This window comes from Lepisosteus platostomus, chromosome 5 (genome assembly GCF_059453375.1).
Source record: "Lepisosteus platostomus isolate fLepPlt1 chromosome 5, fLepPlt1.hap1, whole genome shotgun sequence".
Lineage (NCBI taxonomy): Eukaryota > Metazoa > Chordata > Actinopteri > Semionotiformes > Lepisosteidae > Lepisosteus > Lepisosteus platostomus.
In genome coordinates this window covers 14,128,357-14,230,977 of record NC_142615.1, presented here as the reverse complement: position 1 = coordinate 14,230,977, position 102,621 = coordinate 14,128,357, and the positions used below count along the sequence as shown (strand labels likewise).

Genomic DNA, 102,621 nt, shown 5'->3' with positions numbered 1-102,621 from the left:
ATGTTTTGAGTCTCAAAATGATCTTCTGGATCCACAAGAAACATGTAAATTTGATTGATTCCGCAGTATTTTGGATGTACTGTACTTATAACTTCCATTGAAGAGAGATTTCATCAGTTGCATGAAATTGAAACTTTGACTTTTTGTCTGGTATTGAAAATATGTTAAAAAAAACATAAACAATTTTCTAACGAACAACTCATGAAGTATTGCCAGGATCTATATTTAGCGTTCGGTAGTGATAACACTGCTGATATTGATTGAGTAGAAATCTGTGATGTATTGATAGCTTTATCTGAAGCGAGAAGTCCTAGAACGCCATCTATGAAGTTTTAGGATTCATACCAAGAAATGCCTTTTGTTTCCCACCCAAACTGCTGCTTTTGCATTACACATTATGTGAACATTACCAGTTTTGGTAGCTTCTGGGCACGATTAAACTGAAACTGAAACTTATTACAAAATTCTTAAATCAGGACTAATTTTAATATCAAATGAAATTACTACAGAAGAAAAGGCTTAACTGAAATATGAATAAGACTATGCAAGCCTGAAAAATAGAACAATTCAATTTATAGAGATGCAGCCATTCAAAGTGCCCGGTACAGACACATACTGGAGGTAATTGGCTACGGCGTCACGCATTTTGGCGCAAGATGAGCACCGCGGTACGTGATTGGTTGACCGACAGGGGCACTTGTGGTCCGTTGGTCTGTCGTAGAAAGATTTACTGTAAACGTCTTTACTGTGCCCGTTGTAGTATTGAATATTCATATGGAATTTTACCACTGAAGGGAAATCTTAATAGCTGAGCATAAAAAGAATAGGAGCATACTGTAAGGCGTGTGAAGGCCATAAACGATATTAATTTTGGAACATAAACATACAGTATATGGCTGGTCTCGGTACTTTAAAGAAAACATACACGAAACATGGTTTCATTATGACCAGAATCGGTCTTGAGATATTTTTAACTTGATTTACAGTATTTGAGAGGTATGTCTTGACACCGATACTACAGTGCTTAAGTACTGCTCACGTATATGTTTCTAGGTTTATATTATGCATTTCATACGGTCAAATTACTTTTGAGCAACTGATAAGAAGCGCGCAACGGTATGCCCAGGGCGTTTTAGTTTCGTTTTGTGCGGGGACTCTGCTTTAACTATATCGACGTGGATTGATTAGAGATATCAAGTACATACAAGTCATTTTTTAAATGTTGTAGTTCGTCTTGTAAAAATGTTACGAGTACATCATCTGTCAACAATTACACAGGTTCTGTTTCCATATTGCGGATTTTGGTTACGTAATATTATTTTCTAATTTCACGTTGTGAATATATGATTTGGGCAAACAGAGCCGCAAAGAAGTACATTATGGGTTGTTGTTTTTTTTATTTGCAGTTTTATCTAGAACAAGCGATGCTTAAACCTTTGTCTGATTCTTGTGAAACTATCCACACGACAGTTACCTAGGAGTTGACTTCAGTGATGTCACTGATGGGATGTTTCTAAAAATCCATCCACTGTAAAACGTCTTCTCCAGTTGTCCTGCATATGTATTCGCTAATGAAGCTGTGTGTTCTGATCCTGGTTCTCTACATTTCTGTATGAACCAGCTTAGAGGGCTAAAAAGCTTGTGTTTAAATTGAGTGTAAGGTAATTTATGCTTCTAAAGTCGTGGTCAGCATTTATTATTGTACTGTGCTGTAAACTTGTTCTGTGCCTAATTACATTATTTTATAGCTTTATCAAATCTGTACATTGTCTCTTGATAATTTTTCTGTAGTGCTTTTTCAGCCCTCAGCATGTGACTGTGCTGGTGGTGCTGTGGGTTAGTTTCCTGATTCCCATGTAACTATGACTTTATTTTTTAACAAACATTTCTTTGAAAAAATGAAACGTTTCCCTTGGTCAGAGATTAAATAAAACCTCACTCGCACCAAACAAATTTATATTTCCAAATATCACAACATGATCGAATTTAAGTATTTTTATTAACAATGAATAGTCACCTATACGTTACAAAATAAACATTTATATTGATTTGAATCGCGTTTTGATTTAAATCGTAAATGCGTGTTTAAATATATGTATTTAAAGGCAATATACTGTATAAAAGCGCTGATTCTTATGGAATGTGTTCCGCCGGGGATTCAAAAAATTATTTTTTTTAATCGCGTATCTAAGGAAAATTGCAGTATAACTTTGTTCATGCACAAACAGTGGCATGTTACATTATTAATTTGGGTGTCTCCTCATGCCAGAAAGCTCTAAATTGCATTTTGAGTGCGGTTTTTGACTTTTTCTAAATTGCAACCCATAAATAAAGCTTATACAGTTTAGACTTACTGTATTCTAAACTGTATTACAGCAGCACATTGGACAATGCAACGTAAATTGCAAAAATGCACTTGGAATCTGTCCAAGCCCTACTACAAAAATTATTTAAACTGCGACACTTATCATTCATCTTTAAATAAACTTTATTTTATATAGCGTTTTAAGCAAATAGGTAATTAGATTGTTCATAAACCTAATCACTTTTTCTACATAAACACAGCGTGATTGCTCTCTGAAAATGCTTTTTCTTTATATTTAGGCTCAGATTTCAACTATAGATCATATTATTATAAACTTTCTTGGAAAAATGTCTTTTACGTAAACCATGTTTGCTATTAATTCATTTAGGGCTAGACTACGTTCATTGTCTTCCAATCGAGTCGAGTTGACATTGGAAGCTTGCCATGCCCGGACTGTTACACCAACGCATTAGCATGTTAAAGTGATTTCATTGATTTATTTAAGTTAAAATTTTATATATCACCTTTAAAAGTGGAATCTCAAAGCAAAGTAAATACCCAACACTGATTGTACCCATCTGTCATGCTAATAAAACACCTTGAATTGAATTGAATTGAGGGAGAGAGGGGGGGAGGGCGAGTGAGATAACCAGGACGTAAGGCAAATAAGATACAGTACACTCCACAGACATTCACAACAGCGACATATGAAACGTTTGCACATATAGTTAAATTATTACTTGGTTTTCAAAGTGCAATGAAATACAATATTGTTGTTGTTGCTGTTCTTGTTGTTTTTATCCTGTAAAGCGTTTTGAGAAGCCACCTTTTAAGGCGATATATACTGTAAAAGCGCTGATTCTTATGGAATGTGTTCCGCCGGGGATTCAAATTGTTTTTTATTTTTTTTCAATCGCGTATCTAAGAAAATCTCAGTATAACTTTGTTCATGCACAAACAGTGGCATGTTACATTATTAATTTGGGTGTCTCCACTTGCCAGAAAGCTCTAAATTGCATTTTGAGTGCGGGTTTTTGACTTTTTCTAAATTGCAACCCATAAATAAACTGCGACACTTTAAACTGCGACACTTATCATTAAACCAGAGCTCGAAATACCACAAGGACCCTCAAGAGCACAGCAAAGACTGTATTAAAAGACTGTATCACACCTAAAGAAGAATATTTTAAATTTCTTGGCGCAGTTCATTGTGCAATTAACCCTTGTATGTGCTGTCCGCGTTCAAAATGCAATTTAAAAAAAGTCAAAAACCACGCTCAAAATGCAATTTAGAGCTTTCTGGTAAGAGGAGACACCCAAATCAATAATGTAACATGCCACTGTTTGTGCATGAACAGGGTTATACTGCTATTACCTTTGATACCCGATTAAAAAAAAATGTTTTGAATCCCCGGCGGAACCAGGCATCCATATGAATCAAGTAACAGGTTTATTCCATGCTGAAAAAAAGAAGAAAGAACGCAATGATCCCCCCAGAGTCTCATCCCCGGGTTATTTGGGTTTTTAGACAGAGGGTAAAAAACTCTCTCTCTGGCTTGACCTCCCCCTCCCTGTGTATTGTCTGTTTTTTTGTTAACAAGGCTCGCCAGCTAATGTGAATTGAAACCTGTCTTTCTAGCTTTTAAAGTCGTGCGAAGTGTAAGCCACAATTCAAATAGAGAAAAAAGAGCTGACTGGCAAGATTTAAGATGTGGCTGTCAATGTTGGATTAAAAAAAACACATTGCCAGACGTTTGTTGCATTGCTTGAAAAATAACTTTATTTCGAGAGACTGGATAAGTATTTCAAGTGTTTTTTTTAACTTCCTGAAAAACAACTAATAATTTAACTATATGTGCAAACGTTTTATGATATGTCGCTGTTGTGAATGTCTGTGGACATGTGCTGGCTGGACAGGAGGCTCTACTGTGCACAGAGAGGGGCGGGAGGAGGGGACAAGCCCCTCTCTGTGTAGAGTAGAGTTTGATTAAAAGGGAATATAATGCAAACGTTGTTTGGTGTTAATGTGTTGTTAAGTGTGAATTTGTACCTGTTTCCCTGAGGTCTGGCTTTTTTTCTGGAAAACCATAACTCTGGTCTTGTCCAGATTGACTGTCGGCGCCCAGGTCTGACAGTGCTGCTCCAGCAGCGCCAGGTTCTGGCGCAGCCTCTGTTTTGTGGGCGACAGCGGGACCAGGTCGTCTGCAAAGAGCAGGAACTCGATTTCCATAATTAATGCAGATCAGTAAATCAAGGGACAAAACAATTATTGCGCCCGGCTCCTCAATGGGCTTTGACGTGCTAATGCGTTGGTTTAACAGTCCGGGTGTGGCAAGCCTCTAATGTCTCCAGACTTCGGCAAGAGGCACCCGCCTTTCATTGGAAGACAATGAACATTCTATCCGTACATGTGAATATAGCATAAATACACAAAGGGATTGGGTGAGCTCCCATCACAAAAAAAACTGCGAACCTGCACTACAGCGACCACAGTACAGTATGGAGACCAAGACCTTTTACGGGAAGAGACGGGGTGCTTCTGCCGCCCCAGCTTCCAAAGAGCGAAGGGTAAGCAAATACAGCAGACTTCATCTGAAATACACGATTACAGCGCATATTACAAGGTATTATTGCCATTTTGAATTTTAAATTCAATTATAATTATTTCTTCGTAGCCTGTTCTTCAAGAAAACACCGCACGGGCGAAACGATCTTCGAAATCTACCACCAGGACAGTATAAAAGAAAGCGGTAAGATGGAAAAAAAGAAAAGTTTATTTTGATGTCTGTTCCGCGACTGATGAATACTACTGTGTGACTTTATTTCTTACATGAATTATGTTATTTTGCCACAGGCCGTGGGTCTCTGCTCTCGGCCACTGGCCAGGGTGCCAACCTGTAGAAGCAGCACCTGTGTGGAGACATTTCGGCAGCAGCGGGAGCAGTACGATGCATTACTGAGGAGGATTGGGAGGCTAGAGACACTCCTGAAAATGCAGAGGAAGGAGACAGTATGTTCCAGCAGTCAAACAGTTGAGCAGCTGTCTCCCGAAAAGTGCCTCTCCCCGCCGCGCAGGTTGCAATGCCTGGCGGAAGCTCTGCCCCCCGCAGAGCACACACCGCCTCAGGACACTCCATCCCGGCCTCTCCGTTCACCACCACGCAGGAATCTGTTGATGCTGTCCCCGCCGTCTATCTCCCCACAGGAAGCACTGTTTACAGAGCGGAATTCACAGACGCCAGTGGGACGAATAATTCTCCCAGATGTCCAACTGCTACCCATCACTCAGGAGATGGAGGGGGGGTTGTACTTGCAGTGCATCGGCATAGACGGGAAAGCAAGAGCCGACTGCTACGCCGCCCTCGTGTTTCGAAATCTTGTGACTTTTGAAATTTACTGGGGGTGGACCACGTCTGTTAATTTCGATGGGTCCAGAGGCAAAAGTGCCTTGCCTTGCAATCTCCGGGAAACCATTAGTAGCATGGTGAATCAGAGATTCTCAACCCTTACTGCGTGCGGCTGGAAAAGAATTCGTGATCGGATCAACGAAATGCTTCGTAGAAGGAGGCGCTCTTTTCCTCTAGTCTAACAGTCTGTCCACAAACAAAACATTCCTGTTAGACAAGAGGAATTGAAAAAAAACAATTTTGTCAATGGAAACCGGTGTGTGTGTCTCTCTCTGCTGGATGTCTCTCTCACTCTCTGCTGAATGAATAAAAGCATTTTATTAAAAACGCGTTTGCGTTTGTCTGGTATTTACTTTGGTCCCTTTTAACTGTTTTTCGATCTACTGTATTGCTTTGAGATGCCACTTTTAAAGGTGATATTTAAAATAAAGTTTTTTATTATTGTTATAGAGAAACATGATCAGGTTTTCCCTGGTTTAGAAAAAAAGATCTAAAGTGCTACACATAACTTTCTTAATTCGATGTATTTAAAGCAGTGAACTACTGTAGGTGTAACATAACATTCAGAAATACAATCAAGAATAGTTTTGGGGTGTTTGTTTAGATGAAACGTTCCTGAAACGTATAACGTAACAAAATTAAAGACGATTAAAATCTGTAATCTTTCCACTTGTACTGTATGTCATCGGAAAGTTTCTGCTTTGTGTAAGGATGGTATCAAAAAGCAATCTTAAGTGGTGAGAAAGCTGTGCTCAATGTATTTAAGGGACTTAAAAGTAAAAGGAGATGCTTTATATTGCTTGACTAATTTTAAAAACTAAGTTATAAATGCAGACACTCCCTCGGTGCAGCGCCGGGTGTAAATATCAAAATATACATTCGTCCCGGGCAGAGAACAAAGAGCGCCCGGCTGGGGTGCGCGGGGAAGAGCAGGACAGGAGTGAAAGTGGTCAGGGCGGGGTATAGGAAGGCGTACAGTCTGGGCAGGTATAGATTACACTTTTCTAAAACGTATTTGAAAAATAAAAACGATTACAATCTAATCCTTCCACGTTTGATCCCAAAATCCCAAGAAAAATAAATCTAAACGGGTAGAAAGCTATGCTGAAAGTTTATTAAGATACTTAGAAGACAAAGATACTGTATCAATTTATGTTGCATTAGCCTGATTATGATTAAAAAACACATATAATTAAACATGCGTTTGCGATTTAAATCAAAAGACTATTTAAATCAATATAAATGTTTATATTGTAACGCATACTGTCCAGCCTCCATTTCTCTATAAAAATTTACTCTATTGCACACACACACACACAATAGAAGCAGGAAGCAGAAGCAGGGACTGTTGTCAGAAGGGAAGAAGGTGACTATTCATTGTTATCAAAAATGACTTAGAATCGATCATGTTGTGATACTTTGAAATATAAAAGTCAATTGATTGTCCATAATATTGCTATTCTATTTTATCGAAGAAATGTTTGTTAAAAGGAAAGTCCAGCACCAGCTGGATTTAAACACACAACCTGTGAGTTGGTAGTCAGGCATGTAGACCAGTAGGCTACAAGGGAAATCACATGAAGACTGAGGCGAAACAGCCCTACACAGCCCTGTCGCAGTACACGACTATAATCATATCGTTATTAAATTCTTTAGATACGCGATTCCATATTATATTAGGAGAAAAGCTTAAAACTACCACTTTTTCAAACGCTATTTAACATGTTAGTTAAATACTTCGATGCTTAAAATGTTTAGGGAGAAATGGAATACCGGTGTGTATCTTTCCTTTAATGTACCGATTCCCGGAATCTGACTGGCTGACACCCTTCTGAAGTGGTTCCATAAGATCTGGTATACGGAAAAGAAAGCGTTGATAAAAAAGCCTGGATTCTCATGTATCTCATACAAGTATCTTTTAATACAGTCTTTGCTGTGCTCTTGAGGATCCTTGTGATATTTTGAGCTCTAGTTGAATGATAAGTGTCGTATTTTAAATCATTTTCGTAGTTAGAAATTATGAAACGCCCTGTTAAAAGCAAGGAAGTTTTTATGCCCGTTGAAGTAAAACAAAATGCCTGACAAAGTAGGGCTTGGACAGATTCCAAGTGCTTGTACAAATGTGCTAAAGAAATTATACTTTGAGTATACAACTTGTCCAAAGTCATTCATAATTAATACTATTAGTAATATCTTCGGTAAAGGCTTTGATGCATAAATATTTCTGATAAAGGTAGGCTGTGTACTTTTGTCCAACTGAGCAATCTTGCTTTCATAAAATATACCAACATTTTAATGACTGATGATTAACATGCTGTAATACACAGTTCAAATTTAAAAGCTCAAATGCTGTACATGAGAGGTTAAGCTCCCCCTGGCGGTTTTACAATGTGATACCGGATACTTTCTGGCATGGCGTCAAAGGACGCGATTAACCGCGTGATACTGCGTGATACCGCGACACGCCCACCGGGGTATGCCGCGACATACCCCACCCATTTTGAATGGCTGCATCTGTATGTCACACGAAGAGAGCACAGCCTTTTCCACCCTGCCCCGTGTGTCTCAGTAACTCGCCGTGATCATATAGTGGTCAGTACGTTGTGATGTGGCCGTAACAACCAGGGTTCGAGTTTGGGTCACGGCAGAATAGGGGCGTCTGCTTTTATTACTTGCACGAATGAAGGCAAAAAAAAGCCAATCGATGTGAACGAACGGCGCTTTACAGAGGAGTACTGCCTGACTGGGTCGTTGATGAACGACAGAGGCCACTCCGACCTCTTCTCGGTTTTCTTCAATGACTTACTAAGGATCTTCTTCACATTCGCCCATGCAGGGGAAGCCAGTTACACCAAAGCAAACGCAGGAAAGTGCATTTCAAGCAGAGACCAGGAGGGACTTGTTTACACCGAGAGTGGTCGGAGAATGGAACAATCCGCCCAGCCCTGTTGCTGGAGCCGATTCTTGATGAGATCTTGGGCTCAGTAAGAGGCCCCCACTAGATGCTAATCTTTCTGTTGTTCTTGCAGGTCCTGCGCTGCTTTTGAGCCGACAGAGCTCGTCCTGGTCTGTCGGCACCGCCCAATTGCAAATGATCGGCTCCGCGTACAGAAGGAACATGCATTTGGTACAAGAGTGCATGAAGGCACCAGAAATACATTGGGAACAAATGACCGGTCGCTCAAGACCTCTGTGAAGTACAGGAGCGTGCAAAAAGAGACTGTTTCCTGAATTCTGCAAGAGTGGAGAATTCTACAAGGCAGCGCCACATTCTGCACATTCTACTGGGCCCGATTTCCACGGTTCAAAACCGGGCGGGAACAGGCCCGTTTCGTTTGTCGCCACGCACACTGTTTGGGGATTCGTCTAGCGCTGTGATCGAACAGACCCACTCACCTCTTAGTGTGACGGGATCTGCACAGTGCATGTCGCAGCACATCCTGCTTTCACTTCAATGCACGTCCTGATGTACCCCGGTCTCCCGCGTGACAGGTGGGGATACTCGCCACTATACTAACAAGGAAGACATCGCTCTCTGCTTAGTGTGCAAAACACTTACTTGCAGCATTGTGGGAGCTGTGGTTTAAATGCTATTGGTTTGTGAACAGAATACCCCTATCCCAGTGCATTGTGCCACATTAAATAAACGCACGAGAAAAAGAGATTCAGAACGCAAAGCTGTGTTAGTGTTCTGTGTAAAAAATCGGTTTGAACATCATGGGAGCTGTTTTTAATAAGCTGCTGAGTAAAGAATATTTTAATCTTCCTGCTGTCAGTAGTATTGTGAATATAGTTGACTCTTACCTTGAATGAAAACAGGACGTAAAGGAAGGGTTTCAGAATTCAGACAAAGCTTTATTCCCGTGCTTACAGTCTGAGTAATTGGAGACTGCACTATTCTGTTGCCTATGGTCATATACGGGTTTTTCGCATGAAGCCGTATTGAACAGTATTTCTCGCGTTGTGAACTTGTGTATACAGCGGTCCCCTGGGTTCCAGTTAGTGCGTAATTACGCATCGATGAAAAACCGGAGGTTTAAAAAAAGATAATTAGCTCACTGATACTTAGATGTAGGGGCTGTGGAAATATCCACGTCGTGGTCTTTAAAATGCATTTGGTTTGAAGGCGTTCTGTGCTTCCGTTGCGAAGATATGGACAAAAGAATATTCGTGCTTGGTCAAAAAAATGTCATATAAACGAAAAAGTAAAGGCTGAGAAAGCATTCACAATGTATTTTATACACAAAGAAAGTATTCTCGCGATTCTAAGAGGTTTCGTGTAAACGCTACAGGCGTGCCAAAATCGTTTTCGAACTTCAAGCTAACTTTACTCCGGTCTGGTACCCAGGTCAAGTAGGTTAAAATCCCAGTCATGTTTTTTTTCCTATCTTGTGGTACATAACGTACCATTTCGGACTATCACAAATGGCTTGATTTCGTTGAATGCATGTATTCATTTTCTTTCTGGAAAACTTGTATTTCAAGAAATTCACACAGCTTGCGAGAAATGAAATTCAATTCTTGATTATCAGTGCAGAAGAAATATTGCCAGCTGGCAAAAAAAAAATTTAACCTGAAAGTTGTGATAGGAGACATGGACCCACCATTCCGTCTGTGTGGCGCGTTCGGTTGTTCACTGAAAGGTTGGTGGTTCGAGTCCACCCAGGGATGGATTTCTTTTGCGATGTAAACATTGTCTTCGCAAAGGTCGATTGGATTTCTCAGCGAAACCTTAACCATTTTAATATTTGCAGGAAATGCGAGTGCTTAACAGGTGTCAGAATCACCGGGAAATGTCCAGTTACTGTATGCCCAACGTCGCAACTCCCCAGAAAACCATATTCACCCAAGAAAAAGTCGAGTCGTCATTTATACCCCCGTTGCATCCTCTGCTGAAATATTTTAAAAATACAATGCAGATTTGTTTAAGAACATGCAAGCATTGTTACATTAGCACCGTGCATTTGGACTTCGATATTTTGACATATTTACCTTAATTTTAAACATAAATACTGTACAATCTATTGTAATTTTGTTGTACTATTAAAATATGTTAGCTGAGGATGCAAAGGGGTGAAAGGGAAAGGTCAGAGGGTGTAGTAACACCAAGATTAGGATTGGTGGAGGTGATAAGGGTGTTGATGGTTTTTCTCTGTAGAGGATTTTGAGTTTTTTATCCTTCTCTGAAGTGAGAAACTGGAAGAGTTGGGAGTTGAGGGATCTGATGAGGTTAGTTATGAAAGGAAGTTGATATGGAGCTGTAAGCCGTAAAAACTCCTTAATGTCTTTGATGTTGTCATCAGTGATAAACTGCACTCAGCAAAGATAAAAAGAAAATTATCTTTGCTTACTGCCCTGTCTTTCTCACACATCAAGAAGGCTCCATAGCCGAAACATTGTGATTCTTTTCTTCTCTTTTCAGCTGGAATAGTCCTTTACTTGTTCCTTTGCAGCCTATGCATGCTGACGCAGCTACCCACCCGATATCTAACATTCTATAATCACAACTATGAATGTCCACTTTGGGTATTTTTTCCATGATTATTTATTATTATTATTATTTATTCTGTCATTGAAGCATATTTTATGTCATACTGAAGTGTCATAATCACTGAAAAAATATTTTTTTCATTTAGAAAGTAAGAAAATGATAAATCACTAGGAATTGCATTTAGCCTGTTCTGATCTAGATTTTCTATATACTTTAACATGCCATGTTCACAATGTCACAACTCATAAATGAAACAGTGAAGTGTTGTAATTACAAATGTACATAGCGTCGGGACATTGAGATGTTTTGGTAATGAGGAAGGAGGGACATGCAATGTTCACAGGGTCAAATTTATAAAACGCTACAGTAAAATTTCTTGTATTTCGGGATTATGAGAGCCTGTTACATTGTGTCTCACACCTCAGTGTCAGAATTTTGAGACATTTTTATAACCAGGGGTAGGTTCATAGCAATAAGCAGAAAGTGCGATCATCCTTTGCTCATCCTCGGTTAACCATATATTCTCATATGCCATGTTCTGAATGTCCCATTTAAAACTGCTATATTAAAATTAAGACTTTTTATGATCAGAAGGCAAGGTTGTGGTAAATATGCATAAAGTGCAAGTGAACTTATGTTTTGCCTTTGTCTTGTTATTGTGAGTTTTGAAAATTGGTTTTCGATTTTCTGAAATGTGTTTCACACAAAAATGCAATTTGGATAGTCACTACTTATATATTCCCCTTTACTGAGGATATGTACAGTAATCCATCCCGATTAGTACTTTTAAAAATTACTGTAGAGAGCCATCAGAAAGGGAATGAAAACTTGCATTAAACAAAATCAAGCTGCATGTAATCATCCATAGTGATACATTTTGTAAGACAAGACAGGAAGAAAGACACTGCTGGGATTTGAGCGCAGAATCACCTGTTTAATAGGAAAACACTTTAACCAAATCAGCCTAGATGCTGTCAGAGTATTAACATCATGTCTGCATCAGTGATTACAGCTGACTATCGCTGGAGGACAATGAAGTCAGCCTGCATAATGAGGGGGAAGAGACTGACCTCTGTGATGCACTATAGAGTTACACTAACCTTCTATCCAACTGTTCTATGCTGCATTCTATCCCAGTGGTAAATATTGGTTTCTGTGCGTGTAATATTGTGAGAATGTGTAGAATGTTGTGATCCTTTTCCCCCAGTGTCACCCAAATTGATACACTGTGCTTTGGCAATTCTTCAGGCGATATTGTTTAGAGGAGCTCAGTTGAATTAGTTTGCGTATATAAAGTATTTATTTTCCCTTTAATCCTTTAAAACATATTACATTTTCAAAACATTGTATCTTTCTTCCTACTAATTGTAGCGGCAATGCTTGTTAATAAGACAGAATTAAGTGTTGCTGTGCTTTCCCAAATGAGGCCCCATCTCTCTCTTCACCTCTGTGGTGCAGCCACAGAGAATCTATTCAGGCAGGCTGATTTAAAGATGTTTTCTTTTGATAAGGGACAGCTCCCAAATGGGGATGCATTTAGCTAAGCCTGGCTATCATGATCAATGGGCATCCATTGGCGCCTCTCTGTCTAGGGAGTGCCAGATGGACATCTGGACTGCATTCCTAAGTGTCAGGAGTAAGTGAATCATATCTCACCTTGATTAACCAATCAGGGACTGGTAGGGCTGAGTAACCCACGTGGGTCTCTGATGCCCATGAAACTTTCATCCAATGAACGAGCTGAAGTTCCTCCAGGTAAAAACAGGCAACACAGAGCTCCAAGACTATTCTAAAGGGAATTCAAAGGAGAATTCCAGGGCTGTGAGATAATTCCAGGGCGGTACGGCCCAGGAGCAGAAAGGCTCCCAAGGGCAGAACATTCTCGCAGCTCGCCTCCTGACCATCCTGAGACTCAGCCTGGACCACCACGGAACGGCCAGTGTGTCCAAGTGCCAGAACTTTCCTTTGTTCTAAGAGTCGAGAGCGGAGGTTGCCAGAGAGTAACCAGAGGATCCACCCGAGGTTAGCACCAGCAGCAAGCCTCGTGAACAGGTCACAACTGTGGACAGCTGAATCACTATTCAGAACTAGCGCTTTATCAGGAACGAACTGGTCTTCTTCCTGACCTGCTGGGACTCACAGTCATCTTTTCTCCTGTGCACAAACTTCGCTAGTTTCAGCCAAAACTAACTAGCCGGTCTTCAGAGAGCATCAGCAGCGCACCGTCGCAAGCCGCACAGCACAGCCTGGCACGGAGCCAGAGAGTGCGGATTGGACAGCAACAAGCCTGCAACTGTTTCTTTGTGCCCGCAGGAGATCTGAATCCCCAGAGATCGGATGAGTATTCAACTTCACTGCATTACTGCTCCAGAAATCTATTGTTATCCCAACCAGTTGATATCAATTTAATTCCTAAGAGTTATGTACTTGTTTTGAGTATCTAATGCAGAAGTTGTAACCAAGTTAAATTACGAAACGGTCTAAATGAATGATATACCGAACGTATGTCCTCTTGATATGTGTAACTCTTTGTAACTGAATGAATATATATCTTTTGTATTTTGATAACCCTTACGATAAGATCTGTTTGGTTTACATGCATATTATATATATTAATGAATGTATCCTCGTGTATTAGTACCTGTGTGTGCGTTGTTTGAGTTATCTCGCATGGTTGGATTCTGAGACCATTAAAAGAATCAATTTTGTGATTAACTACCACAATTAATAATTGTCCCAGTAAATGCCCAAACCCCTACAGAACTGGTGCCTCGTGAGAGCACACTACAACAGTGTGTGATCTCCTGTCCCAGCCTGAGGAGCAGACACCGAACCTGTCTCTCAATAATAATAATACAGTGTGTGATCTCCTCTCCCAGCATGAGGAACAGACACCGAGCCTGTCTCTCAATTATAATAATACAGTGCGTGATCTCCTAACCCAGCCTGAAGAACAGACACCGAACCTGTCTCTCAATAATAATAATACAGTGTGTGATCTCCTCTCCCAGCATGAGGAACAGACACCGAGCCTGTCTCTCAATTATAATAATACAGTGCGTGATCTCCTATCCCAGCCTGAACAACAGACAGTGACCCTGTTTCTCAATAATAATAGAACAGTGTGTGATCTCCAGTCCCAGCCTGAGGAACAAACAGTGAGCCTGTCTCTCAATAATAATAATAAAGTGTGTGATCTCCTGTCCCAGCCTGGGGAACACTGAGCCTGTCTCTCAATAATAATAGTACAGTGTGTGATCTCCTGTCCCAGCCTGAGAAACAGACAGCGAGCCTGTCTCTCAATAATAATAATAATACAGTGTGTGACCTCCTGTCCCAGCTTGGGGAACAGGGAGCCAGACTCTCAATAATAATAACAGTGAGGAACAGTGAGTTTATCTGTCAATAATAATAATACAATGTGATCTCCTGTCCCAGCCTGAGGAACAGTGAGCTTGTCTCTCAATAATAATAATACAGTGTGTGATCTCTTGTCCCAGCCTGAGGAACAGACAGTGAACCTGTCTCTCGATAATAATAATACAGTGTGTGATCTCCTGTCCCAGCCTGGGGAACAGACAGTAAACCTATCTCTCAATAATAATAATCCAGTGTGGAATGTCCTGTCCCAGTCTGGGGAACAAACAGTGAGCATGTCTCTCACTAATAATAGAACAGTGTGTGATCTCCAGTCCCAGCCTGAGGAAAAGTGAGCTTGTCTCTCAATAATAAAAATACAGTGTGTGATCTCGTGTTCCCAGTCTGAGGAACAGACAGTGAGCCTGTATCTCAGTAATAATAATAATACAGTGTGTGATCTCCTGTCCCAGCCTGGGGAACAGAGAGTAAACCTATCTCTCAATAATAATAATCCAGTGTGTGAGCTCCTTTCTTAGCCTGAGGAACAGACAGTGATCCTGTCTCTCAATAATAATAATCCAGTGTGGGATGTCCTGTCCCAGTCTGAGGAACAAAAAGTGTGCTTGTCTCTCAATAATAATAGATCAGTGTGTGATCTCCTGACCCAGCCTGGGGAGCACTGAGGCTGTATCTCAATAATAATAATACAGTGTGTCATCTCCTGTTCCAGCCTGAGGAACAGTGAGCTTGTCTCTCAAAAATAATAATACAATGTGATCTCCTGCCCCAGCCTGAAGAACAGACAGTGAGCCTGTCTCTCAGTAATAATAATACAGTGTGTGATCTCCTGTCCCAGCCTGAGGAACAGACGGTGAACCTGTCTCTCAATAATAATAATAATACAGCGTGTGACCTCCTTTCCCAGCCTTAGGAAGAGACAGTGAGCCTGTCTCTCAATAATAATGATACAGTGTGGGATCTCCTGCCCCAGCCTGGGGAACAGACAGTGATCCTGTCTCTCAATAATAATACTCCAGTGTGGAATGTCCTATCCCAGTGTAGCGGCAATGCTTGTTAATAAGACAGAATTAAGTGTTTCAGTGCTTTCCCAAATGAGGCCTCATCTCTCTGTACATCTCTGTGGTGCAGCCAGAGAGAAACTATTCATGCAGGCTGATTTAAAGATGTTTTCTTTTGATAAGGGACAGCTCCCAAAGGGGGGTGCACATAGCTTAGCCTGGCTATCATGATCAATAGGCATCCATTGGCGCCTATCTGTCTAGGGAGTGCCAGATGGACATCTGGATTGCATTCCTAAGTGTCAGGAGTAAGTGACTCATATCTCACCTTGATCAACCAATCAGGGACTGGTAGGGCCGAGTAACCCACGTGGGACTCTGATGCCCATGGAACTTTCAGCCAATCAACGAGCTGAAATTCCTCCAGGTAAAAACAGGCAACACAGAGAGCCTTTAGTGTAGAATTCTGTGGACTTTTCTAAAGGGAATTCAAAGGAGAATTCCAGGGCAGGATGGCCCAGGAGCAGAAGGCTCCCAAGGGCAGGACATTCTCGCAGCGCGCCTCCTGACCATCCTGAGACTCAGCCCGGACAACCATGGAACGGCCAGTGTGTCCAAGTGCCAGAACTTTCCTTTGTTCTAAGAGTCGAGAGCGGAGGTTGCCAGAGAGTAACCAGAGGATCCACTTGAGGTTAGCACCAGCAGCAGGCCTCTTGAACAGGTCGGAACTGTGGACAGCTGAATCACTATTCAGAACTAGCTCTTCATCAGGAACGAACCGGTCCTCTTCCTGACTTGCTGGGATTCACAGTCATCTTTTCTCCTGTGTGCAAACTTTGCTAGTTAAAGCCAACACTAACTAGCCGGTCAGTGAGCATCAGCAGCGCACCGTCACAAGCCGCACAGCACAGCCTGGCACCGAGCCAGAGAGCGCGGATTGGACAGCAACAGCCTGCAACTGTTTCTTTGTGCCCGCAGGAGATCTGAATCCCCACAGATTGGATGAGTATTCAACTTCACTGCATTACTGCTCGAGAATTCAATTGTTATCCCAACAAGAGTTATGTACTTGTTTTGAGTATCTGATGTAGAAGTTATAACCAAGTTCAATTACGAAACGGTCTAAATGAATGATATACTGAATGTATGTCCTCTTGATATATGTAACTCTTTGTAACTGACTGAATATATACCTTTTGTATTCTGATAACCCTCTCGATAAGATCTGTTTATATGCATATTCTATGTATTAATACATGTATCCTCGTGTATTAGTACCTGTGTGTGTGCATTGTTTGAGTTATATTGCATGGTTGGATTCTAAAGCCATCAAAAGAATCAATTTTGTGATTTACTGCTACAATTAATAATTGTCCAAGTAAATGCCCAAACCCTACAGAAGCATGCAAGAAAATGTGATCATTACCTATGGAATTTCCCGCCAGCGTGGAGTCTGAATTCACAACCTTGAGACTCAGTGTTCAAGAGTCACAGAAGAGGTCAGCCTGGTCTTCAGTTTGCCAACGATAAGCTCCAGCAGTGCTCCTCTGTAAAGCAGATTGTTCGGATCGGTTATGTGGGACGGCACTTCGATACTAAGATCGTTTGCAGCACACGCATGGTTTCCCCCTTCACGCAAAAAACATAGACGAAGGAAGCTCTCTTGTCTTGGGCTCCTGACTCCCGGATTTAAAGCGCTCTGGGTGCCAGCTAAGTCTCTAACAAGCACACTATAAAGACAGGAATTACACTTTGCTCACGTCACGCATGGAATGGCGAGGCTACTTGATCCAATATTATCTAGTCTCACCTCATATGGTGCCGATTCCTGGTTTTCATTTAAGAAAGAGCACTGCAAACACCGTAAACAGTGTAAAACGTGTGATGAAAGAAGTCTTTTCCCCCCTTTGTCTAAAGCAGAACACAGCGGAGTCATGCCGAGGGTTGTGAGATCAAGATTTCAGTGGAGCACTGTCGTCTACGTCTTTAGCTACATGAGTTGGACATCCTCTTGTACACGGAAAGCAGATTGAGATCCTCTGACATGAAAAGTGCCAGATAAAAGCCATTTCTCATCCTTTCTCTTAGTGGTGGAGCTATCGCATGTAAATGAGGCAACTTGCAAGGCAAGCAGGCTCGGTGCACACCGAACGCAGATGTCTCAGAGCAGTTGAGACGTGTCCAAGTGGCTGTCAAAGGACAGCACTTTGCCGGCGCCGTGGCTAAGTTGGCTAAAGCGCCTGTCTAGTAAACAGGAGATCCTGGGTCCGATTCCCAGCGGTGCCTTTCTTCCTGTCTTACTGTACAGAATTTATCCTTATGGGCAAATCCCATGCCTTTTAATTCAGGTGAATGCAAGTGTTCGTTTCCTTTCTGGAACAACTTGTTTTGAAAGAAATCTATACAGCTTGCGAAAGATGAAACACAAATCTTGCTTATCAGTGAAGAACAGGTACTCCCAGCACTCCAGCTAATACCAGCAAAGTTTTTTTTCACCCTAACCCAGAGAATGGAGAAAAGCGAGGCGCCTGTGGCTCTGCAGTGTAATCAGTTCGCGAGTTCGGCGGTTAGCTGAAAGAGTGGTAAATGGAGCTCGCCCCAGCCCGTATTTATTCTTTTAAAGAGGATAAAAAATTAACCTCGCCGCCATTACTACCAGCTTTAAAAGACTGCCATGGGCACGGAAAAAAACACACTACAGATGACTTTTCTGGAACCGAAGCAGAGATTCCTTTACGAACCAACTGATAAAGCTCAGCCAGTGAATACTGTTAACAGTATGTGAAAGCACGATCAACTTTGTAACTGCAACCACAGGAAAAACAGCAAGAAGCAGGCTCCATTCCCCATTTAAATCTGTCGTGCGAGGCATGCTTTTTGCACGCATGAAGTAAATCCCACGATTGCTTTTGAACTTGGACAAAGTACTTCCAAAGGAGCGCTATGCGCAAAGATTTAACAAGCTCAACCCCCGCCGACGATTTGGTGTGAAGAAGCAGAACATTCAAGTTTCACAGACAGAAGCAGCACGCCAACACAGCCAAAATTAAAACGCAGGGCACACTACGATTTGCATTGACACAAAAGTGATCTGGGCAGACGTCGTTCCCTGCATAACGCAAAAAGTGGCAAAGAGCTTTTGGGTTGAGAGGACGCAAGAAGGTTTTTGTTTTGTGCCTTGATGTCAAGCTGAGAAAGTATCTTTAAACACTTTGCTTAGTTTCTCGAGAGACTGCCAAAAAGCAGTTCCCTTCGTCTGAAGCCAGCTGAAAGGGGGTCTCGACAGAAGCACCTGGCAGCGGTAGGATTTGAACCCACGCCCCCGAAGAGACTGGAGCCTTAATCCAGCGCCTTAGACCGCTCGGCCACGCTACCCACTGTGCACTGTCTCTTTGTCTCATTACTTGCCCGGAGGAAGCCGGGTGGGTTTTGCTCTTATCGCCCGAATTAGTGGCGTTATGACCGTGGAACCGACTGCACCTGCTTTTTCTGAGATGCTTCCCCTCTCATGGCGAGATCTCGACTCGAAAGTTGTGTCTTTTACGTTTTATTTGAACAACAAAACTACATACAATACAAACAAGAGCACATATAACGTATCAAGAAAATCATTAAGGGCACATGCTATAATACAATGACACTTTATGAAAAACGATTACACAAAGGTATTCGGGTTTGCTTGAACCTTTAAAAAAAAGTGATCTGAAACTACCCAGCTTACAATCTCTGAGGTAGTTGTCACTAAACTCGGACGTGATGTGCCACACATGTGCCATGTGCCTTTACTTTTGTAAAAAACTGGTATCGGGAAAATTAAAGTCGAAACCCAAAACAGTAACATATTTAAGAGTAAATGCCTCCTAATAGCTAGCAAGCGCTCCTAGTTAGTAAAGTTGTTTGTGTCCCAGCCTGTCACGCGGGAAACCGGGGTTTGATTACCGACGGGGAGACAGCTAGTTTTTTTATGATCAGATTCCAGTCTTTAATGCTGTGTGTGAGAGTTTACGTAACTTTCCTTTTCTCACATTTTCTGACGACTATTCCGAAGGAGCGCCCTATCAACTCCTAATACTTTTCAAAAATCTGCCTGCATGTTTGATTAGTTTTGTTTTACTTAGAAAAAGTTCAATATTGATCATAACTAAAGAAAATTATGATCAGAAACAAAAACAAAATGTTGAAGATGCAACTCGATCTTGAATCAGAGCTGGGTGACATGGGCTTCTGTTCTGATATGGTTGTACGAGAAACAGGAGGAATCTCTTCTCTCCTATGGAACATGAGCTGAATCAGGAATGAGACATGTCATATATCAACGCATGACCTACATCGTAAAACTAAAATAAAAACTAACATTAAGTTATCAGAGACATCCATTTATATACAAACAAGAGACAGACAAAGCAATAATTCTACATTAACTTGTCCTGCACTGATCAGACTAATTGAAATGGTCTGATTCAGAGCCTGTGCAGCTCGTGCTAATACAACAACGACAGTATTGAACCCTCAGCACCATACTGACTACTGAGCACAAGTTCAGCTGCTCTCCAGCTTTGTTACGCACGTTTTTTTATTGCAAATGGAGCTGATCTCCAGACAGTACAGTGTTAGTCAGCAGCCTCTACTAGTAATACATCGCCCCTGTCCAAAATCTCTAGGTAAAAAAACACATTTTATACATTTGTCTGTTTAAAGATATAATCTCTTTAAAAAAGACAAAGGGTTTGTGTGTCAATTGTTTCGAATTAATTTCGAACGCAAAGAAAAGTAGTTTTCTTCCAAGAAATCACACATTTGTCGCATCCTCCATACTATACTTCTCTCTTGTAGTAGTAAAGCATTTTGATTTAAACTGAACAATATATTAAATGCTTCATCTATACACTTACGATTAACATAGGCAGCCTTGAACGGATTGCGGAAATCAAATATACAGATGGATTCAGAGTGTGCTTTCCAACTTTTGTGTAACATTTTCCTTTGATAGGGCGGAGTTGTTTTTAAAATCTGGATTAAATAAAAAGGAGTGACGTCAGTGTAAAACAGCTTTCCTTCATGGGGAACAACGGTTGTGTTCCATATTTCTAATTATTTTGGTTTCAAGATAGCAATTTAGTATGAAACATAAAAGCCACCTGGATAAATCTGTTACACGTCATTTACAATGGTCTTTCAACTAATAGCCAGTGCAGGGATCAAACCCCAACTGTTGTTGCGAGTTGCATAAGGCTCTGCAACATGCAGATGAGAAACTAACCTCCGCTTCTTCAGTATATACACAGTGAGCTATATTTGCGAGCCTACTGCCCCCTGCGGGCTCTGTATTTGATTGCGGTACAAGACCGGCCGTGGAGGTAAAGTGAGACGGGTGTGTACATTAAAAGGCTCATAGCGTCCCTGGGAAGGCTCAAACCACCACCCTTTTTGTTAACAACCGAGCCACAAAGACTCATGTACAGCTGAACACTCCTCGGTCTCAGTGAAAGTGATACACTCCGTAAAATTTCTGGAGAATCATTTGTCAATTTCCCTACGGGATTAATAAAGTATTATCTATCTCTCTTAAAGGAAAATCGCCAACAGTGGCCGATATCTATTGGAGTTTTTTTCATTCTATACTGCAATTTCTGAAGGGTACAGGCTTGGGGAATTGGACCTTATGGTGAAGGCTGCGGGCTCAGCAGCAGCAGAACCTGATCAGTATCGGTTGACTCCGATATACTTAACCTCTGGATTTAGAGACATTTACCTTAGTGTCGGTATACTAAGATGTTTTGGTAACGAGGAAGGACGGACAAAGCAAATTGGCAGAATGTGTGCTATTTTGTTGACTACAAGTCCTCACATGCCAGAGGGTCAATATTAAAAAAAAACGTAACAGTATAATCTCTTGTACTTCACGATTTAATAGTGTCTGTTACATTGTGTCTCACACCTCAGTCTCAGAATTGTGAGACGAGTTTGTAATCAGGAGGGAGGGCCATAGTAATTCAGCAGAAATTGCATTCACCTTTTCCCAATGCATTCTCACATGCCATTTTCTCACATGCCATGCTCAGAGGGTCATATTTTTAAAATGGTACCGTAAAATGTCCTGAAGTTCAGGATTTTGACAGTCTGTTATATTGTGTCTCACACCTTGATGTCAGAAATATGAGATGATTTTAAAATCAGGAGGGAGGGCCCTAGAAATATAGCAAACATTGCATTTACCATTTGACAATGTATTCTCTCGTGCCATGTTCAGAGGGTCGTATTTAAAAAAACGGTACAGTACAATGTCCTGAAGTTCAGGATTTTGATAGTCTTTTCCATTGTCTATCAAACATCTGTGTCAGAATTTTTAGACATTTTTATAACCAGGAGGTAGGTTCGATCACCCTCTGCTCATCCTCAGTTAACCATTTAGTCTCATATGCCATGTTCTAAATGTCCCATTTAAAACGGCTATATTAAAATTTCTTGTAAAATGCAAGAGTTTGAGACTTTTTATGATCAGAAGGCAAGGTCGTGGAAAATATGCAGGAAGTGCCAGTGAATTTACGTTTTGCCTTTGTCTTATTTACTCGTGGTATAACATGCCAGTTTGTTTTATTGTGAGTTGTGTTTCTGAAATGTGTTTCATACAAAAATGCAATTTGGACAGTCTCTACTTACATATTCCCCTTTACTGAGGAAATGTACAATAATACATCCGGATAAGTATTTTTAAAAATGACTGTAGAGAGCCATCTACAGGCGAAAGACGACATAACATCACAGCAGTAGCATTTAAGATGGAACGAAAAACACAAAGCAGCAGCTGGCGAATAAGAAGCCAACTTCAGCCTCGTTAATGCAATAGCATTAGGTGAGGTGGAAAAATATTTCTTGCTCTGAATCTTAACATTTTTATAGGACGTGTTCTAGGACCTCTTGCCTCAGAAAAAAAACTGCCAGTACATCACTTATTTCTACTCCATCAATAGCAGCAGTGTTATCAGTACTGAGCCAGGAGTTCCAGGAGGAAGGATTATTCAGATGCAAACATTGTCCCAAAATCGATGTACTCTTCAATGATATTCAAATCCTCAAATTCTTCATCTGAATGTCGATATTGAAATATGATATCGTACAAATTGTGGTTTTCTTTTTAAAGCAAATTTTATGCTTTAAATTAAATAAATTGTATTTATTATGAATGTGCCGGAATTTTTTCAATACTTTAGAGGGTTCTGCCATTTTAGATGTTATGCTGTTCCTGTCTGATTTATCAAATGTGTCATTTAAATCTCCCGTCATTTCTATATCAGCCTGAAGGCCTTGAAGTAAAGATTGCAATTCATCCAAAAATGCAATTCATCCAAAAAAAGTTTCCCACTGGTGATACATACAAGGAAATGAATGTACATTTTCCCCCCAAATCAACAAATTTAAGCATTGATCGTCCTATTTTAAAATGACACTAAAATACAATATATTAAAAAGCTCTGTAAAATAATAAAAAAAATAAAACAAGGTAAAAAGAAATAATACACAGTTATAAAGCTCAGGAATTATCAATGGGAAGTTACAATGGGTTGATATGATTTAAAAAATAAAATGTTTGAAAAAATCCATTTACAATATGCTAAAAATGGCAAGAATACTTAAAACAGGTGTGTAAAATTTTAAAAAATAAATAAAACAAGTTAAAAATAAATACTAAATGGGTTTAAAATTCAGGAATGTGATTGGTCAGATGCTTACAATGAGTGTTGCTGGTGTTTCGTGTGATTTACCGAAATGAAAAAAATATTCAATTTAAAAACGGCAAGAGCTCGTATGAAAAAAAAGTTCTTAAGTATCTTTGTTGTAACAGCTGCGCCAGAACTAGTGTATTCATATACATCAGAAAAGTAGCTGAACTTGACTGGTTTATATTCAGTTATATGCATTGGGGACGAAAAGGAGACTTACATGGATTTTATTAGGTTTGAGGAATCAGAAAATTAATTTTTACATGTTTATGCCTACGAGCAGAAATAACTTCCTGCTTTCAGCACTTTTATTGTTTTTGCTTGTAACCTCGAACAGAGAAACCCAGTACTGACTCATAGAAACGCCCCGGAGTTTCTGTGTTTCTGGGATTTAAGAGGGATGTACTGTATGAAGACAGTAAAGGGAGTTTTTTTTTCCCGCTGTAGAGTATGAAGGCGGTTTGATGAGTCTGGAGGGAGGAGACACGCATTCCGCACGGGGAGCGCAGAACAACGAGTTTCACCTGCAGCTCGCCGAGTCCTGTCCTATATAATCGCTGAGCCTGGGACACACTGAGTCTCTAACCAGTGTTCGAGATGTAAAGGGTTGAACCCAGAAGTCGAGAGTGGAGTTTTTGTATAAGTGTAAGATTAAGGGAATAGGGTTTTGGTGGGTTTGGTGCACAGATGAGGTTTCGGTTTAGGTTTAGTTTGCTTTTGACACATTTGTAACGGCCATGGCGGCCTGTAGAGTCGGCATGTGCTGTTACTTTTGCGCACGTTTGGTGTATAAGGGTGGTGAGGTTTCGGCTCACTCGGGTGATATTTCATGGTTGGACTTTTCAAGGAAGGTGTTACAGAAAGTCAAATGATGTCAAATGCTTAATCACTTTGCTGAAGGGAATTGGTTTTGACATTAGTTTCAATCGGTGAAGTTACTGGAAGAATTTTGGATGAAAATAGAGGAGGAAAAAAAGATGTGGGCCTGATTAGAATGTTTGAATGGCAGAAGCTGATGGATCTTTCTAATGTGGTGTGAGCCTGGTCAGTACCTGGATGGGAGACCTCCTGGGAAAAACCAAGGTTGCTGCTGGAAGAGGTCTTAGTGGGGCCAGCAGGGGGTGCTCACCCTGTGGTCTGTGTGGGTCCTAATGCCCCAGTATAGTGACGGGGAAACTATACTGTAAACGGGCGCCGTCCTTCGGATGAGACTTAAAACCGAGGTCCTGACTCGCTGTGGTCATTAAAAAATCCCAGGGCGTTTCTCGAAAAGAGTAGGGGTGTAACCCCGGCGTCCTGGCCAAATTTCCCATTAGCCCTTACCAATCACGGCCTCCTAATAATCCCCCTCTATGAATTGGCTACATTACTCTGCTCTCCTCCCCACTGAAAGCTGATGTGTGGTGAGCGTTCTGGCGCAGTATGGCTGCCATCACATCATCCAGGTGGATGCTGCACACTGGTGGTGGTGGAGGGGAGTCCCCATTACCTGTAAAGTGCTTTGAGTGGAGTGTCCAGAAAAGCGCTATATAAGTGTAAGCAATTATTATTAATTAATAGGACTGTGATTGTTCGCATGTTTAATGAGATGGTGATGAAGGAAGATGTTGTGACATGGTTGTCTAAGTATTGTTTAGTGAAAGGTGAGCTTCAGAAAGTCTTGGATGATAATGGCATCTGGAACTGTGCATGGAGAGTACCTGTTTCATTGCATGAAGACAAAAAATGGTTATGGTGGATTTAAACACATTCCTTCTTTGATTGGATTAGGTGAAAATAGAGGCCTTGTGTTCTGCCAAGGGCAGCCAAAACCGTGCAGGAGATGTGGGGAGCTGGGTTACTTTGTGGATGCCTGTACAAAGGTGGTGTGTGGTATGTGCAAGGAAATTGGACATGCATATACTGAATATACAAGCGTGAGGAAATGTAATCTCTGTGAGTGTGAAGGTCATGTGTTTAAAGACTGTCCAAATTCCTTTGCAAATAAAACAAAACTGGGAAGACCAATGCAAAAACGGGAAGAGTTTGAAGAGGCATTTAGGGCTGGAGCAGTGGTTATGGATCAGGAACTGGATGTGGTTGATGTTGAAGAAAGTGGTGAAAAAGAGAGCGAGGGTTCAGAATGGAGTGAAGGGGATGAGGGGGAGGTAAAAGAGAATGATGATGTTGCAAAAAGTGAGGTGGAATCTGAATTGATTGGTAGCATCTCTTCCAATAGCCTGCCACCTGTGGAGACTGAAAGTGCTCAAATGAAATGTACAGAACAGAGGGTGCAGTCTAAAAGAGACATTGGATTTAGAAAATGATTTAACTCCAAGCAGTAGAGTGAGGGAAGATCATTTTCCGAGTCCTCAGGTAGGTTCTCCCATGGGTTTAGATGTCTCCAATATATGTGATCTTACTGACCAAGCTTTAGAACCAGAGACTCAAGGAGGGCAGGTGGAGAAATATCCTATGGAGACAATTAAAGCAAAAGGGGGGGGGGGCTTTATAGTAGGTGTCACCTACTGAATGATTGTAGCCAGAGCTTTTAGTCTCCCCTGGTCCTACTTTAAGTATGGCTCTTAATATTGTGTCAATAAATGTGAGAAGCATTCGCTCCAAGTTAAGGGCAAGGACTATACTATCATTTGTGAGGAAGGTAAATGCTGATATTGTGTTGTTACAGGAGTGTGGGTTACCCTTTAAAAACTGCTATAAGGATATGGAAGAACTGTGGACATTGGGCCCATCAATCTGGAGTGGGTCCAAAGAAAATAAATCTGATGGTATAGCTGTTCTAATTAAAAATAAGATGGTAGAGGTACGTCAGCACCCTGTAATGAAACCAGGGAGAGCACTGGTGGTGTATCTGGGTTTCATGAATGTCTAATTTAAACTCTTAAATATATATTGTCTGAGTTGCTCACATGACAGATATGTCCTAATTCAGGAACTGAGTATATTTATTGGGATGGGAACCAGTGGTTTTAGCTGGGGATTTTAATTCTCTTTTAGAAAGAGAAGGCAGAATGAGGGGCGAGAGACGGGTCCAATTTGATAAATCATCAATATTATTGCAAACATTATGTAAAGATTTTAAACTGAAAGATGGCTTCAAACTTCATAGTCAGGGGAGGGCAGGTTTCACATGGGACTAGTCTAATGGGACCCAAGCCTCACGCATTTTGTTTTGTTACGTGATTTTACTTGCACGACCGCAGGCCTAACCCCTGTTTTTTTTTCTCTGACCATTGTCTGCTGTCATGTACAATTTCTATTCCAACAGCTGTTACTGTGGGGAAGGGTGTGTGGAAGCTCGATATTTTGCTTCTGGAAGGTGAGGAAGTGACGCACAGGTTCAGGGAAAGATATAAGGAATGGCGGTCTTTGTATGACCTGTTTGGCACAAGAGCACAGCGGCCAACCCTGCGCTCTGACCCCCAGCTTCTCTCCCTGTCTGTGTGTCTCATGGAGTTAGAAAGACTACAAGCTGTGCAAACTTCCAAATCTTTAACATCATTTCAAGGGTGTATGATAGATCATTCACAAGATCAAATGGCTGTTTATTATTGTAAGAAATGTAGTTCACTACTGTTCTTTTTACTCTTTTGCTTGCATTATACAGCCGTTAAGTGCATTTAGAACCTAAGAGATATCCAACTGATTAACCTGTCTGATGAATGTTAAATGGGTTGTGACTTTTGGCAAAGTTTTTTGCAACATTTGTTTCATGAATACCATTCATCTCTATAACAACTTTCCTGTACCCTGAACATATGTTTTAAATTGCTTGATCCCATTTGGTGCAACCTTTCCGTTGTACTCGTAATGTGTTGTTTGCATTAGGAGTGTGTTAAATAAGCAGAAAAGAAGCCCGTTTCTTCTACTGCTTCTGATCTTATACAGTGGTCAGAATCTCTCATCCAAAAGCTGATGAGTGGGAGGGGGGGAAATTAGTGCGTAAAAAATCATTAAAGAGCATAAGGGTTTTCATCACATGGACTTGTTTGACTGTTTTGGTGCCAGATCAATTAAAGGACAACAACCAGAAACACTGGTTCTCAGACTGAACGCATTCTCCTTCAATAATCTTTTTTACCAACAGGTGAGTGGAGTTGCCATGGGCACCAGAATGGGACCCAGCTATGCCAATATCTTTGTTGGCTGGGTAGAAGAACGCTTCTTCGCTTTCTACACTGGCTATGTCCCTGACCTCTACAAGCGATATATTGATGACTGCGTCACTGCCGCCACATGCTCCAACGATCAGCTTAAGTGCTTCCTGCATCATTTCACCAACTTCCACCTGTCCCTCAAATATATGGTTAACATATCTTCCACTACTCTTCCGTTTCTGGACATCAACTTCTCCATCAACTACCCCAGACTCTCCACTTCTGTTTATTACAAACCCACGGATTCACAAAGCTATCTCTTGTTTTCACCCCAAACATACTAAAAATTCTCTCCCTTTTTCACAGTTCCTTCGGCTACAACAAATATGCAGCAACGACATCGACTCCCAGAATCAAACCCTCAAAATCTACTCCTTTTTCCATCAACAGAGGATACCCCAGCAGTGTTATTGACAGGGCCCTTGCCCGAGCCAAAAACACCCCTCGGACCATCAACCCAATCAGGAACTCCCACCATAACAACCGCATTCCTTTGGTGCTTCCCTAACACACTTCCTATCCCCAGGACTGTTAATGACAACTTTTCCATCCTACAGGATGATCCCTCCATTGGGGCCCTCTTTTCTGACCGCCCCATCATCTCATATCGCCAATCACCTAATCTGCGCAACCTTCGTGTTCACAGCTCCCTTGACCGCTCTCAGCAACCATCCACACCAGGTACTTTCCCCTGCAACAGAGCTCGCTGTATCGCCTGCAAGTACACATCCAACACCACACTCATTCTAGGCCCCTCAGGACAATTCTGGATCACCCAGATGGCATCTTGTACCTCCAGGAACCTTATTTACTGTATCTCTTGCAGTAAATGCCCAGTTTCTCTCTATATTGGAGAAACAGGAAGGAGACTTGGAGACCGCTTCAGAGAACATGTCAGGGCTGTGAAGATTGAAGATCTCTCCAAAAACCATTGTTTCTCATTTCACCTCTGATGCCCATGACCACTCTAATCTCTCCGTCTGTGTTCTCAAAGATGGTTTTCTGAACTCATACATTAGAAAGACTACCGAAACCAAACTTATCCTGCAGCTAGGATCACACCTTCCCCCTTCTCTAAACAACAAACTACTATTCTACTAAATTTTCTCCATTCATTGGAAGTTGTATTTCACACCTCTCAACACCTATTCTGACTTCACACCTCTTGATTGCCCTCTCTTTCTGTCCCCTGCTCCCATCTCTCACTCCTCCTCCCTCCCAGCCTTTGTTCTCCCACTACATTACCTTTGCCTACTGCCTTCTCTTTCTCACACCTGAAGAAGGCTCCACAGCCGAAACATTGTTTTCTCTCTTCTTTTTTTTTCAGCATGGAATAAACCTATTACTTGTTCCTTAACAACCGGAAACAATATCTTCGGTCTTTCCAGAGCTGTAAGTAGTCATTCCAAGTTTATTAACTTGTCTCTGTGCTTGTATGTACTCTTCAATAGCCACTGATGTTATTTACAGCAACTATTTTTAAAAATAAATTAGCATTTTTTTGGACTTCCTTTAAAGAATTGGCACATTTGGCAGAGCGGTGGCTCTGTGGCTGTTGGCTGCACCTGTGGCTGGAAGGTTGCTGGTTTACATCCCACGGTCGGCAGAGGAATCCTACTGTCACGGGACAGAGAAGGAGCGCCCTCTGGCTGCAGAGGGCGTGACACCTACTCCATTGGGCTCCTGAACAAGGCCCTTAACCCCAACTGCTCCAGGGGTGCTGTATAAATGGCTGACCCTGTGCTCTGACCCCAAGCTTCTCTCCCTGTATGTGTGATTCAAGGAGAGCAAGCTGGGGTACGCAAAATAAGAATTCCTAATGCAAGAAATTGTATATGGTCAATACAGTGATCATATCTTATTGGCACATGGTAATCTCCAAGGAACAAGTAATAGGTTTATTCCATGCTGAAAAGAGAAGAAGAAAACACAATGTTTTGACCATGGAGCCTTCTTCAGTTATGATTTGATTTTTTACAATCATACCCACACAAACTTTGCAATTTTTAAAAATCTTGCAAACACAACCCAGATATGTTGACTTAAAAAAAAAACAATTTGGGGGGTAATTTTTTTTTAAGAAACACATACTTCTTTTCTAGTTTTTTATGTGGCTGTGACTGTCAGAAATCCTCAGTGAAAAGGTATGCAGATCCTGTGCAGATGTAAGTAGTTATTGAGACAGGCGATCAATCCAGAACGTCAGGCGAGGTCCAAGGTCGAGAGGCAAAAGAGAGTCCATAACCAGTAAGCGAGATTCAGAGTAAACGCGAGGTAGAGCTCTCAAAGAGAAGACTCAATACCGAGTAGCGGGAAGCGGGTTTGAATGGTTAAAACAGTGCTGCTTGCCGCACAGTAGAGCATGTGCTGGTGGATTAACACATGTTGATCTCCACCAGTTGGCTGGTGGTCTTGACATTGACAGAATGCTGTTTTGTGATTGATGCTATATCAAAATATAGGGTCCCTCAAAAATTAAACAGAAATAAAAACATTGAATGGATTTGTACATCTGTTGCACTCCTACACTATTAACATCCATTGGGAGTTGAATTTCAATTATGTTTCCACTTCATTCAGATGTGTTCCCTATTTTTCAGATTGTTGGCAATGCCACATGTTAAAGGAGGACAGAGAGGTAGGAGGCCAGACCTGTGGCTGGTGGAGTAGGGAATGAGATCAAAGAATTTCTGAAGTTTTTTAAGCTAGAAAAAAAAATTAGGTGGCATGACAATATGTGGTTAATACTTGCTTGTGAGCAGATCTCCCTTGATTTAGACAAACTCTTGTTCGGCCGATGATTTCAGATCAAAATCTGAATCAAGTGGAAAGAAAGCTGAATTACGCTGGGTACTGGGTATCACTGTTACGCCATCAGGTCATGCTAGGAGGATTGGGGGGATGAAATTGACACAGAGGGACCCAATGTGGGGGCTGAACCCACAGTTTTGAGATTAAGAGATTCTTGCTCTATGGACTGCGCCTATATAACTCTTGTGCTCCAGCAGTAATGTTTCTGGGTGTGGATGAACATGACATAATAGACTGACAGCAGGAACACGTGGCCCACAGGCAGTGACAGTATCGCTATATTTGGCTGCAGTATATTGTGTTGAGAGCAGCAATAACTTTCCTGCAGAGATGGGAGTGCCTTTAATAAAGCTCTTTCAATCAGACAGAATAACAGGAACTGACCTAAAGTTTCGGCTGTGGATCCATCTCCACATGGGGGAAAGAGACAGTAAAATAGCGATGAAGAAACAGAAAGATTTGTGCTCGCTGCAAAGTAGGAAAGAGGTGGTCAGACACATAAAACAGCTTGGTGATAATTTGCAGCGACAGTTTTATGTTATTTAGTACACGGATTTCTCTTCATGTTCCTTAAGATGTGTAATTTGTATGTTGGTTGTATGAGAACAGTTTCTTCTCAAGTCCTGTCAATTGACAGTGGAGAGCTAGCTGGTGCACATCTTCAAGAAGACTCTCTTTAAGGCAATTACAATTTTCTCGAACAAATCTGTGTCATATATTTTTTAAATAGTTTAGCTAATAAGCAACGAAAGTATAAATGAATTCTCCCGATCTCCATTCGAAGATAAAACTCCATGTGCGAGTCGAAGTTTCCTTGAAGCTACTGATGTTCGTCATTATTGGACATTCCCGGTGATATTGACTAAGGAGCTCAATTTTGACGTGTCGTAGTTCAACATGTGCAAAACACTCGTATCCCCTGCAAATATCGGCAAGGTCAGTGATATTCTCAACAATTTGTGCCATTGCAATTCGTGCAATTCGTGCCATACTTTTTCGAAATGTATTCTGACATGCCAGGATCATAGGGTCATATTTAAAAAACTGGTGCATTAAAATTTCTTGTACTTCAGGATTTTGATAGTCTGTTACATTGTCTTTCACACGGCGGTGTCAGAACTGTGAGACATTTTCATAATCGGGGGGAAGGCCGTAGCAATAAGCAGAAAGTGCAATCACCTTTTCCCAGTGTAAGTCCGTGTTGTGGTGAGTTTTTAAAATTGGTTTGCGATTTTCTGAAATATATTCCACACAAAAATATAATTTGGACAGTCACTATTTGGATATTCCCTTTCAGTGAAGATGTCTACAGTATTCCAGCCGGATTAGTACTGATTGAAGAGAGCCATCTACAGGCGAAAGGTGACATAACATCACAGCAGCACCATTTAAGGTGGAACGAAAAACACGCATAAGAAGCTGGTGAATAAGAAGCTACTGTAACTTCAGCCTCGTAGCAGACCCTGGGAGGCACGCTCAAAATAATCATCTTTCCCAGTACTTCAGAGTCATATTTAGATCGCTTTACTGCAATTTTATTTGATTGATGGGAGATGTGAAGCCATCGAGCCTGTACTGCGCTTTCACATTGAAATTGAAGCCATTTCTCCTGCTTTCTCTCAGTGTCCGGGCTGCAATTGCGTGTAAAGGAGGCGACTTGAAAATGAAACGTGTAATCACCTTACAGAGGGTCTTCACGACGGGGTGCGTCAGCTAGTTCTCCATTATTGTCAGTTTACTGGACTTCTGAAGAAACCTATCTACAACGAAGATACAAACTGCACAGTTTAAGGCACATGAAGAGAAATCTGTTTGCTGATTGACTCAAAAAATGTCGATACAAATAATCTGCCAGGCTGATTTACTTGTCCGACCACCTCCCTCCGTCCCCCTTTGCTGTTAGCACAATTCTTTCAGTTTCTTTTCTTGTATTTTCCTTGCTATTTTAGTGTTCCCCATGTATAGATGGATCCACAACCGAAACCGTTTTCACCCTGTGTTTCTGCATACCTCGCACAGTTCCAGTGGCACAATCGGTCAGCGTGCGGTACTTATACAGTAGTGCACAGCGGAGTCATGCCGAGGTTGTGAGTTCAAGCCTCACCTAGTGTCTTTAGCTACTGAAAGCAACTGTTAAGTTTAGATACTATCAGGTATCTGATGAAGATAAATTAACATCAAACGAAGAAGTAAAGGTTTACTTCGAGTCACAATCAAATAAGGCTCCGCAGCTGAAACATTGTGTTTCCTTCTCTTTTCAGCATGGAATAAACCTTAACTTTTTCCTTTGACGCCCATGCATGCTGACGCAGCTCCCTACTTAAATTACCATCAGCTGTGTATTTCCAGCTGACCTGTACACAAATATATGAGAGAGGTCTACTGAGACGAGAGGAGCACTGAAGACTTGAAAAAGCTCTCGCATTAGACTCTGTGTTTTTGTTGTTCCCCAGATTTGTTTTTAATGTTCTTTTTCTTTTGAAGTTGTTGCGTTTGGTTTTTTTTTTCGTAGTTGTTAGACAACTACCGGGATTTACCTAGGTTCCTGGAAGACTTCTTGTTTTGTGTTTGTTGTATTTTCGGGTTACAACAATTGTTTTTTTCTATTGATAGGACCCCACGCATTACTATGGGAGTAGTTAACATTAGTTCTTACATTGTACAGTACCTGAAATTACCACATAAACTACTACTCTGTTTCCTTTTTTTTTGACAGGCACAAGTGAAGTTTGTTTTTCCTTGCTGCTGATTGGTAGCTACAATGGGTCAATTGCAATAAACTTGTATTCAATAAACTCCGCTGAAATTTGTCAGCAACTCTGTACTAAACCTGTTCTCAATTGCAACAAACCTTAAATAACAGCTGCTGCCCGTTAGATGTTACTGCATTAGGAGTCTAGCTTAAACCACCTCTTCATAGGTTTTAAGCAACTCAGTAGCGGACTAAACAGAACAATTGATCACATTAGAACCGTCTTGAATGTAATGGAAATAATGGACTCATTAAGTAACAAGGTTATGCACCACTTGCTTGAAAATTATTATTATATTTAACTAAAATTGCTTTCCAGACACCACAAATATTCACAATGAATGTTATCATTACACGTATTTATTAATAAAAGTGTTATTTATTAATAATTAAGTTCCATGTATATCTTTATTAGTAGCTGTATTACAAGTAATGCATATACAGTCTTTATTATAGTTAGTTTTCAGTTATCCTGGGGAGGGAAGAGAATGGAAATTAAGGAAATAAAAATTTAAAGGGCTTTCAACTCTTCAATGTGTTCTGTCATAGCTGTGTGTTGTCATATCTGGGTGTTAATTTAGTATATTTGTTGTATTATTTATTGTGATTTGACACTAAACTTGTGTTTCTCAGGAGAAAGCAGTAATATTTTTTTTTTAGTTTTTTGAGGGTACAGAAAATTGTATTGTCTGGCCAAATGTAAGGTTACATTAAGAAACCCTTATTGTTACCTTTTGCAACGTTATTTATTTAAGACGGTTCTTCAGAATAGTGTCCCTTACGTATCTGTGACTGTGGTCCAACAATAACGGTGCTGAAATAGCCGGAATGTGTGGGAAGAAGATGGAGATGGAACAGGAGGCTTATTCAGTCGATAGAAAGGTTGTGTAGGACTGAACACACTACGGTTATGGTACTGGGTTTAAGAGCATTACGATCCTACAGTCTCCTGATCCGTAATCAGATGCGTTATCCAATGCACCACTGGCCCTTGTACCGCATTCCTCAAGTGCACCACTATGAGCTTGCGCCGCTACAATAATAAATTGCCCCAGTCCAAATTTTCTCAATTAGGTGCACGTTTTCTATGTGTATTTAGTTAAACAGTCTTTCATTTTGTCTGTTTTAAAAATTGCATCTCTTTAAAACAGACAAACGAGTTTATGTGTTGCGCTGAAATTCACACATGAGGGAATTCAAACGAAAGAAATCACAGAAAAGATATCGCGCTTAAAAAGAAATCCAGAGTGGAGATGCTGGTGATAGAAAACGATGCATGAGATGCTTTACCTCTGAACTAAACTCGGCTCTTTAATTGTGTTAGGAAGAGTGAATAGCCAACAGTGTACATTTTAAAAATCAAAGCAAGACAATGAGACACGAAGAGAATTCGGAACACGAGCCTCTCCTTCATTGTTTAATGAGCTTTTAATGAACGCCTAAGTGAAAGACAAATTCACTATTTTCACTTTGTGATTAAAAAACACTTTTATCACATGTTAAGCACTCCTGATGGTGTCGAATAGTTCTCTTTTCTACCCTCATCATTTGAGGATCCCCAGCTAAAATATATTTTTAAACTACAACAAAATTGCAATATTTTGAATACTATTTAAGTTTACATAGTCACATTCCCGTGATATTGACTTAGGCGCTCAACTATTAACTTCTTGTAGTTTGACTTGTGCCAAAAGTTTGAAATCTCTGCAACTATCAGGATGCTTAAGGACATCCAAAGAAACCCCATCACATTTAGGGGAGACGGTGTTGAGGTCAGATTAATTTGAAATGCGTCTCTGGGGACTTTTGATTTACCAACGTTATGTTTAACTGAAGGATACGCTAACTGACTGTGCCATAGAAACTAACGCACATCACCTTTCTTCTACATTCACAGGTTTTTGGCTAAAGACAAAAAAAATCTTTTTCGTTTCCTTGCCAGCTGGCAGTAATTCCTCTGCACTGACAAAACAGATGAGTATTTTATCTTTTGCAATTTGTATGGATTTTTTTAAAAACAAGTTGCTCCAAAAATTAAATGAACACTTCCATTAAATTTAATGTAGAAGCATGTTGCTGTCCATAATGATAAACTGTGTGGCAAGACAGGCACCACTGGGACTCAACCCCAGGATCTCCTGTTTACTAGGCAGGCACTTTAACCAACCAAGCCACAGCATTCTCGCATCCTAGTGTTAATCCTGCATCAGCAGGGTCAGCTTGTCGGCACGCCCGTCTCCATTTGGTGGTTTGAGCTGACGTTGCCATGACGTTGCCATTAAATGCGACCGAGAATACTCCAACCAGAGAACTAAGCCATGGCATTGGCATCAAATATCCCTTTTACAGCCACTTGGACACATCTCAATTGCTCTGAGACACCTGCATTCAGTGTGCGCTGAGCCTGCTCGCTGAGCAAAGTGACGAGAAATGGCTTATGTCAAAGGAGTTCAATATGCTTTTTATGTTCAATGGGCTGTCCACTACAGCCGGCACTGAAGCGCAGCACAGGCTCTGTGGTTTGACATCTCACAAGGTAAATGTTGAAATTGTAGGTGGAAGAGGAAAATTACCCTTGAGTATGGGGAAAGAGCCAACTCATGTCCGGAGGGGGATAAAGTGTGTATGGAGGTGGCCTAGTGGTTAAAGCACTCTCCTCTTAGTACATGATACTCTGCACAAGTAGGTTCGAACCCCATCCTCCTCGAGGAAGGGCTTTGACACATTTTGACCTTTTTAAACTTGGTGTGCTTTCGTTTCGTTTCTTCGCTCCTGTACTACAGCAGTAATATTTCTATAGGTGTATGATCATGGTAGGCTGACAGCAGGAACATGTGGCCCACAAACAGTGACAATATCAGAGGTGCCTGCAGTGTGTTGGTTTGTGAGCAATGATAAAATAACTTGACATGGATGCAGGTGTGCCTGCATTAATACAGCTCCATTGAGAGGAAAAAGTAACACAAGAACCAACTTAAATTCAACAGCACGTTTCTGCAGCTGAAAACGGAACCTACTCCACGTGATGATTGAGCTCACAACCTTGGTATGACTCCACTACAAAAGCACCACAACCTGACCAATTGCGCTACTGGAGCAGCACAGCACAGTAGCACATTTTCCTCAGTGCACTCGAACAGTGCTTCTTCCCTAGCCTACCAGCTTCAAGACTTTTTAAAATCGATCAAAGATTCATTGGAAAAGGTTTGTCGATGGGTCAGGTGGGAATCACACCCGGATTCACTGCTTGCAAGGCAGCTATGTTCATCATTATACCCAGGACTGGCGCCAGGGGAATGATCTGTAGGGGGGGGTCTGAAATCCTGAGGGGGGCAGTGATATTTTGGTTTAAACGGAGCCGTTGCAACCATCCAAGTGAATTCTCGTAAGCATGCCACTGATTAGTATTTCATGTTAAAAGATAACGACAAGCAATCTGGTATTTAGTGATAAAGAACAGTTCCACGTTCATCAGAACTCACGTGATTATTTTTGCCTGGAGCATCAACCATATGTGTTCTTTTTCTCAACAACATCAACGGTAACGAGGATCTGAATCATTAAGAAATCATTGTAAAACCAACAGAAAGTACAAACTTCTATAACTACAGTCCTAGTTATATAACGATTGTAAGTATAAGGATAAACTACTGCAAGCCATTGGTCCACCTGAGCAAATAAGGTCATAATAATGTTGACACCCCAAAACATAGACACTATGTAACGTGCTGTTCCTGGATGGATAGCCCCCTGCACATCAAACAGTCTGATGTAGTAACTGTGAATTCGGGGTTAGTATAGTTATCTGACCATTGACAAAGTACAACTATTTTTTACGGCTCAAGTTAAGTAAGTGAAAGTGTTCAAAAACTTTTTATCCAAACCTTTTATCCAAAACTGAGGGGGGTGGAACTGTTCAGTTGAGGGGGCGATTTTGACATGCCAGTAATATTTTCACAAAACGTCCAAGAGTTACGAAAACACTTACTTTGTGTATAAAGTACATTGTGTACACACTGTACAGATGCAGCCATTCAAAATGGGTGAGGTATTTCGCGGCATACCGCGACGCCCACCGGGGTATCACGCGGTTCACGTGTGTCACGTGACTAACTATCCGGCATCGCCTTGTAAAACCGCCAGGGGGAGCTTAACCTCTCATGTACAGCATTTGAGCCTTTAATTTTGAACTGTGTATTACAGCATGTTAATCATCAGTCATTAAAATGTTGGTATATTTTATGAAAGCAAGATTGCTCAGTTGGACAAAAGTACACAACCTACCTTTATCAGAAATATTTATGCATCAAAGCCTTTACTGAAGATATTACTAATAGTATTAATAATGGATGACTTTGGACAAGCTGTATACTCAAAGTATAATTTCTTTAGCACATTTGTACAAGCACTTGGAATCTGTCCAAGCCATACTTTGTCAGGCATTTTGTTTTACTTCAACGGGCATAAAAACTTCCTTGCTTTTAACAGGGCGTTTCATAATTTCTAACTACGAAAATGATTTAAAATGCGACACCTATCATGAAAAGAAAAAAATACACACCACTATTCCATTTCTCCCTAAACATTGTAAGCTTCGAAGTCTTTAACTAACGTGATACCGGAGTCAACAAGCATACTTTTAGAATTTGATTTAAAGGGAATATAATATGGAATCGCGTATCTCAAGAATTTAATAACGGTATGATTATATCCGTGGACTGCAGGAGGGCTGTTTCGCCTGCCTGCTTATGCGAGCTGTCTTGTAGCCTACTGGTCTAGGTGCGTGACTACCAACTGGCAGGTTGTGTGTTCGAATCCAGCTGGTGCTGGACTTTTCATTTTTATTTATTTATTTTTTAATCGCGTAACATAAACATATTACCGTATGCAAACTGTACTGTATACAGTATGTATATGTATATTTAATGTCTTAACTGTGCCCGTTTAATTGAATTAAAAAAAAATATTTAACACGAACATTAAGCTGTTTACATCTTCTGCCTGAGAACAGTCACCCGTTGCTACCCAACGCAGAATGGTGATTGCCTGACACTATCTGACACCCCTCTGATTGGAGAAAAAAGACGTGCTGGTGTGCTATACCAGGAAGAGGATTTCTTTCTATTCAAAACGTGTATTTTAAAAGTTTAAGAAGTAAAAACCTTACAGCGTACACAGATTTCTAAACTGATCAGGATCGTTATCTTTGTCTTATGCATAATAATGTTCACCGCTCTGTCCAGCAAATTAATAATAAACTTTATTTTATATAGCGTTTTAAACGAATAAGAAATTAGATTGCTCATAAACCTAATCACTTGCTTTTTCTTTTTATTTAGGCTCAGATTTCAACTATAGATCGTATTATTAATAACCATAATAACAACCAACCAACAAAAACAACAATATAAACATAATGGTGGTGCTGGACCTTCCAGTTTTATTTATTTATTTTTTAATCGCGTAACATAAACATATTACCGTATGCAAACTGTACTGTATACAATATGTATATGTATATTTAATGTCTTAACTGTGCCCGTTTAAGTATTGAATATTCATATCTAATTTTACCACTGAAGGGAAATCTTAACATAAACATACAGTATATGGCTGGTCTCGGTACTTTAAAGAAAAAAATACACACCAGTATTCCATTTCTCCCTAAACATTGTAAGCTTCGAATGAAACCACTAAATAAAGACATAAATATAGAAATCTTAAGATTTGTTTTATTTAATGTTGGTAGCAGGATGAACTGTCAGAGTGTATATTTTGTCGCAAAGTTGCTACAAGATGTTAACAGTGAAAAAGGTATTTAGAAATGAGTTATTTCAAGATGAAAAAGAAAACATACACGAAACATGGTTTCATTACGACCAGAATCGGTCTTGAGATATTTTTAACTTGATTTACAGTATTTGAGAGGTATGTCTTAACACCGATACTACAGTGCTTAAGTACTGCTCACGTATATGTTTCTAGGTTTATATTATGCATTTCATACGGTCAAATTACTTTTGAGCAACTAATAAGAAGCGCGAAACGGTATGCGTTTTAGTATCGTTTTGTGCTGGAACCCGTGGATTGATTAGAGATATCAAGTACATACAAGTCATTTTTTAAATGTTGTAGTTCGTCTTGAAAAAATGTTACGAGTACATCATCTATCAACAATTACACAGGTTCTGTTTCCATATTGCGGATTTTGGTTAGATACAGTATTATCAAATCCAGTGGCGCTGTGTGTTACTTTACTGAGTCCCATGTCACATGGTCTGTGATTGAAACCTGTAAAACCGGTTTAATTCGTCACAGCCAGCACTCTTCAGGTGTGAGGGTCTTCTGCTCAGAATGAAACGCTAAAATGTTTGTGTAATTCTAATGGTAGTAGGGGCAGGGTGTGTGGGAACAGGTTTGGTTGAAATTGCATTGGAGATCTATGTTCTTCACACCTGAAACATTTTCTCTGAAAGGATTTTCTTCGCAGTTTAACCGATCTTGTTACAGCATGTTACAGTTTACTATTATTAACCATATTAATTTTAAGTGCTTAATGTAAAATCTTGTAAAAATATATTTTCATTGTTCAAATATACATTAATATACATTAAGTCTGACTATCATATAATAAGTTAAATACAAAACTAAAGAAAAAATAGGGTTAAATATAATTCAAAATATTTTGCTAACAATGTTAACTGTTTATGAATAATAAAATGTATTAACTAAGGAGTAGGATGGCACAGTTGTTAGTATGTTTTTTGTTTTGTTTCTTTTTCATAAATACAACAGTAGTACCTGATGTCTCAGTAGCTTTCAAAATTAAATTATGCATGCAAACCTGTGAACTAGAAAGATAACTAAGATTTTAATACTAATTAAATGACCGCGGGCACTTTCCACCCCCTCTACATTCTCAGAGTAGAACAGACTAACCTTCTAATGAAAGACGGTCCACCCCCCACGGACAGGAAATGTGCCCACAGGCACTTAAACTTAATATGGTCAGTAACAGTAAACAGTAACATGGTAAGAAGGAGCACGTACAAACGTTTTCGAAATAACCACATGTAAGACTCTGATGCTTAAAATGTTTAGGGAGAAAGTGGAATACTGGTGTGTATTTTTTCTTTAAACTACCAATACCAGCCATATACAGTCTGTAACGTAGGGATTTCTATATGTCTTTATTTAGTGTTTACATTAGTGACAAAGGCTAAACTTTTAGCTTCAGTAACGTGTACATATCTCCCCTTTTTATAAAACGACTAGGTTGAAAACTGTTCCAGAGCCACTGTTGTTTCATCAGTGAAAAGTACATCATGAAATGCCTCTCCCTGTTCAATCCACTGGAAAAAAGAAAAGGAGCATAAAGCTTCTGATTGTCATAAACGATATTCATTTAGGAGCAGCATCAGAGGTATGTTTTTAACTGCACTGCATTGGAGAGAATACCATAGTGTGTTTTTTTTTTACTCCCTGGCGGAAACTGGCTTCCAGAAGAATCAGTATGGCTCAGAGATTAAATAAAACTTCACAGACATTAACGAAGAGCATAACGCGTGTACTGTATACACTGCAAGTACAGCCCAACTCTCTGCAGGAGTGCTGGCTGTGACGAATTGAACCGGTTTCACGGGTATTTTCAAAGTAGAAGGCGAGATTTCCAGCGAAAGATACCCCCCTCAAAAACCCAGTAAATACAGTACTTACTAGTTAAAGGCTAGGCTCCCGACTACGGTGAAAGGAACCCTTCTTTCATTAGAAGACAATGAACATATTTTAGCCCTGAATGAATTAATAGCAAACATGGTTTACATAAAAGACATTTTTCCAAGAAAGTTTAGCCTTTGTCACTAATGAAACCACTAAATAAAGACATAAATATAAAAATCTTAAGATTTTTAAAATACATGACTTTGCTAAAATTTATTTGAAAATAAAAACAATTACAACCACCAGGGGAGAGAGAGAACAGGGGAGGGATGTAGGTTTTGCATAAGGGGCGGGGCTATGGAAATTAGGTCTGTTTGGGAATGTGTAGTTACATGTTCTGGCTGTTTGTGAATTATCGTTGTTGAGTATGGAGTGTTGAGGTACTGATTTTGTGTAATGCTTTATGTTGAAAATTGAGGTGGATTTTGTTTATGATAAACAGGATAAACTGGGATGGGAGGAAGGTTTGGTTTTGCATAAGGGGCGGGATTATGATAATTGGACGACTTGCGAGAGTAAAATGGTTTGATTATTTGATTTTGTATTGTGGTTGTTATCTATGTTTTTGGTTGGTATTATGTTTATATGGTTGTTTTTGTTGGTTGGTTGTTATTATGGTTATTAATAATACGATCTATAGTTGAAATCTGAGCCTAAATAAAAAGAAAAAGCAAGTGATTAGGTTTATGAGCAATCTAATTACTTATTCGTTTAAAAAGCTATATAAAATAAAGTTTATTATTAATTTGCTGGACAGAGCGGTGAACATTATTATGCATAAGACAAAGATAACGATCCTGATCAGTTTAGAAATCTGTGTACGCTGTAAGGTTTTTACTTCTTAAGCTTTTAAAATACAGGTTTTGAATAGAAAGAAATCCTCTTCCTGGTACAGTATGTATAGCAAACCAGCACGTCTTTTTTCTCCAATCAGAGGGGTGTCAGATGGTGTCAGCCAATCACCATTCTGCGTTGGGTAGCAACGGGTGACTGTTCTCAGGCGGAAGATGTAAACAGCTTAATGTTCGTGTTAAATAATTTTTTTTAATTAAAATTCATTCTATACAGCAATCGCATATTTGGGTACCGTTTCATAAAACTTTCATGCTTAAAATGTTTAGGGAGAAATGGAAGACTGGTGTGTATTTTTTCTTTAAACTACCAAGACCAGCCATACACAGTACAGTTTACATACATACAGTAATGTTTATGTTCCTAAATTAATATCGTTTATGACCTTCAGATGCGTTATGCTCCTCTTCTTTTTATGCTCAGCTACTAAAATTTCCCTTTAGTGGTAAAATCCATATAAATATTCAAAACTAAGCAGATTAAAATGTGCACAGTAAAGACATTAAATGATTAAATCTTTGCACTACCAACCAATGCACCACGAGTGCCCCTGTCGGTCATTTTGGCCAGCCAATCACTTGCCCTGCGGTACCCTCCGGTGCCCCGCGGTGGCTTGTGGGTAGGTTACTGTACCACGGGTTTTTACCGCGCATTTTGAATGGCTGCATCTGTAAGTTCACAACGCGAGAAATACTGCTCAATATGGGATCCTGTCCAGGAATATCAGGGCTGTAAGGGGGTCAGATCTATAGATGTAGTAAACACATTAGTGGAGACAGTGTGTCTGTTCTCTGTATGAGAGCCGGACAGGAAGAATAATCTGTGGTCTGGGAAGAAGAGACCCTCGTTGGAAGAGCGACGCTTCTCACAGGAGAGAATGAAAAAAAATATTTTTCAGGGACGCTGATTTTTCTCCTTGGGGGAATTAAAAGCACTTATGGGGAGTGACCTTGTGGTGCAACGGTAGTGCATCTGATACCACATCAGAAGGTTGTGTGTTCAAATCATGTAGAGATTGGCTGATGTATGTTCAGGTTCAGCTGGTGCCGAACCCGGAAATTATACCATGCAGTTTGGTTTTATCTGTACACCACATAGATAATCTAAATGAAATAACAGAGCAGTACAGAACACGCATTCAGGAAATTACACAGCAAGTCATTTTGAACACGACAAGAGAAAGGGCACACTACACATCCGTGAAACATCACGTCCGACTTTAGAGACAGTTACATCACAGAATGGAAGTTTCAGGCCCCTTTTTCATTACAGGTTCAAACTAACCTGAAAGTTACAGAGTTTTAGGTCACTTTTGTATTAAAAAGTGTCTGAAGCCTGTAAATATAATTTGCCCTTTTTTAAATTGTGGATGAAATCCAATCCCATGTACCAAGACCTTACAGTATATTCATGTTAATTAAAATGACTAACGCTATTGGACATTAGCTGGTGCTTTTTGTAACGATTTGCTATTTCATGCTGGAAAGAAGGAAACCCGACCAACGTTTGCTTTCAGGTGCGGTTCATTCACATAATGGACATCTATTTCTGAGTAGCCTGATTTAAAAACACACGAACCCGGTAGAAGTCGAACCTACAATCTCACGATGCAAAATCAGACGCGTTATCCATTAAACCACTGGCCAATCATGTAACTGAATTGCACCATGGTAAGTTCAGCGCTGCAACTAGTAATACACCATCCCATCTAAAATTTCTAAGTGAGAAACGTGTTTTCTACATTTTTATCAGTTTTAAAATATCATCTCTTTAATACAGACAAAGGGTTTGTGTGTCACTTTGAAATTCTGAAGAATTTAGAATTCAAAGAAAAAGATGTTTTCTTGAACAACGCAGTGAAATTATGACATCTTTCACTCTACTTCTCTCTTGTAGTAAAGCAGACCTTGCAGTGTGAGCATTTACTCCAGTAAATTAGGTCATGTATCATGTTAAATCACTTCTTCAAAACAAAACATTTCCTGGTGCACGTTTTCTCCATGAAAAAAAATACATTTTTCCCTTACATGATTTCTCGTTTTTTTTTTCCATCAGAGTACAGAAAGAAGAAAAAAGGGAAAAGCAGTGTCGCAAAAAAACTCCATCGCCCTTGGGAGATGTCAAGCTCATCGGATATGAAAAGTGCCCAATAAAAGCAATTTCTCTTCATTTATCTTAGCTTCAGGGCTGCTATTGTGTGTAGAGGAGGCAACTTGCTCAGCCAGCAGACTCAGCGCTTACTGAATACAGGTATGTTTTGAGTGTCATGCTGATCGTCTTATAAATGCAAAAGAAACTTTTAAAGCTGATAAAGTAATTTGCATGTGGCTACAACATCCCTGGAAGAGAGATTTTATCAGTTGCACATAATCGATATTTTTTACTTTTTGTTCAGCACTGGAAATCTATTTTTTTAAGTTTTCTTAAGAAGATCTCATGAAGTATTGCCAGGACCTACCTTTAGCACTCAATAGCGATATTAATGGAGTAGAAATGTAAGATAAATTGATGATCTGAGCTAAAATAGTCCTTACGCGCCTCCTGTAACAGTGTTCGTATTCATAGCAAGTAATATTCTTTTTCAACCCCAAACGTTGCTATTGCATTAAGCTTTGTGCGACCATTGGAGGTTTCGGTAGCTTCTGGAGAGCGCACTTTTCCAAACTGAAACCTATAAGAACATTATTCAAGGTACACCATGTCCCAGAATCGTTCATCGGGACTAGGATTAATATCAATGGAAAGTACTTCAAGATTTAACTGAAATATTAAAAGAGTAGGAAAGCATTTAAAATAGAAAAAATCAGTTCAGATGATATTTAATTTTTGAGAAATGGGCACATACTGTACATCAGCTCAGTGAGCAGTGCGAGGTGCTCTCCTGGAGATGATGTTAAATTAGTTAAAATCATGTGATAGTTGAAAAAGCTAAATACTTAGTGAAACAGCCAGCACAAATGGTTGCGTTTGTGATTATGTCACTTCTCTACTATAGCAGCGTTGATAAAAGACCCTCTGAAAGCAGTAAAGCACTGCACAACTGAATTCGTTGCTATTTGGAGAAATCCACAAACTCGTGTTTTTCATGTGCTTTAAAAGACAGCCATACTCACCGACAAAATAACGACACTGCAGCTGATTTTTTCCGAAGCACAGTTGACCTTTCTGAGCCAAATGATGAAGCTCACCCAGTGAATACTATAGCAGAAGGTGGAGGAAAGTGCAACTTTGTAACTACTGCAACCACAGGGACAACTGCAAGAAGCAGAATCAACTTCCCATCGAATGGTGTTGTTGTCTGAGGTACGCGATGTGAACGTGTGCAGAGAATCCCACAATCTCTTCAAAACTTGGACAAAGTATTTCTGATGGAGTGCTGTGCGCAAAGATTGAATAAGCTTTGCTCCTGCCGATGATTCTGCGTGAAAAAGCACAGCATTCAAGTTTCACAGAAAAATGCACCATGCCTACAAAACCAATTTAAAAAACAATTGCGGCACACTACGATTCACACTGACTCAAAAGTGATCACGGCAGATGTTGTTCCCTGCATAATGCTGAAGGGACCAAAGAGCATTGCTGTTGGGAACACAAAATGAGGCTTTTTTATGCCTTGATGTTAAGCTGACAAAGACTATCTTGAAACACCTAGTTCAGTCTCTCGACAGACTGTCAAGCAAAGCTTTTACCCATTGAAGTCGCAATAGAAGGAAGGTCTTAACCCACCAACACTTAGCAGCGGCAAGATTCAAACCTAACCCAGCGAAGAAAATGGAGCACAAACCCAGCACTTAGACCACCCAGCCACACTCCCAACACCTTACTCTTTTGGAGAACGTCGGGTGGGTTCAGCTCTTGTTGTGCGATGCTTGGAAATGACTGCACCTTCGTTTTCCGAGATGTTTCCTATCACTTCTTTGTCAGCTCTGAATATAGTGCTTCTTTGGAGCAGGCTTCAGACCTTTTATTTTATTTATAAAGGAGGGCGCATTCAGAAACGTGTAATTCCTGTTTTAGAAATACTTTGGCCGGTGTGTTTTATATAACGCACAAACAGTATTCTGATTGTATACTGTAGACCTGTGTAGCAATCATACTGGACGTGACTGGGATTCTGAAATGTTTCTTGAAAAGGTATTCAGGGCTGCTTGAATCTATAATAAAAAAGTGACCCGAAACTTCCTACCTTCCAATCACTGATGTAGCTCTCCCTAAACCTGTATGTGATGTTTTGCAGATGTGCAATGTGCCTTTACTCCTGTATTAAAACTGACCTCTGTTGTTGGGCGGAGTTGAAGGAGAACTAACTGCACAGAAAAAGTATGTAACAATAAAATGTTTCTACACTTCAAAATGTCCCTTTAAATCCCTGCTCACACACGTCGGTGTGGGGAGCGGGCAGGTAGAGAGCTTTTACAGATGCTCATGATGTTTCTCATGGGGTGTTACCTGCAGTAGCATCTCTCCCCACGCCTTTGGAAAGAAAAGAGTGGCTCCAGTGCAAGGTATGGTCAGAACAGCTGGTCTGATTGTCTTAGAAAACAAGAAATTAAAATCAACAGGGAAATTGAACAATACAGAAATCAGTGCAGTATACAATAGGAAGCAGTCAAACAAAATGCTCAGCAAAAATCGTAGTTGAGTAAATTGGTGGAAAAAAATATTTGTAAGCAAAGGAGAGCCCGCGCTGCGCGTGAAACACATCAATCGTTCAGCATTTCTGAAACATTTCATTGAATTGACAAAGAAGAGCCTTTAATGAACTATTCTTTACCCCTCTGTTCCTACTGTATTTAATACCACCATCTATTGTCTCCTCTAACTGTGTATTCTCATCCTGCTTATCTTGTGTATTATTTAACTTTATTGGTTTCATTCTGTAAAGCGCTTTGGAAAGCCACCTTTAAAGGCACTACAGTATATAATGTAAAGATTATTATTATTATGATTAATAATAATGAACAGTGCATTTAACACTGAGCACATGCGGTCCTTCTTTGCAAAGGATTGCAAAGGTTGGGAATTAGCCTTTCACTCGTGTTGGAGATATTTGGCAGCAGTGGGATTCCAACTCACACCCCCAAAGAGACTAGAGCTTTAATCCAGCTCTAAATTAAAAACTGGGTGACTTGTAAGGGCTGGTAGGAGAGGAAAGGTATAAATGCTTCTTTTTTGGACAAAGTCTTTATCTTTACTAAAAGAAGGAAAGAAATATTTGATTATTATTTTTTCACCAGTTGTTTTGATCAAATTATTGTAACGCAGTGCCATATTAAGGTATAATATGTACATGAACGTCATGTCTGAGTCGATGATGGCAGCTGAGTATCACTGGAGGACAGTTCATCATGAGTGGGTAAGCCTGCATAATGAGGGAGAAGAGATCGGCCTCTCTGATGCAGTGTCCAGTGACACTAACCTTCTGTCCTACTGTTCTCTACTTATGTAGAGGGTGAATGTTTATTTAGGTGAATGTTAGGTTTCATTCTTGTAAAATATTTCCGAGCACTTTTTTTGTTGCTGAAAATTAATCTTGTGCATTTGAATTAATTCCGATATTGTCACCTAATTCTATACATTGTTTCATCAGACTAGAACATTTAGAGGAGCTCAATTGCATTTATGAATTGCATAGTGATATTATTTCTTTCCATTTAAATACTTTAGTCAAAAATGTAGAGAAGGTGCTCCTGTTTTCACCATTATAAGAACTGTGATGCACCAGTAATATTTACTCTCACAAAAGTATTGTAATTGTATTGTTCTGTTCTGTAACAATCTTGAGTGACACAAACCTTCTGTTTTACAGCACTACACTTCTCCAGAGGCCAGTTCAGCACACAAGGATCCTCAGTCAAACAAACACTGCAATCGCTTGATAAACGCCATTTCTCATCCTTTCTCTTAGTGTCGGTGCTACTATTGTATGCAAAGGAGGCGACTTGACAATTAAATCTTAAAGAGAGTCTTCATGGAGGTGTGCGTCGGCAAGCTGGGCAATTGACTGGGCATGTGAAGAAACCAATCTCATTCAACAACCATACAAATTGCACAGCTTAAGGCACATGAAGCGAAATCTGTGAGCTGATTGACACATAACAATGTCACTTCACATTATTTGCAAAGTTGTTTTGCTTGTCTGACCACCTCTTCCTACTTCACAGTGAGCACATATATTTCAGTTTCTTTCCCCCATGTGGAGATGTATCCACTGCCAAAACTGCTGTCTGATTATTTAAATTATCTGTAAAACTGTTACATGACTTCATCTAATTGTAAATTTATAAGACGGTCTATGAGACATTTGTTAGAGTAGCTGAATCCCAGGGCTCGTATGGAATCACACACAGACGGGTCTTCTGTGTGATCTGAGTCCCACTGCCCAGAGCTACAGACTGGTCAAATGGTCACTATTGTAGACACGACCATCGGACCATCGGCTACAAATAATCAATATACTGATCATAGTGTCACTACTGGTGTTTATTACATAAATACTATATATAAATAATAAGATAATTCCACACTCATATGTGTTATAAAACATTTATAAACATTTTGGGAGGCTGACATACAGTAAAGAAAGTAATACTGAAGGGCTGGAAGTCCTGGAAAGCGTTAATAGAACCTTCTTGCTTTCAACCTGGAACAGAGCCCACAACTGCCAGATCAGTGACCCCTGAGCCCAGTTCACAGAGAGGAGAACCAGGGGCTCTTCTATGTCTCTAAGAGGGCTGGGAGGAAGGATAAAAGGGGGAAATGTGACATGAGTCCAGGCTGTTCTGTCTGATATTGTTCATGTAGCAGCACTGATTGTCTGAATATCTTCTGGTTCTGGATTGTGAGGATAGAGAGCAGTACGGAGTTGAGATCCTGTCTGAGTGTGAGTCTGAGCAATGAATCTGACTGAGAAAAGAATAATGATTTTTTATTCTGCCTGAGAATTTTCCTGAGAATTTTTCCTGATAATTTTTCTTCTTTTCCAAGTGGTGTTACATCCCCTTCAGATACTCTACACAGACTGCCAGAGAGAAGAGGAGAGAGAGATGGACAGATAAGAGCACACACAGCAAGAGACACATACGTCTTGATTTACTTTGAAGCAAGTGTTCATTTCTTTTCAGGAACAAGTTGTTTTTGAACTTCAAGAAATTCATACAACTTCTGAAAGATAAAATACAAATCTTGCTTCTCAGGACAGAAGAAATGCTGCAAAAAAATGCCAGTGATTTGTGAAAAGCAACGGGAATGTGTCCCTCTGCAGCTGTTAAACAAAGGGCTGGTGGGTCAAACGCACTCAGGGACGCGGTTCAGATTGTGATGATGTAAACATAATCTCCGCTAAAAATTGAAGGGATTTGTTCGCAAACCCTCTTGAATGTTGCAGGAAATCTTCGTGTTTTACTCGTGTGCAACTAAAACAAGTAAACAATTCAGTACCTAAGTCAATGTCCAAGAAAACCATCCTCACGTGTGGAATTTTTCTTTAACTGGCTGTTGGGAGAATTCATTTATACACCCGTTGTATCCTTAGCAAAACTATTTTAAAATTAGAACACAGATTTGTTGGAGAACTTGACAATCCTTGACAATCATTATTAAATGAGCATTATAGAAATGTGCGTTGATATTTTTAATATGTACCTTAATTGTAATATACAGTGCCTTGCGAAAGTATTCGGCCCCCTTGAACTTTTCAACCTTTTGCCACATTTCAGGCTTCAAACATAAAGATATAAATTTTTTATTTTATGTGAAGAATCACCAACAAGTGGGACACAATTGTGAAGTGGAACGAAATCTATTGGATTTTTGAAACTTTTTTAACTAATAAAAAAATGAAAAGTGGGGCGTGCAAAATTATTCGGCCCCCTTGCGTTAATACTTTGTAGAGCCACCTTTTGCTGCGATTACAGCTGCAAGTCGCTTGGGGTATGTCTCTATCAGTTTTGCACATCGAGAGACTGAAATTCTTGCCCATTCTTCCTTGCAAAACAGCTCGAGCTCAGTGAGGTTGGATGGAGAGCGTTTGTGAACAGCAGTTTTCAGCTCTTTCCACAGATTCTCGATTGGATTCAGGTCTGGACTTTGACTTGGCCATTCAAACACCTGGATACGTTTATTTGTGAACCATTCCTTTGTAGATTTTGCTGTATGTTTGGGATCATTGTCTTGTTGGAAGATAAATCTCCGTCCCAGTTTCAGGTCTTTTGCAGACTCCAACAGGTTTTCATCCAGAATGGTCCTGTATTTGGCTGCATCCATCTTCCCCTCAATTTTAACCATCTTCCCTGTCCCTGCTGAAGAAAAGCAGGCCCAAACCATGATGCTGCCACCACCATGTTTGACAGTGGGGATGGTGTGTTGAGGGTGATGAGCTGTGTTGCTTTTACGCCAAACATATCGTTTTGCATTGTGGCCAAAAAGTTCGATTTTGGTTTCATCTGACCAGAGCACCTTCTTCCACATGTTTGGGGTGTCTCCCAGGTGGCTTGTGGCAAACTTTAGACGAGACTTTTTATGGATATCTTTGAGAAATGGCTTTCTTCTTGCCACTCTTCCATAAAGGCCAGATTTGTGCAGTGTAAGACTGATTGTTGTCCTATGGACAGACTCTCCCACCTCAGCTGTAGTTCTCTGCAGTTCATCCAGAGTGATCATGGGCCTCTTGGCTGCATCTCTGATCAGTCTTCTCCTTGTCTGAGCTGAAAGTTTAGAGGGACGGCCAGGTCTTGGTAGATTTGCAGTGGTCTGATACTCCTTCCATTTCAAGATGATCGCTTGCACAGTGCTCCTTGGGATGTTTGAAGCTTGGGAAATCTTTTTGTATCCAAATCCGGCTTTAAACTTCTCCACAACAGTATTACGGACCTGCCTGGTGTGTTCCTTGGTCTTCATGATGCTCTCTGCGCTTTCAACAGAACCTTGAGACTATCACAGAGCAGGTGCATTTATACAGAGACTTGATTACACACAGGTGGATTCTATTTATCACCATCAGTCATTTAGGACAACATTGGATCATTCAGAGATCCTCGCTGAACTTCTGGAGTGAGTTTGCTGCACTGAAAGTTAAGGGGCCGAATAATTTTGCACGCCCCACTTTTCATTTTTTTATTAGTTAAAAAAGTTTCAAAAATCCAATAGATTTCGTTCCACTTCACAATTGTGTCCCACTTGTTGGTGATTCTTCACATAAAATAAAAAAAAATATATCTTTATGTTTGAAGCCTGAAATGTGGCAAAAGGTTGAAAAGTTCAAGGGGGCCGAATACTTTCGCAAGGCACTGTATATATATAATTGCTTTGATATGGATGTTCATTTGAAGGAATTGAGGAAACTATGAAGGATCGCAGAACAACCAAAGATACATTTGGGCATCTGCTATTGGTAAAGATTAACGAATACAGTAAGTGTGAAGCTTGCACATACACGAGAGAAAAAGATCAGTTTAAATACACTTCATTAGACTGACGGTGTGTATAGCAATGGATGGTTCCGATACATCGACCTCTGGGTTATGGGCCCAGCACGCTTCTGCTGCGCCACTCTGCTGACAGCTGTCGTAGTGTGATTCAACACAACTGCTCTATCTTTGCTTTCTAAAAGTGCGCCCGAGATGAAAAGTTTCAACGGCAAACACAGACGTCACTTTGAGCACTTGGTCTTTTATAGTACGAATCATCACACGCTGCTCTACATGGGCGTGTCTTCAAGATCGTTGAGAACCAAACCTTCTGCTTTCCGAGGCAACTGATTCTTTCCTTGTTAATTCACAAATCTTCAATGGGAATCAGTGAAACGAAAACCAAACACATGTACACACTCGCGTCCTAGCCTGAAAGAAAAATGATGGAAGCATTTGAGAAATAACAAGAGTAGTCTGAACAGCTCCAGTCTATCAACTGCTCTACAAAGTGATCGCTACTTCCACACCCAGTTTATAACGCTGAAAATGATTCAGGAAGCACAGCAAAGTTCTAAAAGCAGTGGTTGAAAAGCGTCTAGATACATAAAATGACAGTTTCTCAAAAGTAAAATCTTAAGCTTTTAAATATTGTCATCCATATATTTTCGTTTTTCTCTTTTTTACATAACACGCTTTCGAGAAATAGACTGTCTTGTAATGAAGGCTGCATTAGAAAATGTGTGTCTAAATAAAAATCGGGTTTATGACTTCTGCGTTTTTCAGCTTTCTTAGCGCTTGGGTCTCGATTCAGATATTGCAATGAAAGCAACAGAGGAGTAAGTTTTCCTTTTCTAAATCAAAGGTGATCTGCTCACAAGGAACTATAAAAACTTCAGCGTTTACTTTTTGAAGACCGCAAATTGTCGAAACACTATTGCTTCATAAGCTAATAAGTAAGGTTTCTGAGCACGCATTGTATTACTAATGCTGTTATTAATAAAAAAAAAAGCTTAAATTCACATAATGGAATTTGGACGGCTCAAAGTAGTCTATTCTTTGTACAACTTTACTTGCCTGCTGAGTAGAGTTTAAAGCAACGGCAGCAGAAGTAGCAGTAATAGCAACAACGTGGTTAGAGTGTCATAATACACTCTATGAAATTATTGCGGCTTCAGATCGTTTTGTTCTGTTGAAGCTGCCTACAGGCTCTGAATTGCTGACATTGGCTGTGATCTTTTTTCAGGTTTCATGAAATTCTTCACATATTTGAAATATTTAATTCGGGTTCGCCTAATACACGGTGCAAACCGTACCTGTAGCAGAATGCTGTGGCACATGAAGCCGTTTTGTTTATCGGTTGTAAGGATTTAGGAGCGTACTACAAATCGAGCAAGCGAAAAGAAAGTTAAACAGGAGTCACTTTTTGGATTGCTAATTCATTGTGCTCTGCTCGTCTAGGTTCAAATCCTATCCTTGTCATGGTTAAGGCCTGAGACGTGTGTGTTTTTTCTAAACGGTGTTTGCATTTGTTTCCTCTTTACTCCTGTAAACTCAGGATTTTTTTTCCTTGGTGGCAACAATACGCTTCTGTAAATGGTAGACTCTGCTTTCAAATTAGCTGCACCAGGCATTCGGATACAGAAAAACACAGGGATTTAAAATTCAGGAATATGAATGGCCAATTGCTTACAGCTAGGGTTTTTACGTTTTCTTATTTAGCGATTTGTGTATCAATCTTTTAACAATTCATTAAAATGCTAACAATATGTAAAATCTAAACAACAGCACCGTTAAATGCTGGGGAGACAGGTAGTTTTTTTTTTTCCATCAGATGCCAATCTCTAATGCTGTGTGTGAGAGCTTACGTACCTTTCCTTTTCTCACATTTTCTGACAACTATTCCAAAGGGGCACCCTGTCAGCTCCTAATACTTTTTAAAAGTCTGCCTGCATGTTTGATTATTGTCGTTTTATTTAGAAAAAGTTCAATATTGATCATAACTAAAGAAAATTAGGATCACGAATAAAAAAAGGGCTGAAGATGCGAGTCGCTCTTGAATCAGAGCTGGGCGACACGGGCTTCTGTTCTGATATGATTGTACGAGAAGCAGGAGGAATCTCTTCTCTCCTATGGAGCATGAGCTGAATCAGGAGTGAGACATTTCGTATGCTCGTGCATATGTTAACACATGACCTACATCGTAAAACTAAATTAAAAACTAACATTAAGTTGTCAAAGACATTCATTTATATACAAACAAGAGACAGACATAGTAATGATTCTACATTAACTTGTCCTGCACTGATCAGACTAATTGAAATGTATGAAAGCCCGTTTCCGCCAGGGAGTTACAAAACAACGCGCTATGGTATCGCAGACTTCCGACTAAGTAACTCAGAATTGCGACTTAGTAACTCACAACTCCGACTTTATATCTCACATTTGCAGCTTCGAAATAGCCCATATTTCATTGTCTGTCCTTTTGTTATTGTAACGGATTCGGGTTCTAGCTAGCAAGACCTGGGTTTGAGCCAATAGAGTGAGGCACAAAGTAGGGTGGGAGCGGCGAGGGCACAAGCCCTAGAACCCGAATTCGTTAAAATAACAAAAGGTCAGACAATGAAATATGGGCTTTTCGAAGTCGCAAATGTGAGAGATAAAGTCAAAATTCTGAGTTTTTAGGTCGCAATTCTATGATTCTAAGTCACAATTCTGAGATACCATAGTGCGTTTTTTTTACTCCCTGGCGGAAACGGGCTTCCATAGGTTCTCGGTGCTGCGAAGCAAAAGCAATCTCTGGAAAATCAGACAAATTATTATCAGATCATGTCAAAAGCTGATCAGTATTTCTTTACTGGGAAGCAAAGAAATGCTTGTATTACACATTTTAATATGACATGCAATTACACATGAAAAATAGTAAAATTATTTTCATTGCGGTACGTGTTGATAGAACAGCCCCCTCGATAAAAGAAAGTGTGGACGGACGTGTCGCATGTTCCGTACTCTGTCTGACAGCGAGTTTAACACACTTTCCTCGGAAATTAGAAACTAATTGAACAATAAATTAATCTGAGCAAATTTTACACGTGTGGGTGATTTAATTCTGTCGAAATTGCGTGGAACTCCTCCGCTGAGGTCAGATACACACGGGAAAATGTTCAGGCGGCTTCACGGAGTCCCGCCTCAGACTGAAATCAGGTTCTAATTAGACGCTGAGAACAATCCGGATCTCTGTATGTAATTGATTGTGTTGATTGTGTGACCAGGTGTGCGGTAACAGGTCCTGCCAGTATAAAAACCTAGTCACCGCGTTCACACTTTATGCTTTCTTGCTTCAACACAGTTTTGTGGTTTACTTATTTTACTCCTGTAGCAATTGAGCGGGACGTTAATTTGGCGATGCGTTCGTTTCTCTTTATGCTGTGCCTGTGCACAGGGGCCGGGCTCCCCGCACTGGTTTCCGCCGGGCCGGCTGGCTGGGACTCTCGGGAAATGGCGCTCCAGGCCGACCTCCCGGCTCCTGAAGACGCAGCCCAGTTGGAGGACTTGAACCTGGCAGATGCGCCCTCCGAAGACCTGTCTGCAAACGAGAACGACTCGCAGTCCTTGGCTCCCGACTTTCGCCGCCTTCCCGTGTCCAGAGACGCGTACTCGCCCTACTTCGACAAGGAGAAGATGAAGCCCGAAGCCGGCAGCCGCCCCTTACCCGCCTACATCAAGAGCGTCCTGTTTCCTCCCCAGCGAGGGCGGCAGCCGGCTCGCCCGGCCATCGGGGGCACTCGAGGAGTGGCTGTGTGGTGTGACTCCAGCAGGATGTATGTGAGGGTCAGTCGGCTCCTGTTCGGCTTCAGCTGTCGGCCATCGGAGGTGACCTTGGGCAACTGCAGCGTCAGCCGAACCACACGCAGTTACTTCTACTTCATCTACGGGCTTCACGAGTGCGGCACCGAGCGATCGATAAGCGGGTCTTCATCTACAGGCAGTGTATCGATGTGAGCTGTAGGGCCAGTGTCGGGGTTGCCTTTCCTGGGAATATCCCTTCCTCCGTGACCCTGCAGGTTGTCCAGGGCCGCCTGGTGTACTCCAACACTCTCCGCTATGCCCCGCCCTCCTCCAGTGCACCTGTGCATCGCTTCATTCCCTTCTCTGTGCCTGTCAAGTGCTCCTACAACAGGTAGGCAGGGCTCTGCTGCTGAGAAGCCGCTAGGAAAGTGTCCAGATGCCCCTCATCCCCTCTGTCCTGCAGGTTCCACTACTCCTACAAGGTTGGCTATGTCCCCACGTGGGCCAGGAGAAGGACCTTCTTCAAGGACCTGAAGAACAAACACAGCTTTGTGCTGCTCACCACCAACTGTAAGCTCCTTGAGTGAGTGGCTCCTCCTGCCTGCAGGTGTAATGCTGCCTCTCTCTCTCCAGCCCACTGGGTCCGGCTCTCTCCTAAGGATGAGTACTTCCTGGGTCAGCCCATGTACTTCCAGGCCACTGCCTACTTTGCCACAGCAGAGCAGAGGCTGTACATCCACTCGTGTTACGTAACGGAGAAACCAGACCAGCACTCCCAGCCCCGTTTCCCTGTGATCGACAACTTGGGGTACGGCCCCTTCTGGGAGGAGAGGTGGGCAGGAGCCCCGAGAGCCTGCAGGGGTTCATCCTTGTCCTTGTCCCCAGGTGCATGGTGGACAGCAAGGCAGATGGCTGCCTGTCCAGGTTTGTCCTCTCCAAGCAGAAGGATGTGCTCCGCTTCACAATTGATGCCTTCCTCTTCCAGAAGAAGCTGTCCAGGAAGGTACTGCTCTCAAAGGCTGCTCAGCCTTCTTGCTCTACTGATCCATGGTCTGCTTTCACATCCATGATCTAGATGTGAACCAGACTGTGGCAGCTGTAGTGCCTAGAGCTCCCAGCTTGCCTTCACTGATGGCAGAAGGTCCTTCTCTGTCCCTCTATTGGCCTTGATCCCTTAATGCTGTGACTTTCCCTCTTACAGCATGAAGTGACTGAGCTGTACATGCACTGTGTCATGGCTGTGGCTCCTGCTAAAGCAACACCAGGGACTAAGTCCTGCACCTACAACAGGGAGGCGAAGAGGTACTTCTGCGAGGAGCCTGCTGAGGGTGCTCTGGGACATGCCAGGTGGAGGCCTCACCTGTCCTCCTCTCCTCCAGGTGGGAGGAGCTGTATGGTGACCATGAGGTCTGTGCCTGCTGTGAGTCCAGGTGTGCTGGCAGTTGGAATGAAGGTGGGTCTGGTTCTCTATCCCTTGTGGATGCATCTCTGCCCAAGAGACAACCATGCTTGGACAACTGAGGAATGATCCCATGCTGGACAAAGGGACTGTGTAGATGAGTAGACTGTGGGTCTCTGGGTATAGCGGATCCCTCACTCCTGGGTGCTGCTTGTCCACAGGTACCAGGAGCCTGGTGACCAGTAGTCGGGTGGCTGTGGCACCAGTAGAAGCTCCTCTGGATGTGGGAGCTGACTGGACTGAGGATGAGGAGGGAGACCCTCAGAGCTCCAGTGAAGATGCAGAGAGCACCAGTGAGGATGTGGAGGGAACAGAGGACTTTGGAGATGTTGGCCAGTGGACAGGTAGGGTCTGGCAGGAGGAGCTCCTGTAGGGGTGGTGTCCTGCAGTTCAGCTGGATTGTTCTCCTTCTTTCTCCCCAGGTGCCTGAATGAAGGCTCCAGCCTGGCCCTTGTGACTCTCCTGCCTCCACTTGCCTTGTAATGGCAACATTTCAATAAAACTGTGAAAGACCCTTCTGCCTGCCCTTGTTTCTTTATGGTTTATAGGTTTGAATGGGGTGGAGGAATTCAAGGGAAGTGAGACCCATTAATCAATGGAAGTATTTGTGGGGGTTCCCCTTTCAAGAATGCTTCCCGTATTGCTGCCAATGAGGACTGAAAATGGCTGGAGTAATAAAGCGTTGTAGTGGGGGAAGATGGCCGCACTATTCCTTGGGCAGGGCAGTGTGATCTTTTACTGTGAGAGAGACGGAGGTGTTCAATATACTGGAAATCCTCCTGTTTCCGAGATGGGTAGTGCTTATGGAGTGTGAGTTGCTACTGTAGTGCCCAGTAAGAGTGAGATCTGGTGTCCTATTCTAGGCTGCACAAACTGACTAAAAGAAACGCAAGGAAGGAATTGTCAACAGGGGCTTGGTGTAAAGTAGGCCTTCCCATCCTTAGCAGAGGAACAATTCTGGTGCACAGTGAATAATTGTGCAGTTAGAATCTCTGAGATCTTGTCTTATGGGTGTTGGTTTCACAGTAGTGGTATTGGACAGTCATGGGGAAGTATTAGGAGTGAGACTGGAGATCCCAGTACTTGACTGGGAAGGCGGGTGTTCACAACTACCTCTGCCAGCAGCACAGACTGTGTAGATTGAGACTGAACGCTTACTACACAAAGCCTCTCCCCTGTTTCAGTGTCCCATGTCATGAATTTCAAGTGAATCCTAGTCTTCCTTTGTGCCTACCTATAATTTGCACAAATCCTGCTGGCCCACTAACACTGTCAATTCTTAGCCCTACTGCAGTGCCCTATTAAAGCTTCAAGGATTTAGGATAAACTATTTTATATAATGGTTCCAAAGGTGGCTTCTCAAAGCACTTGACAGAATTACAATAAGAATACACAGGATAAAACAATTCCAATAGACAGAGGAGACCATGGATGGTGGTACTAAGGAAAGTAGAAGCAGAGGGCTAAAGAATGGAACCAGTTCAGTAAAGGCTCTTCTACAGAAGAAGGTGTTGAGTCTGAATTTGAAGGAGTTTAGGGAAGCTGACTCTGCTATCCTTGGGCAGAGAGTTCCAGAGCCTGGGGGCATAACAGGAGAAGGCCCTGTCACCCATACAGTGTAGACGGGCTTGGGGGACAGTTAGGAGACCAGAATTAGAGTGAAGGTTATGAAGTGGAGAGTAGGGTGATAATAGATTAAACTGCAACTGAAATGTGAAGGCACGTTCTACAGTTTATGCAAGAAAGGGTAATGTTAGGCTTTTATGGGACGGGGGTAATGGCAGCACTTTTGAGGACTGTTGGTACAACAGCAGTGCTCAAGGATTCATTTCTAATATTGAGGACAATGGGTTATATACCCATCGTTATTACCAAAGGCTCAGAGACCTTTTGATATATAAAAAGACTCCTTTCCACCACTAATTTATTCAGGTTTGGTTCATTTGGGTTTTATCAGTTAAACATTTAATATTGTATGTCAGTTTGTTGATGCCTGTATATCACAGTGATCTGCACACACACCTTTGACTGAATATAGGCTGCCAAACCTCTCCAGCAAACTTATGTATCACGGTAGGTACACAAGAAGTTTATTTGTAATAACAGGGTTGTTGGTGCCAGTAGTCAGATTGGGTCAATTGCAAGGTAAGAACAGCATCGCATTAACTGGAAATGATCCAGAGATTAGCATGCAGCTCTGTACGCCAGATTAATACCGATTTGCAACTCGCTCGTCTGCTGACTTTAGTCCCCTGCTCAGTAATCACAATGTTCCCAATTGCAATGAGCCCAAGGAAACAGCTGCTGCTCTCTAGAGGACACTACAGGACAGGACTAAGTACAATTCCTGCAATAGACTAAGCAGTTTAGTGCCAAACTAATGGAACACTGAATCCTATTGGACAGTTCCGAATGTAGTAACAGCTTAATACTGAAATAATATCGTAAACACCTCGTGATCTTAAGAATCTGTCGCTGTTAAAAAGTATTATAATAATAAGCTAAAATTGTACTGCAGCCACAACACAGTGGACTTGCAGCTCCTGTCCTGATCATACAGAAAGATGTCATTACTATAATACCTGTTAACAAACAGCGCCTGCAGTCTGTGAAAGAGAGCTCTGAGGTGAATATTCCTTGCAGGGAAGTGAACTGTAAACAAGGCAAATACATCACTCAGATGAGGAGCAACGACTGTTGCTAAAGAAAGTGAGCGAGGGTACACCTATAGTAGTTCATCCACAGAAATTCAAACATAAATTTGTGACGCACCAGAGTACCGCAAAGCTAGAAGCATGCCTTCAACTGGAGTACTGTAGCACGACTGTTTATTTTTTAAAGTAATATTAACTTATTCCAGGCATTCATCTGGTTTAAGAATACAAATCGATGCCTTCAAATAGACCTTTAACAGTCCTTTGATGTAGAATTAAGAAAATGGGGAATTATTTGATCCCATTCTCAATCCAGTAGTTTATGGACAGGCGCTCTCAGCGGACTGTGCGCAGGAGTGATGGGTGATATGGAATTCTATGGGCTCAGTGGGACTCCGGGAGTCAACTCAGGGCTCTGCTGTAGATTCCTGTAGAACCGGTGTGAAATGATAATGTATCGTTGGCTGGTATTGTTAATGTAAAGTTTACTGGTACGTTTCGGCCAAAACATATTTTCTTTCTTCTTTTTTTCAGCATGGAATAAACCTATTACTTGTTCCTTTGCAGCCTACGCATGCTGACGCAGCTACCCACCTGAACTACAAATTGTATGTTGGCCGTTCCGTTACACTATATTGATGAATCGTACAAGATCATAGGATCTATAAGCCTGAAGACTTGTCTTGTACAGTGCCCTGATAAAAATCAAATTAATTACACTAATTTTTATGGAATCCCATTTCCGGTAGTGAGGCTTCCATAGTACACGGATGGAATAGTGGATGGTGGGCTTTTAAATTCTTTTTTTATTTAAACACCAGAAATACAAAAACGAAGAAAGAATATGAAATAAGATACAGAAATAGACACTTCACATCCAGAAGAATTCACAATTATAAAAGCTGAAACTTATACTTTTTAAATATTTCCATTGTATGTCATTTTTTACTTAAAAAAGAAACTCTTCTTTAGCTCAGCTGGCAAGGCCTGGGTTCGAGCCAATGCAGTGAGGCACGAACTAGGGTGGGAGCGGCGAGGGCACAAGCCCTGGAACCCGAATCCGTTACAATAACAAAAGGACAGACAATGAAATATGGGTTATTTCGAAGTCCCAAATGTGAGATAGTCGTAATTACGAGATATCAAGTCGGAATTCTGAGTTTTTAAGTCGCAATTCTCAGTTACTAAGTCGGAATTCTGAGATACCATAGCGCGTTTTTATTTTTACTCCCTGGCGGAAACGGGCTTCCATAGAAATGGTCAGATTCAGAGCCATTGCAGTTCGTGCTAATTAGAACAACGCCAGAACTGAACCCTCAGCACCGTACTGACTACTGAGCACAAGATCAGCTGCTCGCCAGCTTTGTTTCGCACAGTTTTGCATTGCTATTGAGCTCAGAGCAGGAGCTGATCTTCAGACAGTCAGATGCGTTATACATTACGTCACTGGCCCTAATCTTACGGTGCTCAACTGCACCATAGTGACCTCAGCGCCACTACTAGTAATGCATCGCCCCCGGCCAAAATTGCTTAGTAAAAAAAAACGTTTTCTATACTGTCTGTTTAAAAATATTATATCTTTAAAAATGACAAAGGGTTTGTGTGTCGCGCTAAAGTTTCGATTCATTTCGAATGCAAAGAAAAAACATTTTCTTCCAAGAAATCATAAATTTGTCTCATCCTCCATACTATAATTCTCTCTTGTAGTAGTAAAGCATTTTGAGTCAAACCGAACAATATATTAAAGGAACAAGTAATAGGTTTATTCCATGCTGAAAAGAGAAGAGAGAAAACACAACGTTTCAGCTGTGAAACCTTCTTCAGGTTTGTTTTCTCTCTTCTCTTTTCAGCATGGAATAAACCTACAATATTACTTGTTCCTTTGCAGATACGCATGCTGACGTAGCTACCCACCTGAATATATTAAATGTTTCATCTATATGATTAACATAATGTTCTCCTGAATAACTACAGTAAATGACAAAGCCTTAGAGCCACAGAGAAAAACAAATTGCATTTAAAGTAATTTTAAAGGCTCGAGATAACATTGCACTATAAACGCAAATGTCTGTCTTCTTTGTGGCGCTTAGTTTTTGTTGCTTTAGCAAATTTCATGCAGTTTATTTCTGACACAAGACATAACAAGCTTGTGTATTTATGACAAAAAAGCAGGGCAACAATTTATATCGGCCTTGAAATTGAAATTGTTAAAAAGTGAGTTAAATGCAGATATAGTAAATATATTTTCTCATATAATGGTGTGTTTTTGTTGTCTAAAAATCCTTCATGAATGGTTTAACAGACACTTTGCATAATAAAAAAAATATATATTTACGAATTTTAACTTTTTATACAGTAAAGTTTTGTTGTGAACATGAGCCCTGTTTATCGATATAACCAACACAGTTCTGGATTTTATTCTGCCTTCCTATGGACATTGGAATTTTCTTTCACACAACAGCTCGCATGTATGGTAGCTTATTAGCGCCAGGGAGAAAAAGAATATTGTTGGCTTTTAAATGAGAAACCATTTGCGTTTATACAAAATCACAATGCGTTGTCCCAGACATTGGGACATCCTCTGTTTAAACACCTGTCGTTTTCTCTAATATTGGCTCCTGTGCTTCGGTCCATTTGAGAGAGAAGACACTGAAAAAGTCTTGTGAAAGTGGATTTTGCACCTGCGCCAGTGCTGTAGTGGTATCATACAGACACCCATACAAATCCATCACACGTTGGAAGCTCTGGAAGGCAACGTAAAATATTGCTCTGTCCGTTGGTGGATTAGGTATGCATGCTACATTTCAACATAAAATGCAATGTAAAAAGATCAAATTTGTTTCAAAGTCGATTAATGTAAAAACCGATAAAGCTCATGTTTTTTATCTAGTTTTATCTATATCTATATCTATATCTAGTTTTTCAAAGGTCTTAAAAAAATGTTTATCGCAATTGTGAAAGTTAGAGAAGGTGTACCAGCGCGTGCCTTTATATCGCCAGCTTCAGTCTCGCCTGTAGCTGCGAGAAGGTTAAAAGCGTACAAGTGATCTGTCTTTCGTTAAAATAATTGCTGGAGCAGCAGGACGTAGAGTACCATCCAGCAGCTGTAGATGGTGCTCGGGTAAGCGCTAATTCTGTTTTCAGCACAGGGAGCAAGAATGAGCTCAGTCCGGCTCCCAGCAGAATCCATTCTGGTTTGGTTGCTGTCAGACTGTGCATCTGAGGCTTTTTGGATCGCAACGTGAAAAAAAAAGAACAAAAAACAATTGCTCACATCGTGTTACTTCCACCAGAGGAAGGGAAGATATCACTTTAAAAAAATCAGAACTGAATATTTGGATCCGGGGCCTCATACTTATCAAATTATTAAAATAATAATTATTTAACTATCAGATTGTGTTTCTGCAACATTTCGTGCACAGTATGCCGTATTCAACAATAAAACAACAGTCACAACGAGGCCTTTACACCCAGTCTGGGGTATTTTCCCCTTTTATATTTTTGCCACTTTATATCGAACCTGTTATACTCCCAGAAGTGCGCAGTAGCTTCTACTTAATAAAATATACAATTCACCGCTGGTATAAACAGATGTGTGCCATGTCTGCTTTTGTAAGCATTTGTTTCAAAAATAAGTTCACAATATGTTAAAAACACAAAAAGCACAAACTTAATAATACAACGATACAAAATCAAAACCAAATCATAAAGCCAATTAAGTACCTATCCTTTGAAAACAGAGAACACCTTTATATCTACAATAAAAAAGTGACATTTGTATCTACTTTTGAATTACTGTACAAAGCAGACAGAGTATTCCCTGAATTCAAAGATCAGATCTTGGCCAAAACAAGACAATCAGACATGAGCTGAATTCGGAACAAGAGCCTCTGCTTCGTCGTTTATTGAGCTTTTGATCTAAGTCTGAGTGAAAAAAGATCAGCTATTTTAACAAAATACACAAAGGGCACCTTCCTTCAAGCCGGAGTCAAACTGGTGACCTAAGGATTCCCTCTTGTTTCAACTACAGTCCTCCACTCTACCAACTGAGTTATCAACAGATGTCAGGAGCTGCTCTCTGGCACATACTGCCCAATGTAGTGAAATGTTCCGGATGATTTAAATCCCAGATTGACATCGTTTCCAACTCGTTTCCTTAGTCTTGTTTACCTTGAATTTAAGCCACAAACCAGGATTCTACTGTATAAACTTCCGGAGATATTACAAAATGTTTGATGGAGCATCAATCATTCCAGGCGGAAATTGACTCCTTTTTCTTTCTCGAGGGATCATATTAAACATTTAATTTGGATCGAGAAGAGGATCACCATGAGACACAAAACAAACAGTTTCATTCTGTCTTTATTAGAATCTGTATCACAGCTAATGCATGTAAAGCCTTTAGTATGCGAGAGTGAGAGTTCAGTTATGCCAGGGAGTGTGAGAAAAGAGAACTGAAATTTAGTAAATTAATATTTAAATAGAGTGTAAATCTTCAAAGTGTCACTGCAAAATTATTACAGGGGTCTACCAGCTGCCGGACGTACTTGTTTTGGGACTATTTCCAATAAGTACCGCATTAGTAGTTGTGTGTCCTTACTGGTATCTTTTAAACATTCAGTTATATACAAACGGGACAGAGACACAGTAATAATCCGATTTTAACGTGTCCTGCATTTTAACTTACTGAACAGATAAATTGAAATGTTCTGATTCAGAGCCCCTGCAGTTCGTGCTAATTAGAACCACAACAATACTCCTGAGTCCTGACCACCACACTGAGCAAAGGTTCAACTCAACTCTGACTTTGTTCAGCACAACGTGTTGTTGCAGTTGAGCTCAGAGCTGGAGATGATCTCCATATTCTACCACACTAACTAGTCCTAAACGTAGTACACACTTTTTTAAAACAATTTAAAATATTACACAAAGGCTGTAAAGCACACTCTAAATCGATCCGAATATTTGATTTCCGTGATCCGTTTAGGCAACATTAGGCAACGTGGTGTTTCTCCAGCAAAACATTTCTCAGTTTTGTGAACTACTGGTGCTTTTAACACCCCAACTTACATACCTCGTCAGGATGGCCGAGTGGTCTAAGGCGCCAGACTCAAGGACTCCTGTCTTTCCATTGCTTGGGTGTTCTGGTCTCTGAATAGAGGCGTGGGTTCAAATCCCACTCCTGACAGCTTTTCCCTCTCTTGCATTTTTCCTGTCTTGTGCTCGCTGACAACGACAGAAAGAAGAAAACGGAGAAACCGGCTTGCGGGCACATGATGGGCAGGGAAATGCTTCGTGAACACTTCAATGTGATTAGCAGAAAGTCAAATAGGCTTCGATTTCTCCCTTAGGAACTGTTTGGGGTGCCTGTAATCGAGTAAAGATTTACGGTCAAGGTATGCATTCAAAGGTGAAAGACCGAAATATAAATCCAGAAGAAGATGTATTAAAACATATTGTTTTCCCTGCGGTTTCCCCTGTATTTCATTAAATGTGGCATTGTGAAATCAGCCTGTAGCCCTACGGAATGCAGCCACTCTCCCGGTGACAGCGGCAGGAGCCGAGAGGATTAAATCAGAGCTCGAACAGAGAGTTTAAAATATATGGGCAACTAGAACATAGATCATAGAACATTTTTATTAAACTTTCCTTTGTGCTCGGCCTTACTGAAGTATTTTAGCTGCATTTTAGCTTCTATTTATATACTTTACAGTAGATAGTGTTTAGTAAGAGAAGAGAGATACAAGCGCTAAACCCCCACAATAACCAAACCTTAACTAAAGCAGGAAGATCAGTTTCTGCTCAAGACAGCCGTTTTCTGAACTGTAAATCTCCAACACTGGCTGGAGACGCTGTGTGTCCGGACTCAGAGGTTGTATAAGAAAAGACTCTGAGAGCTGCAGGTGCGGCTCATTGCTCTGCGCTCCCCGTGCGGAATGCGCGTGTCCTCCCTCCTTCATTACCTTCATACACTCCTCTCAAACCACAGCAAACTCCTGAAATATTTTGGTGAACAGATACTGGGTCTTTCTTTCCGAGATATCATAGGCAGAAACAATAAACACTGTGAAAACAGGAAGGTATTCTGATCGTATAGAGAAATGCGCAAAAATACATTTCCTAAAATCCAATAAAATCTAGTTACATTCTGATGCTATTCTGATGTATCTGAATAGTTTTGGCACAGTTGTTACAGCAAAGAGACAAATAAACTTTTTTTTTAATTTCATTCAAACTGTAGTTTTGAAAATGTTTTTTCAGTTCTCTAAATAATACAAACACAAACACCCGTTGTAAGCGTCTGACCATTGATATTCTTGAATTATAAGCCCGTACACACGCTGGCAGGCAGTTCAGCGAATATGATGCCCCTGCAGGGGCCGAATATTAGACAGACGTATACATACAGTCATCGTGTGGAGTTTATTCCTCCTCTACCGCAGTCTTTGCCTCTTGTCACATTTGCGCTTAATTGTCGATTTTTTGTATAGAACACCGAATATCTTGAGGAAGCCTGTCAAGCGAAGACTGATGGATTATTGAGGTGCAAACACTGGTTCAAAATCAACACCCTCTGCTATTGCCGTTGTTTCTTTGATAGTTTCTTCAAATTCCTCATCTGACCTTCAATATCGAGGGATATTGAGCATAATACCATACAAATTGTAACTTTCTTTTGATTGCCAGTTTTATTAAAATGCCATCCCCTTTTACAGTTATTTTAGATGTTTGGCAAGGCGTAATATCCCCCCTCTCACCCTCAGCTAAAATATTTTAAAAGTACAACAACATTACATTATATTGAACAGCACTTCGGTTAACATTTATATTCAAATTAAGGTAAATATACGAAAATAGTTAAATAGTAAAATAGAACTCCGGCGATCTGTTGTTTTTGCTTGTCAAGTTCTCGAACAATTTTGCATTGTTTTTTAAATTACTTTAGCTGAAGATGCAACGGGAGTAGAAGTGAATTTTCCAGCCACCCATTGGAACATAAATGAACATGGGTGAATACTATCTGCTTGGAAGTTGCCGATGTCGGTAATTATTGGAAATTCCCGGTAATGTTGACTCTTTTCTCAATTGTTTACTACTGCAAATATCAAAATAGTTCAGGTTTTGCGGAAAAATAAAATTTTTGCGGTGATGATGTTTACTACAGGAAGAAGTGCGTCCCTGGGTGGGTTCAAAACACCCACCTTTGGGTTAATAGCCGAACACGCAAACTGATTGCACCACAGAAATGCTTGCACCTTGCTTTTTTTTTCATTTACATGCTTTTGGTGAACAAAAAATTCGCTCACATTTCATCTTTCGTAAGCTATATGGTTAAAAAAAAAGCAAGATGGGTTCCGCAAAGGAAATAAATACACGCATTAAACCAAATCAAGACCTCTGTGAGTGTCCCAAATTACATGTTCTGTAAAACAAGACAGGAAGAAAGGTACCACTGGAATTCGGATCCAGTATCTCCTCTTTATTAAACATGTGTTTTACTCAACTTTGTCATGGCGCTGGCAGAGCGCTCTTCTTTTATAGCAGCTTGGACACACCGCAATGAGACATCTGCGTTCGGTGTGCGTTGAGCCTACTCATCAAGCAAGTTGCCTCCTTTAATGCACTAGCAGCCCCGATGGTAAGAGACAGGATGAGAAATGGCTTTTATCTGTCACTTTTCATGTCCAAGGAGATCAATGTGCTTTCCGTGTACAACAGGGTGTCCTCTACACCCGCCACTGAAGCATAGCACAGGCTTGGTGACTTGACATCTCCCAAGGAAAATAGTGAAATTACAGGTGGAAGAGGAAAATGACCCTCAAGAATGCAGAAAGATGGTCATCTTAATGGCACCAAATCATGTCTGAAGGGAGTGGGTTTCTAGGTGAGGTGGCTGAGTGGTTAAGGTGATTGACTACTAATATATTGTGCTCTGCATGTGTGGGTTTGAATCCCATCCTCATCAGTGACAATTTCTTTTTCTTTAACGTAACCTTACATTTGCCCATAAAGTTCATATATTTTTCTGTAGCCGCAAATCCCCAATATTTCTGCTGTCTCCCGAGAAACACAAGCGTGGAGTCAAATCATATTAAATAACACAACACATCTATTACTTTAACACCCAGATGTGACAGAACACATGTAAGACTTACACACAATGTGTGTATTTTTTTAAAAACAAGTTGTGCCAAAAACTAAATGAACACCTCCATTAAACTTAATGCAGAAGCATGTTGTCTATAATGATAAATGGTGCAAAAAGACAGGAATAAAAGTACCACTGGGATTTGATCCTAGGATGTCTTGTTTACTAAGCAAACACTTTTACCAAGTGAGCCACAGCAAAGCACTACCTTTTTTTAATTGGTTGTGTTTTCATTTCATTTTTCGCTTTTGTACTAGAGTAGTAATGTTTCTAGATGTGCACGAACGTGGTATAGTAGGCTGACAGCAGGAACACGTGGCCCACAAGCAGTGACGGTATTAGAGGTGCCTGCAGTATGTTGGTTTGTGAGAAGCGATAAAGTAACTTGCCGAGGAAGCAGGTGTGCCTGATTTAATAGAGGCCATCGAGCAGAAAAAGTAACAGAAGAACCAACATAAATTCAACAGCGATCTTCTGCAGCTGAAAACACAGGCGAGACTTCTCCAGGAAACTCACAACCTGGGCATGACTTCACTGCACACTGCTGTTAGAATGATTGGTGCAGTGGTGCACTGGAGCTGTGCAAGTATTTCTCTCGACACTGACTGACACTGCAGAAACACAGGGTTTGGGCTGTGGATCCATTTCCTCGTGGAAGAAAGAGACAGTAAAATAACAAGGAAAATACAAGAGAAGAAACTGAAAGAATTGTGCCCCCTGCAAAGTAGGAAGGACAGAGGTGGCCGGATACTTAAAACAGCTCAGCAGATAATTTGTAACGACATTCTTCGGTGACAATCAGCAGATGGATTCAGGTTCTGTTGCGCAGTTTGAACGTTTGTTCTCCAAAATCTGGTTCGTTATATGAAATGAACTGATATTAGATAGGAATAATCATTGATATAATAATTGATGTCTGGCGAAGGCAAATAACCTTTGTTCATGATTTGGGATGTGACTGGTTACATTTCAACAGTTACAACCCCCTTTATAAAGGGTTTGCACGTTCCCATGTTCTCTCTCTTCACTGCCTTCGTCCCCGCTCTATTTCACTTCAGCCTTTCACTCTTGCTTCCTTCGAATGAGGACGGAGCTGCGGGAGAAAGGGCGCTATAGAGGATCGCTGTTGAGAGCTGCTGCTGTGCTTTGACATCTGAGCTCTGTGGAAAACGATCTCAATACAATTCTGAAAAACGCGACTCCCCGAACGCCAGCCGAACAAGTCTCCACAGCCGAAGCGCTGTGTCTCTTTTCAGCTGGCGATAAACCTTTCCTCGATCCTTTGCGGACTTGTAAAACTGTTCCTGATCAGAATAAAAAACACTCACGCTAATACACAAGCACCACAGAGATGGAGGGTGAGATGGGGCCTCATTTAGGACAGCATACCACCGCTTAATTCTGTCTAATTAACAAGCATTGCCGCTACAACGGCATCTCTCCTGTCAAACTTCCTCCTGACGTGTTTGACAGGATCTGGGCCGTGGTGAACAGTGGGAAAGACGCCCTGTGGAGAGTGAGGAACATGGGGCTGTTCAAAGGCATCGAGGTCCCAGTCAAGGCAGCAGGTAGCCTGGCCCTGTTCATCACCCGAGAGAACTACTACCTCAGAGATCTGTGGAGAGAAAGGAGGGAGGAAGCAGAAAATCTGTGGGAAATAGAGAGCACAGGTCAATATCTCAAGAAACTGTGAAAAACATTATCATTTTTAAGTAAAGAATGTGATTTGCACCAGAAAAAAAGAAATTGTTGCTATGTAACTGGTATTGTGTCAAAAAGTAATGAGATGTGATCAAATATACTGTTTTAAGTATGTATATTAATGTAAAGCTTTCTAATTTGTGATGTCCTGTATTTTTTTTTAAAAGAAAATAAAGTTCTTAAAAATCGAAATCGGTTCACCCAGAGCGAGGCTCGGCCATTGCACTCTGGCTGTGCTGACCCCTGCGAATTCCCCAAATGTGGGAATCTCGACTGCATAATTTCTGGTAGTGGGGGACTGCGTTCGCGCTCTTCCCTGATGTTCTTGGTCCAATATTGGATACGGAAGAGTTAAGATTCGATGCCACTGCTGGTTCCCGGTTTCTTTTAGTTAGAGGTCCGGAGAAGCATTTCAGGCTGGTTACACTACTCCTTCCGGACATTCATTCCCTTTTCAAAGTCAGTCGTTTTGCTGTAGTCTGCATTATTTAGGCTGATTATAGAGGTTAGCCTTTATTTGGTCATGGGGGCCTCGGTACTGTATGCTAATTCTCAAGACAGTTTCACCCGTTTTCTGATTGCTAGGTTCTGTACCAGTGCAGACATGTCAAACAGTGAATGGCTGTACCTCTATTGGTGCTCAATGAATGAAATCAGTAATAAAGGAATATATGTATAGTTATACGAAAAACAAGTGGTTTATCGACTCATCTTCATTTGCAGATTTAGAGGCAGCTTCGATATTCGTTTTACAAACGGGTTTTTTTTTTATATGGGTCACACACATGCCATAGCAACAAAACATCTCTAGAGATAAGGCTACAGATTACCTTTCCATCCTCCAGGTTTTCCTCCCAAAGCCTACGGTACCAACGGTGACCCCTGCTGGATCGTTCGTGTGCAACTCTTTGGAAAGGAGCCTCTTTCCAAATCGCATTGCGTACCTGGATGTTGGCGAATGTGCTCCCTTGTGTTGGCTTGTCCCGCACTGGAGGAGAACAAACAAACTGCTCGGAGGAGCACAAGGCAAGTCTTCACAAGACAAAAACCTCCAGTGCACAGCACTCAAAACATTTCTGGGCTGTCGCGTGTTTATTTCAGCACATAAAGCGCACCAGTCCAACACGTCGGCCGGGCGTGCGGCGCCTCCGCCCTCCTGTGGCCTTTCGGCGTCAGAGCAAGAGGCTCCTTCTCGCTGCCTTTCCGCTGTGTTGCAGAGCCCCGAGAGGGAACCTGGAGCGCACACTTTGTGGGGGGCGGGGGACCGCGTTCGCGCTCTGGTGTGAGTACTAAATCTCACGGCGCCAGCCAGCGGCCAGGAGACAAGTACAATATCGCGGGACAGGGGGGCCTCGTCATTGATTGTTACATATGAGACGGGGATTAGGAGGAGACCCCGACTGATTGGTAAAGGGGAACACTAACACCAGAGTGACACCCCCGGCGTCTCTTTTTGAGAGATGCCCTGGGATTTCTTAATGGCCAAGGAGGGTCGGGACCTCGGTTTTACACCTCCCCCGAAGGACGGCGCCTTCGTGCAGCAGAGTGTCGCCATCAGGATGTTGGGGCATAAGAAAGCCACACAGACTGCAGGGTGAGCGCTCCCTACTGGTCCCAGTCACACCTCTTGCAGGAGCAGCAGCAACCTGAGCTTTTCCGGGGGGAAATTTGCAGATTTAGAGGCAGCTTCGATATTCGTTTTACAAACGGGTTTCTTTTTTATATGGGTCACACACATGCCATAGCAACAAAACATCTCTAGAGATGAGGCTATAGATCACCTTTCCATCCTCCAGGTTTTCCTCCCAAAGCCTACGGTACCAACGGCGACCCCTGCTGGCCGAGAGAGCAAAAGCTTGGAGCACCTGGTATTCCCAGGCGGTCTCCCATCCAGGTACTAACCAGGCCCAACCCTGCTTAGCTTCTGAGATCAAACGAGATCAGGCACATTCAGGGTGGTGTGGCCTCAAGTGAAAGCCATGGCGCCTGACTCGCTACTTGAAGCTGTGTGTGGCTGGGGCTCCGTGCCCCCTGAGCGGGACTGAAGGAACGTTCGTGTGCAACTCTTTTGAAAGGAGCCTCTTTCCAAATCGCATTGCGTACCTGGATGTTGGCGAATGTGCTCCCTTATGTTGGCTTGTCTGGAGGAGAACAAACAAACTGCTCGCCTGCCCACAAGGCTCCGTCTCTTACCCGCTCTCCAGAGCCTGCTGCCTTCTGTGCTGTTCTCTCGGCACCGCTGCAGCGCACACAACCTCACCTCGTGTCGCGTGTCGCACCTCACCTCACCTCGCACAGCCCCCTCCTTGAATGTCTGGCGCTGGGCATGCCCCGCTCTCCTCCACCTTATCTTATGGTGTGTGACCACCGACAATGGCCACAATGCCGGGGAATGGCACCTGTAAAGTGTTAATTGGGTCACAGGAACAGCCCGTCTCGTCTCGGGGGCCGGCTTCAAAGACAATACAGCAAACACAGCGGGGCGGGGGAAGTAGACGACACGACACATGCAGGTACATTCAGCTCCGGCGGGAACGAGTCATTTGTCGGTCTTTTCAAGTGCTGGGAGCCGAGTAATCCTTCGCTTGTATCGTTTCTCCCCGGTGACTAGATCTCACCCTGCGACTCTCGACAGGGCTCACCCATGGCAGCTCAGCAGGTGTGAGCCTAGCCGGCACCCGGATGGAAGATTCCCCCTGGAAAAGCTCAGGTTGCTGCTGCTCCTGCAAGAGGTGTGACTGGGACCAGTAGGGAGCACTCACCCTGCGGTCTGGGTGGCTTTCTTATGCCCCAGCATCCTAATGGCGACACTCTGCTGCACAAACAGGCGCCGTCCTTCGGGGGAGGCGTAAAACCGAGGTCCCATCTCTTCTCCAAAATACACCCCCAGGACCTTAATTCTCTTCTCTTGCAGCCTGAGATCATGTCCTTCTTTTGGCTCCCTCCAGTTCTGATATAAAATCTCACTCTTAGATTTGTTAATTTTTGCAGAGGAAGCCAAAGAGAACCAATCACAGCACTGCAGAGCTCTGCTAATTGAGGCATTGTCAGAGAGGAGCAGGGTGACGTCATCCATGTATAGAGCCGTATTTACCTCCATTTCTTTCACAGCGCCGTGCACCTTTTCATTGCTCTCACTTTCAGAGCCTCCGCATGGCACACGACTCAACATCAGGACGCGCATTGAAGTGAAAGCAGGAAACATGCACTGTGCAGATCCCTCATTAAGAGGTGAGTGGGTCTGTTCGATGCACAAAGAATGCTTTGAAAAGCATCAAAAGCAAGTCATTCCGAGTTGGTCATTTGTGTTTTCCATTCACATGCGAAATGCTGAAATGATCTCTCGGCTCTTCGGTTTTCATTTCTGCTCCATAAAGGAATCACAGCACGCGTCGGCTTCCAGCATGGTTGGTCGGGACACAATGCCGGGGGTCGGAGAGAGCGATGTCTTCCTCGTTAGTATAGTGGTTAGTATCCCCACCTGTGACGCGGGAGACTGGGGTACATCAGGAAGCACATTGAGGTGAAAGCAGGATACGCTGCGACATGCACTGTGCAGATCCCGCCACACTAAGAGGTGAGTGGGTCTGTTCAATCACAGCGCTAGGCGAATCCCCAAACAGTGTGCGTGGCGACAAAAGAAGCCGGTCTGTTTCCACCTGGTTTTGAACCAGGGACCTCTCGCGTGCGAGGCAAACGTGATAACCACAACACTACGGAAACGGTGGGAAGCTGTTCCCAGTGGCCCAGTGCCGAGCTTCGCCAATGCGATTCAGCAGCTTCCAGTGCCTTTATTGGAGTGCGCTGATGGACCTTGCTCATTCTCCAGAGACCAGCATGCCTGTCATGGACAGAGCAGGAAAGGCGGTGCCACATTCTACAGCCCTCTCCACGCAATCGACGAAATCGGGCGACTGAAATGGAGAAAATCTCCTCTCCAGAAAGTGCAAATATCATCTTGGAGAGTATAAATCCTCTTGCCGAAGGTCAGCACTGTCTACGAGAGTACCCCTCCCACCTCCTGCAGGTTTCCGAGCTGCAGCAATGATCAGTTCGTCTCACATGCGAGAAGTCTTCAGGTGGAAACAAGAGCCCCCTCTTCTCGCACGTTTTGCACATGTTTGAGTGGTTTTAATGCGTCTCTTTCGTACATGGTGCTGATCTTTTGGAAAGCAAGAGCAGGTGACTCCTGTCACACGAGAGAGCACAGCCTTTTCCACCCCCAGCGTGTGTTTTGGTAACTTGCCACGATTGTATAGTGGTCAGTACTTTGTATTGTGGTCGCAACAACCTCGGTTCGAATCTGGGTCACGGCAGAATAGGGCATCTGCCTGTACTACTTGCATGAATGAAGGCAAAAAAAAGCCAATCGATGTGAACAAACAGCACTTTACAGAGGAGTGCTGCCTGAGTGGATTGTTGATGAGGCCACTCTGACATCTTCTGTTTTCTTCAATGACTTACTCAAAGTGAAAATATTCAAGGCGATCTTGTCACTGTACTCCACGTAGATGATCTAAATGAAATCACAGTAGAGTACAGGACACATAGTGAGGAGCTCACGCAGTCAGTACTCTTGAATACGACAAGAGGAAAGGCACATTGTACATCTGTAGAACAGATTTAGCTTAATTGGCTTAGCTGGCTAGTAAACACGAGATCCTGCGTCCAATTCCCAGCGGTGCCTTTCTTCATGTCTTACTGTACAGAGTTTATCGTTATAGGCAAATCCCATGCCTTTTAATTTATGTGAATGCAAGTGTTCGTTTCCTTTTTCCAAAACTTGTTTTTAAAGAAATCTATACAGCTTGCGAAAGATGAAAGACAAATGTTGAACCCATGCCCCCAAAGAACCTGGAGCCTTAAGCCAGCACCTTAGACTGCTCAGCCACACTACCCGCTGTGCCTTGTCTCTTTGTCTAATTACTTGCCTGGAGGAAGCCGGGTGGCTCTTGCTCTTGTCATCCAACTTAGTGGCGTTATGACTGTGGAACCGACTGCACCTGCTTTTTCTGAGATGCTTCCCCTCTCATGGCGAGATCTCGACTTCTTTAACATAAAGTTTCTGGATAAAGTTTTCCTGTGGAGCAGGCTTCAGACCTCTGCGTACAGCACCCTTGATTTTTTTACAGCAGCTGCATCCGGAAAATTGTGCTTTTTACTTTGTATTTGAACAACAAAAATACATACAATACAAACAAGAGCACATATAACGTATCAAGAAAATCGCCAGGGGTTCATGCTATAATACAATTACATTTTATGAAAAACGATTGCACAAGGTAAATAAGAAGTGGGCAGTGATTCGTTGAATATACGTATATATCACGGCGAAAATACGACTATATGTATACAAATGCAGCCACTCAAAGTACACGGCACAGACACATACCGCGGGTAATTGGCTACGGCCTCACGCATCATGACGCAAAATACCGCGGTACGTGATTGGTTGACCGACAGTGGCACTCGTGGTGCGATATTTTGCATCATCGCGCTTCGCGATGCGCGAGGCCGTAGCCAATAACCTCCGGTACATGTCTGTGCCGCGCACTTTGAATGGCTGCATCTGTATGTATTGTACTATGTTTATTGTATCATTCGTTACACTGTGGCTGTGTTGTATATGCATTAGTTCATCGGATTGTGATGTTGTTTGATCCTGTTTGTAGGCTTTAAATTCTTTTAAAAGACATAATGACACAGGCTTCCTGGTTGACATGTGTAGCGGCAATGCTTGTTAATAAGACAGAATTAAGCGTTGGTGTGCTTTCCTAAATGAGACCCCATCTCACCCTCCATCTCTGTGGTGCAGCCACAGAGAAAGTATTCATGCAGGCTGATTTAAGATGTTTTCTTTTGATAAGGGACAGCTCCCAAACGGGGATGCATTTAGCTAAGCCTGGCTATCATGATCAATGGTCATCCATTGGCGCCTATCTGTCTAGGGAGTGCCGAATGGACATCTGGACTGCATTCCTAAGTGTCAGGAGTAAGTGACTCATATCTCACCTTGATCAATCAATCAGGGACTGGCAGGGCGTGGTAATACCCCGTGGGTCTCCAATGCCCGCCAAACTCTCAACCAATCAGCACACATCTGTGTCTTGGTCAAAAAAGGAGTGCAAGCCCAGATCAGGGCTCTCCTTGGCCATTTTCGCGCATCCTCAGAGACAATCACGTCTCTTTGTTCTAAGCGCGAGGCCGAGGATCCCGTACGTACTCAGAATTCTACCAATGTGAATGCTCCGCTTGATCAACGGCAGCCTACAGTTGGACCCTCGTCGACAACCTGAATAGCTTATTCAGAAGCAGCGCTGGACCGGGAACGAACCAGCTTCTTCCCGGGCAAAAGAGTGACTTGTGAGGACTCGCGGTCACACTCTGTGCATAGATACTTTCTACTAGCCAGCCGGACTGCTGGTAGATCCCCTCGGAGCAACGACTGCCCTGCGCGCCGCAGTCAGATTCCTCCACCCGTCCTACTCTGAGCTGCACCTCGACTGGTTGGCCCGTAGCCAGAGGACGCCGGGACAACGCCCATTGGACAACCGCTGGAACCGAGGCTGCAATAGAGCCTGTCAGCTGGTTTGGTGTTCGTGCCGGGAAATTCCAAATCCATACACAGTGGATAAGTAAACCCCATGTTCTACATTGCGTCTCGAGAATTCAATTGTACCTCAACACAAGTTGTTATCAATTTAATTCATGAGTATTGCATTTACTTCCGAATTTAGAGTAACAGTGGGTAATAACACTGATTAGCGATTTGGTAACCGAACGATATATATTGACATATATTCTTTGTTGTGTATCTCTTTGTGTTTGCATCTCTTCGAGATTATATACCTTGTATATTGATAACCCTCACAGTAAGGTCTGCCGCTTATATCCAGGCAGACTGGTATATGTTTGGTGCACAATTTATATTAATAACTGTATCTCGTGTATTGAACCCGTGTGTGTGCGTTGTTAGTTGTTCTGACGATTGATTTTCTAAAAGCCACAACGAACCACCTCGTGATTACTGCTACAATTAATAATTGTCTCAGTAAACCCATCAAACCTCTACACAGCTAAGGAAGAGTAGCTCGGAAAATACCCAACTCAACAAGCGAGCGCGTTGGTTGCTCTTGCTCTTAATGCAAGGAGCTATTTTTTTTTTCGCATTAATCATTATTAACCAGAAACAGCTGCATATCTGGTCGCATTTGTGATTATGTCACTTCTCTGCTTCAGCAAGGTCAATAAAAGACTCTGAAAGTAGTAGAGAAAAACTTAATTAAAATCATATTAGCAATTCTGAGCGATATCTGCATACAGGCAATCCAATAAGAACGTTGAAATCTTTGAATATCATCTCTCTATATATTGCGATGCTTTTTACTTGGAGTAAAACTATTGGATTGAAGGGTTAAAATGTATTGTTGTTATTTGGAGAAATCAATGAACTTGTGATTTTATATGTTTTAAAAGACGGTCATGTGCACAGAAAAAAGACAGTTCTGATTATTTTTCTGGAGACGGAGCACTGATGACTTATCGAGCCAATTGATAAAGCCCACCCAGTGGATACTCACCTTGTGCAGCCTCCCGACAGACTAACAAAACGTGCCTTTTCACCAACTCAATTTATAATACGCCCCTCAAAACTCACAACCGAATAACAATCCATCCGTATATTTGTTTTCCAAGATCCATTCAAGGCAACTTGGCTCTTCGCAAGCAAATAATTTCAGGGAAGAAACTCAGTTTAGTCAACTACTGGTGCATTCAGCACAACACTTGCTTGTGCTTGTCAGGGTGGCCAAGTGGTCTAAGGTGCCAGACTCAAGGACATGTGTCTTTCCAGCTGGCTTGGGTGTTCTGGTCTCCAAATGGAGGCGTGGGTTCAAATCCCACTCCTGACAGTTCCCGTTTTTACCTCTCTTGAATTTTTCCAGTGCTAGCTCACAGTGAATGACTGAAATATAAAAGCAGCAGAAGAAAGCAAGCAACTCAGTGCAATTTGTGAGTATTCTGCACTGTTAAAATGCACAGGTTTTCATACTTTTTGGAATTCGTAGCTCAAGAAGTGACTCCTGTTTCATTTTCTATTCACCAACTCGATTTGCATTCCGCCCCTCACACCTCACAACAGATTAACAAACGGCTTCATGTGCCACAGCATTCCCCTGTAGATTCGGTTTGCACTATGAATTAGGCGACCCCGAATGAAATATTTTAGTGTTGGCTCAAATGTGAGGAATTTCATGAACCCTCAAAAAGGAACGCTTGCAGAAAATGCCAGCAATTCAAAGCGTGTAGGCAGCATGAACAGACCAATTCTGCAATTTCTTTTATCGCGGGCGGTGCTTTCCGAGTCGATGGCTCTGCATTAGAAATGAGAAGTCCTGAACTCTAAACACGTTCTTGCCATAACTGCTACTCCTGCTGCTACTCCTTCGTCCTCGAAAAAAGAAAAGACAGGCATGTTTTGAGTCTCAAAATGATCTTCTGGATCCACAAGAAACATGTAAATTTGATTGATTCCGCAGTATTTTGGATGTACTGTACTTATAACTTCCATTGAAGAGAGATTTCATCAGTTGCATGAAATTGAAACTTTCGACTTTTTGTCTGGTATTGAAAATATGTTTAAAAAAAACCATAAATAATTTTCTAACAAACAACTCATGAATTATTGCCAGGATCTATATTTAGTGTTCGGTAGTGATAACACTGCTGATATTGATTGAGTAGAAATCTATGATGTATTGACAGCTTTATCTGAAGCGAGAAGTCCTAGAACGCCATCTATGAAGTTTAAGGATTCATACCAAGAAATGCCTTTTGTTTCCCACCCCAACTGCTGCTTTTGCATTACACATTATGTGAACATTACCAGTTTTGGTAGCTTCTGGGCACGATTTTCCTAAACTGAAACTTATTACAAAATTCTTTAAGATGAACCATGTCCAAAAATCAGGACTAATTTTAATATCAAATGAAATTACTACCGAGGAAAAGGCTTAACTGAAATATGAATAAGACTATGCAAGCCTGAAAAATAGAACAATTCAATTTATAGAACTTATTTTTTTATTTTTTGAGAGATGGGCTCACACACCGGAAGACACTAACGTTTCTCTTCGTTAGAGTATGTGAATAACAGTTTAACCCCATTTGTTTGTAATTGTGATTCTGTTAAAATTTAAAAAAGCATCTATCAATAGTAAGAAAGTAAGAAATTGTGTTATTTCATAAACTGTAAGACATGAAGACATTTACAGGTTATATCCTTTGCTTTGTCTTTTAACGCAAGCGGTCAGGATCCAAGCCCATGTTTGGACGGTTGTGTTTCTCTTGTAATCATCAAATGTCATTATTTTGTCCTTCAGTTCTTTCTCGAGTTGTACCATGGATATTTTATACCATCGATACTTTTCATGCTCTTTTGCATTTTCCTTCACATACGGAAAAAAACTCAAGGCGTTCTTGTCACTGTGCTACACAGTACAGGACACGCAGTGAGTAATTCGCGCAGCTTTCAGAGGAATCCAGAGGGAGGACTCTTAATGCAAGGAGCTGTTTTTTTTTTTTGCATTAATCATTATTAACCAGAAACAGCTGCACAACTGGTTGCATTTGTGATTATGTCACTTCTCTGCTTCAGCAAGGTCAATAAAAGACACTGAAAGTAGTAGAGAAAAACTGAATTAAAATCATATTAGCAATTCTGAGCGATATCTGCATACAGGCAATCCAATAAGAACGTTGAAATCTTTGAATGTCATCTCTCTATATATTGCGCTGCTTTTTACTTGGAGTAAAACTATTGGATTGAAGGGTTAAAACGTATTGTTGTTATTTGGAGAAATCAATGAACTCGTGATTTTATATGTTTTAAAAGACGGTCATGCGCACAGAAAAAAGGAGCACTGATGACCTATCCGAGCCAATTGATAAAGCCCACCCAGTGGATACTCTAGCAGAACGTGGAAGAACGTTCACCATTGTAACCAAGGCAACCACAGGAACAACATCAAGAAGCACAATCAATTCCCCATTTAAATCTTTCGTGTAAGGTATGCCATGTGAAAGCATGAAGTAAATCCCCTGATCTCTTTTGAACATGGACAAGGTATTTCTGATGGAGCGCAATGAGCAAAGATTTAATAAGCTACTCCTGCCGATGATTCAGCTTAAAGAAGTAAAAGCTTCACAAACAAAAGCAGCTCGCTACCACAGCCAATATTAAATGTACTTGGTGGCACATTACCATTTGCATTGGCTCAAAAGTGGTCTCGGCAGACGTTGTTCCCTACGTAAAGCTGAAAGCGCCAAAGAGCATTTCCATTGAGAAAAAAAAATCTTTCTTGATGTTAAACATAGAGAGCCTGCCTTTTAGAAGTTCTCCCTCTAAACACCTTGTGCAGCCTCCCGACAGACTAACAAAAAGCGCCTTTTCACCAACTCAATTTATAATACGCCCCTCAAAACTCACAACCGAATAACAATCCATCCGTATATTTGATTTCCAAGATCCATTCAAGGCAACTTGGCTCTTCGCAAGCAAATAATTTCAGGGAATAAACTCAGTTTAGTCAACTACTGGTGCATTCAGCACACCACTTGCTTGTGCTTGTCAGGGTGGCCAAGTGGTCTAAGGCACCAGACTCAAAGACATGTGTCTTTCCAGCTGGCTTGGGTGTTCTGGTCTCCAAATGGAGGCGTGGGTTCAAATGCCACTCCTGACAGCTTCTGCTTTTACCTCTCTTGAATTGTTCCAGTGCTACAGTGAATGACTGAAATATAAAAGCAGCAGAAGAAAGCAAGCAACTCAGTGCAATTTGTGAGTATTCTGCACTGTTAAAATGCACAGGTTTTCATACTTTTTGGAATTCGTAGCTCAAGAAGTGACTCCTGTTTCATTTTCTATTCACCAACTCGATTTGCATTCCGCCCCTCACACCTCACAACAGAATAACAAACGGCTTCATGTGCCACAGCATTCCCCTGTAGATTCGGTTTGCACTATGAATTAGGCGACCCCGAATGAAATATTTTAGTGTTGGCTCAAATGTGAGGAATTTCATGAACCCTCAAAAAGGAACGCTTGCAGAAAATGCCAGCAATTCAAAGCGTGTAGGCAGCATGAACAGACCAATTCTGCAATTTCTTTTATCGCGGGCGGTGCTTTCCGAGTTGATGGCTCTGCATTAGAAATGAGAAGTCCTGAACTCTAAACACGTTCTTGCCATAACTGCTACTACTGCTGCTACTCCTTCGTCCTCGAAAAAAGAAAAGACAGGCATGTTTTGAGTCTCAAAATGATCTTCTGGATCCACAAGAAACATGTAAATTTGATTGATTCCGCAGTATTTTGGATGTACTGTACTTATAACTTCCATTGAAGAGAGATTTCATCAGTTGCATGAAATTGAAACTTTCGACTTTTTGTCTGGTATTGAAAATATGTTAAAAAAAAACATAAACAATTTTCTTACAAACAACTCATGAATTATTGCCAGGATCTATATTTAGTGTTCGGTAGTGATAACACTGCTAATATTGATTGAGTAGAAATCTATGATGTATTGACAGCTTTATCTGAAGCAAGAAGTCCTAGAATGCCATCTATGAAGTTTTAGGATTCATATCAAGAAATGCCTTTTGTTTCCCACCCCAACTGCTGCTTTGGCATTACACATTATGTGAACATTACCAGTTTTGGTAGCTTCTGGGCACGATTTTCCTAAACTGAAACTTATTACAAAATTCTTGTAAATCAGGACTAATTTTAATATCAAATGAAATTACTACAGAAGAAAAGGCTTAACTGAAATATGAATAAGACTATGCAAGCCTAAAAAGTAGAACAATTCAATTTCTATAACTTATTTTTTAATGTTTTGAGAAATTGGCTCACACACCGGAAGACACGAACGTTTCTCTTTGTTAGAGTATGTGAATAACAGTTTAACCCCAAATATTTGTAATTGTGATTCTGTTAAAATTCAATAAATCGTCTATCAACAGTAAGAAATTATAAAGAAAGTAAAAAATTATTTTATTACATAAACTATAAGACAATGAAGAGAGTTTACTTCGCTTTTGTTCTTTTGACTTAAGCGTTCAGGATCCGAACCCATCTGCGGACGGTTGTGTTTCTTGAATCTCTTGTAATCATCAAAAGTCGCTGTTTTGTGCTTCAGTTTTTTCTCGAGTTGTACCATGGATATTTTATATGATCAATACTTTACATGCTCTTTTGCATTTTCCTTCACATACAGAAAAATTCAAGTTGTTCATATCACTGTGCTGCACATTTACGCTGGACCACCTGTAACAGTACAGGACACACAGTGAGGAATTCGTGCAGCTTTCAGCTCAGTGCGGAGTCCAGAGGGAGGACTCGCTCACTGAATGATCTCTCAGGAAATCCCGGGTGAGATTCAAAAGGTAAACCTGGCTCTCATGAACACGAGCAAAGAGTTCTCACTCAACAGAAGATTTTGATGTGAGTACAGTTATATAAAACACCTGAAGATGCCAGGGATTGAACCCCGGTCCTGTGGAGCAGTAAGTGACTTGTAGCGCTGACATAAGAGATACTTACATAAAGTGCTTTTACTGACCATATTACAAATCACAGGAAGTAAGGTCTTGAAACATTGGGCAGTAGTGGGATTTAAACCCACGCCCCTGAGAGAGTGGAGCCTAAAATCCAGCATATTAGACCATTCAGCCACACTACCTCTGGCCCCTTCTCCTTTCCTCTCGTTGCTGAGTATAGGTGCCTTCATGCAATTGAGCCAGGTTTGAATCCCAGCCAATGCATCTCCAAATCTTTTCAAATGAATCTGTGATCTTGTAGCACATCCTCTGAAACCAGCAATCGAAATTGGAAACGTCTTCTTCAACACTGAAAAGCTCAATTAGGATGAAGCAGTAATACACAGGACAGCAGTACCATATGTGTTCTTGATTGATTCAGACTCGTTCTCAGTGGTTCTTGCTCACCAAATAACTAAAAAGCTGAGGAAGAACTCTACGAAAAATACTAATCAAAATACAAAATAATAATCAGTATTAACCAGAAACAGCAGAAAAACTGGTCACAATTGTGATTATGTCGCTTCTCTGCTTCAGCAAGGTCAATAAAGGACTCTCTGAAAGTAGTAAAGCACTAAAGCACTGCAAAACTGAATTCAAAATCATATTAGGAATTCTGAGTGGTGCCTGCTTACATGCAATCCAATACAAATGTTGTCTTTAAATAAGAATTCTCTATGTTTCCCTGCCTTTTCCCTGGAGTGAAACTATTGGATTGAAGGAATTCTTATGACAGGTTTACAAGGTGCCGTTGATATTTGGATAAGTCTATGAACTCGTGATTTTTATATACTTTAAATAACGGCCATACACACAGAATAAAATGACAGTACTGATGATTTTTCCTGAGATGAAGCACAGCTTATCTTTCCAAGACTGCTTATAAAGGCAAGCCAGTGGATACTTTAGCAGAACATGGAAAAACGTTCAGCTTCGTAACCAACAAATTCCCCATTTAGATCTGACATGTGAGGTATGCTTTGTGATTGCTTGAAGTGAAACCCACAATCTCTTTTGAACTTAGACAAGTTATTTCTGATGGAGCGCTATGCGGAAAGACATAATCAGCTCTACCCCTGAGGATGACTCGACTTGAAAATGCAGAACATTAACGTTTCACAGAAAAAAGGAGCACAACCGACATTAAAATTGAGGGCGCACTGTGATTTGCACTGACTCAAAAGTGATCTTGGTAGACAAACTTCCATGCCGAAGGTGGAAACGATAATTTGTGTTGAGAAGAAGAAGCACTTTTTTCTCCCTGCTTTGATGTTAAGCTGATAAAGTAGCTTTTAACACATTGCTCCATTTGGTGGTTGTAACACAAAAACTCCTAGCAGCAGTGGGATTCAAGCCCACACCCCAAAAGAGACTGGAGCCTTAACCCAGCGCCTTAGACCGCTCGGCCACGCTACCCGCTGGGCACTGTCTCTTTGTCTCATTACTTACCCGGAGGAAGCCAGGTGGGTTTTGCTCTTGTCGCCCGAATTAGTGGCGTTATGACCGTGGAACCGACTGCACCTGCTTTTTCTGAGATGCTTCCCCTCTCATGGCGAGATCTCGACTTCTTTAACACCTCTGGATAAAGATCTTCTGTGGAGCAGGTTTCAGACCTCTGCGTACAGCACCCTTGATGTCATTTTATTTTTACAGCAGCCGCATCCGGAAAGTTGTGTCTTTTACGTTTTATTTGAACAACAAAACTACATACAATACAAACAAGAGCACATATAACGTATCAAGAAAATCATTAAGGGCACATGCTATAATACAATGACACTTTATGAAAAACGATTACACAAAGGTATTCGGGTTTGCTTGAACCTTTAAAAAAAAGTGATCTGAAACTACCCAGCTTACAATCTCTGAGGTAGTTGTCACTAAACTCGGACGTGATGTGCCACACATGTGCCATGTGCCATGTGCCTTTACTTTTGTAAAAAACTGGTATCGGGAAAATTAAAGTCGAAACCCAAAACAGTAACATATTTAAGAGTAAATGCCTCCTAATAGCTAGCAAGCGCTCCTAGTTAGTAAAGTTGTTTGTGTCCCAGCCTGTCACGCGGGAAACCGGGGTTTGATTACCGACGGGGAGCAGCCTCTACTAGTAATACATCGCCCCTGTCCAAAATCTCTAGGTAAAAAAAACACATTTTATACATTTGTCTGTTTAAAGATATAATCTCTTTAAAAAAGACAAAGGGTTTGTGTGTCAATTGTTTCGAATTAATTTCGAACGCAAAGAAAAGTAGTTTTCTTCCAAGAAATCACACATTTGTCGCATCCTCCATACTATACTTCTCTCTTGTAGTAGTAAAGCATTTTGATTTAAACTGAACAATATATTAAATGTTTCATCTATACACTTACGATTAACATAGGCAGCCTTGAACGGATTGCGGAAATCAAATATACAGATGGATTCAGAGTGTGCTTTCCAACTTTTGTGTAACATTTTCCTTTGATAGGGCGGAGTTGTTTTTAAAATCTGGATTAAATAAAAAGGAGTGACGTCAGTGTAAAACAGCTTTCCTCCATGGGAAACAACAGTTGTGTTCCATATTTCTAATTATTTTGGTTTCAAGATAGCAATTTAGTATGAAACATAAAAGCCAGCTGGATAAATCTGTTACACGTCATTTACAATGGTCTTTCAACTAATAGCCCGTGCAGGGATCAAACCCCAACTGTTGTTGCGAGTTGCATAAGGCTCTGTAACATGCAGATGAGAAACTAACCTCCGCTTCTTCATTATATACACAGTGAGCTATATTTGCGAGCCTACTGCCCCCTGCGGGCTCTGTATTTGATTGCGGTACAAGACCGGCCGTGGAGGTAAAGTGAGACGGGTGTGTACATTAAAAGGCTCATAGCGTCCCTGGGAAGGCTCAAACCACCACCCTTTTTGTTAACAACCGAGCCACAAAGACTCATGTACAGCTTAACACTCCTCGGTCTCAGTGAAAGTGATACACTCCGTAAAATTTCTGGAGAATCATTTGTCAATTTCCCTACGGGATTAATAAAGTATTATCTATCTCTCTTAAAGGAAAATCGCCAACAGTGGCCGATATCTATTGGAGTTTTTTTCATTCTATACTGCAATTTCTGAAGGGTACAGGCTTGGGGAATTGGACCTTATGGTGAAGGCTGCGGGCTCAGCAGCAGCAGAACCTGATCAGTATCGGTTGACTCCGATATACTTTGACAACTTAACTTCTGGATTTAGAGACATTTACCTTAGTCTCGGTATACTAAGATGTTTGGTAACGAGGAAGGACGGACAAAGCAAATTGGCAAAATGTGTGCTATTTTGTTGACTACAAGTCCTCACATGCCAGAGGGTCAAAAATTAAAAAAAAACGTAACAGTATAATCTCTTGTACTTCACAATTTAATAGTGTCTGTTACATTGTGTCTCACACCTCAGTCTCAGAATTGTGAGACGAGTTTGTAATCAGGAGGGAGGGCCATAGCAATTCAGCAGAAATTGCATTCATCTTTTCCCAATGCATTCTCACATGCCATTTTCTCACATGCCATGCTCAGAGGGTCATATTTTTAAAATGGTATCATAAAATGTCCTGAAGTTCAGGATTTTGACAGTCTGTTATATTGTGTCTCACACCTTGATGTCAGAAATATGAGACGATTTTAAAATCAGGAGGGAGGGCCCTAGAAATATAGCAAACATTGCATTAACCATTTGACAATGTATTCTCTCATGCCATGTTCAGAGGGCTGTATTTAAAAAACGGTACAGTACAATGTCCTGAAGTTCAGGATTTTGATAGTCTTTTCCATTGTCTCTCACACATCTGTGTCAGAATTTTTAGACATTTTTATAACCAGGAGGTAGGTTCGATCACCCTCTGCTCATCCTCAGTTAACCATATAGTCTCATATACCATGTTCTAAATGTCCCATTTAAAACTGCTATATTAAAATTTCTTGTAAAATGCAAGAGTTTGAGTCTTTTTATGATCAGAAGGCAAGGTCGTGGAAAATATGCAGAAAGTGCCAGTGAATTTACGTTTTGCCTTTGTCTTATTTACTCGTGGTATAACATGCCAGTTTGTTTTATTGTGAGTTGTGTTTCTGAAATGTGTTTCATACAAAAATGCAATTTGGACAGTCTCTACTTACATATTCCCCTTTACTGAGGAAATATACAGTAATACATCCGGATAAGTATTTTTAAAAATGACTGTAGAGAGCCATCTACAGGCGAAAGACGACATAACATCACAGCAGCAGCATTTAATATGGAACGAAAAACGCAAAGCAGCAGCTGGCGAATAAGAAGCCAACTTCAGCCTCGTTAATGCAATAGCATTAGGTGAGGTGGAAAAATATTTCTTGCTCTGAATCTTAACATTTTTATAGGAGGTGTTCTAGGACTTCTTGCCTCAGAAAAAAAAAAACTGCCAGATATTTCTACTCCATCAATAGCAGCAGTGTTATCAGTACTGAGCCCTAAATGTAGGTCCTATCATCATATAAAAAGTCGAAAGTATCGACTGCATTCAACTGATAAAATGTATCTTCTATGAGAGTTATATCTTATCCAAAATACATCGGAAACAAATTTGCACGTTTTTTGGGGGGGATCCTGAAGACTGAGACTCAAAACTTTTTTTTTCCTTCTTTCCAGGAGGAAGGATTATTCAGATGCAAACATTGTCCCAAAATCAATGTACTCTCCATTGATATTCAAATCCTCAAAATCTTCATCTGAACGTCGATATTGAAATATGATATCGTAAAAATTGTGGTTTTCTTTTTAAAGCAAATGTTATGCTTTAAATTAAATTTTATTTATTATGAAAGTGCCGGAAATTTTTCAGTACTTTAGAGGGTTCTGCCATTTTAGATGTTGTACTGTGCCTGTCTGATTTATCAAACGTGTCATTTAAATCTCCCGTCATTTCTATATCAGTCTGAAGGCCTTGCAGTAAAGATTGCAATTCATCCAAAAATGCCAAGTTTCCCACTGGTGATACATACAAGGAAATGAATGTATATTTTCCCCCCAAATCAACAAATTTAAAATCAAATACCTCCCTCATCTGCAGGTGGAGAGAATAATGTCAGAATAAATACAGGTTTAAAAGTCAGGACCATTGATAGTCCTATTTTAAAATGACACTAAAATGCTCACAATATATTAAAAAGCTCTGTAAAATGCAAAAATAATAAAAAATATTAAAACAAGGTAAAAAGAAATAATACACAGTTATAAAGCTTAGGAATTATCAATGTGAAGTTACAATGGGTTGATTGTGTTTCATGTGATTTAAAAAATAAAATGTTTGCAAAAAATCCACTTACAATATGCTAAAAATGGCAAGAATACTTAACCTTTTACTACCAGTGACATATTTAGCCAATGTCTGCCTGGAATTTCCTCCCCCTTAAACATTTGTTATATCTCTGCAGCAGAACATAGCAGGAGCCTGGTTCAGGTCTTAAATTGAAGCTAACCCCCATAGCTTTGAGTTTGAATAGTCAAATGTCTTGTATTTCTTAATGTGTCCACTCAGCAGACAAACATATGAAAAAAAAAAAAAGCTGGCGAACATTTTTTTTTTGGTCTTCAGATGTCAGATTTTTCAACTATATGCATGTCAAGGGCCTGGGAATGATTTGAAAACCTTGTTCTAGGTGGCTACTAGCTTGGATAAAATTTGGGACAAATTGATCAATTAGAAAAAATTCTACATCATGTTTTGTGAAGACTGGACCTGGAATGAAATTTCACGCCTATAATAAAAAATCATAAAAATATTGAAAATAATAAGAATAAAAACCATTGCAATTGCTATAAAAACCTTAAGACACTGCTAGAGAGCCTTTATCTGCTGTTATGCAATGAAAAAAAACCTCAGAGTTGCCTTCTGGTGTGAAAAAAAGGAGCACTGATAAGAAACTGATAAAAAACTGATTGATTATCCCTTCTGAGTCAATGATTGACAGCTAAAAATGCAGCCTGAAGCTTCTAGAGGAAGTCTCACCCCCTAAGGGCTCTGAATGGCTGAAAATACAAAGAATGACAGCGATTTTTACCAATCAAATCGCCTTATTTCTGGCGCTCGTTCTTCAAACATTTACTACGTAATCAGTAACGTTTACTAGTCTCTAGCTCTTGAGATAAACTAGTCTGGGTTATTTTGGATATATATCATGCTCCAGAATAAGGTAAAAACATGGGATATATATATATTTGCTGGTTTTTGCTTTTGCGGTTTTGTTGGTAAAAATGTATGATATTGACATGCTGTGCTTGCCGGGTTGCCATGTGTTTTGGGATTCTGCTAGTTCATTAATTTATTGGTTTATTGCATAATAGTGTCATGTCTGTGGAAACAAACTTTATGGTTTTGTTGTGGTGATATTGGAGAATACGTGCATGTGAGAAAATTTGTGGAGCAGTTTCAAACAAACGTTTATCTCGCGTTTATCTTAAAAATAAAAAGTGTCATCTGGGGAGACAGGAGTGGTCCTCGGTGACCGCGATCCGGACTACGTTAACAGGTGTGTAATTTTAAAAAAATAAAACAAGTTAAAAATAAATAAAAATAAATAAATAAAATAAATATAAGACTAAATGGGTTTAACATTCAGCAATGTAATTGGTCAGATGCTTACGATAAGTGATGCTGGTGTTTCGTGTGATTTAGCTAATTCAAAAAAATATTCATTTTAAAAATGGCAAGAGCTCGTATGAAAAAAAAGTTCGTAAGTATCTTTGTTACAACAGCCGCGCCAGAACTATTCAGATACTGTACATCAGAAAAGTACCTGAACTTGACTGGTTTATATTCAATTATGTGCATTGGGAACGAAAGGGAGACTTAGATGGATTTTATTAGGGTTTTAGGAATCAGAAAATGTATTTTTACACGTTTATGCCTACGAACAGAAATAACTTCCTGCTTTCAGCGCTTTTTTGGTTTCTGCTTGTAATCTCGAACAGAGAAACCCAGTACTGACTCACAGAAATCCCGGAGTTTCTGTGTTTCTGGGATTTAAGAGGGATGTACAGTATGCAGCGGTGTTACGAGTCTGGAAGGAGGAGACGTGCATTCCGCACGGGGAGCGTAGAGCAATGAGCCGCACCTGCTGCGCGCTGAGTCCTGTCCTGTATAATTGCTGAGCACGGACACACAGAGTCTCCAGCCAGTGTTGGAGATTTATGATTTCAATGTTTTTTTTCTTTTGAGCAGAAGCTGGGTTTCTTCCTCTAGTTAAAGTTATTGGAGTTGTGGTTACTATCAAGCAGTCTGTTGTATACTGTACGTGAAATAAAGATAAGAGTGCTTTCTTGATACTTCAGAAGAGTATACATAATTCACGAGCTGTATTAAAAAAAATGAACTGGAAGAAAAGCAATAGGGCTGGAGACTGTGATGCAAATACGAGAGTAGGAGAGGAGGGGACTAGTTCAGGAGCACAACCGGCCCTCTCCTGCCCATTCTCCCACCAGGGTCTGTTGTAACCCAGTGTGAAATTCAGCTCCTTGCAGTTCAGCTTTTGATCACTCAGCTGCTTTGCCCTGGGAATATAGGGCAAATAAAGGAGATAGCAACCAGACTAGAGGGAGAGTTTTTATTCCTAAGGGATGACTTGTTTTACAACAGCAGACAACTTAAAGAAACAAAAACCTCTGTTCTGCTGCTCCAGGTTGGTTCCACTGGGAACAAGTTTGGCCAGGAGCTCATGAACAGTAATTAGGGGTTGTTTCCACAAGGGGGGCTGGAGTAAGTTAGATGTCAAGGGCAATAAAACTCATTAGTGTTACGATCCCTGCCTCCCGGCAATGGAGGAGGCAGAAATAGGCGTAGCCCCTATCCATCAGTTCACCTATCAGTTTTCCCATTCACCACCACACCCCCGTCTCATCCTACTTAAACACCTGTCCTTCCCTACCTCGTTGCTCAGTATTGGTTTTCCCTTTCGAGCTTCCTGGTTGCGCTACTTCTACTCTGTGTTCGTCTTGGCTTTCGGTTTGCGGTTTTTCCCTTTGGACTTCGGCTTTTCGGATCTCGGCTTGGATTGGTTACTTTCGCTCTGTTTGGATTACTGGCTACCCCTGGATTCTCGGATTGCTCTACGGACTACGACTTCGGATCTCGCTTCGGCTTCGGTACTCGTTCCCTTTCGGATTTCTGGCTTCCCCTGGACTCTCGGCTCGTTCCTACGATTACGGTTTGCTTTCGGATTACGACTTGGTTTTGTTCACTCCTGCAAGTGGGTTCACTCACTGGTTCGGTCCCTATTACCGAACCCATAACAATTAGACCTAATTGACCAGTTAAAGTGAGTTGTTCTGCTTTCTGCACAGAAACCAGTGCTCTCTTCTCAATGTGTGGGTGAGTCTGTCAGTGATATAACAGCTAGGCAGGACTGCCATTGTGGTCTATTTCATCACCTGTGACCCCATCTTCCAAAGACAACAGTCCAATCTAGCATAGAGTGTCCCGGACTGCTCCGTCAGTGACAGTGAGAGGTTTATCTTGTCTCTTGTTCCGCCAGAATGTAACAAATAGTGACCCCTTAATGGAGGAAACTTTAGCTTTTGTAGGTAATTATACCACTTGACAATGTTACAGGTGTTGGGGGGGGGGGGGGAACCCCTAGTGATCCCACAGTCTCACATAGACAATGGCCAGTCTACACATACCTCCAGTCAACACAGCCCTAACCCCTGTTATGTCACCCAGGTCTACACTGTAAGACAATGATTATTTAGGAAAATTGTAAGAAATGCATTCCAAAGCAGTCAATGGAAGTATGGAATTAAAATAGTCAAGTCTTGATAAATAGAGTATATTATCTATTTATTATACCTTTACATTGTGACAAAAACAAATTTCAAGTCCATTATGAGCACACACAGCATATTAAAGATGGGTCTCTGCACTGTAAAGGAATCTGTTCACTTATAAAAACTTTAGCTAATAAACCTGAAATGTCATTTCTTTTACTGCTTGTTCTTTAAGGTACTAACTCATTGACATTATGTACATTAAAATAAGACTATTCACAAAGAAAAAGCATTTATCACAAATGTATCATGCCAAATAAACTCTAGTAATCAAGAGCAATTAAGAAAAGGAAACAAAACCATCTTTTGAGGATGCCAGATAGAAATGTAAACACACACTCAAACGTGGGGCCAATCTTACCAGAAATCAATTAACCCACCAATAATCTTGGACTGATGTCTGAAAACCAGAGCAAACAGTACAATATTGAGGTACTAAAGCTATTAGTAGAACAGATCTAGCTTCTCAATATAATACTTATGTCTGAACTTCATTGAATAGTGACACTTCAATCTTTCATATTCAATATTTTTCACAAAATCAACAGCTGAGAACAGACCGCCATGTACCTTTATCCAGTGGTTTTCAGAGCAGAGACATCCGTGTGGGCAAGAGTTCTTTCCCTGAGGTCCACTGCACATCAGCTAGCCATGTTCTGGCTGGGTCGTGTGTACTCCTGGGAACGTCGCCTGTAATGAATATTGGAGACTTTGTACAAATTAATAATGTGAGCATATTAATATGATTTGTGTTGAGGCCAAACATAGACAATCACTGTTAAAACTTGAATTCAACCTCCAGTGTCTGCTTTTGAAATGCTGATCATCACCCGTCTTCTGGCTTCTAGATGCACGTGTTAATGGATATTTCTTGTCTTCTTTTTTTCCCCCCATATGCTCTTCTCTGTATCATTAAGTACTTCTGGGTCATTTCATGTACCTCGTGGCATCTTGGCTGGTGGTGAATGGCAGGCAGCTGCTCTAAAAATAACATGCCTATTAATATGATGTTGAAGACAAAACCAAAACAATACAACTTTGTTTTGCACTTTAAAATTTATCACAAGCTTGTCATATTTACAGTCATCAACTGATTTAGGCTGCTGTTCCTGTGAAAAAAGTCCTTTGTTTAAGAAAGATTCAATTTAAAATCTTTAGGTTTTAAATATAAACCACTGGCAATATGGTAATCACTTTTACAACTTTTAAGAAGTTGCAAGATAGCTCTACAACTATGTTGTCCTTAACCTATTCAGAAACTACCACTAATATTGTAAGAAATTGTTCTCTAGACTCTAGATCTTGTGGGCTCTGTTCTCGATGAATTGGAAAGGTGTTGTTCATGAAGTCCAGTACTCTGTCGATCTCTCTCTTACCAAGAAACTACCCATCTAACGCTGCAGGAAACTCCAGTGCCTGGTCTGGGAATGCTGTGCTATTCAGATTCTGTCAATAAATTTCAAGAATGGTTCACCTTTTTGTTTACACTGTGGCATTTCTTTGCAGTAACAATTGAGTGGGATAGTTATCTGCCTTCTATACTCTCCTGAAAATCATGTATCTTTTTAGCAGTCCCATATCCCTTCCTTATATCCTTGCTGATGAGAATGAGAAATGCTATTTTCAAGACATTAACACGAATATAATTTTTACATTAATTCCAAGGTACAAGAAAATGAATATCTTCAAAATATGCACTTTAATATACTTACTTAGTTTCTTTTTTGGAAATGGTCAGTGAACCAACCACTCCAGAGCTTGTCCTTCACCTTGAAATGATTTCCTGGAAATGCTGTAATCACAGAGGAGCTCTTCTCCCCTCAACAATGTCCCTTTTTGTCACAGACAGAATTATGACAGGCTGTTCGTTGATTATAAATGACTTTCTTACAGCCCTTACATTGTCTTTTCTCTTTGATGGATTTATCCATCTTCCGATTTGCCTCCTTATCCAGGAGGCAGGCTCAGTGTTTTTCACGAGCATCAATGCAGTTTTTGTGCAGGTTCATCTGAAAAGAAAAGACATCTCATCTCTCCCTGTGAGCTTCAGCAGTTGTCTTTGTGATGACCTTGCCATTGTTATCACACACCACCTCTCCCTTCTGGAAACACCTGGAAGTCACAAACTTCTTCCCCTTCACAGGATCGTCAGTGATGCTCAGGCCTTCCCAGATTTGATACTTTATCAACTTTTTAATTTGCATGTCATTTGGTGGCAGTCCTGTGTTGGGCTTCCAATTCTCTAGCACTTCGACACTGTTGATACATTGGCTGACCAGTCCATCTTCTTCGTCTCCTTTCGCAGCTGCTGACCTGGGCATTACAGCGTAGTTTAGTGAAGTAAAGATGAAACGGCTGATAAAACACAAATAAAATGCAATTAAGGTACATTCCAGATTTTCTTAAATACTGTACATGATTGGAGCTATGCAGGTGGAGGTCTTTTGTTCGGTATTAACATGGATTTTAATTGGCTTCTATGAAAATTGGCCATGGTGTGAGTGAGTCCTGTGATGGACTGGTGTCACATTATGGGTGATACAGTACTTTGCATCCACTGCTTGCCAGGATGGTTCCAGTTCTACTGTACCACAACCCTGAATTGAGTGGATGGGTATATCAATGTAGCCATCAACTTGCATGTTCCCCTTCTTCACTAAATGTAAAGGAAGCCAGCTGCTGTTTTAGGTTTTGTGCTCTTTAACAGGAATTATGACCATTTTTGTGCCCACTTGTTGAGACAACACTTTCTTTGCACCCATTTCTCGAACTGTAATAGCGAGAAAATAAAAATGAATACACCAAACTGTAAAAATCCCATATATGTAATTTATTACTTTTGTTGTATGAAAGTATCCTTACTCTCATGTTCTTTACCACCCCTGGGTGCTGCAGGTGCTTCAGGTGGAGAAAGGCCTGCAGGTAATACAGTACAAGAAGCTGCTCAGGCAAGGTGATGTCTTGCCCAGTCTGTGCAACACATCTCTCTTTGCAACCATCAACACCTTCCAGCAATCCTTCGTACTTGGTTCTGGACTCTGCAACTGTCTATATCTGTGGGAGAAATTCGTACTCATCAACTTTTTTTGTATTCAAATTAAAAGTACAACTGAAAGAAGTTTTATAATGAAAATGACCTAATTTTAGTAATCTCTTGGCAACATTCTTACTGTTCTTCTTCTGAATATCCTTTAGGATACTTTGGAAGTTGATGATGAGGTTAGCCAGGCTGGGATCCTCTACTTTCACACTGATATCATTTAGGATGTAGCCCGGAAAATGGTTTATGTTCTTAATATAATTAGCAATGATTTGGTGAGACAGTCCAGTGGTCTTCATTTGGTTACAATAATTGTTGTTTTGGATAGGCCCTTTACAAAGTTTAAGGAAGATGCAGATGGATCCATAAAAACAGGAATCTGGAAACATTTTCTACCTGATAAATGTAGAGTCACTATGTTTATGGCTGAGATTTCACATGGGTGAATTTTAAGCTAAGGAGTAAAAACATGTGCTATGGAAATATCACTGCTCTTAAATGCCTTTAAAAAATAAATACCTCCTGAGAGCAATCTGCCACTCCAAGATCCTTGGTAAGGTCCTGTTTAAACCCAGCCAGGTGAGGAGCATCCAGGGAGTGCGTTCTGTCCAGTCCAGCCTGGGTCACCATCTTCCTGAAAGCCTGCTGATGGCTTTTAAGAACTGGGGGGACAGAAGGAATACAAAATACACATTTAAACATTTTTACTTCTAAGACAAACTAGAATACAAGTATAAAACAAAAGATACATTTGGAAAAAATAGAAAGTTCTCCAGAACTCACATCTTCCCCTTCCTCTTCCACTTCAGTCTCTGGCATCTCTTCCTCCTGGACAGCAGCCTCTTGCTCAGGGCATCTGGACCACTGGTATATCATTTTAACATACCCTTACATAAAGGTAAAGGTTAGAAATGAAACAGAAGAACCCTTATAAATTCTAAATATCTTACCTTGCTGATGTGTCTTCAAGATTCCACATAAAACAGTCCATGGACTCCGCCAGTCTCACATTCTCACCACACATGAGCCCTATGCTCTTGCAATCCCCGACCTGCCGATTCCTCAAGTGATTCAACAAGTCCTTCCTGGCCGGGAGAAGGACCTTGCTGATCTCCTCTGCTGAGGCTCATTTCATACACACCCTCTTTAGGTGAAGAGGAAACTGGTCAAATGTCTTCAGGCAGGTCTTGCACACCAGAGGAATCCTCATGGGTCTCTTTTGAAAATAAATAACTTTTGTGTAAAGGAACAAGTCAAGACTGTTTCAGTTTCTTAACCGAGCCTTAATTTTCTCTCCAATAGCTTCACCATATTGTTTATTGTATTTTTATCAGAATTATACCTTGCTCTAAAATAATGACTTTATAAAACAACTTAACTCTTACTTGGTCTTGTTCGCAGTCTTTCCAGTAGAAGTCGTTGTAGAATTTAAAAACTGCTGTGATAATTTGATCTGCCCGAGTGTCCTTCCCTAACCCAGTATTGATAGTTTGTGTACTGTAGGGTCCAAAGGTGGTGTTCTGCAATTTCCTCCCATAATGTTTCTTTGATCAGTTGGAAGTAAGTGTGAAAGCTTCCTCCCAGTGGGGAAGCTCAAGATCCTCTAGTTGTATGACAGATTTTCGTCCTAGTGCTCTTCGAGGATCTGCAGTGTGGTGTGAAGCCAATTTTTGGCATTGCTTACCAGCTTCAGATATGTGAGTTTAGGTGGCTTGGCAGGTTTTATAAGTTCCTCAGTCTTCCATCGTAGGCTGGCGGGTGCTCGGTTCTACCGTCCAATAAAACTGCTGTGTTTTGTAAATGGTGGACTGTTTGGATCATTTTGTAGATGATCCTGGTTCCTTGGTGGAAGGTATCCTGTCTGACATGTTTGTTGTGTAGGCAGTGTGGAGGGTGACCATACGGTTGCGTGCATTGTCAACTCTGGATTGATCCATACTTACCATTTAAATGCCTAAAGCTTCGTTGACACCGTTAGGTTTCCACTGTTACGCAGCTTTAACTCTGTAGAATCTGTGGCTCCATAGGAAGACTATCTTGCCTTTCTGTGTGTCGCTATGTTTCTGCCTGGGTCTTCTTCAGGCATTGTTCTGGAACACTGTGTCCATGCTGGCTTGTTTTTATCCTGTTTTGTAAGGGGCAGTGTGTTGTAGTTCCTCCTAGGGGGCTAGTTTGTATCCCATGGTCTGTGTTCCTTCTGTACGTTTCTGTATGAGTAGGTGCAGTTTCAGTTGGTGAATGGGTTTCTGCTTTCCCTGGTGGGGATTATGCATGGACCATTAACATCTCAATAGGCAATCAGGGTCTTTTGTTTTCCTCCCTAGTAGGACTGTGCAAGCTGTGTGAGTTTCCATAGCTGATTGGTTTCAGTTATTCTTCTGTTTGTTGCGTGTTAGTATGGTGAAGAGTTCCAGTCCCTGTAGGATCTGGCTAGTTAGGAGAGGGGAACGAAGCTCCTTCTCCCAGACTTTATCCGAGAGGGGACCATCTGGGACAAGGAGAGGACTCTCCTTCCAACGACTAAAACCCTCCCGGTTTTTCTGATGTACAGGTCTTGTGTAAAGATAGTATTAAGTCTTTTGATCCACTCCCTTTCCTTTTTCTTTCTTTCTGTCTCTGTCCAGTTGGGGTTGCTTTCCAGTCCCATGGTTCCTGATGTACCTGTGTTGTGTCAGCTGGGTTCGGATGGAGTTACCCGTTCCCCCCACATAGGTCACCCCGCACTTTTTGCACTGGATGCTGTAGATGGCGTTATTGATGTTTTCTGAGAGTGCCCTTTGCAACTGGAAGATTTCTTTAGTTTCTTTGTTTTGGATAGTTGTTTTCTGTTATGAAATGTTTGGCTCTTGGTGTATATGATCTGTTGTGTACAGGTTTTAGCTTGCTTTGGTCTAATTAATGCTAAAGGTTTTTGTTTTTTTCTGTGTGCAGATATGATTTTGTGCTCCCTCAGTATGTTTGTGTTTTCTAATATCATGGTTTTTGGTTGGTTTTTATGCTGAGTTGAAAATATGATGTGTTGAGGGGTATTTTTCTGTCATCTGGAGTTTTTCTATTTAGAAATGTTTGTGCCACATTTTTGAGGAAACTTTGTGTGTATCTTCTCTGGCATAAAGCTTGGAAGAGTGTTTATTTGGCTTCCTCAAAGTCTTGTTGTTGTGTACAGATTTTGTGGAAGTGTAGGAGTTGTGATTTTACCAGTTCTTTAAAAGTATGTTTTGGGTGGAAGCTATCCTTGTGCAGTAAGCCGTGTGAATGTGTCTTTGAAAAATACCTTGATGTCCAGTTTGTCTGTGTTGTTGAAGGAAGAAACTTTGTATGTGGTGGTGTCTAGGAAGTCTATCAGGCTACCATGCTTGGTGTATTTGAGTTTAATGGACCTGTGGTGTGTGTTGAGGGTGTTAATGATTTCTTGTAAGGCTTGATATGTGCTGCCTATATGTTTATTTTTTATATCTTTGCCCTGTGATGGACTGGTGTCCTTTCCAGGGTGTAGCCTGCCATGTGTCTATTTCTTGCCACATTTTAAAATGGAGTTATAATCTTACTATTTGTACAGTTTTAAATTGACATTTACAAATGTATATTAAAGCAGCTACCCACCTGAACTAAACTATGTCAGCATGTGTAGTCTGCAAAGGAACAAGTAATAGGTTTATTCCATACTGAAAAGAGAAGAGAGAAAACTCAACGTTTCGTCTGTGAAGCCTTCAGGTGTGAGAAAGACAGGGCAGGTTACAAAGATTAAATAGCACAGAAGAACAAAAGCTGGGAGAGGGGAGGAGGCAGGAGCGGCAGAGAGGCCACTCAGGAAGTGCAAAGTGGAGAGAGGTGAAGAAAGGTATGAAGTCAAGACCTGCAAGAGAATAGAGAAGATTACATTAAAATAAGTCAGTCATTGAGAGATCCTGGCCATTTGAGGTGAAAAGAAAAACTATGGGCTTGGAGAAATCTTTAACCTTCCCAGCCCTAATATGTTCTCTGAAGCGTTCTCCTAGACTCCTTTCGGTTTCCCAAATGTAGATAGCTGGGCATTTTTTGCAAGCGATACAGTAAATGAGATACAGGATGTTGTCAGGGTTATCCGGAATTGTCCTGTGATGCCTTGAATGTCGTTAGATATGTATTTGCAAGTGATGCAGCGAGTGCTGTTGCAGGGGAAGGTGCCAAGTGCGAGGGAGCTGTGAACAAGAAGCTTATGTGGTGGTCAGCGATAAGAGATGATTGGGCGGTCGGGAAAAAAGAGTACCGATGGAGGGATCGTCCTGTAAAATGGAGTCATTGTTAATGATGGTCCTGGGGATAGAAATTGGGTTAGGGTGGTAGGAAAGCACCGAGGGAATGCGGTTGTGAGACCAGGAGTTCCGGATTGAGTTGATGAGCCGAGGGCTGTTTTTGGCCTGGGAGTAGAATAAAGTGACACCTTTCGTCAAACTTTTTGACAGGTACCACGCCCCCTTTTTCAGGCAATGGGAGGCCGCCATGGGCAGATGTCCTGCCCCCTTTTTGGCTATTGGTGCATCATTACGAGAGGATGTCCCGCCCCCTCCAGAGCCAATGGTGTGTCATTATGAGTGTTGTAGTCCCGCCTTCCACTCCCTGGGCCTCAGGGTCCAAATACCCACCATCGCATCCCCCTCAATTTATAAATAAGTGTATGAAAGCACGTATTAGCGACGAGGGTTGGAAGGTGATCAAGTCTGCCGTAGGTTTCAGCGCGCTCTATTATAACCCTAAGGAATCGGGGCGTTACGGCGGTGTGTGGGGAGTCTGGTGAGGGCCGCGAGTTCCCGGGGTGTAAGCGGCACCAGCCGCAGCCAGGTGTCAGACTGGTTGACCCTGATAGCATGTCTCAAAAAACATCAAGCGCGCGCGCGCGCACACACACACACACACACACACACTGAGTAAAGTGGGCCGCGAGATCCCGGGGTGTGGGCTGTTGCAGCCAGGGTCCGGTGACAGTGTGGTTGACCCTGACAGCAAGTCTCAAAATACAGCAAGGGCGTGTAAACACACACACACACACATACACACACAAAGTCTCACGGAAAGAACTCGCAGGACAAATAACATGTGAAATGTGAACCACTTTACTTCATCAGTAGGTTTTCAAATACAGAAACATCAAAGGAAACATCCCAGTATACACTTTTGAACTTTTCAAACACGTTACAGACTACTGCTTGCAATCACCAATTAAATGTTGGTGCAGAAAATCAGTTGTAGCTATCACCCCAACATTGTTCAGAAACTCAGCAGCATCTGAAAAAGCATTCATAAGGCCCTTTCCCTCGCCATTTCTATAGCCATGAACACCAAACTGGGCAACTCTGTCTAACAGATCAAATAAATTTGCCTGAGTGATCAGAGGGACGGTGTAACCACAGGTTCTATGTAAAATACGTTGTATTTTGGAATACACACCGCTGAATCCGCCAGGCTTCAGTTTCTAATCTGAAAACATCAGAATCACAGTAATTTCACTCATGTTCTTTACATACACATCTATCTCTTTAACAAATTCAAGGACATGAGCATTCTGTTTATTGATTTTAATTTCAAGCTTTGCAGAAAGAAGGGTGTAAAGCACTCTTTGTAAGAATTCTAACGTTCGGAATTCTTCATTCTTCGGACGATGGCTCACCCGTCTCTAAAACACAGCCGTGGTTTTACATAGATCTTTTTTTCTCTTGTGTAAAAATAAGTATAATGTTTCTTTTGCAATGCACCAAAAGTCACGTCTAGTATTTTTCCATCTACCTTTTCAAGTAAGGAGCGATCGGTTGTCAATTATGTTTCTCAGCAAGTGTTTTATACTCCGCTCAGTATGATTTGTAATGGTATAGGCACCCAGGCCCCTGGCGATGTACAGAACAGCCGATAAAATTTGGGCTAAACTGAGAGACGTATAAATTTCTAACGCAGCAAACGACACATCTTCGTACCCATCCGCGCACCCGTCAACCAGGCATGTGTGACCCCGTTGACCTGGATGATTAATCAAACAGGCCTCGCATTCATCAATCAGAACCCCCTTTAAACAATGGCTGAAGATGCAACATTCCACCGACTTTACAATCTGATCCATAGCATCAGGCTCATTAGAGCCATCATTAGCTAAACTAAGTTGAACATCATCATTATTAACATTTTGGCGAATACATATGCACAGACACGAAACATTCAAGCTCGATGGTAGTTTGAAGATTGATGCGTCGACCTCTTCCTTATTCTATTAAAGGAAAAAAGAAAAGGAAGGCTTAACAAAATAAATAGGCATGCTTTTTACCTAAACTATTTACCATTTTAATGCCTCTTTTGTGTTAGAGTTTTTCGTTTCCTCCACACTCGCCGCGGTTTAATATTGACTATTTGTAGCGACTCTTTATCATCAGTCGTTGACGGTTCACCAACACCAGATTCCCCGTACGTGCTCACATGACAGCCACTGTCACACACCACTGAGTGCGGGGTCAGCTTTTGCTAAAAAGAAGACGAAGTGTTGAAAATGATATACGCTAAGCGCAGATTGAAATAACAATTCCATTATCAGAAAAAATATTTTAGCAACTTACCTCTTCAGTTTGCATAGCAGAGGAATCCGATGATTCACTACTTAAAGAAGCCATCTTCGCAGCAGTCAATATCGGGGCCTGACAGCTAAGGTGTCACACTTCAAAACCGGCAAGTCGGCTCATTTAAGCATAAACTCCAAATCCGTAACCATGCCTACATAGCTCAAGACAGTTTTCAAATGGTTGTGATGTTTTAGAATGCCCCACCATATCCCCCTGCCCCAAAATCACACGTGTTTTATCGAGAGCGAAAAGTAATCACGTTGAATTAAAATACGTAAGCTTATTTTTAATGAGAAATTCTCAACAGCTTTACAAAAGTTTGAAATACTTTTCCACATACCGTGAATGTAAAGTCTTTAAACCTTAAAAATATTCACATGCAACCCAAACCTCAAATGATGTGTGTTTGCCTAGAAAAGAAATTACATTGAATCCAAAAATGTAACTTATTTTATTTTTTGAGAAGAGCATTGTGGGGCTGGTCTTTATATTTTAGTGGATAGGTCATAAAAGTGTTAAAATAATTGAATAAGACACATTTAGCAGCGATAACTTTTAAGCACAAGCAAAAAATTGATATTTATAATGCTTATAGATTTTAACAATATAACGGACTTTACTAAAATGTTTACTTTTAAAATAAATCCTCACCCAGGCATCTGCCGTTAAAGGTTATGGGATGTAGACCCACGGTATCCAAAGAGGAACAGCTCTTTCCAGGGCACGCCGTCAAGAACAGCTCCTCGGACAGCGCGAAACAGGCCATCCAGCAGATCCGTCAAGCACGCCCTCAAATCCTTCAATCCATCACAACTGAAAAAAAAGAGGTGCAGCAGCCCCTCCGTCCACTTCCTGCACACAGGGCAGCGGGAGTCCTCCTCAGCATGGAAGCGCTGCAGTACCATCTTGGTGAAAACGCAGTTGTGACGGATGAAGTCCAGCTGCTTGCATCTCTTTTCAGCTTCAGGCCTACATCACACAGCTTCAGCCCACCCCTGGAGATTTCCCCAATGAGGGTGTCATGAGCAACCCGTGGAGGCTTCCCCTCCCACACGAATCCCACCACAAGTTGCCTAATCTCGTTCTCTACACATTCAGGAAGAGGCATCACAGACACTGGGTACCACAAGAGGCACAGGCACAGTGTGTTAACGAGCAGGACCCTTCCCTTTAGGGTCAGGGACCTGTGTCTCCACTGATTTAGCCTGGCCCTCATCTTAATGAGCTTCTCCTTCCACAGGAGAAGCCCAGTGGCCTGCTCATCAGCACTAATGTAGACGCCAAGGACCTTCAGGTGACCCGTCTCCACCCTGAAAGGGTAGCCGAGGAGCGGTGCAAGGTCTGCCCTCCCCACTGGCATGACCTCAGACTTCTCCAAGTTTACCTTGGCGCCCGAGGCAGCGCAGGAGGCCTGCACCACCTCCAAAATGGCCGAGATCTCCGCCAACGTCAGTGTGGTGTCGTCAGCATATTGGTATATCAACGAGGTGGCGGTGCCCCCAGGCAAGGTGACACCGCACACCCCCTCCTTACTGGGGATCGCCAGACCCAGGGGCTCAGCCACTAAGGAGTAGAGCAGAGCTGACAGAGGGCAGCCCTGCTGCACTGACCTGGTCACTGGAAAGAAGCTTGTGAGGGAACCGTTCACCTTGACACAGCTCATGATCCCCTTGTACACGAGCCTCACCCAGGAGATGAAGGCCTCGCCGAAGCCGAAGCTCTTCAAGACCTCAAACAGGAAGGAATGCTCCACACTGTCGAAGGCCATCTCCTGGTCCAGTTTCAGGATGTATCCGCCCTTCGGCTGCTCCCGCATAAGGTCCACGACATCTCTGATGGAGCACACCGTGTCTGTGATGTCTCTCCCCTTGACGCAGTAGGTCTGCGAAGGCGACAGGATCCTGGGCAGAACCTTCCCGAGCCTGAGGGAGAGAACACGAGTTAGGATCTTATAGTCTGTGTTCAACAGACTGATCGGGCGAAAGTTTTTCAAAAGGGAGGGATCCCCCTGCTTTTTGTAGACGAGAGATCACCCCCCTTCTCATAGATGGGGTCAGAGCGCCGGTCCTGGCAATCTCCTGGAACACCTCCAGAAGGAGGGGCCCCTGGGACTGCTGAAAGTGTCTGTAGAGCTCGGAGGAGAGCCCGTCCCACCCAGGGCTCTTGTTAGGAGACGAGCCCCGAAGTGCCTCAAGCACTTCCTCCAAGTTCAGCGCACTGTCACAGAGCTCACGATCGCTCTGTGACAGGCAGGTACTCACCCTGGCCAGCATGGCCTGGGTCTGCTGCTCATCCACCCATTCGGACCGGAACAAGGCGCTATAAAAAGAAAACACCTCATTCCTAACGGCCTCAGGGGCAGAGAGCCGCACACCGTCCTCTCCCACCAGCTCCTTGATGAAAGAGCTGCGCTGCCTCTCCTCCTCCAGGACGAAGAAGAACCTTGTGCTCTTCTCGCCCTTGGCCAGATACTGGGCTCTGCTGCGCACCCTGGCTCCTCCAGGGCTTGCAGCTCACCCCTCAGCTCCAGCAAGAGCTCGCAGCCCCCGCCGTGATCTGCCAGGAGCCCGAGCTCTGAGGTGATCCGAGCCCGAAGCTCTCTCTCCCGCCTGGCCTTCTCCCGCCCCCGGGACAGGCCATACGAGATACTGAACTCTTTGATGGCGTACTTGAGATTATCCCACCAGACCAGCTTTTCTGACCTTATTAAAGCACCACAGGCCGGGGCCCCATTCCTCCTGTGCCCCTGCTAGAGAGAAGTGAAGCACAGCATGGTCGCTCAGGGTCGTGAACACATAGTGCATCCGGCTCAGGCACGGGAAG

General features: G+C 41.5%; 1 protein-coding gene, 1 long non-coding RNA gene, 6 other non-coding genes and 1 pseudogene across 8 annotated transcripts; 6 read left to right on the top strand and 3 right to left on the bottom strand.

The window, feature by feature from the left end:
• Window positions 1–656: 656 nt before the first annotated feature.
• Window positions 657–56,311, top strand: LOC148663817 (zona pellucida sperm-binding protein 3-like). Its single transcript, XM_088632868.1, has 7 exons — window positions 657–668; window positions 55,066–55,181; window positions 55,254–55,360; window positions 55,424–55,598; window positions 55,676–55,793; window positions 55,992–56,092; window positions 56,170–56,311. The coding sequence occupies exons 1-7, from the start codon at window positions 657–659 to the stop codon at window positions 56,309–56,311; spliced, it is 771 nt and encodes a 256-aa protein (XP_088488994.1).
• trnal-aag (transfer RNA leucine (anticodon AAG)) lies at window positions 18,876–18,957 on the bottom strand. Its single transcript has one exon. It is a non-coding gene; the product is annotated as a tRNA-Leu (tRNA).
• Window positions 56,312–56,414: 103 nt separating the features above from the next.
• LOC148663816 (uncharacterized) lies at window positions 56,415–56,763 on the top strand. The gene is made up of 2 exons (XR_015937139.1): window positions 56,415–56,593; window positions 56,672–56,763. It is a non-coding gene; the product is annotated as an uncharacterized LOC148663816 (long non-coding RNA).
• A 7,217-nt stretch (window positions 56,764–63,980) lies between these two features.
• On the top strand, window positions 63,981–64,091 carry trnal-caa (transfer RNA leucine (anticodon CAA)). Its single transcript has 2 exons — window positions 63,981–64,018; window positions 64,046–64,091. It is a non-coding gene; the product is annotated as a tRNA-Leu (tRNA).
• Window positions 64,092–68,935: 4,844 nt separating this feature from the next.
• On the top strand, window positions 68,936–69,072 carry LOC148663814 (U1 spliceosomal RNA; annotated as a pseudogene).
• A 1,534-nt stretch (window positions 69,073–70,606) lies between these two features.
• LOC148663813 (5S ribosomal RNA) lies at window positions 70,607–70,725 on the bottom strand. The gene has a single exon (XR_015938041.1). It is a non-coding gene; the product is annotated as a 5S ribosomal RNA (ribosomal RNA).
• A 1,678-nt stretch (window positions 70,726–72,403) lies between these two features.
• On the bottom strand, window positions 72,404–72,476 carry trnaa-cgc (transfer RNA alanine (anticodon CGC)). Its single transcript has one exon. It is a non-coding gene; the product is annotated as a tRNA-Ala (tRNA).
• Window positions 72,477–76,550: 4,074 nt separating this feature from the next.
• Window positions 76,551–76,663, top strand: trnal-caa (transfer RNA leucine (anticodon CAA)). Its single transcript has 2 exons — window positions 76,551–76,588; window positions 76,618–76,663. It is a non-coding gene; the product is annotated as a tRNA-Leu (tRNA).
• Window positions 76,664–79,379: 2,716 nt separating this feature from the next.
• Window positions 79,380–79,492, top strand: trnal-caa (transfer RNA leucine (anticodon CAA)). Its single transcript has 2 exons — window positions 79,380–79,417; window positions 79,447–79,492. It is a non-coding gene; the product is annotated as a tRNA-Leu (tRNA).
• The last annotated feature ends 23,129 nt before the right edge of the window (window positions 79,493–102,621 follow it).

Excerpts from the sequence above, each read along its gene's own strand:
- LOC148663817 (XM_088632868.1), top strand. Across the intron at positions 55,794-55,991 it reads AGAAGAAGCTGTCCAGGAAG|CATGAAGTGACTGAGCTGTA; the intron begins GTACTGCTCTCA and ends TCCCTCTTACAG. Across the intron at positions 56,093-56,169 it reads TACAACAGGGAGGCGAAGAG|GTGGGAGGAGCTGTATGGTG; the intron begins GTACTTCTGCGA and ends CCTCTCCTCCAG.